The 144,179-nt window shown below is 38.0% G+C and overlaps 3 protein-coding genes across 6 annotated transcripts; 1 reads left to right on the forward strand and 2 right to left on the reverse strand.

Moving 5' to 3' along the window:
• Nucleotides 1-24,797: 24,797 nt before the first annotated feature.
• sra1 (steroid receptor RNA activator 1) lies at nucleotides 24,798-34,304 on the forward strand. Of its 2 annotated transcripts, none has more exons than XM_084386880.1 (5): nucleotides 24,798-24,908; nucleotides 27,362-27,478; nucleotides 29,881-30,071; nucleotides 30,845-30,953; nucleotides 33,245-34,304. In XM_084386880.1, the coding sequence occupies exons 1-5, from the start codon at nucleotides 24,884-24,886 to the stop codon at nucleotides 33,415-33,417; spliced, it is 615 nt and encodes a 204-aa protein (XP_084243006.1). In that variant the 5' UTR covers nucleotides 24,798-24,883; the 3' UTR covers nucleotides 33,418-34,304. The 2 variants fall into 2 exon arrangements, with proteins under 2 accessions (XP_084243006.1, XP_084243005.1); XM_084386879.1 differs by lacking the exon at nucleotides 24,798-24,908 and adding an exon at nucleotides 26,943-27,091 and having other exon boundaries at nucleotides 33,245-34,200.
• Nucleotides 34,305-35,900: 1,596 nt separating this feature from the next.
• camk2a (calcium/calmodulin-dependent protein kinase II alpha) lies at nucleotides 35,901-116,243 on the reverse strand. Of its 3 annotated transcripts, XM_084387040.1 has the most exons (20): nucleotides 116,107-116,230; nucleotides 104,076-104,230; nucleotides 102,199-102,293; nucleotides 77,245-77,304; nucleotides 73,277-73,331; nucleotides 71,696-71,761; nucleotides 71,287-71,359; nucleotides 69,547-69,649; nucleotides 64,347-64,430; nucleotides 61,598-61,692; nucleotides 61,390-61,512; nucleotides 61,035-61,118; nucleotides 58,748-58,790; nucleotides 54,629-54,669; nucleotides 50,012-50,044; nucleotides 49,635-49,683; nucleotides 47,654-47,729; nucleotides 45,973-46,067; nucleotides 45,016-45,257; nucleotides 35,901-37,927 (listed from the first exon to the last, which is right to left on the reverse strand). In XM_084387040.1, the coding sequence occupies exons 2-19, from the start codon at nucleotides 104,135-104,137 to the stop codon at nucleotides 45,025-45,027; spliced, it is 1,470 nt and encodes a 489-aa protein (XP_084243166.1). In that variant the 5' UTR covers nucleotides 104,138-104,230; nucleotides 116,107-116,230; the 3' UTR covers nucleotides 35,901-37,927; nucleotides 45,016-45,024. The 3 variants fall into 3 exon arrangements, with proteins under 3 accessions (XP_084243166.1, XP_084243167.1, XP_084243168.1); XM_084387041.1 differs by lacking the exon at nucleotides 50,012-50,044 and having other exon boundaries at nucleotides 116,107-116,243; XM_084387042.1 differs by lacking the exons at nucleotides 50,012-50,044; nucleotides 58,748-58,790; nucleotides 61,035-61,118; ... (9 more) ...; nucleotides 104,076-104,230; nucleotides 116,107-116,230 and having other exon boundaries at nucleotides 54,629-54,804.
• Nucleotides 116,244-122,621: 6,378 nt separating this feature from the next.
• Nucleotides 122,622-128,687, reverse strand: cdx1b (caudal type homeobox 1 b). The gene is made up of 3 exons (XM_084386877.1): nucleotides 128,185-128,687; nucleotides 125,757-125,905; nucleotides 122,622-122,940 (listed from the first exon to the last, which is right to left on the reverse strand). The coding sequence occupies exons 1-3, from the start codon at nucleotides 128,594-128,596 to the stop codon at nucleotides 122,743-122,745; spliced, it is 759 nt and encodes a 252-aa protein (XP_084243003.1). The 5' UTR covers nucleotides 128,597-128,687; the 3' UTR covers nucleotides 122,622-122,742.
• Nucleotides 128,688-144,179: the final 15,492 nt, after the last annotated feature.

Here is a 144,179-nt window from a genome sequence, read left to right on the forward strand (position 1 = left end):
CGTCATTTATTGTCATTATTGGCCGTATCAGACATTAGAGAATGGGATATATCTTACCTTTTTATCAAGAAAAAAGCCAACTGAGGATCCCGTTTGAGCCCTAGAGCAGACCGGAGATCTCTCCATTTGTTGAAAGCCTTCCCTATGTTTACTCTCGTCTTACCCCGACGCCTGTCTGACTCCAATTTGGACCTTTTGGTTGCACTAGACAAAAGTTCTCTTTTTTTTTTTTATCTTACGTGGAGTTTGCGTTGGTGTTTGAAATGAACTACAAGCCGGTCTCTTAGAATCCATTTTCTACGGAGAATGGCGGCGTCGGCGCATACACAAACCTGCCAGACATATGAGCGTACCGTGAACGCGCATGACGTCACGCCCAGTCTCAGATTCCGACCCGAATCCCTCTTATTTATTTTACTGTACAGGATTATAGAGGCAATCGCAGTGATCAGAGAAGGGCTCAGTCAGCCCATCAGGCAATTGTTTAAGCATGTATGGGTTAGAAAACGGGTATTTTTAACATGAAAAGTTGCGCAATGCACCTTTAAAAAGAGTTTTCAATAAAACAAAACGTCGTCAAAATCATGTTTTACCAAAAACAGCGCCGTTGCTAGGAGGGCGCCAGCGCCTCTGCCTCTCAGCAGCTCTGCCTCGCGAGTGGATGATGAAGACGCCTAGCAATGATAGCCTATACATTAGTGGTAGTATACCTTTAGTTAAGTTATACCTTAAGAGTCTTCGTAGCGCGCTAATAGACAATATTTTCGGAAAATGAAGCCCAGGTATGATGCGTAATGGAGATTCCAAAGCGCTCTTCTTTGGTCAGAACCATGGAGAGCGATCGCGGATAGGTCCATCCTATGCACCGAAACTTTTAACAATGCAACAAAATATTTAAAGAGCATCAAGCTATTAAAATCTATATTATGTATACGCACGCACAGATAATAACAGCTATATTAGTCAATATTTTTTTTTTATTAAGTTAAGCAGTGATTGGATAACGTTTTTTATTTTTTTATTTAACGTTTTTAATTTAAGGCCCACCCACAATTGGTCTCGCTTATCCAAAACTGAAATCCTGGCGCCGTGCCTCGTTGGTCGTGCCAGTTTTGTGGCTATCAAATGTGTAAATAGCATAGCAAGAAGTACACATGACAAAACCAGCACTTTGGTCATCATCTTTCATTATTTCGGCAAATGTCTTCCACACTCCCACAGCTTCCACTCCCCAGTCTTCACCTTTTCTCTTGCCGCCTCCATCTCTACTTGCAGACTGAGCTCGTGCGTCATCGTACTTCTTGCCAGTTATTCAGCCAATAAAGTGTAGACCTATGTATTTCATTGAAAATAGTGTATTGTAATATATAAATTACAAAGGTTTAATTGACATCTTTATTTCAAACGACCCGACCGACCGCGACCCGAATATCATTAAAAATATTTTTGGATGACTCGTAACCGCGGGTGACCGCGGGTGACCGCAGGCACCCGCTCATTTCGGATCAACCCGCGCATCACTGATACACACACACACACAGTGAGGAAAATAAGTATTTGAACACCCTGCTATTTTGCAAGTTCTCCCACTTGGAAATCATGGAGGGGTCTGAAATTGTCATCGTAGGTGCATGTCCACTGTGAGAGACATAATCAAAAAAAAAAAAAAAATCCAGAAATCACAATATATGATTTTTTTAACTATTTATTTGTATGATACAGCTGCAAATAAGTATTTGAACACCTGTCTATCAGCTAGAATTCTGACCCTCAAAGACCTGTTAGTCTGCCTTTAAAATGTCCATGTGACGAAGGACGACCTTTTTTCAGGCAGATAAAACTGGCTGCTTGAGAATCAGCCAATCAGGAGCGTCACTGCGCTCTGCGGCTCGCGGGAGCAGACAGTTTAAGTTTCAGTTTCGGAAACGTTTGGAAGATAGCGCTGGCGTCAAAAGACTGTGCAGTTTATATTTATATTTATATAGATAGTCTAAGATAGTGTTGCTGTACTTATTTACAAGTTCCAAGTATTGTGTGCGTGCAACTACCAGTAAGTATACTGAAGTTTGTTGTTGTTTTTACCTCACATTAATGTCGTGACATGTTGCTGCTTGTTATCGTATAATGGCGGAGCTTCGCACTGCTCGTGTGTTTAATTGAGAACGCTGTTAATTAATGGAGGTGTTGCTCTGCAAGCCTTACGTGTTTCAATTGAAATAATGTTTGTTGTTATTGCACAATGTGTAACGTTGTTTATTTAAGGAGTAATTCTGTAGCTCATAATTATTATATGTTCAGCTGAATTTAGTGTGTTGTATATTGTTGCAGTTAATGTGCAGCAAATTAATCTTTGAACAGGGATATAGTGTACTACTAAATTTATAAGTATGTAGGTGCTTAGTAATAAGCATTTATTATAACACAGCATTTAAGTCATACATAACAAAACTATAATTTAATCTCTTGATTGTGTTTGTTTTATTATATACCTGCTAGGCATGTAATAACTATTTGACATTTATATAGAGAGTCTATATTTACTGATTTATGCCTGTATCTCTGTTTCAGAACCACACACAGATTTAAACCTTTATTTCAATAAATCACCTCAACGGAACATCTTGTCTGCATTCTAATCGATGCCCCCTGGTGGTCACAATCTTTTAAAGACCAGTCAAATTATACAGTCCTTTCCAATCACCAAAACAGTCCACCTCCACTCCATTTATTATCCTAAATTATATGCACCTGTTTGAGGTCGTTAGCTGCATAAAGACACCTGTCCACCCCATACAATCAGTAAGAATCCAACTACTAACATGGCCAAGACCAAAGAGCTGTCCAAAGACACTAGAGACAAAATTGTACACCTCCACAAGGCTGGAAAGGGCTACGGGGAAATTGCCAAGCAGCTTGGTGAAAAAAGGTCCACTGTTGGAGCAATCATTAGAAAATGGAAGAAGCTAAACATGACTGTCAATCTCCCTCGGACTGGGGCTCCATGCAAGATCTCACCTCGTGGGGTCTCAATGATCCTAAGAAAGGTCAGAAATCAGCCCAGAACTACACGGGAGGAGCTGGTCAATGACCTGAAAAGAACTGGGACCACCGTTTCCAAGGTTACTGTTGGTAATACACTAAGACGTCATGGTTTGAAATCATGCATGGCACGGAAGGTTCCCCTGCTTAAACCAGCACATGTCAAGGCCTGTCTTAAGTTTGCCAATGACCATTTGGATGATCCAGAGGAGTCATGGGAGAAAGTCATGTGGTCAGATGAGACCAAAATAGAACTTTTTGGTCATAATTCCACTAAACGTGTTTGGAGGAAGAAGAATGATGAGTACCATCCCAAGAACACCATCCCTTACTGTGAAGCATGGGGGTGGTAGCATCATACTTTGGGGGTGTTTTTCTGCACATGGGACAGGGCGACTGCACTGTATTAAGGAGAGGATGACCGGGGCCATGTATTGCGAGATTTTGGGGAACAACCTCCTTCCCTTAGTTTAGAGCATTGAAGATGGGTCGAGGCTGGGTCTTCCAACATGACAATGACCCGAAGCACACAGCCAGGATAACCAAGGAGTGGCTCTGTAAGAAGCATATCAAGTTTCTGGCGTGGCCTAGCCAGTCTCCAGACCTAAACCCAATAGAGAATCTTTGGAGGGAGCTCAAACTCCGTGTTTCTCAGCGACAGCCCAGAAACCTGACTGATCTAGAGAAGATCTGTGTGGAGGAGTGGGCCAAAATCCCTCCTGCAGTGTGTGCAAACCTGGTGAAAAACTACAGGAAACGTTTGACCTCTGTAACTGCAAACAAAGGCTGTTACTAGTATGTTTTTTAGATCAAAAGTTGTTATAATTTAGAAATAAAAGGCATATTTCCTAGCCTGATTTTAGCTTCTGATTTGAATGCTCTGTTTGAAGGGGCGTGTTTGCTGTGAGACTTCAGTGTAAACGCCCACTGCTGTGATTGGCTGTGAGACTTTAGTGTAAAAGCCCACTGCTGTGATTGGCTGTGAGACTTCAGTGTAAACGCCCACTGCTGTGATTGGCTGACATGCTTGCATATGAAATATCTAGCATTACATGTGGAACTCTCTCGAAAACTTTTACTATTACAGCTAGTATACGTTTTTACTATTACAGCTATCGAGATTAACGAATCGTGAGAAGTTTTTTAAGTATTTAGATCTATTCCCATCACATAAAAGGTTGCAGTGATGAGCGATGAGCATTGAGATCTTATCATTGCAACACAGTTTCTGCACTCTCACTAATGATTTCACCAATGCAAACATGAGGTAAGTACAGTAAGAGGTTCGTTGTGCAGTGTAACAGCGTCATTGATTTCATAACGAGTTTTGGCAAGTGTCCAGATAAACTCGCGCTGTGTGATTGACAGCTTGGGCGATTGGAAACGGATTGTTCTTTGATCGCTTTCTGTATATTAATCACAGTTTAAGTAAAATTATTTTCATCCTACTAAGAAAAACGACGTGAAGTTGATCGTTTAGTCACTGGCTTGATTTACTGATGCATAAACAGTATTGAACGACTTTGAGAGAAAGATTATCTGTCTGAACTTGAACAATTACACATCAGAAATTCACATAACCCACTGGTTCTTCAGAGGCTCGGATGAAGGAACTAAAAAAATACTTTTGTGTTAATTTGTACATCCAAACACTGAGCAACTGCCATGCTTTGTTAGTTAACATTATAAGAGCACCCCAGGAAACATTCTAAAATAATAAAATAATCCATGCAATGGGACCTTTAAGTCTTTGTTTTTCCTGCAGGTGAAAACAAGATGCATCCATTTGCACCTCTTACTTTATTTATCTGGGCTGTCAATTGTTTTGCCTGACTGATGTTTGTATGCTCTCACCATAGTTAGTAAAAAAATGTGTAGTATGACTAGGCTACATTTAATAGAGTGCTAGGCTTTATAAAAACTTTAGTGTAGCTCTATTAAATAGTACATTTATGTTAAACAATTTTAAATTGAACGATTAATTACTTGTTCAGAATAAGTATAGCTAACTAATTAGAAGTAGGCTAACTCATTTTAGTTTAAAATCCAATAAGCTCTAAAATGGTTTCTGAATGGTTAATTAATGCTAAATGCAGCATCTATGAGTGAACTTGAGGCATGCAGACCTCCTGCTGCAGAGCATTAACTAATCTTAAACCAACAAATAAATAATGATAAGACCCACTTTTTCTGAATTTTACTAGCCCATTTTATTTGTCTCTCAGAAGATCGTATAATCAAAATACATGACAATAGACTTTTATTACAAAGTTACATCTATCATTGGGATACCAAATGTATTGTACATTAACAGAAATTCAGCATTATAGAAATAAGTATATCAAATGTAGTCCTACATAAACTGTGCCAAAATAAGATTATCTATGACAATGTCTATAACAGTAAATGAATGTTTGAGAAAATAAGGAAAATGGCAGACGCACATACAGTTATCATCATCATCATCATCTTCATCCACTGAAACAGCTCGACTCAGTCAGGAACGAGAGAGCTCAGATTGTCCCTGAGAAACTCAACATGAACACAAATAATACAGGAGAGATGCTGGAAATGCTCTTCATGAATGTTGTTGTTTATTTGTTGGCTGACTGTAGATCTTTGTACATTGTCAGATTGTTCAGCCAGAATTAAAGCACATCGACCTCATTTATACAGGACACTCAGATCTGCAGTAACTGCTCCATCTTTTCATATCTTTTTATCATGTCTTTATGTTTTGGGCCAAATTATGGAGAGTATCAGGGATTAAATCATTATTAAACTATACCAATGAATCATGATGAGACTTACTTTTTCAAAAAGAAACTGAATCATTGGTTACCCTCTTCATTCACTGATTATATTGTTTAATTTATGAATTGATGTGTTCAGTTTTCTGTACTAATGACTTGGAAATACTGTACATGGTTACATGATTACAAAGATATAATGTTCAAAATGTATTGGCGATCGATCGGCCGCGTCCAGAGCAGCCGCTGTGATGTCACAGGCAGCGCAAGTTCCATATGACGTCACAGGCCGAGTTGTTCAGGTTACCAGACTCAGAGTTATTAGTCAAACAGTGTAGAAACTCAGACTCAGAGTTATTAGTCAAACAGTGTAGAAACTCAGACTCAGAGTTATTAGTCAAACATTGTAGAAACTCAAACTCAAGAGTTATTAGTCAAACAGTGATAAAGTCCAGGATCTGCACGATGTCTGAACACTTCCCGATGGATGAGGAGATCTGCAGTGCAGTGTTGGAGGAGCCGCTGAGTGGCGCTGTTGAGGAGAGAAACACAGCAGAGGAGTGTGAAGCTCCTGCTCCAACTAGAATCGCGTGGGAGAACAACTCAGGTGCATTCACACACACACACACACACACACACACACAAACTCCAGGGCTGCCAACTGACACGCGCTCACGCCACACATCCATTTTCTCACGCAGAGAAAAATCGCGAAGAAGAGGACACTGACACAGACACAGACAGAGCTGGTTACTTTTGATATGAAACAAATATGAACCTCTCAAATTCTGTCAATTTTACTGCGAAATTCAAACAATAAATACCGTTTTGGCGCTTGTAAATGTGTGGTGACAGATCGCTGGCGCACGTGAACCGATCATCTCTTACTCTGACTACTAATAGTAAATAAACACGAATGAACGATTGGTATGTTGAAAGATACAGTAGGCTACAACTTACCGAAATGTTTATGCCTCATACAGAATGTCGATCATTCAGTGTTTTTCTCCCGTGGAAATGGTCAACAAAACAGCTGGAGAACATATGACACATAGCGTTACGTTTACCCAAGCACGGCGCTACACCGGGGCTAGGGGGCGCTAAAGCCCCGTCAAAAATCTGTGTAGCCCCAGTTAAGCCCACGCAACCATGCAGGGTGCAAAAGACCCGCGCTCTTAGTTCGTACCGGAGTAAATCTGATCTGACCTCAACACGCAATAATCGTCAATAAGCTCATAATTTGTACTAAAATAGTCTAAATGTTTAGTTTTAAAAACCATTTTAAAAAGCTGGCTATGTCTATTTTGATGTTTCTGCGCAAGTTCATAGACAGTGAGGTTCGGGTTTGTTCCGATCAGAGCTCGTGAGTGGAGAGCACATCTCTGAATATTCCGCTCTGGTCACTCATTCGGGTCGCTCGCTCAACCCAGAATGGCCTGTTGGTTCGAAAATATGTGGAATTTAAGGGCTGCCTCCGACTAATTTTTTTCTAGTCGACTAGTAGTTGTTCATTTAAGCCATTCGTGGACAAATCGACCCTTGATATTAATTTAATTACATAGGCTATAGCCTACAGGATAATAAGCGTTATGACCGCACGCATAAAGCTTGCCACAAAGAACCGGTTAAAGTAATTATTATGAATGTGTCTAAATTAGCAAGGAGACATTTAATTGTTTAGTAATAAACTGGTGTTTTCTGTGTCGCTGCAAAGATGAAGTTGACGATTCGGACTGGCCATGAACGCCAGAGAGAAATGCACATTTCATTACATAATCATAGAGTAGCCTATTTATTTTGGTTTGAATATTTTCTTTTAAAAGTAGACATTTCAAGCTTTCTGTAATATATAGCCTATATTTCTCAAATCTGTGAGGCACAAGCTGAGTTTCGGCACCCTCCAGTTCACATGCAATGCAAGTGATCGTGCCTGTGCCTTATTACATTGCCTGCTATATATTTGCTTCTTATTCATTTAATACAGGCAAATGATTGATAAAACATTGATCAAAATTAAGATACAATTTATACAAAACGAAAATCTTTTAAAAAGAGTTTTCTATAAAACAAAACTTAATGAAGTCATCAAAATCATGTTTTACCAAAAACAGCGCCGTTGCTTGGAGGGCGCCAACGCCTCTGCCTTTCAGCGCCTCTGCCTGTCAGCGCCTCTGCCTCGCGAGTGGATGATAGCCCTGAAGACGCCTAGCAATGATATACCTTTAGTGGTAGTATACCTTTAGTTAAGTTATACCTTACGAGTCTTCGTAGCGCGCTATGAGACAATGTTATCGGAAAATGCAGCCCAGGTATGATGCGTATGATGCGTAATGGAGATTCCAAAGCGCTCTTCTTTGGTCAGAACCATGGAGAGCGATCGCGGATAGGTCTGTCCTATGCACCGAAACTTTTAACAATGCAACAAAATATTTAAAGAGCATCAAGCTGTTAAAATCTATATTATGTATACGCACAGATAATAGCCTATAACATAGGCTATATTAGTCAATATTTTTTATTAGGTTAAGCAGTGATTGGATAACGTTTTTTATTTTTCATTTAACGTTTTTAATTTAAGGCCCACCCACAATCGGTCTGGCTTATCCAAAACTGGAATCCTGGCGCCGTGCATGCGTTTACCCCAGGAAAGCCATTAATGACCATAGCACAAGAGGAGTATTTCGCTAAATTTGGCACCAATGCTATATTTTCTAAATGTCATAATCATTTGTTAACAAACAAGTATTCATTTCTTTAATGAGCTCATTGAATTATTACCATATAATATTTTTACTTATATCATTAAAATATTATTACGTTGTTATTATAATAAAAAACGCACTATATTTATATTTGAGTTGTTATTTTTAACCTTTAGGCTCTCTGTAACCCTACCTAATATTTGTCTAAATGAATCGATATCATTATTACACTTTTTTTTTTTCCATTACATGTTGCCCTAATTTACCTATCCTATCCTTACCTTACCTAGAGATTACCATCCGGTCTGAGATTTAGGATGACAAATCGGGGGAGAAATGAAAATGTTTCAATGAAAGAGTGTGTTTTTTCTTTCTTTTTTGTAGTTTAATGAGCGGCTCTCAGTGACGAGTGTGGGGGAATTGCTTCTGCTTTTGTCGTTGAGTTTGTGATTTTTAAAATGTGTTTTTGTCTTTTCATATTTATATACATTATTTGTTTTTTCTGTGTATGCGTATTATGCGTGTATTGATACTTTGTACTGAATAGGAATGACATTTATGGCCATTTTACCCTCATATTGCATAAAGTAAAATGGCATATCAATTCATGTATCAATTATAAAAAATGTTTGGTAAAAAAAAAATCCTGAAACCTACAAATTGATTGGTGAATCCTAAAAAAAAAAAAAACAATTTTTTATTTTTAAACAACTGAGTCCACTACAGAGAACATAGCATAACATGACATAAACATGATAGCATAACATGAATAAAATATCCTTTTTCACAAATGTTTTCCCCATTTGTTTTGAACTAGCAACATAAAGCAGCTGTACATGAGGACAATCACTCAGCTGTAATCTGTGCTAATAAAACACGTTTCTAATCAATATTGTTGTTTGCAGAAAAGCAATCAAGATGGATGAGTTTCCCTGCTGGCGTCTCGAGAGTGTGGAATGCTGGGAAACATCTCTTCCAAACCAAAGAAACCCAAGTGTGTGCTTTTCTGCCGTCGCAGGAGCTTCCACACACACCCAGTGTCGAGCCGACAGACCCGCTCGAGTCCAGGCCGGCAGACCAGCTCGAGACCAGGCCGGCAGACCAGCTCGAGTCCAGGCCGGCAGACCAGCTCGAGTCCAGGCCGACAGACCAGCTCGAGTCCAGGCCGACAGACCAGCTCGAGACCAGGCCGACAGACCAGCTCGAGACCAGGCCGGCAGACCCGCTCGAGTCCAGGCCGACAGAAACGCTCGAGACCAGGCCGACAGAAACGCTCGAGACCAGGCCGGCAGAAACGCTTGAGTCCAGGCCGACAGACCCGCCCTGCTCGAGTCCAGGCCGACAGACCAGCTCGAGTCCAGGCCGACAGACCCGCTCGAGTCCAGGCCGACAGACCCGCCCCGCTCGAGTCCAGGCCGGCAGACCCGCTCGAGTCCAGGCCGACAGACCAGCCCCGCTCGACTTCATACGGACAGACAGTGAGTGTTTATTATTATCACTCTGATTCATCTCCATTTCTGCCTGATGCTTCTGGCTTTAGTTTAATCTCTACTCCTGTCGGTTCCTCACCTGATCTCAGGTGTGTTTGCTGCTGGAGTTCAGTCTCATGCTGTATATTAACATGCTAACGTGTGTTTTTCAGGATCCTTTAAATCTCTTTATGAAGTGGGACGGAAACTGAAATCCAGAGGCGATCGCAGTGATCATTTGGGATTTCGAATCTCGGATGACAAACGAGTATGTTGCTCAAACTTTTCCCCTCTTGTTTCCTTCTATCTTTAGTCTTTTAGTCCTGACATAAACATCAGTGTTTACAGTTTTCATCAGAAATGTAAAGATTGTAGATTACCATGCACACAAACAAAAATGGATCAGATTACTTACGTTTGCAACAATTTTCTTCATTTTTTAGGTGATCATCCGTTGTATTAAGAAGAGCCAGCCTGAGAAGCTGGTGAAATTGGTAAGTTGACAACTTTATTCTTCATGAAAATTAATTTGGTAATTGATACACCTGTATGTACAGTATAAGATATAGTTGAAAGCCTAGAAACATCAGTTGTAAAGTACATTGCTTTCATTTTTAATGAACTCTTTAAGCCCAAAGTATGTGGTTTAGCCCCCCCCCCCCCATCCCCAAATATATTTAAGTAATTAAATTAATATAAACATGCTATTAATCAACTAAAGGTTTGAATGAATGACTACTCTTTAGTCAGGGCAGCCCAAGAGTTTACTTTGAAAAGCTCACAAGATGGAAAATGAAGTATCCCTGGCCTTTAGTTAGGAGATTAGAGATTAGTTAGGAGTCAACTAACCTTCTGTCAATCTCTTTTCTTTAGCCTGAGTGTACCTTTCCTATGAGTCGAGACGCAGCTGCAATGTTTATGCTACAAAAGTCTCCAACTAGCACACATATCAACCGGTTATATGGCTTGTATATCCTGAAAGATGAAGACGTCCTGGTTCTGGAAGATCCACATCACAGAATGACCTTGTTGGAGTTCTGCCAACGAAACCGAAGTTCCCTGACGGAACACACAGTGAAACACATGGTTCGGCAGCTCATTGTTGTGTTGCAGCACTGCATAGATCATGGTGTTTATCACAAAACACACATGAACAACGTTCTCATCTACCCAAACACCCTGAAAGTGAAGCTGACGGACTTCGGAGATGCACTGTTCTTCGAAGAAAGACGTGAGTCGGCTTCTCGCACACGTTCACTGTTGATGTGTTTGATGATGTTTTACTAAACATTGGAAATGTATTCTTACATGTGCTGATGAACCCATATTATACACAGTGGTCAGAAAGTCAGCTGAGTGGCTCGCGACTAACAACATACGCAAACTCCTGGATCAGCTGGTCACAAGAATAGGCCCTTGGTTTTGGCAAAAGTCACGTCTGTCTAAAAGTGAGTCCAACAACAAGAACGAAATGGAAATAACATTGCTTAAAAACATAAAATTATTAGTGTCAATGATGAGCAAAGTGTAAAACACAGCGGATTGACAATGAATGTTTAGCAATGAATAAATGTTCATGGGCATCGTGAGAATATCATAGTAACAGCAAAAAATGCTGTGTATTTCATGGTAACATGACCTTACATGAACTACATTTCTCAAAATCTGTTTGTGAGTGTCTATAAGGACAAACGTGACTAATCAACTGTCTTCTGAAAACTTTGACAGAATGCCTGGATCTTCTTAAGAAACTTAATGACAAAAAGTCACGGATCACCTTTGATGCCATTTTACATCATGACTGGTTTTAAAACCCTTCAAAGAGATGAAGATGTTGACCTTCCAGCGTCCCTGATGGATTGTTGCGATGGATTGTCTGTGGAGAATGTATGTCCGCCCAATGTTACTATTTCGCGTAAGATGGTGCGAGTGTAACTTCTACCACCTGTGCTGTCCTAGTGCTCGGCTTTTCTGCCATGATTAAAGGGATAGTTCGCCCAAAAATGATATTTAACCCATGATTTACTCACCCTCAAGCCGTTCGAGATGCATATGTCAATCTTTTTTCAGACGAACACATTTTCAGTTATTTTAGAAAATGTCTTAGATCTTTCAGTGGTTTATAGTGTGAAGCAATGGGGTCCACCTCATTCAAGTCCCAAAATGTGCATGCATCCTTCACAAAAGTAATCCATCCGGCTCCAGGGGGAGAAACGAAGGCCTTCTGAGGGTAATCCGTGCGGTTTTGTCGTAAAAATATACATACTTAAAACTTTATAAACGAAAATAACTGGCTTCCGGTAGCGGTCGACGTGCGTTCACGGAGATGGATGCTGGCGTATGACGTAGGACGTAGCGTAGGAAGCGTCGTGACGTAGAACGAACATGACAGCGCAGCCAGAGAGCAGAGCAAAACAAAACTCTACGTTCGTTAGAACGGATTACCCTCAGAAGGCCTTCGCTTCAACTTCAGCCGAAGCTGTCAAAAGCCCACCAGATAACACGGATACAACAGTTTTTATAGAATCGAGAAAACAAATAAGACTAACATTCAGTACGATTGGTTCAGTTGGTTCAAAAGCCCCAACCTTTTCCCTCTGTCACTGGCACAAGCAAACTCTGTTTTTGTGATTACTTATTACAAGGTTTGAGAACTATCTACTCATCTGTCTAGATTCACTTCCCTAATTGTTATTTACACACACAAAGTCACAAGTTTTCCCCAAAGAGTTTTGGAAACATATAAAAGCATATGAATGTCATTCCTGCAAGAAAAACAAATGTTAGTTGATTAATTAGAATTGATTAATTAAAATCCATCACATTCCCCTCTCTGGTCGTAATCATATGACCAATATAGCTGGATTTTTAATTCCTCAAATTAATTATTTGATACCCGCATGATTTACCTGCAATCTAATTTACCTTTACCAAATCATCCCATTATAAGTCAGTGACTTTAATACCACCTGATATCTCTAATCATACCATGTTTAATCTTTTACTTTATAATACCTGTAAGATATTCCTTCAATCAGCATCCTAAACTGTAATGAAAATACAACCAATTTCCAATGTTACCACAATACACATACCATCTTCTCATCTTCTTCTCCATCTCCTTCATCTTCTTCCCAGCATTCTATCTTCAAGCAATCTAATTCTATCTTTAGTAAAAAGCTAAACATACCATAGTACATTGCCTTTTAACTTCAGTAGACTTCAGTAGAGTCAAGTTTAAGTATCATCTTTCTCTGGATTTTGAATCTCATTGATCTATTAGGCCTTTAACAGGCTGATAACCATTTTTCTTAACCTTATTTTGTTAGCTTTTAATTCAAGCAGGCGAGTGTTTTATTTAGTAAGCTTTTTTTTAAGGATCTGTGTAATAAAATCTAACCACAAAAGTTATTCTAGTATTTTCCATTTTTATCCTTAACACAAATATCAATAATTGTATTATTTTGTTTCAAACAATGTCATTATTTTAAAATTAACTCTGTTTAACCCAGCTCTTGCCATGAGAATAGCCTTAGTTGCTGACATGCCATTTAATCTTTAACTACTTATCTTCCTACCATCTTATTTTACAGAATTAACTGATTTTGCTGAAATGTCTGAACTGATTAGACTCATTGTAGTTTAAATCTAACATGTTTGGGTAACATTGCTCTTGATCTAGGTTTTATCTTTGTGCCCCCTACATAATTTGCTCTAATTCATGCTCTGGGCTTCATTAAAACATTAAAGTAATAAGTTGGAAATTTGGAAATGTATTACTTCAACTAATACTTGCAAAATATGAAAAGACAATGCAGAAAAGCTGAGCGCATGTGGCGGAAGACAAAACTTGTAGTCCATTATAACATCTACAAAGACAGCCTTCATGCTTTCAATATGGAACTGGGCAAAGCTAGACAGACTTTCTTCTCAAATATTATAAACAGCAATTTAAACAACACACGCACTCTTTTTGCTACTGTAGAGAGACTGACAAACTCCCCAAGCCAGATTCCCAGTGAAATGCTCTCAGACAACAAGTGCAGTGAGTTTGCTTCTTTCTTCTCTGAGAAAATCAATAATATCAGAAAGGTGATCAGCACATCCTTGAGTTGCACTGAGGTCAGACAGATCAATCCACCTGAGAAAGTAGTTACGATGTCTGATTTCAAAGAAATTGATGGCAACATTTTGGAAGAAACCGTACAGCACCTTAAAACATCAACCTGTGCTCTTGACACACTTCCCACATCGTTTTTCAAAAGTGTGTTAAACAGTTTAGAAGCAGATCTTCTAGAAGTGGTAAATGCCTCACTTCTCTCTGGGAGTTTTCCAAACTCCCTGAAAACTGCAGTTGTCAAGCCCCTCCTGAAAAAGAGCAATCTGGATAAGACCATAATAAGCAACTATAGACCGATCTCAAATCTTCCTTTCATAGGCAAGATCATTGAAAAGGTTGTCTTCAATCAGCTGAACAAATTCTTGAGCTTGAATGGATCCTTTGACAATTTTCAATCTGGTTTCCGACCGCACCACAGCACAGAGACAGCGCTCATAAAGATAATAAACGATATTCGCTTAAATACTGATTTTGGCAAATTATCCGTGCTGGTACTACTCGACCTCAGTGCTGCATTTGACATTGTCGATCATAACATACTTCTTGACAGGCTGGAAAACTGGGTGGGGATTTCTGGGATAGTCCTAAAATGGTTCAGGTCATACTTAGATGGGAGAGGTTATTATGTGAGTATAGGAGACCATAAGTCTGAGTGGACATCCATGACATGCGGAGTCCCTCAAGGCTCAATTCTTGCACCACTCCTGTTCAACCTGTATATGCTCCCAATGAGCCAAATAATGAGAAAGAACCAAATCTCTTACCACAGCTATGCAGACGACACACAGCTCTACTTAGCCCTATCGCCTAACGATTACAGCCCCATTGACTCCCTGTGCCAATGCATTGATGAAGTCAACAGTTGGATGTGTCAAAACTTTCTTCAGTTAAACAAAGACAAAACTGAAGTCATTGCGTTTGGAAACAAAGATGAAGTTCTCAAGGTGAACGCATACCTTCACTCCAGGGGTCAAACAACTAAACATCAAGTCAGAAATCTTGGTGTGACACTAGAGTCAGACCTTAGTTTCAGTAGTCATGTCAAAGCAATAACTAAATCAGCATACTATCATCTGAAAAATATTGCAAGAATTAGATGCTTTGTTTCCAGACAAGACTTAGAGAAACTTGTTCATGCTTTCATCACCAGCAGGGTGGATTATTGTAATGGACTCCTCACTGGCCTTCCCAAAAAGACCATAAGACAGTTGCAGCTCATACAGAACGCTGCCGCCAGGATTCTGATCAGAACCAGAAAATATGAACACATCACACCAGTCCTCAGGTCTTTACACTGGCTCCCAGTTAGATTTAGGATTGATTTTAAAGTATTATTACTGGTATATAAATCATTCAATGGCCTAGGACCTCAATATATTGCAGATATGCTCACTGAATATAAACCCAACAGATCACTCAGATCATTAGGATCATATCAGCTAGAAATACCAAGGGTTCACTCTAAGCATGGCGAGTCCGCTTTTAGCTATTATGCTGGAACCAGCTTCCAGAAGAGATCAGACGTGCTCCTACAGTAGTCATATTCAAATCCAGACTCAAAACACTTCTGTTTAGCTTTGCATTTACTGAATGAGCACTGTGCCACTGTTCGTCCGACTGTTTGTACTGTACTGTATTTTATTTTATTTTTCAAAACTGTTTTAATTATTCTTATTTCTTTTATTATTTTAATTTCTTCTATGTAAAGCACTTTGAATTGCCATTGTGTATGAAATGTGCTATATAAATAAACTTGCCTTGCCTTGCCTAATAATAATCCAGAAATTAAATATGTTTCCTAAAAATCAATCTCCTTTTGAAAGTTTTTCTTTTCCTATTTTAGCAAATGGAAACACCTAAAAAAGATTTAATTTAGTCATTCAGTCATCGCTATATAAGTTTACCCAATTATCCATTCGGACCTAGTCCGGCTAAGTAACTTATCACCCATTCTCTTATTAGAGAACAACTATTGCCACTTATTTTTTTTTTAGCATATATGATGTCTGCATTAGGGTTTTAAAACCCTCAAGTTTCTTCAAAAATAGTCCCTAGATTATTTATTATTTTTACAGTAATGTACCTATTTAGAGTCCCTATAGGCTACAGAATTAAGAGATTTTCCTCTTCTCAGTTTACGTGTACCTGAAATATTTTCAAATTAATCAGTAATTGTTCAAATCATGAGATCTAAATACTCAGTCCTACAGTATAGTTTGATTGAACCAAATAAAGCATCAATAAACATCACACAAAATTAATTATTATGCTTAAACCATTAGTTGGTCCACATCTTCCTCCAGATGTGTTGATCATCTCGTTGCCCCATGGACGTTCCATCTTCACCAGGGTGATTCTTTGTGAACCGTTGCAATGGGCTTTCCCTCGTTGGCAAGGGAGGTACGTTACTAGCACGTCCTTGATCCCCCACTTTATGCTTCGCGTTGGCGTTGGCGTTTGGGGTTGCTGAGGCTGGTTGGTGTAGTTTAAAGTGAGATGCTTGGACGGAGGTGTCACACTTTCCAACCTGGCTGATACTGTAGTTGCAAGATTTTTCCTCAGAACACAACAGCACTCCACTAGACCTTGTCTGTGGAGTGAACCACAAGAACAACCTGTGAATGGAGACCTTAAGTATTTTTTTTGTTAGTGACAAAATGTATTATGTCATCTGCTTGTCTTATCCTTTTTTGATGAGACCTGTAAAATTTCATGTTAAACAGTAACTAACACAGTGAACGTAAACCTAACATTTCAAAACAAATAGATTAAACACTTTAAAATAATAATCGTATAGACCTACAGTTGCAGTTGAGAGAGTCCATTTTTAATTTCTCAAATGCAATTTGTCATTCATTGCACAATTTAAATTTTCCAACTTTTTGTTGTTGCTCATAAGCTATTTAAAAGAAGATTTAGAAATCTTCACATAATCTTTGATCCATGGACAAAAAGAAAATAACATGTCCATCTCGTACCCCCGGTGATGACAGCATGTGATTTCAAATGTTTATAATTAGATCCATTGTTTTTATTGAATCTAGAAAATTACCTTTAAATGAAATGGAGTTACCAATATTTTTGCTTTTCTAGCCATTATTTCTCTTTAGACGCCTTGTTGCCTATATAGTATTTTTCTTTTCCATAGAATTCTGCATAGTCAATAACATATTAATGCTTTTACATAACTCTCAATCAAGTTAAATAATAGCTAAATTTGAAACGGTCTCTGTAGTGATCATTGAAAATGCAGCACCTAGCCCACAAGGCTGATTGTCTTTCTGTGTGGATTGTCATTCAGTTGAACTTCAGGCTGATAAATTTGATCGTCAGGCTGTGATGGCACTCTCCTCGGTCTGGCTTTTGATCCATCCTGCCACAAAATGTCATAATGCATGGCAAAATTGTCTTTAGGAAAAGTCTCAAGTGAATTGTCACCTTGGCACTGAATCAGTCTCCCCATGCTGACCCCTCTCAAAAGTGTCAACTTCCTCTTTCAGGAGGGTGGCTGCTGGCCCCACTTCCTCTTTTATTTTTCTGCAGTCATCCCACTTTTCAAGGTAGCTATCTGAAATTCTGAACACTCAGAGAACCGCAAATTAATTATTAAACCGAATTAAACAGCTTAATTTCCAAAAGTCTCTTGTGGTTTACAACACAGCAATTCTTCAATTTATTAAAAAGCTTAGTACTTCATTGCGGAAAAAAGCAAGCACTTCTTCGTTGCAAAGACGCAGGAAAAAGCAGGAAAGCTCCTCTAATTATAATACAGTGTATAATGTAAACAAAAATAATTCTTTGTCTTTTCTTTTTTTACAAGAAACCAAAATAAAATGACTCTAAGATGTCTGTTATGTGCTTGTTCAAATCACAATTTATATTTAGAGTTGGTCACCCAATCTCATTCTCATACTATGCACAATGCACAAAAAATGATCTTAGTTAAACAAACCATTGACTCTTAGAATCTCTGCAATGGATCAGTTTTTTCACACTGTCTCCCAGGGATAACGGGATACAAATTCTAGACACCTTCAGATAGAAAGTATAATATTTAAACACGTGCAGTTAATATAGTACTATTGATTCATCTTTAAGAGCACCTATTTCTCGGTTTTATATATCTCATCTACTTTAATAAATCAAAGTCTAACTCATAAAAGTTTCTTCATGACTCAAAATTTCCTAATTATTACAGAATGCATATTCATATTATTATGATTTATAATTTTAACAATTTCTTCATTTTTTAATTGATTTCAAAATGTAAAAATTCATAAATCTCAGGATAACAATATTGATCTATTTATCTTGTCTCACTCTTTCAACTTTCTCTCATTATATTTCTTTATATTCAATCAGAATTAAAGTCTCATTCAAACAAAAAGCAAGTTTCATTACTACAGCATCTCAGGGTATTTTCCCTCTCAAATCTTGTTTCCAGCATGACTAGTTGCTATTTGCAGAACAAAGTTTTATTAACATCTCTCTGGGCGCACTCTCAAACACAACAAATAAAACACTCAATATATACTAATTTGGTTGAATTTAACCATAATCATTGCCCCTATTAGCAAAGGTAAAACATTTTTTAAATCACTTTAATCTTAAATCTTTTAAATCTGATTACCAGTTTTCTTCAAAAATTTTACCTAACAGAATAGCCAATTTTTAATTAAACCTATTAATTAATTTAGAAGTCTGTCATCATCCTACCTACCTTAAAGGGGTGGTTCAGGATTTTCGACATTGGACCTCATTTTCAAGTGAGCCTGGTTGTTATTCATAAGTGGAGACAGTTTTCAAAAAAATTCATCCAGTCCTTACTTTTGGATAGTTCGCCGGTGCTAGGCTAGCGCGAGTCAACGGTACACGCGTTAGCCTGCCATTAAAAACAGTTTTACCCACTCCACAGCTGACAATGTGATGAAAGGGTAGTTTGATTTCTAACATTATTCTCTCATTATTCTCTAGTCTGGCGTTATAATTTATTTGCTTTTGGTGTACTGTGGAGTGGGTAAAACAGTTTTTAATGGCAGGCTAACGCGTGCACCGTTGACTCGCGCTAGCCTAGCATAGGCGAACTATCCAAAAGTAAGGACTGGATGAATTTTTTTTTAAAACTGTCTCCACTGATGAATAACAACCAGGCTCACTTGAAAATGAGGTCCGATGTCGAAAATCCTGAACCACCCCTTTAATACTTTAAAGCCTTACGTTTCCTTGACGCTCTCCTCTGTGGACGGCGTGACGGAGAAAGGCTACGAGGCGATTCCTCCCCTTGAGGAAGCGGTGGTCGCTCACCTCTGCCCGCCCACCGCTGCTGGATGGAAGGCCAAAGCGTCACATCCATCGAAGCCTTGCCGCGCATACGCCGCGGCTGGCCAAGCTGTTTCGGCGCTTCACACCATGGCTGTCCTTGAGTCTAGGCCTGAACTGGAGGCTTTCAGGGACCTACGCAGCACCACAGACCTGGCCCCGCGAGCCACGAAATCGACAGCCCAATCGATTGGTCGAAGCATGGCGAACCTGACGGTGCTTGAGCGGCACCTCTGGCTGACTTTGGCGGACATGAAGGAGGCAGATAAGGCAGCATTCCTTGACTCCCCTATCTCCACCACCGGTCTGTTCGGCCCAGCGGTCAAGGGTTTTGCGGAGCGCTTTACTGAGGCTCAGAAAGCGTTGCAGGCTATGCGTCACTTCCTACCAAAGCGTTCCAGCTCTGCTTCGAGCCGCCAGAAGAAGGCGCCGCCGCCTCAGCAGGTGAAAGCAGCGCCACCGGCCTCTCAGCCTCGCCCAGCGGCCGAAGTCTGTCACTGCTCTCACTCTGCTAAACACCAGCAGTTCCCTGAGAGGCGGGGACCCCGGCCCAGGATTGTGTTGGACCCCGAACCTCGCAAGCCTTCCTAGCCACAGGAAGGAAAAGGGAGAGTTTGAGTCTCGCCTAGGCCGGACCAATCTCCCAAAAGCTTCTCAAACATTCCCCAGTCCCCTCTTCTCAGGCGGCTGGAAATGTCGATATTGCAGTCAATGGGCCTGTTACAAAACACGCTCACCTGCAAACAAACGCCATTTTTACGGCAACGCAAATAAAACACAAAAAGAGTTATTTTCTGTCTGTGTCATATGTAGGTCACGTGCCCACTACAAAGTACGCACCCCTACACACAAGCACTGTTCCCACAGTTTCAAACTTTCCCCCAGCTCACGCTGGAAGTTTAATAAATGTAGCGCGCGTGCCTACTGTGAAGTATGCACCCCTACACACAAACACTGCCAACACTGTATTAACTCTCGCCCCAGCCAGCGTGGGAGAGACAATAAATGTAGATTGTGTGCCCACTGTAAAGTACACACCCCTATACATAAAAACTGTTCCCTCATCAGTTTTCCCTCTAGCTCACGCTGGAGACGTGATAACGGGTGTGCCCGCTGTAAAGCGTGCGCCCCCGCACAAAAGCGCTGTTCACACAGCATTAAAAGCTCAAGACGGCTGGACGGCCAGGTCCCTATCTCACAGTAACCAGTCTCCAGTCTTCATTCAACCCCTAGCTATGCGGTGATGCCAAGCATGGCCTCAGCATCACCGGTACTTCAGCTAGGACTACTGCACATGCGTCCTCTCCAGCACTGGCTAAAACCCCGTGTACCAGCTCACGCATGGTGATCTGGCCACTTACTAATCAGAGCGGGTCACGGCTGCATCAAAGCCCTGGCTCCCTGGAAAGCGACCAACTGGTACCAGTCTGGCGTGAGTTTGGGTGTGGTTTCAAAGAGAAAAGTGATCTTGACAGACGCCCTTTAAGGGGGGCCCTTTACGAGGGCAGGCCCGTCTCTGGCCTATGGTCAAGCCCGGAGAAGTGCCTACATATAAACTGTCTAGAGATGAGAGCGGTCGCTCTATCACTGAAAGCTTTTCTCCCATATCTAAAAGGCCACCACGTCCTGGTCCGAACGGACAACATGGCAGTGGTGTCTTACATAAATCGCCAGGGCGGTCTCAGGTCGAACAACCTGCACGCCATGGCCAGGAGTCTCATTCTATGGGCTCAGCACAACCTGCGCTCGCTGAGGGCAGCGCATGTGCCAGGCATTCTAAACCAGGGTGCGGACAGCCCCATGGCCAATTCCACTGAGGAGACATCTCCTCACGCAGGCGAACGGGAAAATTTGGCGGGGTACATGAGCGCCCGGTGATCGCCTGGATCTCACAACTCCGAAAACGTCAGATACAATTTTTTTAATAGGGGCTATCTTTATAAATAAACCACAGATTTGAGCTTTAAACAACTGCATTGTCGACTGAAAAGAAGTAGTATTTTAAACAGTAAACAGTAGTATTTAAAAATTTCGCGGCCTATCTGAAAATAAAAATAGTAAATGAAATAGTGACTAGTACCTACCCGAAACGAGTACTTGTCATAAAAGTAGGTTTAAAGAAAATATAGATGAATATTTAGATTTCAGGAAATTTACTTTATAATATAAAATATAATATAAGCTAAACCTATAATATAAATCATGTCAACTCATGTTTCAACTTTCACAGCTAAGTTAACTAGCGACATCGCTAGCTCTTTCCAGTGGCCAACTAACAATACTATTTCTAATTATATCATGACCAAATACAACCAGAAACAAATGCTCAGTCTTGCTTGTGAAAGGTAATTCCCCAAGACCTGTTTTCAATTGTGCAGCGATTTGTACGAGATGTACGAGTACCAAGCAGCACACAAGCAGGCATTTTTCTCAACTCCCGTTATGAGAGGTATGCGAAAGTTGCCCTCCGCAATATGGCGGCGCCGTTGACGTACGATTGAGCGGCCAATAGGGCGTCTATGTATTAGTTTAGTTTTAGTTTAGTTTAGTTTAGTTTAGTTCCACAATTTCACACATTGCATTTGTTGCTACACCAGAAGCAGTTGTTGGGGGTAGCATATTACAAAAGTAACAAGTTACAAAATATATTACTTTTTCAGCAGCCAAGGACTACAACACATTACCCACACAAAATATGGTAATATATCAGTCATCACAATTCAAGTGACTCGAGTTACAAACAAATAAGATGCAGCATGCCAACTCAGGCTGGATACTGGTGTACAAGATCTGCAGGAGCTTATAGCCAACGTCAAAACAAAACACGAGAGAATGGGGAAACGGAAATCTTTGACTGCACCCCGGCTCGGTGGCATCACTACCATTTCAGTCCATATCTTGCCAAAGGTGTTAAGCAATTGAAAGTAGTTACTCAGCTACATTTTCGAAGCAGTATAAATTATGCAGTACAAAACACATTACATTTCAAAGCTGCAGCTACTACTATAGTACACACCACAGTTCAAAGTAACCTGCCCAACAACTGATCAGGAAAAACAATTGTGTTCTATTGTGAAAAATGGACTCCCAAAAAGCAACAGCTTATGAATAGGGGTCCATCCCACCACCAGCACCACCAGCACCACCAGCACCACCCCACCCCACCCACCTGGCAAGGATTATGTGAGCGGTCCAACTTTAGATGCCAGGACAACCATTCTTTAAATTGTGGGTATTTAGAGCACAGTTACCTCAAACAGACAAAAATGGACAGTCACTGTACCTTTGTACCTCAATTTGAATTGATCCTTGTACCAAGAGAAAGGGGTTTAACCCTCATCCGCAAATCCCTCGGGTTTGTATCTCTCCAGTAGTTGTTGCTTTAGTTTCTTTTTAAATATAGATAATGAGGCAGATTGTTTTAAATTGGTATCTAGCTCATTCCATAATTGTGGACCACTGTAACATACAACTAAACCTAGCACTTGTTAGGTTCCTATACATTTACCTTTTAGGAGCAGCTTATGTCTAGGGTGGTGTGTGTGAGAAGGTGTGTATAATGGAATGAGCTCACACAATCTAATGTTTAACCTGTTGACAACATTGTACATTGTACATGCATTGTGATAAAAGTTACATTCAGGAAGCTTTAGTAGGCCATGTCTATGGAAGAGAGCATTTGTATGAGAGTTACGTGTGGAGCATGAGATAGCTCTTATGGCTTTCTTTTGTAATATCAAGAGTTTCTCTTTTCTTTCAAAAGCATCATTTATTTTCTCTACAAGATCTAAAATGGCCATACTTGTGCTACTATTCTTCCTAAAGCCATATTGTGAAGATTCTAGTATGTTATGTTTATTTAAGTAATCTACAAGTCGTGAATAAACCACCCTTTCTAGTAGGGTAGAGTGGGGGAAAACGCCCCCCTGGGGTAAAACGCCCCCCACCTGTTTTTCCCAAAATGATCACTAAAAGTAGTCGAGATACATTTTTACTGTTGCTATGCACTACGTTGATAACGGGGATATACAAATCTCCATGGAGAAGCTGACACCAGCGACATATTTTAAGAGAAGAGGATTACAGGGTAAATGCTATAATTTTCAGATATTAGTAAACAAGTGTTTAATACAATATTGTTCTGCAGGATATCGCAGTGATGTATGATAGATGAATAGTGAAGTCTGTAGTTTGAGATCATATGGTATTTATAAGGAATATAATTATATTTAAAAAATGAAACATTTTTTTAAAAAGTCATAGCTTGTGGGGTAAAACGCCCCCTACGCTGAGGGGTAAAACGCCCCCTGGGGGCATAGTTTCTCTCTATCATAATTACTATAATAAAATATTTATGTCTATCAAATCCTTTGTTTTACACTTAATGCAGTATAACTAGGTGGTAAAATCTAAATATTTGAATAAAATATGAAAAAATTACCTCAAGTGAGCATTAACTAGCTAGCTTGCTAGCAAAGTTAGCTCACTGATGGAAGGTAGTTAAATTTGGCTATTTTGGACATTGCTGAAATAAATATTAATATATATACATGTAGATACATTACTTGCCTTTTACTTTTAGAGATTAAAAACTATTGTCTGTTAATTTTGCCTTTGATCTATGAAGCAAACTGGTTGGTAAGAAAGGGGGCATTTTACCCCACCTTGGGGGACGTTTTACCCCACCGCTGGGGCAAAACGCCCCCTTTGTACAAAAATATTTTCAGTGAAAATACTAATTACTTATGAAGGCTGAGAAATTTTAATATTTGGTGAATAACTCCTGCCATAGTCACTCAAAACCGGGATGGCAATTCTAGTCACATTTATGTTTTGTTTCACTGTAACGTCACACTTTCCTTAAGGGGGGCGTTTTCCCCCACTCTACCCTACTTTAGACAACGTTGGCAGGATTGATTTGGGTCTATAGTTTTGAAAATCACTTTTGTCCCCAGATTTGTATACTGGTATTATCTTTGCCAGCTTAGTTTGTTTAGGAACTGTGTAATGATAAATTAATTATATAGGCGAATGGCTCAGCTATTTCATTCACTATGGCTTTGAGGATCATACTACGTATTAATTATGTCTAAGAAGAAGAAGAAGAAGAAAAAGAAGAAGGTGGTGTATTTTTGTAATATTTTAAAATAAATTGGAAATGAAACCTTGCGGGGATTGCAAAAGAAGTAGAATGTCGATTCACCATTTTCACTATCTCACCAGTAGGTGGTGAATTCGGGTATGAAAACTAACACTGATGAAACAGAGCGGAATTATCTATTTTAACGTAACCCGAGTGTTTGGAATCACACTGTGCATATATATATATATATATATATATATATATATATATATATATATATATATATATATATATTTTTTTTTTTTTTTTTTCATCGGTGACTTTTATTTTGCCTTTGTTAATGCAGAGTTGTTGCTGAGCTCACACGAATCTTCACACAGTGCTGGAGTCTCTTGGCTGCTATGAGTGATCGGTTTGTTAAACCAGGTAAGATATAAATAATAGTACATGTATTTATAACCATATAATTTATAAGCTTACATATGATGTGTCGGTGTCACATATTCGTGTGAGTAATCAGCAGAAGTTAATGTCTTCCTTCACTCTCATTCATTCCTCTCAACTTTTCGTGTCATTTACTGTGAGTTGTAAACAAGGACAGGAACAATCTAATGCAGAAAACTGCGATAGAACAATAATCAACTGAATACTCATTGACTATTAAAGAAATTTGTATGAGTGTGTTTCCATGTGACAGCTCGTGACGTGGCATCTGGTGTTTAATGTCTCAGTTAAAGATACAGTAAAAACACAATGAGTCTGTAAACTACATTCCTAAATCACAGAAAGAAAGTTGCCTGGTCATTTTTTGAAAACAAACCCGAGCTGAGGGAGATAACCAGCCCAACATTGTAAAGTTCAATGCGATTCCCACCCAGAAAATAGAAAACTGTGTTGTTTTGTACAGCACTTTCTTTCAATGTTGTTAAACTAAATGAATGTCATGATTACGTTTTGCCAGATTACTCTGCCCTAATGCATTTATAAGTGTGTGTGTGTGTGTGTGTGTGTGTGTGTGTGTGTGTGTGTGTGTTTGTGTGTGTGTATACACCCAGCTACAGTACTTTTGGTTAAAAAAACTTAAAAAATCCTAATAATAACTACTAGAGAATGTTCTGTATAAGTTCTCTTTAGGAGGTGGTTACAAAAAAGAATAAATAAGCAAATAAAAAAATAAATCCACACAATTCTACATAAATAAATATATAAATGTGCAAAAAAAAAAACATAAATCCATATATTCCTGCATAAATAAATATATAAATAATTAAATGTGTGAGGGGATAAATAATTAAATAAATAAAGCGAGGTACTTCCGCACATCGCAGAGTCTGAACGTGTAATATATTCAGCTCCTGTGAAAAACTGTTCCAGTGGGTGGAGTATACATAAATATTCATGATGTGTCCCCTGTTGTGGGCGTGGCCTTGCGACAACGCGCAAACGAATGGAACTGAAAATATTAGTGCAAGCTCCTCAAATCACAACTTGTTTAATGGATTATTTCGAAAAGGTAATTCTGTGTCCTTGCATATTTCTTCATTCTTACATATAAACTTCATTCCCTTTTCGAAATGATCCTTTAAACGAGTTGCGATTTGAGGAGCTTGCACTAATATTTTCAGTTCCATTCGTTTGCGCGTTGTCTCAAGGCCACGCCCACAACAGGGGACAAATCATGAATATTCATGTTTACTCCACCCACTGGAACAGTTTTTCACAGGAACTGAATGTTAATATTGGATGAGGAAATATTTGTTGGTCAACAGTCTCTGCTGATTCAGCCCAGCACCAAGTCTTCATCGTTCAGCACATTTGTCACAGTTGATCTCTTCCAGCAAATTATAGTGGTTTTCCTGACTAATAAAACAAACAGACAGAGGAAACCGAAATTGTGGTTTAAAGATGAAACAAACCCACACACAACTGCACAACTCACTAAAAATAATCTTGAAACTAGCCACTCAGCATTTTCACTGGCCACAATTTTGGACATCAATACCATGGGGAAAAACTACGATATCGATATTTTTAATATTATCTCATAATTTGGCAGCAGGTTTATTAGGCTGCTGTCACTTTAAGACCTGACGCACGGATCCATTATACTGTTACACATGCGTTTTGTGGATCTCTCTGCTCTTTCCCTTTGAGTTTAATGGCACAATCATTTCAGGTTTAGTTTCATTGTCTTAGAATAGAATAGAATAGAATAGAATAGAATAGAATAGAATAGAATAGAATACTTTATTGTCATTGCATTTAAAATACAACAAAATTGCAAATGCCCTTCTTCTGCTTAGTTCCTAGTCTTGGTTTTCTTTGCCACTGTTTTGCCTTTGTTCTTAGTTGCCATGGTTTCTGATTAGTGCTCACCTGTTCCCTATTTCTTTAATGATCTTCCTCTTGCGTATTTAAGCCCTCACTTTCCCTCAGTTCATGGCATGTTTTTCTGACGTGGAAAGCTGATCCTCGCTTTCCCATGTGCGTATATAAGTCAGTGATTGAAACAGGGTTTTTTTGCTTAAACTTTGATGCGCATCATCTCAATGTATTATTAAGTCAACACAACAAAAGAAGTGATGGGCTAATCGTCACAGAACACACAGGTAAAAAGGCATGCAATTTTTTTTTATCACTCAAAAAATGTACATTTATTTTATATCTCGGCAAAAAATTTAATAACTCGCAAATTAATATTTTTGGACTGTTTTATGTGCAGTCTGGATCCCTGCTTATTCAGTGCAGAAGAAGAATAAATGACCTTAGGGTTCATGATTTCGAGACACCAGGATCAGTGTACACAAATAAGTCTTGCTTTCACTCTCTGTTGTGGAAAATCATGTAATGTTGCTCAAATCATGTTGCTTTCTTCTCAGGCAATCAGGAGCATGGATGGAACGACCCACCACAGTTTTCCTACGGCCTGCAGAAGGATCCAGGAGGACCGAAGCGAAATATTCTCAACAAGAGGGTACATGCGCCCCAACTTACAGGTCAAGCTTATCCCTGATTAAACCTTCTCTTGATTCACCTCTTTACAAGTTTGCAACTAATTACTTATTGTATTTTTTGCCAAACTATTATACTGTATGGATTGTGTCATCTTTTCTTGGCCTTTGATTTGATTAAAAAAATATAACTAATTCGTCACAAAGTTGTCTGTTTATTCTTGATTAATAATATTATAGGTGCTACATAATCCCACTTTACATTAAAATCCGTAGGGTCAGTCCATCTCATTGTTTGTATAATAAATAATTAAATTAATATTTTAAAAACATTAAAAATTTTCCCTATTTTTTTTTTTTTTAAACCTCTATGTATTTATTGCAAATTCTTCCCAGTTCTTATTTTAATTTTACTTGGTTTAACCACAATGGCCATCTTTGTGTCATGGCGCACAACAAAGTTGTTTACGGACACCTCTTGAAACAAAAACTGTTCTCTAGACGAGCATGTTACAAGGTACATGTACATTAAATGCACATCAGTTTTTTCTTGTGGAACTTATTATACGTATGACTCTTTGGCCTTTGAAGGATTAAGAGGTTTTTTTATACCATTACAGCTCAAATTAGCATAAATGTAAAGTGGTTTATTATAGGGCCACATTCTGGATGAATTTAAAAAACAATTCGCATCTGTACGCACTTTTACCACAGACAATACATTTTAAATACCAAATTTACAAGTGTAGGGATGAGAAATGAGATGAGGTAATTAAAGTTTTTAAGTGTAATTCAACTACAACTTCACAACTACAACACAAACGAATTATAATCTATTGTACCACTTTATTTCAATGGTCTACTTTAGAGATTCTACTAACGATAAGAAACTTTGCAACTACATATCAACTAGCAGTCATTAGAGTATTAGTAGACTGTCTGCATAATATCTAATAACTCTTTATCGTGATGCTCCCCAATATCTAATAACTCTTTATCGTGATGCTCCCCAATAGTAGTTAAGTGACACTTTATTTTGATGCTCCTCAACAGACATTCTACTGTCTATAAGTAACTTTGCAACTACATGTCAACCCTATTCTGATTATTGTTGTTTTTGGCGGCCTGTTTTAATTTTAATTTGAGTCTAGTCTTTGTGTCAAGCTGTCATTTTAGTTTTTATTAGTTTTAGTCACGTTCATACTCTTTTTAATCTAGTCTAGTTTCAGTCGACTAAAAGTCTGAGCATTTTAGTCAGAATTATCCATGACTATTTTCGTCTAGTTTTAGTCGACAAAAACTGATGACATTTAGTCTAGTTTTAGTCAATGAAAATTGTATTTTAGTCTCTTTTTAGTAATACAATTCTATTTAACCCAGTCAATATAGTGTACCACTATGGAAAAACAGAAAAGTAACACTCGTCTCATTCGTGGAGGTGGAAAAACAAGTTCTTTGTGACATGCAAGATTTATTGTATTAAATCAAAAAATGTCAATTTTAAGTTTTAATTTAAAATGTACATGGTTAAGTATTTTACCACTTGCTTGAGCAACTTAATATATAAATCTATATAGAAGTAATGCATTGAATAATACGTTGTTTAAATTGTGTTTAAACGTGAATTATATGGCTGGTGTGGCGCAATGGATAAGACACATGCCTTTGGTGTGAGAGACCCGGGTTCGAATCCACTGTGAGACACCAATGTGTCCCTGAGCAAGACACTTAACCCCTAGTTGCTCCAGAGGCGTGCGACCTCTGACATATATAGCAATTGTAAGTCGCTTTGGATAAAAGCGTCAGCTAAATGAATAAATGTAAATGTAAATTACGTCTATTAAAGAGTGTATGTGTACAAAGAGAATCGCAATGCTGACACAACTTGTTTTTAAATAAAAGTACCTGATAACTTCTGGATTTGAAATACAAATAGTGAGTATGTGTTTGTGGTACAGCCGTGGATCAGTTACGCACTGCAAACGCAGCGTATGTGAAAGCACTATAGCGCACTGCACACGGAGTATGTGTGAAACAGAAATACTGCAAAATAATAATAACGCGACTAAACAAGACGGAATAACGTCATAACATTTCGTCTCGTCTCGGTCAACGAAAATGAAGAGACATTTTAGCATAGGTTTTATTTTGTAAACCACATTTAGTCTCGGTTTTATTCGTCTACAATATTGCATTATACATTTCATTATAGTTATCGTCACATGACCAGCATTTACGTTGCGTCTCGTCTCGTTTTCGTCACGTGATAAAGGTTCGTTGACGACGATATTTTGTCATTTTTCGTTGACGAAAGCAACACTAATTCTGATAACCCCAACCCTACCGGTCTACTAATACTCTAATGACATTTAGTTAGACAAGTTACTTATAACTAGTAGAATGTCTAACCTAATAAAGCGTAATCTTGATTATTTATGCCCCTGTAGGTTCAGGATCAGAGATGCAATCGACACCAGTAGCGGGGATTACACCTCCCCGGGGAATAAATCCTCCTCCTCCTTCCATGAGTCCCAGAATCCCTTCAGATATAACAGCAGAGCTGGAGACAGAGCCATGCATTGAGGATGTGCAAGAGCCGCTGTATTGGGCGTTGAATGCATGTAGACATACTGTGAAGGTAAAGTCATTGTGTGAAATGTTGAAATAAAGTTCAGAGCATAAACCAATGGGAGACCGCCTCCATTCACTCACTCGTTTCATTTGCTCCGGATGAATATTGTTGCTGTTACATGGCTTAAATTTCGCCGTGGGAATGCAAATATTGTGCATAATTTTACTCATTCCCGCAGTTTTTGTTCACAACCAAAGTTTGCGCACATAAAGCCGCCTCTCAGTACTAATTGAGTTATTTTTCGCTGCTTATTGCATTTAAACAGTCAAATACACACAAAATAATGTCAAAATCCCGGACTGTGCGTCAGGTCTTAAAGTGACAGCAGCCTAATAAACCTGCTGCCAAATTACGAGATAATATAAAAAAATATCTATAGGACAGTTTTCCCCCATGGTATCGATGTCAAAATTGTGGCCAGTGAAAATGCTGAGTGGCTGTAACTTTGGAAACCCACTCGCCGCAAGAAAGTGAATGTCAAACACTGATCTGCGCAGTTTCAAAACAAGGACATTTATTGTTTGGGTTTTAACAATCTAAAACACAGAGTTTGGAGCCAGTGTACCAGTCACATAACATAAAGCAAATATCTTTCAAGAAAGAGTCTTTCCAAGAAAAAAAACAAAACTTTTTCTCACCTTTAGCTCCGACCCCAATTAAACACACCTGAACCGTTGAATCGGGGTGGTCAGGAAACTTCCAGGCAGGTGTGATGGAGCTGTGGACATTTATGTTCCTGTTGTCACCTTGTGACTGTCTTTTATTTTAATTTTTTTCAGAAACAGATCTGTGATGATGTTGAAAGGCGTCTGAAGCTTTTTGAGGACATGTGGAAAAGTGGAAAACTCTCTCCTTTGGTTAAACGTAGGATGCATGGATTGTCCCAAGGTGAGTCAGAGTGTTGTTCACTTCTATTCACTGGTTCAGTGGTAAAACATCCTAGAACAAGGGTTGTAAATGTGTACAGTGGTGGGCAAAGTATGGATTTTCGATTACCCTACAAGTTCGATTAAACAATCAAATTATGAGAAAACATTTAATAAATTGAAAGGAGGGATTAACAAAACTTCAAAGTGTTCATCTGACAAAATTATTTGGCCAAAAGGCAAAATTGACTACCACATAATCAGTTATACATTTTTTTTGTTGGTTCGGCTGTTTTGGCTTGTGTTCATAATTTCTTTGTATGACAGCCTGGTCAAAAATTATGTCGGCACAATTTGGCATGTTTCATTGCGTTATTATCACAAATAAAACAATCGACTCCAAGCACAGCTGTGCAGTATGATTACAAAATCTTTAACACATTTTTAATAATATAAGGGTGAAGATTTCAATTCTTTTTTGGCCTCTACTGTAAATTTAAAAGAAAACAACCTTCCGATTTTACATTTGTGAGAAGCACATAGATGTTAAAGGGATGGTTCAGAGTAAAATCAACCCAGGGTCCTTTACACCCTGACCTCGAGTCAAACACCCCCCAGAAGCCTTTTTTCCCTCGGTCGAACATTATTAAAGTTGAGCTTATTTAGAGAGATCAGCTGAATGGCTTAGTGCAGGCGCTAATGGATCCTATGATGAATCTCGTAAATTACCCCACTAATAATGCCCAGAATGGTACCAAACTTCTACAGTAGTACAAATAGGTTCTGTACTCATAAAACGAGGCATTGGAAAGTGTGTAAGTACATCAGGAGTTTATTTAAAGGTGCATTAAGCAAGTCTCTGAGTTTTTGCAGAACTATGCCCCCTCTGGCGGCAAGCGAAACTGCAACCAGAGGTGTGCACGCTCACGGACAAAAGTTTTCTTTTTTTTAATCTTACGTGGAGTTTGCGTTGGTGTTTGAAATGAACTATAAGCAGGTCTCTTACAATCCATCTTATTCGGAGAATGCCGGCGAATACACAAACCTGCCAGGCATAGCTATGTGAGCGTGCCGTGAACGCGCATGACGTCACGCCCAGTCTAAAATTCCGGCCCGAATCCCTCTTATTTATTTTACTTTACAGAATTATAGAGACAATCTCAGTGATCAGAGAAGGGCTCATTCAGCCCATCAGGCAATTGTTTAAGCATGTATGGGTTAGAAAACGGGTATTTTTAACATGAAAAGTTGCTTAATGCACCTTTAAATAACACTTGCCTGACGGCTAATGCTACCGCTAACCCGGACGTCGACGTAACTTCAGAGATTTGGGAAAAGCACGTAAAAGTCCTGGCAGAAAGCCATGCATAAGGATGTAGTGTAACGACGAATTATTATTTTTTCTGAAGTATTGACAACTTAGTGTTAACTAATAACTGTTGCAAACTGGCACTACCAACAAAATATTAGTGCATTCCTGGAACTGGGCGTCGTTACACTACATCCTTATGCATCCTTATTTCAGCCGAGGGAAAAGGGCTTCTGGGGGGTGTTTGGCTCGAGGTCATGGTGCAAAGGACCCTAGGTTGAGTTTACTCCGAACCATCCCTTTAAGTACAGAGAAACAAGCGCAGCTATCTATAGAATTTTGTCTTTGAACTTCAGTTTGTTTTAGTTTTTTAGCGCTAGCTCTGTATATTTCTATGGCATTGCTGTCAAAGAATAATTGGCTGGTGAAGTGGATTTATTGTAGTTAATGAAAGTTATCATGAGCATCATAATGTATAAAGCGGATGTCATAACAAATGTCAGTAGAATGGGAAGATTTTTACAATGAGATGCATTGTACCCAACATTTTTAAAAAGTACATAGTTAAAAAGACACCTAATATAAAGTGGGAGAAATTCAAATGCACTTGTAACTATTAACATTTTAGCTCTGAGACTAACACCGTAATAACATATTATAACACATAATATATCTAAACTTCTTATGATTTAATCTGAACTTGTTTGCCACACTTCCCATCATCTTTCTTGTTGCTCAAATGTAAATAACATGAAGCAGTCAAACAAATTCCAGCACGTTATAAAGCAAAATCTGTGTTAGCTGAAACATTTCCACCATTGCATGCTATAAACAGCCCAGTCCTGCCGTTCGTTTCTACTGGACTACTGGAAATGTAGCAGTTTTTAGTGCACATTAGTTAAGAATTTAAGACATTATTGAAATACACTATTCATTTATTTAGACTGCTGTTGTCTAGCTTGGGTAAAAGTGAGGAAAACATACTTAGATGTGATTCGTTTCAGCCCTGAAAAGTAAAAACTGGGATGGCGCTGATGAGATCCACCGAGGCCTGATGGTGGATCATGTTTCTGAGGTCAGTCAGTGGATGGTGGGAGTCAAACGTCTCATCGCTGAAGCTCGAAGCCTGAGCCCACAACCAGTCAACAACTGCACTGATGATCCAGCGCTTCTCTGAAAACTCATGTTTCGTTCCACAAGTTGCCAGTGATTTGTCTTAACTTATGTAAAGTTTTGTATAATCCATCTTTAAAAAGAAAAGAAAACTTCCCATTTCCATCTATTTCTTCTTATATTACTTCTATTTTTGTAGGGTGGTGTTGGGGAACGGTTCTTTCTTTCATACCTCATTGTAATTTTTCTTTGTATTTTGAAAAAAAAAGTGGTTAAAAATGTAGGCATTAAGTATCTTACTACTGTATATAAAAATCTGCTTTTAAAATAGGGTTGATTTCCAACTCCTTCAGCCCGAATAAAGCCCTCAGTTGCACAGGCTCAACTGAGAAGGTATTGAATTTGTAATATATATTAAACAGATTTGATCAGTACTGTTATAATGTGCAATAAAATTATGTTGAAACCTAGCCTACATTTTTTGGCAAAGGGTATGTTTTGCAATATGCGTCTCAATCAGCTCTGTAGTTTACTAGTCAGGGCACTGATTAGGGAGTCGGACATTCTCAATCGCGAAACCCAGTGCGCTGAAACGTTCGCTCCCTAAAAGTCCCACAATGCACCGTGAAAACCAGGGAACATTGATGCTCACAACAATTTAAAGCTCAATAGTTTATGACTGTAAGTCATTCTCTTCAAATGCTATCGAGCTTTTAATTATTGTATATTTTGTGTATGATCATATACAGTAGTGAAAAACAGCAATATATACACATGATTTGACGGTTTATTTTAATAAACATAAAAAGGTGTGTATCATGCCTTATACATGCCTACATGAACACTTTAAAGTTGGTTTTATGACTGAAAGTCTTTCTCTTCAATTGCTATTTAACTTAGCATTAACACATTTTACTTGCTCCCTCAGGGTCATAAATAAAAACTGAACTTTTTATGCGCTTCGGCCGTTTGTTTACACGACAATGGCGTTTCCGGAAAAATGAGAAATCTTACTTTTGAAAATGGGTTTCAGAGTTTTTTGAAAATGATACCGTTACCGTCTCCATAAAAACTACAAAAACGTCATTTTGTGAAAACTTCATGTGTATTCAGTCTACAGGTTTCTTTACAAAGTGACATCGCCCACTACTGGCCTGACAGCAGAATACAGCGTTTTTAGTCGATCATTTTGACAACGTTGTCGTCTGTACACGTTTTAGTTTTTTGTTCAAATTTCATTCAGGTTTTAGTCTTTTAAGAGTATTAGACATACCGCATCATTAACAGTATAGCCCACTGTCATTTTTCATCATATTGCTTCATTAAAATCACTATGAAATCAAAATGGAAAATTCTTATTATAATAGTGTTGATTAGAAATGATTTATCCGTGCACATAATTTAAAACAATATGTAATATTTAGCAAATGACAACGATCCTATTAGTTCCCGATCAAGTCTTGTCATTTTTGGGAAACGGTTTCATTCGGATGTGCATCACACTAGGGAAGATAAGACTATCACAAAATCTGTTTCCGGTAACACTTTATTTTAACGTCAGTTACACGTTACATGTACTTAATATAGTAATAACAGTAAATTATGCAAAATTGCAAGGAACAAACCTTACATGGTAACACTTTATTTTAGTGTCCTTGTTACACGCTACATGTAATTATTATTGTAATAACAGTAAATTATGCATAATTACATGAAACTAACCCTAACCTTACGTGGTAACACTTTATTTTAGTGCCCTTGTTACACGTTACATGTAGTTACTGTAGTAATAATTATAAATTATTCATAATTAATTACATGAAACTAACCCTAACCTTACGTGGTAACACTTTATTTTAGTGCCCTTGTTACACGTTACATGTAGTTACTGTAGTAATAATTATAAATTATTCATAATTAATTACATGTAACTAACCCTAACCTTACATGGTAACACTTTATTTTAGTGTCCTTGTTACACGTTACATGTAATTATTATTGTAATAACAGTCAATTATGCATAATTACATGAAACTAACCCTAACCTTACATGGTAACACTTTATTTTAGTGCCCTTGTTACACGTTACATGAAGTTACTTTAGTAATAACTATAAATTATACATAATTACATGCAACTAACCCTAATCCAAACCCTATTGTAAGTATATGTAGTTAATTAATATTACTCAGTACTTATTTGTGTAATTACACTGTAACAATGTCCTGTAACACAATGTAACAGCTTGAAATAGTTAAAGGCCGTATCATACCGACTTAACATGCACACTTTATTTTAAGGTGAAGTAGTTACATTGTACTTACTCAAATAAGTACTGAGTAATATTAATTAACTACATGTACTTACTATAGAGTTACGTTAAGGGTTAGTTACTTGTAATTATGCGTAATTTGCTGTTATTACTATAGTAAGTACATGTAACGACGTGTAACTACATCCCCTTAAAATAAAGTGTTACCAGATGCACTCCTCAAAACTTGCCAACAAAAGAGAATTCACTACAAATAAGCAATGACAACTACAACACTTTGTAAAGCACTTTTATTTATAAGCCCGGTTGCATTAGAGCCAAACTGCAAAAAGTACATTTTACTCAGAAAACAATTATCATACCCACCCACTTTTGACAATAGAAACAGCATGCCTCAACAAAACACAGTATATACGTCAAAAAGATGCTGTTATGCCTTTCATAAACTGTGCTGAAACAATAGAGAAGACAAAAACATCAAAGAGGCCACCAGTAGCCGTTTACAACGAACCGTTGTTTTCCATGCATTTTATTTTTCAATTCTAAATGTGTCTTTCTGAGAAGGTAAATAAAAGAGGGAATCATTGAAAAACTTTAGCTCTGTAAATGACAATTGAACAATAATTCAATCGTTCGTATATTACGAGTGAATCTTTGTCGGATATGCAACGAGTAGCCTAAATGTGTTACAGATTTAACTAGTGAAGATTGCAGTTGGTTTTCTGTTCATGGTATTATGACACAAAATCCAGCCTGATATGAATAGCAGTTTTTATACAGCCATGGCCAAACGTTTCTATACAACCTTGTTTAGATCAAATAACAAAAAAAAAATAAAAATCATGCATACAGTCATCACATTAATATTCTTGTTTTACAAAATAAATACTAAGCAATATTTGACAAATCAGCTCATACAGTATTACTAGTAAAACGTAAATGGTTTAATAAATCTACACATATATTAATCTGCGCATTTAAGATGCAAAATGTGTTCATATACCTTACAAATGTTTTAGATAAGACAGAAAGACTAAGTTGAATAGCAGATCTTCAATACTCCAATAGTCTGAATACAATATCAACAAGTTAAAACGCTATAGGTCGTTGAGCATCACTTATGTCCACCTTATTCCTTGAATCATTTTAATAACTGTGATTCCATTGCGCTTGTTAATAAATATGAAAGCACATTTGTGAGCGATTAACGCCTTCTGTTGTCAAGTGTTTTTAAAAACAACATCAGTAGATAAGCACTTCCCTCACTGTTAACAACACCGATTATTGAAAGCTCTCTCTCTCTCTCTCTCTCTCTGACAACATTCTCCCATTGAATTTGAATAGACGTTAAGCCTAGACATCGAGCTTTTATGACTTCAAGAGACTTCCTTTTGTTGTTAAAAGAAAAAATCCCTGAATCCTAAAAATACAAAAGGAAGAACAAATACACCAGCTCTACTGGAAGAACTTTATCAAGGAAAAGAAAAAAGGTCTCGCATGCAGATACTGTAGGCCCACAATGCACTGCAGCTCGGGACAGTGCCACCGTCGGTTCCAACAGCGACGGTTCATCGGATGGGTCGCTCGGCCCTCTTGATCCATCAGTTCTTGCAGTGCGGATTGTTTCTTCTCTTTTTTTGCGCCATCGATGCAGCTTTGATTGCAAGGGCTAAACGTATACTGAAATTCACCCGTTGTTCAATGTGCTTGACTAATACACCGTAGAAAGAGTTCTGGAGTTCCGTCGATATTCACATGGAAAAACTCATTACAATATTCTTACCTAGCGGTTACACATGTGGAATTTCTAAAGGTGTTTCAAATATCTAAAAGTTTTTGTCTAACAATAAATTCAGATAGCACATGGGATCGTTACAATCGAGTTTTAAAACAGGCATAGGAGAGAGAGATTGAAAAACGAATGTCTAAATGTTTACCGATTAAAAAGAGTATATCTAGATACCCGTGTCCTTTTTTTATAAAACGCAGGAAACAGGATCTCTTTTGGAATGTGGTGCTTGCTCCCATCCTTGTCCCGAATCTTGAACCTTGTCCAAGCACACTTATGGTCGAAACATGGTGGCTAATTTTGTAAACATACCCAAACTACTGAAAAAATTAATACCACACAGCACAAAGTGGCTTGATCATAGTTTATCCATAAAGAAGTGTTCTGAGCAATGAGGAATAAATGCTGATGTGAATGTGATGACACTAAAGCCAATGAAGTTCAAGGAAAAGATGAGAAGCTCGGAGCTTGTACATCCTCAAGCGAGTGATCCTGCAACTTTGATGTTTTCAACTAAGACAGAAATAGAGAGATAGGTCAGTATGCAAACTGCAACGGAGCCAGAATATTGTTATGAATGTAATCCACAATCCAGACAAGCAACATCGTGTCGGCCCAGATCCGGCCCACATCTTGTACGTGTGGAGTTCCCACGTGTCCCAGATGTGGACCGGATCTGGGACTTCATTTGTAACCGTTCGAAACAGGCCCTGAAAGAGGCGAACGCAAACTTGACTGGAAAATTTTTGCGACACCGATGATGATCTGAGAAATCACTGACAGTAGATGAAGGAAAACCACTTTAAATCTTCATTATGAGTCCTAATCATTAATACAGTGCATGTTCACGATAACAGTTTAAATACATCAAATAATGATTTACATCTGATATACACATTAAGATTACATATGTCACTCTCATTAATGGAGTTAAGCACTTAAATTACATGAAATCATTACCGAGGCAAGAAGTTACAATTTTTTTTTAGATTCTAATAAATAATATTTGTAGTGGATGAGCTGCTTTTGAACACTTTTCCTGTGGCATGCTGTGCTTTAATGTTTTAACGACAGCGAGGATCGATTAGCGCATGATAATAGCAGAACAGAAATATTTCCACGCAAATAGTGATCAATAATGCACAATAAGGCCTATCTGTTTCCATTAAAAATATAAAGCAATTAAAAATACTATTTGAAGAACTGGTGCATGCTGGAACCAGACTATCCCACTCTTTTGCTGCGAGCCCCCAGTTACCTACCAAAAAAAGACCAGCACCATTACCCCCAGCTTCGAAACCTGCAGCAAAGCCTGCGGGCCCAGCTCGCCCTCCCCCTCCTGTGAGAGCTCTTCGGTCTCTAACACAACGTCAGGGCCCACACCCTCCTCCATCTGCTCGAGGTGAACCAAAAACAACTGATACCAGCTCTCAGTGATGTGTGTCGGGTCCCCGTTTTGATAACAGTAACTTTCTCAAATGTTTACAGAACAAACGGGAACCCAGTGTGCCTGTATCTTTCTCTATTGCTGTTCTATTACAAGATAGAAAGTCTAAGGCCTTCAATAGCCGTACAGCAAACCCAACTAATCTGGTGCCTATTACACGTCAAACTAATATTGCTGTGGGGAAAAGTAAGACTGTGAAGTTAGGACTCTTAAACATCCGCTCACTTAAAAATAAATCACTTCTAGTCAACGACTTAATAACCACAAACAACCTAGATTTTATTCTTCTAAATGAAACCTGGCTAGAAGACAGCTGCAGTGCTACAATCCTCAATGAAGCAGCCCCTCCTAACTTTACTTTTATGAGTGTCTGCAGAGCTGTTAAGAGAGGTGGGGGTCTAGCTGCTCTTTTTAAAGATATCTATCAATGTAAGCAAATATCATTTGGGAATTACCCGTCTTTCGAATATCTGGGTATTGTGTTAAAAGGTGCTCCACGCATTTTACTCATCATTATTTACAGGCCACCAAAATACTCTTCAGCCTTTGCTGAGGACTTTACAGAACTAGTATCGACAATTACATCAGAGTTTGACTGTTTTGCCATTGCTGGAGATTTTAACATTCACATAGATAATGCAGAAAACAATATGGCAAAAGAAATCAAAACTGTTTTAAAAACTTTTGATCTGACTCAGCATGTACATGGACCCACACACAATCGTGGACACACTCTAGATTTACTTATCAGTAAGGGTCTAAACATTTCATCGATTGTTATTAAGGATGTAGCACTGTCTGATCATTTCTGTATTTTCTTTGATATATTGATCTCTCCTGCCACTGAAGCTAGATCTGTGTCTGTCAAGAAGAGATGCTTAAATGAGAACACTAGTGTCCTATTTATGAAGGCTATATCTTTAACACCAAGCATATCTGCTGACTCTGTTGATTTTCTCCTTGATTCTTTTAACTCAAAAGTTAAAGGTGTAATTGATGATATTGCTCCTGTTAAAGTCAGGAAGAAGAGTGGCAGACAAAAGGCACCTTGGAGAAACTCAACAGCAGTGCAAAATATGAAAAGACAATGCAGAAAAGCAGAGCGCATGTGGCGGAAGACAAAACTTGTAGTCCATTATAACATCTACAAAGACAGCCTTCATGCTTTCAATGTGGAACTAGGCAAAGCTAGACAGACTTTCTTCTCAAATATTATAAACAGCAATTTAAACAACACACGCACTCTTTTTGCTACTGTAGAGAGACTGACAAACCCCCCAAGCCAGATTCCCAGTGAAATGCTCTCAGAGAACAAGTGTAGTGAGTTTGCTTCTTTCTTCTCTGAGAAAATCAATAATATCAGAAAGGTGATCAGCACATCCTTGACTTGCGCTGGGGTCAGACAGATCAGACCACCTGAGAAAGTAGTTACTATGTCTGACTTCAAAGAAATTGATGGCAAAATTTTGGAAGAAACCGTACAGCACCTTAAAACATCAACCTGCGCTCTCGACACACTTCCCACATCGTTTTTCAAAAGTGTGTTAAACAGTTTAGAAGCAGATCTTCTAGAAGTGGTAAATGCTTCACTTCTCTCTGGGAGTTTTCCAAACTCCCTAAAAACTGCAGTTGTCAAGCCCCTCCTGAAAAAGAACAGTCTGGATAAGACCATATTAAGCAACTATAGACCGATCTCAAATCTTCCTTTCATAGGCAAGATCATTGAAAAAGTTGTCTTCAATCAGCTGAATAAATTCTTATGCTCGAACGGATACTTTGACAATTTTCAATCTGGTTTCCGACCGCACCACAGCACAGAGACAGCGCTCATAAAGATAATAAATGATATTCGCTTAAATACTGATTCAGGCAAATTATCAGTGCTGGTGCTACTCGACCTCAGTGCTGCATTTGACACTGTCGATCACAACATACTTCTGGACAGGCTGGAAAACTGGGTGGGGCTTTCTGGGATAGTCCTAAAATGGTTCAGGTCATACTTAGATGGGAGAGGTTATTATGTGAGTATAGGAGACCATAAGTCTGAGTGGACATCCATGACATGCGGAGTCCCTCAAGGCTCAATTCTTGCGCCACTCCTGTTCAACCTGTACATGCTCCCAATGAGCCAAATAATGAGAAAGAACCAAATTGCTTACCACAGCTATGCAGACGACACACAGCTCTACTTAGCCCTATCGCCTAATGATTACAACCCCATTGACTCCCTGTGCCAATGCATTGATGAAGTCAACAGTTGGATGAGTCAAAACTTTCTTCAATTAAACAAAGACAAAACTGAAGTCATTGCGTTTGGAAACAAAGATGAAGTTCTCAAGGTGAACGCATACCTTCACTCTAGGGGTCAAACAACTAAAAATCAAGTCAGAAATCTTGGTGTGACACTAGAGTCAGACCTTAGTTTCAGTAGTCATGTCAAAGCAATAACTAAATCAGCATACTATCATCTGAAAAATATTGCAAGAATTAGATGCTTTGTTTCCAGACAAGACTTAGAGAAACTTGTTCATGCTTTCATCACCAGCAGGGTGGATTACTGTAATGGACTCCTCACTGGCCTTCCCAAAAAGACCATAAGACAGTTGCAGCTCATACAGAACGCTGCCGCCAGGATTCTGAGCAGAACCAGAAAATATGAACATATCACACCAGTCCTCAGGTCTTTACACTGGCTCCCAGTTACATTTAGGATTGATTTTAAAGTATTATTAATGGTATATAAATCATTCAATGGCCTAGGACCTCAATACATTGCAGATATGCTCACTGAATATAAACCCAACAGATCACTCAGATCATTAGGATCATATCAGCTAGAAATACCAAGGGTTCACTCTAAGCATGGCGAGTCCGCTTTTAGCTATTATGCCAGCCGCAGCTGGAACCAGCTTCCAGAAGAGATCAGATGTGCTCCTACTGTAGTCACATTCAAATCCAGACTCAAAACACATCTGTTTAACTATGCATTTACTGAATGAGCACTGTGCCAATGCTCGTCCGACTGTTTGAACTGTACTGTATTTTATTTTTATCTGTATAAACTGTTTTAATTATTCTTATTCTTTTTATTATTTTAATTTCTTCTATGTAAAGCACTTTGAATTGCCACTGTGTATGAAATGTGCTATATAAATAAACTTGCCTTGCCTTGCCTTGCCTTGCCTATTTGGCCAGTGGGAAAGACTGAGAAAAACTCTCTCTGAAATGTATGTTATACTATTTTATTTATTTATTCAAAAACAAGGCAAGGATAGGCTACTAAATGATTTTTAACAATGTAATGTGACGCACATCAGTATCTCATATTTTCCTAATGTCTTGTACCGTTAAACATTGTATCGCGTGGATGAATATGCATATGCAAATGATATGCAGATGAGGCTCTGCATAGTAAAACGAGGCGCTGTAAGCTCCACATATGGTTATTTCGCATGTGCGCACAATCTTCCGCTGACTTATAAAGGGAATTTTGCGCAGGTTCTGGCGTACGCACGGCTTTATAAGTCTGAATATGTTTTGCCGTACGCCATTTTTGGCTTTCGGTCGGCCAAAAAGATATTAAGGATCTTACGCACAGAACAACTTCCTGTCATTTTTCTAAGTAATCCCGAAGACTTTGTTCAGATTTTTCAGGTATTGACTGTTATCAAACCAGTTTCCCCAAACACACCCTTCCTCCTTTCATTGGTCAGCCAAACCGATAGTCCCGCCCCAAACTCATGCCATAGTGATGAGAAATCTGAATCATTTCCATTTTTTTTTTACCAGAATCCAGTCCAATTAATCGGTTTTCAGTCGGTGTAGAAAGTAATGAAGTATTTGTACTTTCTTACTTTTCGAATATCTGTACATTAACCGAATATTTTTATTTTGGAGAACTTTGAAGAAAGTTTTGCCGCTAGAGGTCGCTATTTCAAAACAATAACAAAGGCGTAGCTTGATGACGCCGTGAATGAGCGTGGAATCATGGGATTTGCCGTCTTCACCTCCACAGCCGATTCGGGCAGAAATCATGTTCATGGGTGATCTAATGTAATAAAGTTTTATTAATGTTACTGTGGTCATTTTATTTTGCTGTTTTATTATGCATATATGCCACAGTCGCCACTAAAATACATCTGAGAGTGTGGAAGTTATGTCATAACGTTACTCTGTGCGTTCGCTCGGTGGCTGCTATGAGAAACTTATTTTTTATAACTGGATAAAGATTTTTAACCCTTTGGTCCTCTTTGTGTGGTGGTGAAAAAAATTCAATTAAATGATTGTACTATGTCGAATTTTAATTCGATAATATATATATATATATATCTTATATATATATAATCTTTATCCAGTTATAAAAAATACGTTTCTCATAGCAGCCACCGAGCGAACGCACAGAGTAACGTTATGACATAACTTCCACACTCTCAGATGTATTTTAGTGGCGACTGTTGCATATATGCATATATATATATATATATTATGGTACTAAATGATATGTATGCTCTAGTTATTGAAAATGAAATTTCCAATTAAATCGTAAATCTTGAAAGTGTTGTAAAGAAGACACTTAGCAGATTATTGCTAAAGTAAAAAAAGTAAAAAAAAAGAAAAAAAAGTGAACTTTAAAAAAAAAGTTATGTTTCAAAAAAAGTTTGGAACATAACCTGCTGAAAAGTTTGAGGATGATATCTTAAAAAAATGAGCTTTCAGTCAGATTTTGTTTGGGCGCAGCACCAAACGTTTTCCACTAGATGAAATTCGCATCCTATTCATTTCCAATGCGCTCATTTTTGACGGCGAACAATACAAGCGTGACTATTTAATTTTCGACCATTTCCATTTTCGAATCATGTCCATGATTTTCTTTTTTGTGTTCACAGACCAGGGGTGCGTAGGAACCTTACTAAAAGTGTACGTGCGCCCGAAAGCCAAAAATGGCGTACGCAAAATAATATTCAGACTTATAAAACGGTTCGTACGCCAGAACCTGCGCAGAATTCACTTTGTAAATCCCAGTCAGCGGAAGATTGTGCGCACATGCGTCTCCACCCCGAAAAAAACATATATGGAGCTTACAACGCCTAGTTTTACTATGCAGATCCTCATCTGCATATCATTTGCATATGATTATTCATCCACGTGATAACGTTTAATGGTACAAGACACATTACATTAATAAAAATCAAGTAGTTGCCTATCCTTGCCTTGTTTTTGAATACATAAATCAAATAGTGTAAAAAACATTTCAAAGTTTTTCTCAATCTTTTCCACTGGCCGAAGTGTATTTTTAATTGATTTATATTTTTAATGGAAACAGATAGGCCGTGGGCATTATTTGCACGAAACTATTTTCTCAGACAATCTGGTATTATCATGATAAGCAATTATCTCTGTGGTTAAACATTAAAACAGCACGCCACAGGAAAAGTGTTCAAAACCAACGCAACATTGCAAATATTTCTGTTGATTGAATATAAAAAAATGTTGTAACTTCTCATTCATGATTTCATGTTTAAGTGTTAAACTCCATTAATTTGAATGGCATATTTAATCGAAATGTTTATATCAGAAATAAAACATAGTTTAAATCATTATTTTATTTATTTAAACTGTTATTTGCGTCAGTTTCACTAAACGGCCCAACGCGCTCGCTGGCGCGGACATTTAAGAAGGGATGGATATTTGCTTAAGTAATAGGCTTGGTGAGTGAAATTATATTTTGTATCATCTTTCTGTATATGTTTAATTTTCTTTAGATTTTCTGTCTTAAAGTGACCAAAAAGACACTTAACTCCAGCTCACCATCGGTGTCGCCAAACTGCTCCATCTCCAAAACGTTCATACGCATGGGTCAGAGTTTGCGTGCAGGTGCGCAAATTTTCCCGTCAAGTTTGTTTTTATAAATCACAACTTATGCGTCGGAAGTGGCGTACGCCTCTTTCAGGGCCTGTTTTGTGCGTACGCAACGGTTATAAATGAGGCCCCAGGTGTGAAAACTTTTACCAAGTTTCGTACCATTCCGATGAAATAAAAAAAATTTGGTTCAAAAATGACCGAAGAGCACCAGAGAGTTAAAGATTTTTGTTTTTTTAGATATTCGTTGCCAACGAAAATGCTCTGATGATAAATGAATGTGGACACGTCTTACCTGACTCTCTTATTTAGTGATGGCAGACGGAGAGCCTGAGCGATGGAAATGGACTATCTGCCACTTGCCGTCTTTGCGATGCCAGATTCGCGTCTCCTCTGACTGGGCGGTGCATGGCATCCCGTTTGTGTCGAGATACTGCGTGATACGAATGTAGGCGATACAGGCGGCGTCCTCTCCGATCAGATGGATGTGAGGGTTCAGGATGGTAGTGTGAACTGGCTTGCTGTTCTTTGACCACACTGTTCAGAAACACACAAACAAAACCACCTTTTTCATATAGAATCTCTAGAGAGGTGCTGCATACTGTATGGATAGAGATGCTTGGAGGATCTGAATCCTCACAGTGTGCAGTGTAATTAATAATCTTTTTTTCAACCAGTTTTTTCCCCTTTAAATATCAAGGGGAAAGTGAACGCAAGTGCTCCCTTTTCACACAGAACTTTGATTTGTGAAATTGTTAAAATACCACTTGCCGAAGGTCTTTGAAACATTGCAGAACTTGTGCCACAAAGCATGTTTCAACAACATGATATGACTGACAAAAAAAAACATGGATCGGTGCATAATGCACATTATCTGACTTTAGTTTAGCTGTGAATGCAACTTAGAAACACATCATTAAAGACTTAGTTTAGAAACAAGATATTGATTAATGACAGTGGCCTTCTTGAATGTGATCCAGTCATTGTAATCCAAGAAAGACAGGCTTCTATACCCCAACATATAGTGATACAGTAGTAGGCTATGTGAAGTATACAAAAGAGTTTTGTCTATGCTGGATATTTTCTTATTTTTTATTCCAAATATTGTGAGTGATTGTCTGGATGTCACAACTGAACACCACATCACATACTGCTTTGACAAATTAGCTTTTTTCAATGAAGAAGTTATTTGGAAATTTGCATTTGATTAATGTATTTATGTATAGTCATATAGGCATATGTTTCATCTTACAGTTTTCAAAGTAGAAGCGATGGAAGTCCAGGCCCTCCACCAGGTTTCCCAGGGCCTCGGGCTCAAACGCTGTAACGCTGGGATCACACATCTTCCTGCACACAAACATCACTTACTGGATCACTCACAACACAAACAGTGGTTCAAATATACAAACACACTGAATTATTTGATAGTTTAACTGGCTAAACCATTATCGTCCTGCTGCATGTCTCGGACACAGCCGACTAATAAGATAATATATCATATTGAATAAAGTCTTCTTGACACTGATTTATTGGTTGTGGAGCTCTTTAAAATGTCATTTTATAACCAGCCTATGAAACTTGTGACAGGAAAAGAGATCCAGAACATCTGGAACGTTGAAACGATAACTTACTCTTTCGTAAGCGTGACAGGAGGCCATCTGCTTTTTAACATCACAGTTTTTTATTAAGTTACACAAGTTTAAGTGAGCCCAATCTCTAGTACTGCGTTCATGCTTTCAGTTTGCGTGCTCTAAATTTATGATATGCAATCTGATATGCATTTTTTTGCGCACTTTTTGCACGCATATAATACAAACTATACACACCCAACCAATTCTACACATAACGGGTACATTTTTATTTACCATAAATGCACAATATCCTTATGTCCACAACAATTTTAGACCAACTGATACTGTGGATCACTGTTTTCTCTCAGGCAGTCTTTAAAACCATTTCAGGAAGGCATTTTTTATGTAGCTGACAGGTAGTGAGGCTGTATCTTGGTAACACTTGTATCTTGGCATCATTTGCACCATGGAAGATATTCTGAGTTTTAGTACAGCGCCACCTACTGTTCAAGAGATAGTATTTGTCCTAAAATTACAAAGGCCCAAAGGATTCCTTGGATCATGCTGAATCAGGTGATATCAATACCTCAGCAATTTTGTCTATTCGCCATTTTCAATTTCAACATAAACGACAACATATTTTTAACGCTTTGATGTGCTGAAATGAAACTCGGTGCACATCCTCGGCACTGCGCTCCAAAAACACCGGAGAATTTGGGGAAAGGCAAATTGACTAACAATCAACAATTGACGAAACAAAAAATATTTTATGCTACTACTCCTACATATTTTGTCAAGGTCTTTCCCAATTTGATCTTGAGGCCACACCTGACAAATTCTCCTGAATTAAGTTTTCCAATCAAATCTATACGGATGCACAAATGGTCCAGTTTAACAGGAAGAAGGAGAAAGTTTGACTTTAAATGCTGGGGCTTTTCAGGTGGATTCTGATTGGCTGTCAATGATTCATTGAGCTTTATAGTTATTGTGATTACACTTTGTTTTACAGTACATGTACTTACAGTGTATTTACCCAAGAAAGTACTGGTAATATAAGGTAACTACGTGGATTAAGGTTAGGTTTAGGGGTAGGTTCAGGGTTAGTACCTAGTTATTAGTTACCCAGTTATTGTAATTGCTATAACAAGTACATAGTATGTAAATGCGGAACAGGACTTTATTTTAAATTAAGTGCTACCGTTATTGTTATAGTTATCATCCTTGGTGTGAACAGGCCTTTACAGACATTAAGAAAAGTGTTACAACCGTCCCCAAGTCTCCACTACAGCACATTCATATTTAATGATTAGCAAATGCAAATGTTGAAGGACTGGATGAAAAACAAATGTTGCCCAAACTCACGTGTAATTCTCAAAGTCTCCATTGCTGATGGCTTCAATGAGTTGCTCAGTTACTTTGATGATTTCTTGCTTCCTCACTGCAAAGGAGAAAGTTAAATATTTTAAAGGTGGTTTTCAGTGGTGCAGTTCGTGTTAGATCCCGCTGTATAAGGGTAATTTTCTTTAAATGATTATTTACACTTAGGGTCACTTATTGAGTTGAAATTGAAATAAGTATAATCATTCTCTTTGCATAGTATGTCAAATTTGATTAAAGTACCTGATTAATAAATGAATGCGTAACCAATAATGGTAAAAAAAAAGTGACATCAGAAGGTAACACTTTATTTCCGATGGTCCACTTTAGACATTCTGCTAGCTACTAATAAGTAACTACAGGTCAACCGTCTCTCATTAGAGTGTTAGTAGACTTTTAGGTGTTAGTAGAATAAGTTGACATGTAATTGTAAAGTTACTTATAGTTAGTAGAATGTCTTAAGTGGACCATCGGAGTAAAGTGTTACCTATCAGAATTAAAAATGCATCTATGAATAATCAGACCTAATGTCATTGAGTTCATGTGTGTTTATGCTAATATGAGAGGAAAGGCTACAAATTTGTGGGTACATTTTGCACAACTGTAAGAATTCGAAATTAAGATAAAGGTTTTATGAATATGTTAGCACGATTTGCTAAAATGAGAATTGAAACAGTTTACCAGTGTGTGAGCACAGCTGAGAACAGATTACATGATGGCAGAGGCTATTTACACCTAATGCATCATGATTCATGTTTTCGTTGAGCACAGGGTTCTACAGTCATTTTCAGCCATTTTCAGTGTTCGTGGACCTGTAAGTATTCTATCACCACAATGATGATGTGTGTTTAATGGACGGGTATATGCAAATGAGAACTGCATCATGAAGTCAGGATGGGGCTCATTTATAAAAAACAAAAACATTTTTGGTGCATGGTAGCAAGAATGGAAAATCTCTTGTAATGTTTTGGGATGTTGAAAAACAGGACACTCTTAGCCCAGTTTAATGTGCAGAGATATTCCTTTTCCGATGGGCAGGATTTAAGGACAAGCAAGTTCCCAATAAATCAGTATCCGTTTAAGACTTAAATAAATATACACTGGATATATTCTTGTTATTATTGCGTATTGTTTTAATAATGTGCATTACACAGAAGTGTGAACAGTATCTGCCACAATTTGCTCTAAGTATAAAAAATATTTAACACTATTTGCAGTTAGCGCAAAGAAATTACAACTATTTGCACTTAGTGTAATTAGCATCTGCTATGAGTATATCTTTTCTTATTCTAATGAAAATTGCTGAAGTTCTGTCAGGTAGTTTTCAAGTCTTGCCATATATTCTTAATGGGACAGAAGCCTGGGCTTTGGCCGGTTTAAGACATTCAGGGTCAGTCTTAAAGCAGGTTTTCCTCTAGAATTGCCCTATAATTGACTCCATCTGGATGGATGGATGGATGGATGGATATATATATAGATTGATGGATATACAGATGGATGGATGGATATATATGGATAGATGGATGGATAGATGGATATACGGAAGGATGGATGGATGGATAGATGTACAGATGGATGGATGGATAGATATACAGATGGATGGATGGATGGATATACGGATGGATGGATGGATAGATGGAGGGATATGCAGATGGATGGATGATATACGGATGGATGGATGAATAGATGGATGGATGGATGGATGGATGGATATACAGATGGATGGATGGATGGATACACGGATGGATGGATGGATGGATGGATGGATGGATGGATGGATGGATGGATGGATGGATGGATGGATATACAGATGGATGGATGATGGATGGATAGATGCATATACGGATGGATGGATGGATGGATGGATGGATGGATGGATGGATGGATGGATGGAAAGATGGATGGATGATGGATGGATAGATGCATATACGGATGGATGGATGGATGGATAGAAAGATAGTCTCACCTCTAGTATCCTCATCTTCAATTGTGGTGTTGGTACTCTCTGATGATTCCTAGAAAGGATAGGATGCAGGGTTTTATTGTTAATTTCAAAGCCAGGATCATATAATGCAAGATCATAGTTGACCAGCTGCTTTCTCTGTGACTTCAAGAAAGAAAGAGTTAGTGAAAATCAGAGGTGTCAAGCTGCTGACTTGACATCAGTCCTGCAATAATGAATGTGTCAGATTTGCATCAACTTTACAGATGTGATGTAACATCAACATCAACAAAAAGAAAGTCCAGCTCCATGGCAGCCAAGTTTTGCTCATTGTTAGGTTGCCTTTAAAGGTTGCCAGTTGTGGCAGATTGTCAACAGGACAGAGCCTGTTTCACACTCACCATCAGCTGGGTGCTGGAACTGGACTTCCTTTTCTGGAAGAGAAATGAGAAGAGGTTAGACAGGAACAAACACTGAATCGACAGAGGGAGATGAGAGGTACAGTCGTGAATATGTGACTAAAGTCCAAAACAGTCCTCCTCTTTTTTGTGTCTATTCCTTGGCTTATAATGCTTAAGAAAGCTAACGTAGGAGTATCTGTAGTGCTAACCTACCTTCTTTCATCAAAAACTTGTTTCAGTATAAATTTGTGCAAAATATGAAATAGTCTACAGCAGGTAATATCACTGTAGTGATATTACAGGTGAAATTACCACTACTGGCCATTGAGTCCAAATAGAGATTTTCAGTAACTAATGATGTATATTTCAGTCTGTTCCATACATGACAGCAACCCTATGGTTTTAGAATAGTTGGAATATGACACACAATTTGTATTGAAAGGAGCAGCCTGTGTAAGTAGATATGATGGATTTTTTTATTTAGCATGAACTATTGCAATACTGCAAGTGATAATGGATTTCTGGAAGAGATGGGGTGTCCTGAAGGTCTAAGGACGCCCATGGTGGCGCAGGCAAAAGAAGTAACCATGGAGTAGCCGGAGGCATGACAGACCAATGGTGGACCCGAGGAATTGATGAGCCAAGGTGGAGACAAGGGATCGATTGGTCAAGGTGGAGCCGAGGGATCGATTGGTCAAGGTGAAATCAAGGGATCGATTGGTCAAGGTGGAGCCAAGGGATTGGAGGGCTGAGGTAGAGCCAAGGGATTGACTAGTCGAGGTGGAATCATGGGATTGGAGGGCTGAGGTGGAGCCTAGGGAACTGGAAGGAACCAGTGGAGGAGGAAGGACCAGGAAGTCACAAGCCGGATGGGACCGGTGGAGGAGGAACACATTTAGGGTGGGTTTTAGGGTGGGTTTCAGGGTGGGAACTAACTCCTGGGAGGACAGTTCAATGAGCGCTGACTCTGGAACGAAAATGGCCTCTGCCTCTAGCTAAGGGGGTTCGTGGCTGGTGTGGGCTCTTCAGCTGCACTGTAAATGGTGTATTTCATGGTGTCTTCTAGAGTTGTCAAAAAGTACACACTTTGACATCAAGTCGGTACTGAAATTTAAAAATGTGACATACCAGCATTTCCCTCAGCATTTTGAGTGCAGTTGAAAGGATTCTTAAACACCTCTGATTGGCCATTGTGTTCAGGTGCTCAACATATATGTCTCTGATTGGCTACAATGATCAACAATGACATATTTGACTCTCTTAACCTAGCGCTTACCTAGTTACACACAGGAGCATGTAAAAGCAGGCGTCTATCAGCGAATCCCTAATATATCCGCTGATCGACGGATCCGCTAATAGACGCCGCTTTCAAACGCTCCCGTGTGTAACTGTGTAAGTGCTCGATGAAGGGCATAACATTTTTCGAAGCATTGATCATTGTTGCCAATCAGAGACATATAGGTTGAGCACGTGAACACAATGGCCAATCAGAGGTGTTTAAGAATCCGTTCAACAGTGCTCAAAATGCCAGAGGGAAATGCTGGTAGGTCACATTACCAACATGATACCGAAGTCTTTACTTTTAACAACTCTAGTTCCTTCTGAGGTTGAATTTTGGATGAGGTTGGCTTTAAAATGTGGGGTGGCTTTAAGGGTGGGACTCTTTAAGGGAAAGTTTTTTGATAAAACATTATTTAGAGATATGTGCGTCTTTCATGCTTTATTAAAGTCTCCTTTGTACTGGACAACATAAAACCACTGTAAGCACCACTTTAAGATGTAAATATAAATGCAAACTGCAGCTATCCAGATTCAAGTGATGTAGGGCCTTTATGTCAATGATCATTCTAGCAAGATTAGCCACCAAACTTGATGCCTTAGGTGTTTCCCAATCCATTTGTCATGGAGGTCAATGACTTTTTGACAAATCGCCCTCAGACTGTTAGACTAGGCCCTCACACTCAGCATGGGCACCCCACAGGGCTATGTGCTGAGCCCCCTTCTCTATGCTCTCTACACTCATGACTGTCTCCCCACCCATCCCACACACACCAATATTAAGTTCACAGACACAACTGTTGTTGGACTTATCTCAGGAGAAGACGAGACAGCTTATAGGGATGGAGTTCAAAGATTGGCAGTGTGGTACTCAGACAATAGTCTCATATTGAACTCTTTAAAAACAAAAGAACTCATAATACAATTCTAGAAGAGCAGCACAGTTCTCAAGCCTTTATACATTAACAGGGACTGTGGAATTGGTCCCTGCTTTCAGGTTTCTGAGCATACATATCTCCGCAGATCTCTCCTGGGCTACCAACACCACCGCTGTAGTGAAGAAGGCACAGCCAGAGACTCCACTGCAGGGAAAACGGCTGGTATCCTTCTATCATTGTTCCTTTGAGAGTGTGCTGACGTACTGCATCTCTGTTTGGTATGGCAACTGCTCAGCAGCGGACAGGAGAGCCCTCCAGAGGGTCATCAGTACAGATCATCGGATGCCCACTTTCCTGACTGGAAGACTTACTCAGATCTCATTTTCTAAGTAGAGCAGCTACCATACTGAATCCTAACATATCATTCCACCATGACCATGGATCCGTTTGTCCGGCTGCCCTCTGGTAGGCGTTTCAGGTACAGAGTATCACGGACATACAGACTCGAGAAACCCCAGAGCCAGACAAGAACTAAATTCTGTCAAACACTGGCTTTTAAACTCTCAACTGGACATACTTCAATTGCACGTATTGTACATAGGGCCACTACAAGTTAATGATAAGCAATATTCTAACATGCATTTTCTCACTTCATTTGCCAAAGTTATTGTATTTTATTGTAAATGTGCTATACTTATTGTGTCATAGTTATACCTAATGCTGTTGTCCTGTTATGAGCAGATGCACTGTAAGGTTTGCTATCTCACTTCATTGTACGCTATTCAATGAGACTAAAAGGGATTTGGAATGTTTTGCAAAATATTTAGCCTTTCTCAAACACTGGACTCAATTTCAAGACAGCTGGGCAATATACAAGGGAGGTAGTGGCACAGATTCGCTGATTAAGTCCTTGTGCCTGTGTAGTGAGCAAAAATACCAATCTTTCTTCAGAGGCAGTGGCATCAAGAGCTGCCACAATCGCAGTTAAAGGCAAAAATCATTTAACAAACCAGTTTACCTTCGCTAACAGGATGAGAGGAGGTGCAAAGTGGAAGTATGGTGTTGTCAGACAAAGAATTGGAGGACAGTGCCCGGTTGCATAAAGCACCTTAAGTGTAATTTTCCCTTAAGTTCGCCCTTATGTTTCCCTTAAACCTAAGGCTGTTGCAGAAAAAAACCCTTAAGTGTTATTTAAGGGTTTCTTTAAGTGAAACGTCATAAACACTTAGAATTTCCCTTAAATGCTGTTTTTTCACTTAAGTAATCCCTTAAAAAGCGTTAAGTGTTGCATAAAACCCCTTAACGGTCATTTCCCTAAGTATAATTTAAGGTTTGGAAATCGTAACCTTAAGAGTAACGGGGACAAAAATGAGACGACATGGCTTAATTTATGGAGCCAGCTGAAGATCATTATGTGCCAAGAATAATTTTTAGGGATAGGGAGAACCCTTTGGACCATCTTTGCGATGAAAAATTGTTGCAAGAATACCGATTTGATCGACGCGCAATATTTGACATCGCTAACAAACTAGACGGCGACCTTGACCATGTCACACATCGCAACCACTCTTTACCTGTGGTGTTACAACTGCTTATAGTACTGCGTTTTTTTGCAACTGGGAGTTTTCAGACGGTAGTGGGAGATGTTTTCCACGTGCATAAATCGTCTGTCAGCAGAGTGGTTCACCGGGTTGCGGGGGCTCTTTCCCGTCATTTAAACGCAACGGTCAAATTCCCGCAGTTACATTGGGATTTAGTTTGCTTTTAAAAATTGGTTTTCTTTTACCATATTCGTCAAGAAGAATGCATTTTTTTTTTTTTTTTTTTTTTGTCCATTCCGATATCCTAGCCTACTTTATTTGATGAAACTGCGAAATTGCTAGTGTTAGTGTTTTGCGTATCTATGGCAACAACAGACTTTTATAACGTGAATCCAGGATCGCTGTCGTGAAACACTTAAATGTTTCCCTTACCTAAGAGAGCCGTTTAAGAGATTATATGCAACACCCTTAAGTTATTCTCTTAGGTAAGGGGAAATCGCCCCTTAAGTATCATACTTAAGGGAAAAACTTAAGGTGCTTTGTTTATGTAACCGGGCACAGGACTTTAATCTCACACACCAACATAGAGTCGGCCCACATCTGGTACGCGCTGAACGCACATGTACCAGATGTGGGCCGGATCTGGGCTGACACTATGTTGCTGTCTGGGATATGATATGGCCAAAAAATAGTGCAAGTAAAGCTTTTCCAAAATCAGCTGTAATGTTTTGTTCCTGTGTGTTTTCAATAAATCGTTTATGTGAATGATTCAACGACTCGCTCACAAACACACAAAAACAGTCAAAAGTGAAGTGAACTGTTGTCTATGATATAATACAATATAACATAACGTAAAAAAATATTATAACATAAGTTATCCATTGTGTAAATTATATGCTTAAATCTGATTTCCACCCTACCTTCACACCATCTGTCTTCTTGCTGACGCCACTCTTTCCTCCTGAAGAGACAAAGATAAAGAGTGAAATTGCTATAAGAAAGGGCACAAAAGCCCAGAAAAGCATAGTGAGAGGCATAGCACTGCTCTGTTCTCCAACTCAAGTTTGGCTCTGGAGATCTGTTGACTTTTTAAAATAGGAGCTGGGAGTTTCCAGCATACATAATCACACACTCCCACACTCCAGGAACTGCTCACTTTTAATGGCTGCTCAAAACACACAAATAATCAGGAACAGTGAGTGGATACGAAATGTTAAACCCATCTAATTCAAAAATCAAAATACATTTGAGAATAATTTAGAAAATCACTCAAGATATAGTCCAAAAATGGAAGATTCGTGATAGCTGAAATTAGTCAGACTTTTATTGAAACTATTATTGGATGGGTATTTTTTCTCACCTTCTATAGGAAACTAGAATTATCAGTCTTGACCTACATCCTAGTTTGAATGTTCACACTGAACAACAGACAGAGATACTAAACACTAAAAATGCACTGCTGACTCAAGCCAGTATGTTTCCACTGAACATTATCTTAAGTAGTGGAGAATGAGCGCTCTGGGTAAAAATAGACCGAATGTGATGAATGATCAAGAGTGTTTGGGAGTGATAGAATAGCCTATGCAAAAGCTACGGCTGCTAAACATGAACAGGTGGAGCTATCTATTTTAGTTTAGATATAGATGACCTTTCCAGACCCTCACCCACATGACATACACTCCCACAAGGAACCGAATACTTAAAAAAGAAAATAATTCTCAGACTGGATCGGATTAGACGGTGTCGTGGCGACCCTGAATCTGTGGCATCTACTACATGTTCACTCTAGAGTTCATTTTGTTGATCCTGGAACAACATTCCTGATGGAAAATTCAATCCTAACCCTATCCCTACCCCTGAACCTAACCATAAGTTATTCCTAAAATCATGATAGATGAATAACACAAATAACCCTGGTTTTCAACCTAAACTTGACATAAACTATAAACGTGTCCCTCAAATCTGATTGGTTGTTCAGGGATCAACAAAGATGTTGAAATCAGTGAAAACAGTGAAATCAGGTTCTGCTTCACCCCATGATCTCCTACTATTTGAAAACATGTTTAATGGACATGCCTGTCCACATAAATAAAAAAATAAAAAAATACAACTTCACATTACAACAATGTGACTTAATGAGTTAATTTCACGTGATTGTGACTTTAAGGTGCGCTCACATATACCTTTGTGTGGCAAAATTCTGTGGGTGCAATTCAGTCATCTCAAATAGGAAGGGACACCTGAGGCCAAAAAAACGTCCCTGCATGGATTTCCCATCGGATCCAAGATGGTTGAACTCTGAACATGTAAATTCACCGCGTTTACTCATATAAAGCTGCTTGGTTAGGTAGTGACATCTGAATAAGCAATTCTTCACTATGGACAATGGAACTATTTTGCCTGCAAAATTTTGAAGTTTGACTAATGTGACTGTGCACTTACACCTGAAAAATTGAGAATGTATCTAAAGAAAAACTTCTTGTCATTCAAACCCCAGCATCTGCAAACTGGCCTTCGCCAGGGTCTCCAGACAGCAACATAGTGTTGGCCCTGATCCGGTCCACATCTGGAACGGGTGGAATCCACATGTACCAGATGTGGCCCGGATCTGGGCCAACACTATGTTGCTGTCTGGGGGTCATGTTCCATATTTGGGTTTACATACAGTACAGGTCAAAAGTTTGGAAACATTACTATTTTTAATGTTTTTGAAAGAAGTTTCTTCTGCTCATCAAGCCTGCATTTATTTGATTAAAAATACAGAAAAAAATTTAATATTGTGATATATTATTACAATTTAAAATAATTGGTTTTCAATTTATTATACTTTAAATTATCATTTATTTCTGTGATGCAAAGCTGAATTTTCAGCATCATTACTCCAGTCTATCACATGATCCTTTAGAAATCATTCTAATATTCTGATTTATTATGAGTGTTGGAAACAGTTCTGCTGCTTAATATATTTGATGAATAAAAGGTTAAAAAGAACTGCATTTATTCAAAATAAAAAAAATATTTTCTAATAATATAAATCTTCTTTACTATCACTTTTTATCAATTTAACACATCCTTGCTGAAAGTATTGATTTATTTAAAAAAAAGAAAGAAATAAAAATGACTGACCCCAAATTACTGACGAGTAGTGTATATTGTTGTTACAAAAGATTTCTATTTTTAAAAAATTTGCTTCTTTTTTTTTTTGTACTTTTTATTCATCAAAGTATCCTAAAAAAGTATCACAGGTTATGAAAAAAGATGCTGAAAATTCAGCTTTGCATCACAGAAATAAATGATAATTTAAAGTATAATAAATTGAAAACCAATTATTTTAAATTGTAATAATATATCACAATATTACATTTTTTTTTCTGTATTTTTGATAAAATAAATGCAGGCTTGATGAGCAGAAGAAACTTCTTTCAAAAACATTAAAAATAGTAATGTTTCCAAACTTTTGGCCTGTACTGTATGGCGAGAGGATTACAGATGCTGGGGTTTTGAGGTCATGCCGGTGGTGAAGGTCTATGCCTGAAGCAATAAGTTAACTCTCAGTGAACAGGCATTGGATCAGGCGTCTCATGCACATATGACTGCTGCAACCACTCAACTGGAAATAAACTAACATTCATTTAACATAACATTTTTCATCTGTCTAGCAGAATCACAGTTTAGACAGAAAGACGTGTGAGCCATAGCAGTTTTACCGTCATCTCACCACCAGAGGTCGTCTGTATATTGAGTGTTTGAAACCTTGCATCTCACAAGGGTTTCCCATTCATTAATCAGACTCTATATACAGTAGGTCAAGATGGAGTGAGATAACCCCTTCATTCATTTCCTCTGAATAGCAAAATTGTTTGAGATTTAGTAACACGTCGTAACACAACTCTTTCAATAAGATAAAATGACATTTTATTATGTTGAATATCAAAGGTTTTTGTGTCTGTTTGATAATGAGGGATAATATTGTTTTTATTTTGAAGGGAAAAGATGAAAGCAAAGCTTGGGGTAAGATGCCCAAAAATAGCACTCACTGTTATTAGTGTTTTTAGTTTTTTATTAATGGGGTTGTTATTCAATTCCATTGAATTTACTTTAGTTAGATGTACATTCAAGACGTTCATTAAAACCTATAAGCTAATTGAGTGTTATAATTTAAAGTCAATTCACTGTGTTTCTATTATGACTTAAATAAATGCAATTAAATATTTATTTACTCATAAACCTTTATTTATGTCATTGAATAAATGTACCTTTCAGATGAATCTCTTTTACTGTGGGATTGTGCCTCGTCTGCCATCAGTTATTCACTTATTCGACTTAATTGTCAAAACATAATTTTAAATTAAATAGTTGGTTAAATATTTAATATTAATTTTAAGACCTGCTAAAAACAATTTTTTTTTATGTCCTTAGATATGTAAAACCATAGAATTAAAAAGGGGGGGGGGGTACTTTCTTTTTCACATGACTGTATGACAGTGACACTATTTTCTTTTTAGAGCTGCTTTACAGCAGTTTACATGCAAACTCTGTGTGCATCATTGAATCATTATTTTCTTGTTTAAACAATCTGTATTGTATATAGTGCTATATAAATAAAGGTGACTTGACTCTGCACAATTCCTTTACTGTATTAGAAATGCAAGTTTCTTTCAACCATGATCTTGGACATTAGGCACCATTGTTGAGCATGTTTGGATAGTTAGTCTGGACTGCTGTGTGTTTCATCGCTCGGCCAGTTCTTGGACTGTGTTTGATAAGATGACATGGCTTGGACAGATATGCCAATGATTAGAATTTGTCTGTTCATTTTTCCAAATGCTTGCAAATGGCCAGACTCATAAGCATCAGCCATCTTTCGGTAAAGGGCCTCAAACACGACAAGATTTTCAAGCATCTCTACAAACCTTCATTGCAACGTGAATCAAAACAGTTACAGTGTGGTTCCTGATCATGACACACTCATACACACTCATTTCACACAGGGTAGAAACAAAAACAGTAGATAACAGAAATATAATATTTCGAGTCACCTGAGAAGTTTCTGGTGGCCAGCATAGTAGTGAGAATAGCTCCCTGAAGGCAAAAACACAGGATCTTTTAGCAAACGTTCCTCAGTAACAGTGGTGTTGTGTTATCAGAGTTACAGTATGCAAAATTAAGTAGGAATTTGAACGGAATTGGCTTTTAATTTTTTTTTTGTAAAACTTTCAAACAAGATCACTTACAGTAACATAGTGTCGGCCCAGATCCGGCCCACATCTGGTTATGCGTGGAATCCTCATGTACCAGATGTGACCCGGATCTGGACAGACACTATGTTACTGTACCCCAAGGCAGTTGTCTGGGTCCATTATTATTTAATATTTTTACTAATGATTTACCGTACATTTTACATAAGGCTTAACATTGTCATGTACGCTGACGATTCAACTATATACACATCAGCAAGCACACAAATGGAACTAGAAACTGTTTTAAATATAGAATTACAATATGTAGTAGATTGGATCAAATTAAATAAACTGGCACTAAATACAGTAAAAACTAACTGCATGATTTTAGGTTCAAATTATAACATTAATCAAAATCCTGTAATTAATATTAAAATTAATAACGCAACTATTGAACAGGTGCACGAGACCAAACTGCTGGGTGTAACAGTTGATTCTAGATTATCATGGAAAAAACATATTAATAATATTATTGCAAAAATGGGAAGAGGTATATCTATTATGAGAAGACATGCACAACTTCAAATATTATGAATTATGCAATGAAAGCACTAATATTGACATACCTCGACTATTGCCCAGCAGTTTGGTCAAATGCCACTGGTGAATATATGAATAAATGACAACTTATACAGAATAGAGCTGCTCGTGTAGCACTTAGGTGCAGCTATAGGAGAAATATCATATTAATGCACAAAGATCTTAACTGGTTGTTGGTCGAAGATAGACTGTTGTATTCACTGTTAATTTTCATAAGAAACATTTCCATCTCAAAATTGCCTTCTGTTTTGTTCAAGCATCTTTCTTTCAGTGTAGACAATCATCAGTACAGTACCAGACATGCAACTAAAGGCAACTTCACCTTACCTATAGCAAGAACAAATGCCATAAAAAACACTGTTATGTTCAGAGGTATGAAGGAATGGAACAAACTGCCAAAGCATATCATACTTACTAACAATGTCAATCAATTTAAATTATATGTAAAACAGCATCTATCAAAATAATACATCTGACTGTTTATATTTATTTAAATATGTGTGTACATGCACATGTGTAGGTATATTTATGGGCGTATGTGTATGAATGTGTTTTATATGTGTGTATATTTCATGCCCGTATGAGGGTACATATGTACGTTGATATGTGTATATACATGTGTATATGTGTATATGTGTATTTACCTTTTCCATTTATTTGTTGTATTTTTAATGACTTTTTTCTTTTGTTTATGTACATATTTTTCAGGACCCCAGGAAGAATAGCTGCAGCACGGCTGTAGCTAATGGGGATCCTTTCAATAAAAACTAAAAAACTACTGTCTGGGATTTGTCAAGAGAAACAAGACCAACTTTATTTTTCAGGTCTTTTTTTTTTTTATTAGTTTGACTTCATTTTTATTTGTACTTCGGACTTTAAAATTCTGCATCTTGTATGCAACCTCTGCTAGAAATTGATTTGGAATTCAAAAGGCTTTTTGGAATTCCATTTGGAACTGTTAAGGATTCCGAATTGCCTAGTTTTCACCCAACATGTATTAAAGTGGAATAATGTTTATAGTTGATGGAACAACCCTTCACTCTAAAAAAAAGATGATTCTTTAAAGGTTCTTTACATGTAGTAACAATTCTATTTAGAACCGCATCATCATGAAGAACCCTTTATATGCTGAAATGGTTCTTTGCGTTAGAGTTTAGGGTTCTTTATTCCTTTATTCTTTATTAATATATACAAATAATATTGATAATAGCAGTATTAATAATATGAAGATACTAATGAAACTAAATATTGTTGAAAATGTTATTTATAAGGCCCTATATATAGCACTTTCAAAAGCATGGTTCTTTATGGAACCTTATAAAAAGGATTCTGCCATTGATATAAGTTCAGCAAATTAAAGCCAAAATGCAAGCCAAAGAACCCTAATTTGTTACTGTTTAGAACCAATTTTCTGAAGAGTGTTGTGGGGTTCAAACCTGCAACTTTTTGGGTACCAGCCCAGATCTTTACATCCTTCTTATCAGTCTAAACAGAGTCAATGCGATCTCACAGTACGAGAGCTTCTCGCAGCCTTATGCAAACTTACCTTAAGCTTCCTTCTGGCGTTGAACTTCTTCAAACATTCAACAGTCTCCTGTCTATGCATGCAAGATGCAACAGTGGAGCGATGCTAAAAGCAAAAAGAGGCACGGTAAAACAAGAGGATAGGTAGAGCCGTTTCCTGAACATGTAATCTCAACATAATAAAATACCTTTGAATTAATCATCCAATAAACATTCCCTTCGGACCTTTGTCAATTCATTAATTGCTTTGCTGGCTAAATTAACCTGTATATAAATGGTCAAATGTAATAATACGTGAATGCATTAATGAGGCATTTTTCTCAAGTTGCAATAAAAGATGCATGTTGTACAGTCCTGATGGACAGTCATGAACTCACTGAGATCCACGGGTGCTTGAGCACCTCCGCAGCAGTGATGCGTTTAGCTGGGTTGATGGTCAGCATCTTATTAATAAGATCTTTTGCCTCAGGAGTGACCGTGTCCCACTCAGGTGAAGGAAACTGTGGGTACAACAAGTATGAATCAGACACACATCATTTCTTCTGGCATTATCATCAACACTATATGAAGGACGCTTTCACTGACATCATATGCGCCAGCTTTAATTTGCTGATAGAGTCTATGTTGGTCTTCATCCCAGAAGGGTGGGTATCCAACCAGCAGGATGTAGAGAATCACACCTAAAGATGAAATTAAGATGAATGTTAATAAACTTTAAGCTTTAATCCATGCAATATATATAATCTATGCTATAGAGCAAGGCACTTAATACAAGGTATAATGAGAGACCAAAGAGTGTTGTAACTTTTGTGTCTCAAGTTGCATGTACTGTTTGAGCATTTAACATCTTAAAGTCCCCCTGTGGTGAAAACACAGCTTTAAATGTTGTTAAAACTATGTGGTGTTTTTAATATGCTTTAAGACAAACCATGTGTAAATTCATAAGTCGACACCATTGCTGAGTATTTTCTCCTTAAAACTGCAGTGAACCAAAGACAGTCTCAAAAACACGCTTTGAAATCGCTGGTGTTTCTGACGTCACAAACTACCTTGTAACCAATCAGATCAACGTGTGATCGTCAACCAGTGGATCTCTGAGCTGAGTGAGTGAGTGAGTGGAGGCGGGGCTCATTTGCATATTCATACAATAACGTATAATATTATTATAATTGTGAATGATCCATCCATGCATACACTCTTAAAAATAAAATATATCTAAAAATTGGTTCTAAAAGCATGTTTTCGTAACAATGCTATAGAAGAACCATGTTGGGTTCCCCAAAGAACCATTTAGCGAATAGTTCTTAAAAGAACCTTTTTTTTAAAACAACATTTTAAGAACTTAAATAATTTTTTTCCACTGTAAATAACCTTTTGTGGATTCATGGATTCCTATATTCCAATAAAGAACCTTATTTTTAAGAGTGTATGTTTGATTTAAAAAAATGTTTTTAATCAAAATCTAATAATTGGATCCTTCTATAAAATGGCAGACTTCTCTCTGGTGACGTATGCAAGACTTCCTCAATCATTTAGTGTGCTTAAACCTGCACCTGCAAGCTCACATTCATCTGCCTCCACTTTAGCATCCACATCTCAACATCCAATCAACAACTAATGCATAGAATCAAGTCCCCGCCCTACGTTTCAAAAAGCTGTTACACTCAGATATACGCCAAAATATGGAAGAAAAGATCTGTCGCCACTTCCATTTCATTGCAACTTTAAGAATTCAGAAACTTTTGTTCGTAGTGGCACCGGTGGCCGTTAAGTGAACTGCAGCCAGCAATGTATTGCTCGTGCTCATACACACTCTCCATAGAGACGCGAGCGAACCTTGGTCGAATCAGTGACATAACGTACAGGAGACTGAACATGATCCAAGGCCCCGATAAGTCTGTGAGATTTTCTTTTTTGTTCTTCGCTTTGGGTTAAAAACAAGTTTGAAATCCTTTTGCAGCGATATACTGTTAGTGAACATCTTTAGACACTGTCTACACTGCTGAGATGGACGTGTAGATGAATATGTAAATATGTACTGCAGCCTTTCTACTCAACAAAATAAACACACAACAAAAATGACAACTTTGAGAAAACAGCAGTTCAGAAAGCATCTGATCATAGCAATGTGGATGTGTTTGAACCAACTCTAGGATTGACTGGCATCATGTCGACAGATGAGGTCATTATAATTACACTGTTATGATAGTTTGATTATAGACTATATTTGACTCTCCAGTGCTGGAACAGGGCTAAAACAAAGTGTGGATTATAGGCTTTTATTATAGGCTCTTCGGCATTATCCTGAACATTGTATAAGCACTCGTTTCATGTTTCATTGTAGCTGACCTCGCTAAATCATTATAGATTAACATTATGTTTGCTGTTGTGGTAAAACAGCAATTTTTTTGTGTTGGAGTAAAGAGTCTGTGTTGGAGTCTGAGTTACGCAGGGACCCAGCCGCCTGTTGACGACGTTAATGGGCTCCGTCTCTAAGCTAACGTTAGCTAGTGCTGCACACGGTTGTCGCTGTAGAGAGCGGAAGAGAGAGGCAAAAAGGCAAGGCTCTCGGGAGCGTGCATAAAGAGCACATCCTGGAAAAACATCCCGTGTCCTTCACATAAAAAGGATAGCCATTACTTTTGTGATGTAATTTGGTTTTCCCAGGGCTATCTGTGATCTGTGTGAATAAAAGCACAGAATAAAGGAAAGCTCTGGCGGTATAAAATAACTAAATCATTCAATTTCAGAACAATTATTGGAACAACTTTTCTGTAATATATGTGATTTTTTAGTCTGGCAAAAGACATTCAGCTTTGGTTACAGACGTGCAAGTCAAAATTCCTTTCACATCAAAGCGAATGTAGCATTGCAATGCAACACTCTACAATGGATGCTATGGTACCATACTGCATCATCATGAATGAATGAGGCATTTATATAGCGCTTTCATATGTAGGCCTACTACTGTACACCCAAAGCGCTTTACAATCATATCAGGGAATCTCTCCTCAACCACCACCAGTGTGAGCATCCACTTGGATGATGTGACGGTAGCCGCAGAACAATGGCGCCAGTGCGCTCACCACACACACACCAGCAGCTATAGGTGGAGAGGAGAGAGAGTGATAGAACCAATTCAATGGATGGGATTATTAGGAGGCCGTGATTGGCCAATGGAGGGAATTTGACCGGGGTTACACCCCTACTCTTTACGAGAAGTGTCATGGGATTTTTAATGACCACAGAGACTCAGGACCTCGGTTTAACGTCTCATTCGAAGGATGGATCATGCATCCTTTCAGTGTTTGATGCAAAAATATGAGACACTAACCACATGCCCACAGGTCCACAGCTTTTCCATAGGGGTCCTTCCGTAAGACTTCAGGGGACAGGTAACCAGGAGTGCCAGCAAACCCTAATGTCAGAAAAAAAACATTTATAACCTTTATTTGAGCATATATTTCAGAAATTGAAAATAAGTTACATGAAAAAAGAAAATTTGAAGATAATTACATTTGCGCAATTTAAATTCCCAGACCATTACAATAAAAGTCTCCAGTCAAGCTTAAGGACCCCATACAATGCAAATGGGAGTTTAGTCAGCATCATGCCCTTTCAAACCGGGACCACATGAAGAAATTGTGGAGCGTCAAATTACACAATTCAAAACAGAACAAATTTGGAACAGTACTCTTAGAAACCCACATTATTTACTGTATATTTATACTATATCTTGTAAATACAGTATGTATATTGACAAAGCATGGCTACAATCACATCACAATCAAGTCAATGAATAAGAAAATTAGAATGACAAAATGTCATAACTGGAATCCCTAGAAATCCCCTAGAAAGTAAAATCCAACTATTCCTTTGTGTATTTAGTGACCTCATTTTCTGATGCACTTTGTCGGTTATTGTCTTTGTTTATGTGCTAAGCTGTTTCTGTTGCATTTGTGTTCTCCATCACCGTGTGGAATATTGTGTTTATAAGAATGAAAACGGGTGCAAAGATGTCTTCCCTTGACTCTCCATTCATCATCCCTGCTGGAATGTTACACATATATTACATAAGGGATGTTTTCTCCCCATTATGATTTTGGTTGATTTGCTATGGTTTTGTTCATCTCTCTGATTTTGTAGTTCTATCTGTTCCGGTTTCCTGTGTATTTGTAGTCGTGTTGTAGTTTTTCTACCCGATTGCCCTGTCATTGATTGCAAGTGTGTCTTGTTCCTTTGTTTGGTTCTGCCTTTATATACACCAGTGTTTCCCTTGTTCCTGGTCGGTTGTTCATTGTCCTCCCATGGATGTTGCGCGTGTATGTGTTCAGTTCTGTTTTTTCTCCCATGTTCCTTGGTTTCCTGGTTTGATTTGTTGATCCTGGAACAACATTCTAATCAACCAATCAGATTAGAGAGACACGAATACAGTTTATGTCTAGTTTAAGCTTAGAATCAGGGTTATGTGCTTCTACGTCAGTGTAATTCACCTATCATTTCCCTCTGATTTTAAGAATAACTTATGGGTAGGGTTAGGGGTAGGTTTAGGGGTAGGAATAGGGTTAATACAAAGATTTTCGGACAGGAATGTTGTTCCTAACCCTAACCCTAAGTCAAGTCAAGTCAAAGTTAGCTAACCCTAACATGTCTTACTTGGCTAAATCACGGTGACCCTCTGGCCTCACCGGCTTAACCACGGTCATCGGGTCTGCCCAGCCTCCGATGGTCGATAAACTCAGACTTATAACTATTTGGCTCCACTTCAGTTCAGGGTCCATCACTCCTCCTTGGTCCTTTGTTCCGCCGGCTCCACCGTGGCTCGCCGGTCCCTCGACTCTGCCGTGGTCTGAAATCCCTGCGACTCCATTGGGGTCCCTTGACCACCTTGGTCAGTCATTGCTCTAGTACCGCCACAGATATTCGGGATCCCGGCTACACGTCACCCTCCACCCCTTTGGCTGCACTGGGCTCCTCCTTCTCGCCAACTCTGCCTTTGTCCTCGCTCCCAATGATTTTGCCTTGGTCTTCAGATCCCCTGGGTCTGCCTAGTTTGTCGTCACTTTGGCTCTGCATCCCTTCGTCTTCACCTAGGTTTTTTGTCCTCAGAATGTTTTAATGACCTTTCGGTCCTCTGGCTCCACTTTGATCAGTACCTCGGGGACAAACAAGGAGGATAGTCCTGCTGGCTCCACCGTGGCCTTCAGCTCTGCCTTGGCTCCTTGTTTGTCTGGTTCGGATATGACTCCTGGTCTTTGGCTCTGCCCTGGCTCTTGTATTGGTGCTGGATTCTGGCCCAGAACCACCGTCCCACCCCCTGTACCGCCTCCATTCCACCATCCTCCTGAACTCTAGAGTTATGCTAGAGTTTGTAACCCGCTCATTATATTCATCACATTGTAACGTGCAAGTGTAAGGCATGTTAAAATCCTCATCTTTTTATAAATAAACACCATGTACTATGGTATCGCTATGTTATCACATGGATTGTGTTACTCTGGCATAAATGGTACCCAACAAATTCTATATTCAGGTAAAGTCAGTGCTTGAAGTGGGCACTTCTATATTTTACTCTATAGCGTACCCTCACCTTTTCTTGCGTACCAGCACTTCTCACAAGTTGCTGGTACTTTCAACCGAGGAGGACTCCCTGGAACAAGTGGTGCTCAATGCAGAGCCACGCTCCCCCTGTCTGAATGTCATGGGGGTTTAGCTTAACCTAGTCCAGCTCCACCTCTGTGGATCTAATGGGTGGAGGGATTGAGTTATGGGTGGGGATATGGAGTGGTTGGACCTTCTAGCTCCACTAATTACGCCCAATTTACATCTAGAAAGGGATCTTGCTGGATGTCCAGAGAGGGGGAGCTGGACTTCACAGTCCATCCATGGCTCTGCAAGTGAGTAGCCTCTCACCCTGAACGCGATTTCAACCGAGGAAGACCCCCAAACCCCCATCCTCGGGAGTACTGGCACTTATTTCTTTCCCACTTCGAGCACTGGTAACAGTAAAACCTATTTATTGACAAGCCAGCATTAGGCAAGTCCACCAAACCACAACAGGCACTGAAAAAACAGCCATTATCCTAGCTGAAACTGGGTAAACCACTGCCTTATATGTACTGTATTAGGGGTGTACCGGTTCTCGGTAAAAAATCGAACCGTACCGTTCTTCACCCATGGTTCGGGACGCACTCGCAACGCGGTACATCTCAAATCTGATGACGCATCTATTATATGGTTTGTTGAAAAAAACAACGCTTAAAACAGACAGTTCTGCATATGTATGTTTCTGTTGGATGCACATGCTGGCTCCCCAATAATACATTACAACAGCGATGATCAAAAAAATGATCATCATTTACTCTTTGTAAACTTTGTTCAATAGAAGTGCCGTTTGCTTGAACATGACCAGTCATTTACGCCGTCATCACCCAGGTGTTGATCGTGCACGAGCGCAGGTGAGACCTGAACAGCACACATTGCTATCTGTGTTTAAACTAAACTCATTTAAGCTCTGCCAATTTAAACATGCACATCTCAGAAAGTACACAAATATTGAGTTCTCTTTCAAGTCTTGCTTGAACAGACAAATTCACACAAAAATTATGTCAACATGCCCGTCCTGATGAGTATCCTAGCAGACATAGGGCCCTATTTTAACGATCTGAAACGCAAGTGTCAAAGCGCAAAGCGCAAGTAACTTTGTGGGCGGGTCTCGGCGCTGTTGCTATTTTCCCGGCGGGATAAATGACTCTTGCGCCGGGCGCAAATCTAAAAGGGGTTGGTCTGAAGTAGCTTCATTATTCATAGGTGTGGTTTGGGCGTAACGTGAAATAAACCAATCAGAGCATCATCTCACATTCCCTTTAAGAGCAGACGCACTTTTTCCTTGGCGTATTGCTATTATAACGGCGGATTTGCCAGGCGCGCGTCAAGAGGGGTTCACAGCCGAGGAGACCAACGCTCTCGTCACGGCCGTAAAAGAGAGAGAAGTGACATTGGGGATGGGAGAAACACACCCAAATTAGCTTCGGTTAAACAGGCATATAATAATGTGGGTAAATGTGTAAGCTAGATGTATGCTTTTATAATAAATTATTATATTTATAATAAATTGTCTATCTATCTATCTATCTATCTATCTATCTATCTATCTATCTATCTATCTATCTATCTATCTATCTATCTATCGTTTGTAATAATATGATTTGCAAAAATGAAAACTGCTGCTTCTGTGTAGATTAGAGAATCACAGTGTATGAGCGTTGTGCACTCTATACATTATGGTCAAGCATGCGCCCTTAAAATAGCATAATGAACAACGCGCAACGCGCCACTGACTTTAGACAAGGTTTTTTCTGGCCAGTGGCGCAATTGTTTTATGGAACAGTAAAATAGCACCAGGGAACGTTTGCGCCGGAACACGCCTCCTTTTTTGCGCTGAACCGCCCAGGGAGCGCAAGTTCATTCCCTAGTTTAGCGACGTGCTTCTGTGGAGGGAAAAGCGCGCTTTGCGCGGGTGCAAAATAGGAATGAAACATGCGTCGGTGTACAAAGTCAATTGCGCTGGGTGCAAGATAGGGCCCATAGTCTGTTATGCCTTAAGTGAACTTATACGGTCGAGAAAGGAAAGGCATATGTAACAGTGTCAGTCTACTGAATCTGTGCATTATGTCTTAAAGGGACAGCAGCCTAATATTCCTGCTGTCTGTGTTTTTAATGTTAATCAAACAACAAATTACAAGGAAATCACTCACTGCTCTTGATGAAATAGCTTTTGTAACTTGTAATAAGGATTAATCTTTAATTTATGCAGTCTATATGCAATGCTATTTTACATTTGATTACTTTATTTAATTTCTGTACCTGAAAACTAATGAAAAAGTTTGAAAAAACTAATGAAAACCTGAACCTTAGTATCTTTGCTATATTGTATGTTGCTTGTAGTTAGATTTTTTTTTCTTTTTTTTCTTTCTTTTTATTTGACAGTAGTCCTTTTTTCCCTGAACATGGCACATACCGAACTGTACCGACATCGTGAGCCTAAAATCGTGATACAAACTGAACCATGAGCAATTTGAACCGTTACACCCCTACTATGTATACCCTAAAGATGAGCTGTAATAGTGACTGAATCGAGAGAAGTTGACAAGGAAAACAAGTCAGGCTTGCAAAGTAACCAGATGTAATTGAAACCTTGAAGACAGAAATCTGAACGAGATGGTGCTGAGGCCCAATGATTACGTCAAAACGCACACGTTAAAGTTAAAGGCAAGCGTTAAAGTGACTCATATGAAAGAGAACATAAACTCATATTGTTTTTCTTATTCTCCTAAAATTTATACAGTAATTGTATCAAATGCATAAAGATTTAAATCAGCACCAAAACAGGTGCAAATATACAGAAAAGTAACAGAAAAAGGGAATAGAACAGCGTAGCAATTCATATACTCAATATTATTTGTAGTGTTAATCTATGTTTTATTGCAATTCCATATTAATGCTGTTTGGTGGTATAATAAACGGGTCATTACCAAACCAGGCCTGTTGTTCCCCTTCAACCTCAATGGCAAGGCCAAAGTCTGCTAACTTCACAGCTGCGCCTTTCGATTTGGAAGCCAGAAGCAGGTTCTCTGGCTAGAAACATGGAAACAAACGGGACAAAAAAGAAAAATATTAAAGTGCTAATGAAATTTTCGTTGTTTTTTTTTTTTCTTCCAACATATTAGAACATACATATTGGAGTAGAATTTCACTAAAGTTAATTGATAAAAGGCAAAACAATTGTATTCTCTTTGAGCCGATTTTGTAAATTGAGTTGCCTTGATGTTATTAGCTTTTAAAACTACCGATCATGATATCTTAACATCACTTTATGCTTGGCTAGTCATATTCCAAAATATAAGTCATATAAATTCCCAGATCTAAGACTTATTTATTTATTTTTTTAAAGATTTTTTTGCCTTTATTGTGATAGGATAGTATAGAGTGGACAGGAAGCGAGATGGGAGAGAGACGGGGGACGGGATCGGGAAAGGTCCACGAGCCGGGATTCGAACTCGGGTCGCCCGAAGCACAACGGCGCCATATGTCAGCACGCTGCCCATAAGCCTATTGGTGCCGCCAGATCTAAGACTTAAATGTCACTGGGGCTTCTGTACCTGAATACACAGTGCAGTGTAGACAATACCACAACCATTTGGAGACAGAACAATCAAAAGGTTATAAGGTTATAAGGGCAAAGGTATAAGCAATTGTATTATAAGTAGTTTTTTTTTTTTTTTTTACCACTTTTCACAGATTAATGCTTGTGAGACCCCAACTTGCTGAGTCTTGGCTGCTTTAGTCGACTGCATTCAGATTTTAGAATCACATTTGTGTCTTTTTAAGTTTCCTGGTGGTTTTTTTTCTAGATATAGTCAGAGCTTATGAATTTAGCATGAGTCGTACTGAAGAAAAGATAAAAATGAGCCACTTGTGGGATCTCACTGCATGTCTCTCACTCCCAGTGTGAATGTGTTAACCTGTTAGATAAGGCCGCTATAATGAGAACGTTTTGATTATGCAGTATACTGTATGTAAAATAGCCCTCAGTTGTTATGTCTCTAAACAGTAAGATCAGTTGATATATTATTACCTACACACTGATAGAGCATCTGAGAGCATTTAGATTAGAACTGCACGATCAATCGTTAAAAGATAGCGATCTCGATTCAAACACGCACGCGATCTTATTCCTAAATGACAATGATTCGCCTGTGTCTATTAAACCTTTGACAAGTACGATCACAGCGAACATTCAGATCTGCGTTCTGGTCAAGAGAGAGCAGTTGTCATGTTTAAGTAAGAAACAGCTTCACAAACACACAGTATCATTATTTCTGTCGTACAATAATTCAAATTATCACAGAAGTACTGGGAATAAAGTTTATAGTTCGGATATAAACACTGATGTCTACGGAAGCCATCAAAATCACCTTTTAAAAGTAACTTGAGACTTTAAATAAAGATTGTACCGATTACATCGTTACACCAGTAGGTGGCGACAAGACTGTTAAAAAAAATGTGTTTGTCATTGAATCATTCACTCAAGAGATTCGTTCAAAAACGCTGATTCATCCAGTGATGAAACAAGTGAAGTATTTAATCATTCATTCAAACCGATTAAATTTTTTTTCAAATTAATGATATATTTTTTGCAGCATATATTTTGTTGTGCTCGGCCTATAATGAGTGCTACTAATAGACATTTATGGTCAATCATAATAAAATACCTTTAAGTCTCTGTGAACGACACCCATCTGATGGCAATGAAGAACAGCCTCCAAAATCTGCTGTATGCAGTGGCTTCAGGCAAAAAAAGAAAAGAAAAAGAGAGAAAACTTTTACTCAAAAACAGGGGAATATATTGGCCACACTGGACTTCGACACGTGACTATGTGATCCATTTTGACCTGTCAAATGGACACATTCCAGTGTCTTTTGCTTTGTTTTACTAAAGTGAATTTTATGCAGTCTGAGGAAAATGCAAAAATGGCAGTTTTATGGATAGTCAAGACAAGGAGACTTAACTTTGGACTATTTAAGTTAGTGTGCATTTATGCATTTGCATATTTGACATTATTTGTGTAATGCTTTTATACATAGAGTGAGTTTGTGTTATGCTGATGATAGCCCACCCACCTGGCATCTGCTTCGCTGTAATATTCCCTGGCAACAATGTCTTCAAACAGCTCACCACCCGTTACTCTGGACCAGACGACAAGAATCAGCACTAGTTGAAGGATTATTTATTATACTTCTATAGGAACGTCTGACCCTGTGAACTTTTCACTTTTCACACTCTCACAAGTTCATTTAATTCGTCTACTAACATGGTGTATACCAGGGTGTTTTTGTGACAGTACAAAAATAAAATAAATCATATTCAGAATTCAGAAATTATGGGGTCAAGCAAAACAGTGGCTAAAAATGTGATTGCATATATTGATTTCAGGTATAAAATGTTTAAAAAAAATTAAAACCGAGCAGAATTGCTAATGTAACGTAAATTGCTTTTACTGTCACTAAAGTCATTAGATTTGTTAAGGCTTTAGACAACAATCAAAAATATTTTTTTTATAAATTGGCATGGTGTCAAAATGACGTGAGCCACATTTTAAAAAGAAGTAAAAAAAAATATATAATGCTTCATTAAAATGTAAAATGGTGGATTTGTAATATGGCAGACCATAGCAGATTTAGTACTCAGCATAATAGGCCAAATTTAACAGAAATGAAAAAAAATTATATAAGCACTTTTAAACATTGTTATATTTTGGCAACTAGGTGGTGCTGGCACTGAACTTATTAAGGGCATGGTGCCAATGAAATACCAAGTTTCCTAACCATGTGGATACAGTACCAATCATTCGACCTGGCACGGCCCACGGACAATAAAGAAACCAGTCTCATGGTTTTAGGTCAAACTTTACTGTTTAAACTTCATATCCATACAATGAAAGTAAACAGAGTTTAGAAACAATGTTGCCTTGACTCCAATAACTTTCAAAATATCTATGCTAGATATGTTTATGCTAGATATATGTATATGCTAGTCTTCTGTGTACATAATAAATACAACATAAGTATGTTGACTTGCAACATAAGGTAAAACTTTTCCAAAGCAGTTGCAAAATGATCTTAATATAACGAGAAAAAAGTTGGGTAACACTTTATTTTAATGTCGTCTCATTACACGTTACATGTATTTATTATAGTGTTAACAGTAAATTATGTGTAACTACAAGTAACTAACACTAAAACAAACCCTAACCCTACAGTAAGTAGGCTACATGTTGTTAATTAATATTACTCTGTACCAATGTGTAATTAAACTGTAAAAAGGGCATGTTAAAATAAAGTGTCACCAAAAGCTGAACTTTGTCAGTTCTAATAATCACTGTTAGATTAAAATGCCTGAAGTCTAAGAAACACCCTTATGCTTTTCAACATCTGGCAATTTTAAGACAATAGTTTTATGAAGGTGTCATACAGTAAGTGCTGTAATTATTTCAATATGAAGAAAGATATCTATTGTGCCCACCCAAAGTCATTAGCTATTCCCACATAAACCCTGACATTAGCACAGGCAAGTAAATGTATTTAGCAATTTCTGAAAACAAATCATGCATTTACTCACATGGGCCTTTTTTAGGCCAATTTATAGTTTATATAAAATGCTAAGATGCTTTTTATCTGGTATGGTTGGTCAGAGAAACTTACAAGTCGAAGATGAGGTAATGGTGGCCTTCCTCTGAGATGCTGTCATGCAGTCGCACTGGTGAAGAATCGACGGTCGTGGTTTGCATGGAAAAGAGAAAAAGAGAAAACATGATCTAAAGTCTTTTTTTTTTACAGATATAGTTTTTAGGATTGTTCTTCTTGTTCTTCACTCACTGAACATTTCACTTTAAAACTGTAGCGAAACGTGTACGACACAGCGTATTTAGCAAAAATGTTGCCACAGGTACGTTTTTCTTGGACTACTCCTTTTGTTTTGTTGTTTATTTTATTATTAAAGTGACATTTAACATTTGCCGTTCTTGCCTCCTACTTCCCTGAACCTGTTACAGTTACGTTTGATCACTTAAATTCACATTATTTAATTTTTATTACATTCTATTGAAACAGCCGCGGGTGCTGAATTACTACTCATGCAGGCCACTTTATTTGATGAATTAAAGTTATGGGGTCAAAGTTTTAGTTGGTCAAAACAATCATACTATTAAAAAATACATTTAAGTGTGTCGAAAGTTATGTTATAATGCTACACTGTGCGTTCACTCAGTGGCTGTGATACTTGTTGCACACTGCAGTAGGCTAAGCTAGATCGATATTAGCATATCATATTAATAAAAGTTGGATGACTTGTGTTGCTAAGTGGCATGCAATTACATTTACAATATTGTCACAGTAATGGTCAGTTTGTTTTAGCTTTCATGGACATTCATGATTTCATTAGTCACATGTCTTCCTTTTTTCTCTTCATGAGTTTGTTTGTTTCAGCTGTGTATTGTTAATAACCTTTAATTGTGTCAGTGCTTAAGTTCATCCTTTTCCTCTGTTTGTAGTCTGGTCACATTTGTGTTAAGGTGTTTCTCTTCTGCCCTGTGTGTTATTGTTGTGCGGATTATTAAAAACTACATTTGAACTTCATCATCTGTTCCTGCACACCCTGCTGACAAATATATTGTCTGGTGGAGAAAAGGCAAAACAAGAAACAATAAGACTAACCGTGTTGATTTATATAACAATGATTCGTTTTCTGTCGATAAATGTATCTAAACTGTTGCTCACCTGTCTAATAAAACACATTATATATAAAAGCGTCTTTGGTGTTTGGAAGTAAAACCGGAAATCGAGGGTAGATATGACATCGCAGATATGACATCATTGACAGGCGACGCAATGACATGGTTACACTGGTTAAAATAGTGGATTTCTCTTGATTTAAACATTGTTGGAAACATTTGGGATAATATAAATACACAGGTCAGCAAAATATATAACATTGTTCAAGTGGTTTTTGGATATTTTAATCGCTTACAGATTGTGCCTTTGCTTGGAGTCTTTTTATTAGGGGTTCAAGCAAAAGGTAATTTGCATTTGCATTTACAAAGCCATTTATGCTTTCTCAAACTGTTTGATCAAGGAAAATATCATTTGATGTGTATCTTTTTTGGGGTAAGTCCTATAAAAGCTTTAAAAACCTTAATCGCACAAAGCACCAAAAATGGCCGCCAGTAGCCAATCAAATTCCTGCATCTTCAGTTTGTGAATGATTGATGATTATGAAATTTGGCAGATCCATAGAGACCGTATATATTAGACTGTGTACCAAATCTGGTGAGAATCAGCGATTAGATTGCGCTGTAAAACTAATTAAAGTAATCTCTGCAGCCATAGAGCTAGACAGAGGTCTTCAATCCTGCTCCTGGAGGGCCACTGTCCTGCAGAGTTTAGTTCCAACCTGCCTTTGAATATTCAAGCGATTCTGAAGAGCTTGATGAGCTGATTCAGGTGTGTTTGATTAGGGTTGGAACTAAACTTTGCAGGACAGTGGCCCTCCAGGAGCAGGATTGAAGACCTCTGAGCTAGAATTAAAAAAAAAGATCTAGCTTCTCAACCCTTCCATGCCCATGCGCACATTAAAATCTCTCTGCCTCTTTTACTTACTCTAACTTGTCATAAGCCATTTGCATATAATATTTTAGTAGGCTATGCACCTCAAAAGGCTACTGACAAAAAACTAGCAAGAACAAACAAACAAAAATAATTCATTTAATTGATTAGCAGACATGGGCCAAAAAGAAAAAGTGTGAGGGACAGCATTTTTTAAGAGTCGTACATACTGTACATCCGAAGATATCCCTCTAAACCATTCTCAGTGTCATGCAGACTAGAGTTCACTCTATTCGCTCAGTTCAGCAAGTAGTCAGTATTACCATAGCAACTGCCTTGCCATGCCTTAGCAACCATTCAGAGCACCCTAGCAACCGCATTATAACATGACCTAGCCATATTTCGGCAACAGAACGAGACATGGGGTGGTCTTTTTACTAAGACTCATACACAATTGTTACATACACATGAAAAGGGAACGATATGAGGTAACATTTTGGCAGTGAGTTTTGAAGCAATACTCACATATTCTTTAGGAAATGTACAAAGCGCACACAACACAGGAGTATTTCACACAAACATTCTTTAATCCTTCAGATCACAGATCATAGAAACTCAGGAGACAAGAAAACAACCACTTTACATCAACGAGACCGGACAAAGAACTGAACACATCAGGGAGTATAGGTGTGTCCACGCCATGTTGTAATTACCACAATTACATGATTTCAGCTTGTAAAAAGCAATCACGTCCTCGTAGAGCTCATAATTACAACTTGTAAGATGGGAATGGTTTGAGAGCTCCTACTTGTACGATGTGTCATTTAGGCATTGATTGGGGATGCCATAGAAACGCTTAATTCCCAGTTCGAGGACGTGACCAGCTCCAAATATAACGTCACGTGTTGTCATCTTGAAACCACTATAATTACGACATGGCATGAATGCAGCATTATTATACACACAACCAACTGAGGGAACTAATTAATTAATTAATCAACAACAGGTGAACTGAATCAAACCGACACATAGGCCTACTAAGGGGACTAGGTCAATTGGCAAGACACAAACACAAACATCAAAACATAACATCCTGACAATAACATGTTTGGTATGAGCTTCAATATTAATTTCCTGTATGTTAATTGACATTATATTTTGCTAACTCGGTTACTATTATAAGAAGTTTTTCTGTTAACACCCAATCCAATTTCATTTGCAAAGCACCCCGATAAAAGACAAAGGATAGTAAACTTTCGATCTGAAAGTACAGCTCCTTACGGGCTCCTGAGGGTGTGACATACACACGCTTTAAACGATCCCTGGCTATGAATACAGTGGGAAAAGGAAGAATCTGAAATTCTGACATGAATGCTGAGCTAGAAGTCTTCGAAGGACCCCTTATGTTTGTTTGTTTGTGCCAGGCTGCGGCTTTGCCTTTCCATTCACCAAAGACCTTTTTCATCTGATTCTCTCTCATCAACACAGGGAGAACTGGAGCCTCAAAGAATTGCACTCTTTCAAATAGGCAATACGTCTTAATTATTAATTGATACATTAAGTATCACCGTTTCACAAAGGTGAAAAGCTTCATGCTTTTGATTTTCCACTCTGCTTCAGCTTGAACCCTCTAACAAATTGTGTTTGCGTGTGTGATTTAGAATAGTTTAAGAGTTTAGAGTCCCTAATCATGCCGATCACAGATAAAGTATGTGAAAGCTGAAAGTGTTAGAGCATGTAACTGTCTATGGCCAAGAGATTTATATCCTATTATAGTCTATAGACATTCTCACTCTGTTAGTCAGATGTCTGAGGCTGATTCTGTCAGTAATCCCCCAAATCAGTTACTCGATCCAAATGCTTTTATTGATCATAATTAATTATACATATTTCCCTATTGGGCTAATGTCCTATGAAATGTAGCTAGTTATTATTACTCTCCCCCTACTTCTGCATTACAAATGATAATAGAAAACGGTCTCAGATCCTCAAACCCATCATGCCTTCAATTGGCTTCATATAAAAACAAGTTTATGTTACGATCTCATTTAGATGGCTTGATAACTTACCAATATTGGAGTGCTTCAGCAGTCTGCAGATCCTAGCCTCCCTGTCCAGCTTCTGGTGATCTACAATATATATATATAAAGAGATTTTTCACAAATATTAAAATAAAAGCATGAGTACTTCTAGTTTTCAACATTCAAAATGGAAAATATAAAAGAGTACATAGCTTTTTTTTTTACTGTGCTGTGCTGTGAAAAAAATGGTACACCCCATAAAAATAAAGTTTCTTCATTTTTGTGAAAGTTATCATTTATATTAAAGAACATTATTAAAGAAGCAAGTCACGCCTCTTATAAACCTCATTAAAGTGGACTGTTTTGGTCATAAGCATTGAAGTATATGGTACAGTCTGTAAGGTTGGGGTGAACTCAAGGTAGAGCAGGACCCAAATGCAGTATTAATTTTTCATAATAACAAAAAATGAAAAAATAAATAAAAAAGAACCGGAACTGAGCACACCACCAACGCATCCATGGACAAGACTTGACCCTGAACAGAGGAAACACAAGGGCTTACATTACCCTCCAGACAACTTGGAATTCAGATTTTTTCCACCTCCTACTTGAAAATAACATGTGGGACGCCGTTTGACCTGTGAACTCAGGGCAGATCAATCAATCCCTTCCTCAGCGAGTCCTGCCATTTCATGCCACTTCCAAGATGACGGCATCTTTAACAAACTAAGACTTTAAGTTTATATAGTGATACCTTAATTTTTGCTTTTCATCAGCTTTGCTATAATTTTATACCCAAAGTGTTCTTATTGTGTTATGGCAAAATCATTTGCCATATTTAGGAAGTATTTAGGAAATTCCCATTTCGACCTTGCCTCAAACGCAAGGATAACAAGACACAGGTGCGAACAATCAAGGAATCACAAAGGGTAACAAAACAGGAACAGAACAACATTACGAACTAAAAGCCCATATACAAAGCCAGCAGGGAACAACGTCAAAAGAACTTCGACATAAAAGTCCAAACACAAAACAAGGAACATGTTCATGCTTCATCACTATCACGCCAAGATGAAAAAATCTATCTTATCCCCCTCAGAAGGAAGTGGATTTAAAGCCACTTCCAAGCTTTAAAACCCATCATTCCACAGTATGTGAAAATGTTTGCTATGCAACACTTACATAAAAAGATCTTAAGGTATCACAGGTTTCTACAATAGCAGCAACTTTGAGCACTCTCTGACTTTTAAATCACAATAATGACATATGTTATAGTGTCGGCCCTGATCCGGACCACATCTGGTACGCATTGAATCCACATGTACCAGATGTGGCCCGGATCTGAGCCGACACTATGTTGCTGTCTGGGGAGGATGTGACAGACTTCAAACAACACATAAGACGCAGAGCTGTTTCGAGGTCAAGACTAACAAAGGTGGTCAATGAGACCCCCCACAAAATATTTGCATAGTTCAGGGGTGTCCAAAATCGGTCCTAGAGGGCCACTGTCCAGAAGAGTTAAGCTCTAACTTGTCTCAACACACCTGCCTTTCTAGTAATCCTAGTAAGACCTTGATTATCTGGTTCAGGTGTGTTTAATTGGGGTTGGAGCTGAACTCTTCTGGACAGTGGCCCTCCAGGATAAGGAATGGACACTCCTGGACTATACAAATATTTTAAATATGGGTGAGTGGGGGTGAATTCTCATTGACCTTTGTTTGCCAAAAGTGGCATCTCAGCATATACAGTGCCTAATGTTAGGAAAACAACTCAAAAGATAGCAGTGGATCCTCATGAAATTACCTGTACCTTTCAAAAATACTACTCAGATTTATACACAGTAGAATTCCCTTAAGATGAGTATTCTATTTTGGAAGTTTTGCTGAATATCCCCAGCATTAAGCAAGACAAAAGAAGGAACCTAGAAAAATCTCTACAATCCCAGAAAATAGAGGAATCAATTAAACTATATGCAGAATGATAAGACCCCAGGGCCATACGGTTTCTGTGTCGAGTTCTACAAAACTTTTTCTTGACGACTGCCCTCACTGCTGCTCTAGCATGTTTAATTATTCTTTTGAACATCCATCAAACCTCACAGTATCACAGTCATGTTCTGTTTAGTTTTATTCACGCTGAGAGGTCACGTGTAACATAGTCAAACCGACCTAGTGTTGGTTGAACCGGAACACGCGTGACCTTTCAACGTGATCACGTAATGTGTGTCGCATCACAGCTAGTGCAACACGAGCATTTGTGGTTAAAAAGTATATAAATATATATATATTAGGGCTGTCAAAGTTAGCGGGTTAATAACGCGTTAACGCAAAATCATATTAACGGCACTATTTTTTTTAACGCTCGATTAACGCAGCGCGTATTTTCTGTTTGACCCGTGGCCCAAAACCTAGTTGGAGAAATGGAGATACACAGTGTTGCCAACTTAGCGACATTGCAGACCCAATTAGCGATTTTTTCCCTTCAACAAAGCGCCCAAACCTTATTTAGTTTCTGAGAATCTACCGGTACCGCCGGTACTGCTCTCCCAGCACGCGCGCGCGCCTCTCTCTCTCTCGCGCATTAGAGCACCGCTTTAATTCAGTTAAACACAGATATGATGTTGCTTCTCTAATTTTACATGCAAGTATAGCCGAAATCGCAAAACAGATATTGTGTTTATCTTATGTGTATTTGATTTCATCAGACGACGGCTCGATTATCAGGATTATTGTGCAGATTAACATCTTGGAAGGGAGAGCTGGTTATGTCTTAATGGGTCGCGTTTCAGTCACCATTTCATATTCATTCCGTTGTTTGACAACAGAAGCAGTAAAATATACCAATGAAAACCGTTTTATTGAGAATTTAGCTTCATCAAAATGGGCACAGAGAGAGACAAACTATAATGTAGCCTAATAATAAATGTACATTTAGCATTTTCAGAAGAGCTGCCCTGTCATGCAAAAATCTAAACATGTTTGTGTTAATTGCTCAGTGCAAAGAAAGAGAAGTAATGGGAACCTGGTATTTATTTGTTCTTTCTACATGTGTCTAATAGACATGAACAAGTTCTTTGAAAAACATCTATGACCTTTGAAACATGTCTCATCTTCATGCTCTATGTTGACCATGGTTTCAATAATAAACATACATTTGCATAAAGCATCCATATTTATCCATGCCCACGTTGATTAGAGTATTACTAACTTGAAAAGTATTAATTTAAGGTACATTTAGAACAAATAAAAAAATGTGCGATTAATCACGAGTTAACTCATGACAATCATGTGATTAATCGATTACAATTTTTAATCGATTGACAGCCCTAATATATATATATATATATATTTTTTTTTAAATGTCCGCTGGTTTGTCTAGATAAGACTCTTATTCCTCGGCTGGGATCGTGTCGAGACTTTGAAGCTGCACTGAAACTCTCATTTGGACCTTCAACCCGTTGGACCTCATTGAAGTCACTATATGGAGAACAATCCTGGAATGTTTTCCTCAAAAACCTTCATTTCTTTTCGACTAAAGAAAGAAAGACATGAACATCTTGGATGACGTGGGGGAGAGTAAATTATCAGGACATTTTTATTCTGAAGTGAACTAATCCTTTAAAGTCAGTCAGATTTTATATTTCTTTCTCGTAGATTGCAAGGACTTATCTCTGTTTAGTATTTTTGTTTAGTTTTGGCCCTGGGGATGATAAGTGCAATGTGCATTTACCTTTAACTGGAATTTAGCTGGAAATTAAGCACTACCTTCTCCCATTTTCAAACACTTTGAATAGTTTGGGCCAACATAAGATCAGCTATTAACCCTGACCCAGGGTGACCTCTCAATCATCACATCACCCTTTAAGCCTGAACACGACATAAGCCCACTTGTTCTTTTAATTTGAAATACAACAAGACCGAAATCATAAGAAAAATTATGTTTCAAAGAAAATGCATGCTTTACTTTTTATCTGGAGCTGTGTGGAAAATGCGGAATCTTCAGTTACTTTTCACATTTGTCAAACATTATATCAGTGCTTAGATCAGAGAGTCATTTTTTATTTAATAATACTAAGTTTTTGGAAGAATATTCAGATATCTCTACTTTGAAAAGAAACTTTGATTTGGGTGGGCACAATAAGGTTATTTCCTCTGAGAAGTGCTGAAATCACTGCAGTGTCATCCTACTCATTTGGATGATGCACAAATGCAGAACTCTCCGGTGGATTACATTTAGCCGTCCTTTTGAGGCTGTGTGTTCGTCAAGCGCTTCCGACACATGTGATGGTTTTCGATTAATACCAATTTTCTTAAGAGAGCAGCAAAATACAGATAGGCTTGTCCAATGGAAGTTTTTCCTCCGAAACCTTAGGGAATTTTACTTAAAGAAGGAGATCAACAATACTCAGTTATTAAGACATTCAGTAGTTAACTTTCTGAAGTCATGGTGCAGGTTAATAAAGGTTTCTTACTATCAAGTTATTGATAATAATAATAAACTTTTATTATTTAGCACTTGTCATACTGTACATAAAAGGCAGCTCAAAGTGCTTCACAAGGTAAAAATTAATTTTGGCAATACAATTACACACAATATCAATATAAAAATACTCCAAAGCAAACATAAAAGGTTCACAAGGTAAAATAAACACCCGTTCACACAATTTTACACAATATCAATACACCCATAAGCAACTTTAAAAAGATTGGTCTTAACCTGCCTTTTAAAATATGAATGCTAGTTGCCTCTCTCGCTTCATTTGGTAGACAATAGTGGGTGAAAGAAACACCACCAGGCTGTTTAAGATTTACTGTATATGTGCCAAAGAACTAGAGGATCTTAGAATTTGGAATCTTGACAGACAGTCTGTAACATATAAAGGTGCCAGATTATGCAGTGTTTTATAAATGAATCAAATAATCTATAGTGAACTGGAACCAATGCAACTTCTTTAAAACCGGTGTAATATCAGTTTATGTATATCACTGTAATATCACTTTAATATCGGTGTAATGTCCTTTTCAGTTTCATTGGTACTCTGGCTGCTACATTTTGTATCAATTATAGGTTAGCTATACTCTAGTATATTACAATAAGATAGGACAAAATAAATGCATGAATTAGTGTCTTAGCATCATCCAAAGATTAAAAAAAATACACAACATGATTTTGTCAGTTGATTAATATGATAACATTTGTATGCGTGCACTCCTGGATAATAGCAGGGTTCTGGAAAACGTTTGCTAACTTAAGGTCTGTTATGGACAACCAAGTAAACATGTTACTGAGGTAAACTCTTATTAATATAGCTAACCAAGTTGGGTTTACATGCCAATGAGCCAATCAGCTTAAAGTCCCCCTGTAGTAAATCATTTTAACCCTTAAAACTCATCTTTGATCACCAAAATGACATAATTAAAAAAATGTTCCGTAAAAAAAAAAAAAATCGTCATACATAGCTTGAATGTAACTTGACACCCTTGCCTATTTTAGTATGCGCGGTTCTATGAATATGCAAATTAGCCCCGCCTCCACTCACTCACTCAGCTCAGAGATCCACTGGTTGACGATCACACGTTGATCTGATTGGTTACAAGGTAGTTTGTGACGTCAGAAACACCAGCGATTTCAAAGCGTGTTTCTGAGACTGTCTTTGGTTCACTGCAGTTTTAAGGAGGAAATACTCAGCAATGGTGTCGACTTATGAATTTACACATGGTTTGTCTTAAAGCATATTAAAAACACCACATAGACATATAAACAACATTAAAAGCAGGATTTTCACCACTGTATTGTAATGGTCTGATAAGACTACACGATATGTGTCAATCAAGCTTTAAAGATTTTTGTAGCTGTAGGTGATTCTGTAATTTACATGCATATGTTTATAACTTTCTGTCTTACACATGGTTAGTCTTAAAGCACATTAAAAACACCACATAGACATATAAACAACATTAAAAACTGATTTCGCCACAGGGGGACTTTAACTAATGCAGTCATCCGAGATTGGATTTGTTAGAAAAGTACATCTGTGTTGAAAACAATTGGCTTGAAGTGTATTTCTTCACATATTAACATCATATAGGCAGATGTTTAATGAAATACGAACACCAGCACTGTGTGAGCATTGGTTGGGTCTGTGTGCTTTTTGGAGCTGGACTGAAGTTTATATCTCCATAAAGAGAGTTTATAATCACTACATAACCTATTTCAACGTATCTAACTCCTTATCTATCCATCTTATCTAACTTCTTTTGCTTTTAAAGGCTAAGAAAGAATTGTGGACAGAAGATTGATCTTATGTTTAATTCTCACCTTTTTTGTTTTATCTATTCATGGATTTATAATATATTTACAATTGAGACAAATAAAAAAATTAAGGGTTTAGGGTCTAATTCTCACTATAAACTAGTTGCTTAGCATGCAAATGACTAGGATATTGGCTGTTTATTAGTGCTTATAAAACACATATTAATGCCTTATTCTGTCACAGTTAATAGTTAGTTAATAGTGAGAATTTATCAGTATTAATATTTGTTATAATACAAAACTTGGTAACACTTTACAAAGACGTAAATGTTTGTTAAAGCATTAACTAATATTAACTAACAATGAGCAATATTTTTTTTTACAGTATTTATTAAATCTTTGTTAATGTAGTATCAATAAAACTGTTAGCTCAGGTCCATTAAATAATATTAACAGATACAACTTTTGATTTGTATAATGATGTGTAATAACTAAGATTAATAAATGATCTATAAAGGTTTTGTTCACAAATTGAACCTTTTTGTAAAGTGTTACCAAATACTTATAGTAAACATTACTAAATAAATATAATATAATAAAGTATTAGTTTTAAAATAAGCATTTTATAAGCATTACTTTACACACAACATTTTTTAGCAAAATGTGCTTGAAACAAAGTAATCTGGACTTGAGAATACATTAATGCCACCAAGACTTGTGTTTAGACTTTTCTTGAAAACATGCTCTGGAAAAAGCAAACTGGTAAAACTCTTCTTGAATAAGGAATAAATCATGGTGGCTCTGTGGATAGCAATGTTTCCTCACAGCAGGAAACCCAAGTCCCGACTGAGCCAGGAGTTTCCTCAAAGACATGCAGCATTGGTGAAGGGGAGAAACTAAATTGTGCTAATGTGTGTGTGTGTGTGTGTGTGTGTGTGTGTGTGTGTGAGAGAGAGAGAGAGCTGTGACGGACTAGCCATCTGTCTGGGGTATTCCCTGCCTGTGGCCTGAGATGCATTCCCATGAACCTTCTGATGATAAGATCATGCAAGCAAGTAAAAAGTGACTGGGGCAAGGAAAATGTTGGATGTGTCGAAGTGAATGTTCATTCCAATAAGGTCATTTTATGATAAGTCTTTCCTCATCCATTTGTCATGTTGTTGAAAGTAGAGCAAGCGTTTAGTATGTCACAAATAGAATTGGGTATCATTTACTGTCAACGACTCGGCACAACGTAATCAGTGTCGGGGTTTTCTGGCTGGGAAGCTCATTTTTCCCTCTTGGTTTCCCCAGGTCTCAGTTACACTACTAATAGTGTGGAATGTGGACAGCTGGTTACTTTGACTATACAGAGAAGGGGAAGTATTCAGTGCAGACTAAGGGCACGTTTACACGACAACGATATGCTTAAAATGGAGAAGTTTTCCGCGTACAGACTCCCGGAAAAGTGTCCCATTTGTCCCATTGTCAAAACGATCCCCATTCACACGGATCCGCAAAAAACGCTGTATTCTGCTGCCAGGCCAGTAGATGGCGATGAAACACTATAGACTGAACACGTAATACGCATGAGCATGACGTCATCGTCTTCAGAGATTCCTGTTTTTGTTGTTTACACGGAGACCGTTTTCAGAAACGTACACTTTGAAACCCGTTTTCTAAAGTTTGCGTTTTCAGGCGCCCAAAACACTATTGTCGTGTAAACGAACGGCCAAAATGCATAAAACGGTTTTAGTTTTTAGTGCATGAAAGCGCTATAATCTTGTGGAAAAAATGGAAAGTTCTGCGTGTGATCTACTGAAGACGAGCCAACTCAAGAACACAAATGCAGCTGGATCATTTCCATAATGACCAACACAATCTACCAAGAGCAATGCAAATTAGCGTCTGGTTTAAGACATGCTTTTTTGGCCGTTAAATAATGGTGCAAATACCAGCAAATTGACAAGCGTAAACCTTAGTAAATCACCTTGTGTGTTTCATTTAAATACTCTCCTCACATACATTTTGTGTCTGAAAGGGAAACTTCAACAGATGCATATGCAATAATTAGCCGCACTAATTTTTTACTGTGTGTCTTTAGTAAATCCTGATAATAATTTTTTAACAGCGCCAAAAAGTCTGTCCCTAAGTCTTTCTCTGGTTTAGGTCACTGGGATTCTACTACAGATCTCGTGTTTGTTATATTCATGATGATGGAATGGAAATGTTTTTTAAAATTGTTTTTTTCTAAAAGATTTGTGAAACTGTTGCTTTTTACACCCCCCACATTTGTCTTCTTATATTTTTACTGTATGTCAATAACAATGATGTGGGATATTTTCTATATATTGACCTAGCTAAGTAGATCTGAATATAAAGCAGCAATCTATCTCGACACCGAATCTAAGTCGACACCATTGCTGAGTATTTTCTCCTTAAAACTGCAGTGAACCAAAGACAGTCTCAAAAACACGCTTTGAAATCGCTGGTGTTTCTGACGTCACAAACTACCTTGTAACCAATCAGATCAACGTGTGATCGTCAACCAGTGGATCTCTGAGCTGAGTGAGTGAGTGGAGGCGGGGCTCATTTGCATATTCATAGAACCGCGGATACTAAATGAGGCAAGGGTGTCGAGTTACATTCAAGCTATTTTAAGGCATGAAGATTTTTTGATGAGTTTAAGATGAGTTTTAAGGGATAAAATTATTGACTACAGGGGGACTTTAAGTCCATCCATCCATTCATTCTCCAAACTGCTTTTCCTATGTAGGGTTGTGAGGATGCTGGAGCCTATATCCCAGTATTTCAGGCCGTATAGGCAGGGAAACATCCTGGACGGATGGCCAGTCCATCACACACACACACACACACACCTGGCTCACCTGAGATTCAAACTGCAGACCTTCTCACTGTAAAGCGACCCAATGAGTCAGCAATTTGACGATATATACTCTGAACATTTATGCATGAATCATTGGCCAAATTAGAGCAAGGAGTTGTAAAACATCATCCACAAAGAAGGGGTGAGCAATGGAAATAGGAAGTGGCTCATCTCAGGAAAACCAGCACCCCAGTGATCCATTTTCCATTTGTAGCAACCTCTTCAGAGAATGACACCTTCAAATATGCCAGTCGCTTCCAATATTAGACCCCCATTAACCTAGAATTTCCTAGTTTTGTCTCTGCTAGGGAGACAGAGGAATTAATTGAGAAATGTGAACATTTCAGTGATTTCTGCCCGAAGTTGGTAAATGGCTAAGACGAACGAGTATCTCAACAAGTTTGTCAAGCCCTGTTCGTAACAATGTTTGGAAACGTGCTCTAAATGGAAGTAGTATAAACCCCCAAATATAAAACCCCAAGGATTTCTTCGACAGAAGTGAAAGAACCAGGATATATGCTTGGGGTCGACCTGATGGGCCACTTTTCGAAAAGCAACAATGGTAGTACTTTCATTAGTTATGGCCGATTGTTTCACAAAGTGGATCGTGCATTTCCCATTGCGAAACAGAAACACTGTGAATTTGTCTCAACTTTAAGGATGAATCTTCAGCAGGTGGGGGGGGTTCTTTCAGACTGCAATTCCTTGGTCTGCGATTGGTCAACCTATGCAAGAACTGGGGGCAACTCAAAAACGAACTGTAAATATGTATAAATGCAGTACAGTTTTTCCCCAATTAGGGATAGCAATGCATTTTTTATAGTTGAGCTTGAACAGTATCACAGCATCATACAAGTAGGCACTGCACATCTGAGGCTGCGGGGGAGTCACTAATATCTTGGCTGCTCTTCCAGATTTAATTGCATACGTACCCTCTGTAGGTTTCTGTTTGAAGATTAAGATCTATATAGATGTTTGAAGATTAGAATATTTATTGGTATTAAAGGTAGGTAGGGGATAACTGCCTGTTTTATTAGTAGCTGATATATCGTTTGTGTGTGTGTGTGTGTGTGTGTGTGTGTGTGTGTGTGTGTGTGTGTGTATATTTCTGCCCTGAGTGACCTTTCCAGTAAGAGTAAGGTTTTCGACAGTCTTTATGCTTCGATTCTTTTCCCGGAACAATCAGGGGAAAGCCTCAGTGCTTCATGAGGCTTAATTAGCCCATCCCTAGTAGAGTGCACGCAAACACTTGTATAATGAATGCAAAAGGCCGTATTTAATAAATCCACAAGCAATAATCCACACAAAGAGAACGGCATACAACACACCTAATATAAACGAGACCCAACAGCAATGAACAGACACAGAGGAACTTAAGTATACATGCAAACGAGGATAATTAATGACACACACCTGAACTGAGTGACGAAATCAAATTAACAACCATGACAACAAACTCAACAGTGGAAAAGTGCAAACAGAAACAAAGTCCAAAATGAGTGAGATTGTGACACTATGGCTCTTGAACATGACATATAGGATATTACAGAATGAGAAACACTGATTTGTTTAACATTAGAAACACATGGGTGATCGTACCTCAGAAGTGCTATTTAAAAAGATATTCAAATGATTGAAATCATGGTTCTTTCTTTGTTTCATGAGGTCAAGATAAAAAAAAAAGGCCCATGATGGCACTGTGGGTATTTTTCCTCCACTTTTACACTGACATTCACTACATCTATCCAACAGGAACTTGGCCAGTTTGGATTTAATTCACGACAGACTTAATATTTATCCGAATCACGTCAAACTTGGTCCGAAAAAATATGAGACACGGCTGATGTTAAACTGCAAAAGGACTTTTGGTGTCTTGAATAAAAAAGATGATTGATTTGCTTTAAATCTAATTCGTCACACACATCACAGAAACAGTTAAGAAATGAGTGTGGCGGGAAGTGGAGGAGTTTGGTTCGGTAGCACCGTCTTGTGACTAAAATGGTATGGCCAGTTTAACTTACAGTCACCAAACTTGGTACATATATTGTTCTCATCCAGCTAGACATCTTTCAGAATGACAGTCATTAGCTCTGCCAAACATGTTAACTATTTTGAATTTGAGAGTTTGTTGAATGTTTTGAGAGGTGTGGTAACCGTAGTACATATAAGCAGAATAAGCAATCCATACCTTTAAATTATTGAAAAAAATGCACACCCGAGGTGGTAGCAGAGTATGAAATATTTTTCAATAATTCAATTGTCTGGAGTCGATTATTCCTTACATAAGATATATTTATATATTTAAATGATAATTGCGACTTTTTTTCTCGCAATTGCGACTTTATATCACGCAATTCTGACTTTATAACACGCAATTGCGAGTTTATATCTCGCAATTCTGACATATTTTCTCAGAATTGTGAGATATAAACTCACAATTGTGAGATATAAAGTCCAATTCTAAGGGGAAAAAAAAGGTATTTTTACCTCAGAATAGTTTATCTCACAATTCTGACTTTATAACACGCAATTGCGACTTTATATCATGCAATTCTGACTTTATATCTCCCAATTGCGTATTATAAAGTCAGAATTGCGTGATATAAAGTCGCAATTGCGAGAAAAAAAGTCTGAATTCTGACTTTATAAGACGCAATTGCGACTTTATTTCACGCAATTCTGACTTTATATCTCAAAATTCTGAGAAATAAAGTCAGAATTGTGAGATGTAAACTCGCAATTGTGAGATAAAAAGTCGCAATTATCTCTTAAAATGTTTTATTCTATGGCGGAAACAAGCTTCCATAGATTACACCTTTCCTCTGACACATGAATACTTCTCGCTACATTTACAGTACATTTATTTACCTTTCTATCGAAAGTTCCTTACAAATGAGGGCAGTGAAGTAATTCATCTTAACAGCAAAGTGATTCGTGTTAAGGAGGCAGTAACATGAGACGGGCTATAATGCAAAGTGCCAAGATTATTCTGAATACAGGCTAGAATAGAGATGAAAGCAAGAGAAATTATGGAATATAAAGATATAAAGCATTTTGTTTAATATTCAGAGTTACCTTATGCACAGAAACCTGCCCTGGTTAGAAACCTTTTGCAAAAACAAAATGTTCAATTCAATTCATTTTATAGTTGATAGACTGAGAGAACAGATCTGTCCAAACACCATGACTGACAGGGATGGTTTATAAATAATGAATCATGCATCATAAGTCATAAATCAACTGCTAGTGCGTATGAACGAGTTATGTGCGCTGTAACTGGTTTAATAGGGTCTGTGAGAGAGTTAAAGTTACGTCTTAACTACTGAAGACTCATCTTAGAAGACTAGTAGTTTACCTTCAATAACCACTGCGGAAACTGCCCAGGGCTTCGTTTCTCGAAAGTAGATTAGAGCCAATGGTCTCTACAATCAACTTAGATTGTGATGCTTTTGAGAAACACAGCCCTGGCTTTCCCATGACATCCCCTTTCAGCCAACCAAAAACATAATGTTGGCAATTTTAAGTGTTCCTTATTATCGCCACAGCTTGGTCAGATCTATATGTGAAATTTATGATTTAAGCCTCTGCAATGTCACTAAATTTGACACTCATGCACTTTTTTTTCCCGTTTAACACACAATTTTATCTAAAATTAAGTTTCAATTTAACAAAGTATTTTAGTCTCCACAATTCTTTATTTGACTGTCAATATTACAGTATATTTGTTTTTTATTCAGAACTTAATTAATGGATTTAAATAAGAAAATTGTCAGGGTCCGGGTGAGGAAGGAGACAAGCCAAGCGAAGTACCAAAATAACAAAGGTTTATTAACTCGAGAAAACTCAACACAAACAAGAAACAGTGTGCTGGTGCACAAACAATAACCGACCAGGACTGAAGGAACACACAGGACTTAAATACACAAGGAAACAGATCAGGGAAATAAGACACAGCTGGGGCAAAACAAACGAGATAACTAAACGAGGTGATTAACAAGGCACAGGTGAGACAAGTGAATTGAAAACAAAGACAACACAGTCCAAACATGAATGGAAACGTGACAAAAATAGACAGAACTGACCAAATTTTTGGTCCCCCTAGACCGCCTGAATTTATAAAGCTGTATATAAAAAAAAAAATTCTGTGTGTTTTTGACTTTAAGTAGATGGTAAATAATGTTGAGATTATCAATTTCACTTTTGCACAACAAATAAATAGAAATTTTGGTATGTTGCAAATTTGCGACAACAGGCATTTAGGGTATTTTTTTACAAAATGGAAAAATTAATAAAACACATTTTCCCATCTCAGGAATGTAGATTTTATTCATGGGACAAAGTTGTTAGAACTTATAAACTTTATACTTATAAACTTTGACAAATTAATGAATCTTGACAACAGCAAGAAACAAAACACTCTCCTACTCCCTAACATTGACAGTAGTTTTTATACATTCCATGTTACACTCTGTTTAACTCTTTCCTTGTTTCTCCAGTGCATACATTATATATTCTTATAGTGTTATATCCTAACATGCTATTTTTTTGTGGGGAAAAAAAAAATATTTTTTTTGGCTGAAACCATCTAAATACAGCATTATTATAATATGTAGCCATTAGCCCAATCCAGCCGTTATGGACCAATGTCGCAAATTTGCTACAAACAGAAATCTACAAAGTACGTAAAAAATATTCGTCACATGAAGTCTATATGAATAACATAGCTATAGAAGCAATCAATAAGCTGGTACATATTTTTATCTTAGCACAACTTAACTCATTTTGGAAAATTTCTCCACATTTGCGCACTTGATATGCGGATTTTGCAAAACAAAATATTAGCTTCGGTGAACTGGATGTAGTTCCCACTCCGACCGCTCCTACGATAAACCAGTGCGTGCAAAATGTTCCTAGGTATGTATCGAATGTGCACAAACAGGCATTGGGGGAAAACACACGCTATCTCGCCTGCAGTCTGAATGGAAGGGGTTTGTTGCAAATTCGCGACAGTGGGCGTTAAGGGGTTAAAGGGATCCTATTATGCCCTTTTACGAAGTCTTGATTTTGGTTTTGGGGTGTACTAGAATATGCTTTTATATTTGATTGTTAAAAAAACACATAATTTTTTTATATATTTTACATTATTACAGCTCCTCTCTTCCTAGTCTGTCTCGAACATGCTGTATAGTTCCTGTTTCGATGAAGCCCCTCTTTCTGAAATGTGCTGTGATTGGTTGGCTGGCCCAGTGTGTTGTGATTGGCAGCGTTTAGTGGGTGTTTGGGAAATGTCACGGCACTTACCATAACCGCGAGTTTTATCTGCTCAGGTGTAAATATTAAGGATGCCGTCAAATTCAAACCAATTAAAGCCTGATTCAGAGTTAAGAATGTTAACAAACAAGAGGATCGTCCAGAATGGATTTCAAGCTAGCACGGATTTCACAGGAAACTTTAGAGGGGTATGGTTTTTTTCGGGGTTTTTTCTTCTAATTTTCTTATACATTTGAGATACGTTATACACCATTTAATCATGATACTTGTCGGAAAACTATGGTAATACAAACAGTAATCGATCACAAAACCATGGTTAATTTTCCTAAGGTGCGGTGAACAGTCTTACAAAAGCGAGAGCTTACAGAAGCTCCAGTAAACACTATATCAACACTAATAAGTTTGTTAGACTTAGGAAGGTCGAAATAAATGAGTTTTAGAAACAACAGCGTCTCTTTGACAACGACGACACTGTCTTCTCTATAGCAGCTCAACCAGGCCTTGTACACTTTTTTTGAGTAGTCAGTGGGCGGGGATTATTTAAATGAGTAACATTATGACTTCACAAAGCTCGGAAAAAATGCGTTGTAGTCCAAACGAGCCGTTGTAGTTCTTGGAAAGTGGATTCTGTTAAATAAAATATCTCCCTTTGGAGTGGACTTTGAACTTGGACACCTTGCAGATTTTTTTATGCTCAAACAGCAACATTACACACCAACTAATGTTGAAAAAGTGAAAAAGCATAATAAGACCCCTTTAATATTTGGTAGAACAGCCTTTGGACAAAATAACTGCAATTAAGTACTTTCTAAAATGATTATCAAGCTCTCTGCACCGCTGTACTGTAATTTTGGCCCACTCCTCTTGTGCAAAGTGCTCCAGTTCCCCCATATTAGATTGGCGTCTTTCCTTAACTTCTGTTTCCAGACCTCTCCACAAGCTTTCAATGTGATTTAGATCTAGACTCACTGCCGAACAGTCCAGAATTTTGTCTTGAGTGATTCCTGGGTGCATTTTGCCCTACATAAAGACCTTTGACTTTCAATGGAGACCAAGCTTTCTGATACTCTGTCCAAAATTGTGCCCCAAAATACCCTTTTCACTGGATTTCATGATGCCATGCACACAAAGACACTCAGTGCCAGAGGCAGCAGAGCATCCCCAAAACACTGGTGAACCACCTACATGTTTGACTGTAGGGAACCTTCTCTTTTCTTTGAAAGCTTTATTTTGTTTTCTGTGATGGCATGGTTTACTCAAAAGCTCTAATTTGGTCTCATGTGTCAGGACATTATTCCATACCCACTAGAAATTTTATGTTCTTAAAACATCCCCGCTGGTGTCAAGGAAGTCGCCTAGTAACGTTCCCAGATGTTCATGATGTGGAGTTGTTTAAAGTCCCTGTAAAGGCAATTCTAAAAAAAAATTCTAAACACATTATAAATGTTAGAAATGTATTGCTAAAACATATTACAAAGACTGTGAACTGTGAAGTACTGAATTGTGGAGTTAGACCGTTAAACAGTTTTTCACCATTGCTGTGTTCCGGATTTTTTGGGCGGGGCTAAAACGGGGGCTTGGTGACGCACTGAAGCCCCTGAGCTCCTGGACACGCCCCTACTCGATGATGCACTGGAGCCCCTGACGCTGGCCCCTCCCCTAACAATATAGCACATTCATTCACATCAGTTTGCCGATCGCGAGTTACTGTCAGTACTAGTACAGCCTACGGTTTGCTAGCTAGCTATGCCTTCGTCACGGAAATGCGTATTACCTGGATGCGATCACGTACAAAACAGATCGGTGTCCTTATTTAAATTTCCGAAAAACAATCACATCAAGAAGAGGTGGATTAATTTTGTGAAGAGCCACCTTGATGGACAGCTGAGGATCACCGCCAAAACCCGCTTCTGAAGTGATCATTTTACACGGGATAGTTTTATAAACTTCCGTCGGAGACAACTGGGATTCACTGATAATCCGCTGTTACTGGTAAATGGGGCCGAACCGACTATCTCCCGTCTCGGCCTTCATCATCCCGTCGACCACCAATGAGTGTAAGTTGCCTTGTGTGCTTATGTTATAATTATAGTAGGTAGTCCATGCTCGAACATGTATGGCTTTGTAAGCTGCTAGGAGCATCCATTCCGTCTGTAGCGGTGACAGTTGAGTGTGGCGACGGAAGCTTTCCCGCGAGTGGGCGTGGTTTCAGCGCAGCCAGCAGACACGCCCCCTGCGTTTGAGAGCAGAGACTAATGCTCATTTTATCAAGATTTTGATAGCTTATTTTATGTACTTGCCGGCTTTCTTTATCATTCAAATTTGGCTGGGTGGCTAATAACACATTTTTCTGTGGTGTGACAAACTCAGAACACATACTTAATTTTGACTTTACAGGGACTTTAAAGGATTGGGGGACGTTATTTGGCAGACCTTCAAGGAACATTCAGGATGTCTACGGAATGTTTATGGGACCATATTTTATTTGGAAATGTAATGTTCCCAGAAAGTTCTCAGAATGTACCCGCTGGTATCAAGGACGTCGCATGGTTGCGTTCCCAGAATGTTCCGAGGCGGTCATGATGTGGAGTCCTTCAAACGTTTAGGAGACGGTATTTGGCGGACCTTCAGGGAACATTCAGGACGTTCTGGGAACGTTTAGGGGACCATTACTATAGGACGTTCCCTCTAGGTCTCGACTAGGGTTGTCAAAAGTAAAGGTACTTTGGTACCAAGTCGGTACTGATTTTTTTTTTTAAATGTGACGATACCAGCATTTAGTAACAGTAGTACCGAGTACTGGGTATATTCAGTACCCACTAATAGGCAGCTGGTTTCAGTCGCTTCCGTGTTTATCTAAGCTCAGGGCTCCAGACTAACACTTTTTACTTGGAGCATTGTAGCCGATATACATCGCGATACATACTAGTGTATGGAACATCCCAATAAAGACATATCGGGAATGTTATTATATGACCAACAGAGGACCACATGGGAACGTTCTGTTAACGTCCCAAATGTCCTCTTTGTAACGTTCTTATGTGACCATAAAATAACCAAAATGGAGCATCCCCATAAAATCATATAAGGAACCTTGAACTGCAGCACTTTCATAACCACAAGAGGTAGGAACGTCCCTATTGTTCTGTAAAGGTTTGGGATTCTCATCACCTTTAGAGAACTTTTAGGGAATGTTTTGCAAGGTTGCGAGAACGTCCCCTCTTACGTGGGTAGATATTTTTGGTGCATTCAGGTGTGTTCTGGCAAATTTCAGTCTGGCTTTCTTATGCCAGTCAGTGGGGTTCTCCTGGATTTCCATTACCACGTAACTCTCTTTCCTTGAGTGATGGCGCAAGCTGTGTGCCGGTGCAAAAAACAGCGGGCTAAAGTGCTTTCTCCACCACTGATTCTTCACTGCAATCTTCTATCAAGTTTCCTCTTGTGGCCTCGTCCAGTGCGGTCAGCTACAGTGCCTTCTTGCTAACATTAAGTACGTGGAAACAGGAAAAGCAAGGTCTCTGGAGATGCTCTTGTAGCCTTGAGATTGTCCATCTTAATCTTGCGTACGACCTCAGATAATTCTCTGGGTTTCTTTCTATTGTTCATGCCCATTGCAGTACAAACAATAACAGAAACATTTTCTCTATTCAAACTGGCTGAATTCATGATTCTTTCAACTCACCAAAAGAAAGTTAAATTCCAAAGTAAATAAGAATATCTTTGCTAGAAGGCATCATTAATATTTTCGAGGTCATTTTAGGATTTCTCTGTGGAATTAGGTAATTTTGTTTTGTTCAACTGCATGCATACATATTCGGATACCAAATTATGTTTTAATTCTGGAAGATATTATGCAATTATTTTTTTTGAGTGCAAGGATGCCAGTATTTGTTGCTACCACTGCCATGTTCTGAACAGAAAAAAAGAAAAGAAAAGCAGAATGATTTTTCTTCCTCTCTTCAGGAGATTTTCACATAATTTTCTCACCAAATGTACTCTGTTTTTCCATGCACAAAAACAGGTCCAAAATAGAATATACCTTCACAGAATATAATACTACAATAGAGTATTGCTATTGTAAAGTAATAAAAAAAACACATATGATGTGCTTGAAATGGTTGGCTATTGAAGACTGATGGAGAAGCTGTTAGAAGCAATAATGGATCTCATGCACACTCTATTGTTTAAAACCCCATTAAAACAACAATGCAAGTACAGTAGCTACTATTTGAAGCATATAATATGATGTGTGCTTGGCAACATGGTGTAGGAGGTGTGCGGCTGCCTTCAGGGTATATCACTGCCTCCTACTGCTCTACTTGACTTTCAGCTTTTACAATATCAGCTTCCAGGGAGAAAAAAAAGCCTTTCTTTTACAGCTATGACAATCATACAACAATCACCATTTGTACAGAAATTTCTTTAAAAATGACAAATGCATATATAGTACCTAGGCTACTCCAAGATCTTCAGTCCTACTCTAATAATTTAGACATCTAGTTGTCTGTTTTTTCACACGAACCCTCCGGTTCAGTTCCAAAAGCTTATTTCTCTATCACAATAAGAACGGAACAGTTAAACATCCACCTTGATTAAATTGTTGAAAAATGTGAAAGTTCAGGGCTTATACCTGACAGTTCCAACTTATCTGAACTAAGATGTCACATGTTAATAAAGACACTACATCTGCATTTGAGCACTTTGGGGTTTGATACTGAATTTGTCTTTGCACTTAACATTAACACAGCATTCATACGTCATACAACTCAATACATGCAATTCTCTTGTGTAGGAAACTCCCTGCCAATAAATGTAAATGAAAGTGAATGATTGTTATGAGGTAAAAAAAGATCTATGACTTGGGGCCAGTTGCATATCCATCCATTATGTTGAGAACTAGTATGACCAACTAGCAGTTAGTTAGAGGTAATTGGTCTTTCTTTTTCTGTATCAAATTAGACCAATCTACATTTTTATGTAACTGACATAAAAAAAGTTATAAACAGTTTTAAAGAAAAAAAATTGATGACTTACTTGTAAGCCTAGTCTTATCATTTTATGCAACCAGCGTTTGGTCTTTGAAAGTAACAGTTTATTACATGTTTTTGACCTTTATATGCTTAATAATGACTGCATGTCAAATCCTTCCTTTAGAAGAAGAAGAAGTTTTATTTATATAGCGCCTTTCCATAGCTCAAGGTCGCTTTACATTGTACATTACAATACATTTGTAAAATATTGTTAAAGGGATAGCTCACCCAAAAATGAAAATTCTGTCATTAATTACTCACCCTCGTGTCGTTCCAAACTCATAAGACTTTCGGCCATCTTCAAAACCAATGAAGAACTTTTTGATGAAATCTGAGAGTTTTCTATCTCTCCATTGACAGCTGCGCAACTGAAACTTTGACGCTTTAAAAAGTTCATAAAGAGACTGGACCTCATTGGTTCTTGCAGAAGCTCAAACGTGCTGCGTAGCACGAGAATGAACCTCATTGGTTCTTGCAGAAGCTCAAACGTGCTGCGTAGCACGAGAATGAACCTCATTGGTTCTTGCAGAAGCTCAAACGTGCTGCGTAGCACGAGAATGAACCTCATTGGTTCTTGCAGAAGCTCAAACGTGCTGCGTAACACGAGAATGAACCTCATTGGTTCTTGCAGAAGCTCAAACGTGCTGCGTAGCACGAGAATGAACCTCATTGGTTCTTGCAGAAGCTCAAACGTGCTGCGTAGCACGAGAATGAACCTCATTGGTTCTTGCAGAAGCTCAAACGTGCTGCGTAACACGAGAATGAACCTCATTGGTTCTTGCAGAAGCTCAAACGTGCTGCGTAACACGAGAATGAACCTCATTGGTTCTTGCAGAAGCTCAAACGTGCTGCGTAGCACGAGAATGAACCTCATTGGTTCTTGCAGAAGCTCAAACGTGCTGCGTAACACGAGAATGAACCTCATTGGTTCTTGCAGAAGCTCAAACGTGCTGCGTAGCACGAGAATGAACCTCATTGGTTCTTGCAGAAGCTCAAACGTGCTGCATAGCACGAGAATGAACCTCATTGGTTCTTGCAGAAGCTCAAACGTGCTGCGTAACACGAGAATGAACCTCATTGGTTCTTGCAGAAGCTCAAACGTGCTGCGTAACACGAGAATGAACCTCATTGGTTCTTGCAGAAGCTCAAACGTGCTGCGTAACACGAGAATGAACCTCATTGGTTCTTGCTGAAGCTCAAACGTGCTGCGTAACACGAGAATGAACCTCATTGGTTCTTGCTGAAGCTCAAATGTGCAGCGTAACACGAGAATGAACCTCATTGGTTCTTGCAGAAGCTCAAACGTGCTGCGTAACACGAGAATGAACCTCATTGGTTCTTGCTGAAGCTCAAACGTGCTGCGTAACACGAGAATGAACCTCATTGGTTCTTGCTGAAGCTCAAATGTGCTGCGTAACACGAGAATGAACCTCATTGGTTCTTGCAGAAGCTCAAACGTGCTGCGTAACACGAGAATGAACCTCATTGGTTCTTGCTGAAGCTCAAACGTGCTGCGTAACACGAGAATGAACCTCATTGGTTCTTGCAGAAGCTCAAATGTGCAGCGTAACACGAGAATGAACCTCATTGGTTCTTGCAGAAGCTCAAACGTGCTGCGTAACACGAGAATGAAACTCATTGGTTCTTGCAGAAGCTCAAACGTGCTGCGTAACACGAGAATGAACCTCATTGGTTCTTGCTGAAGCTCAAACGTGCTGCGTAACACGAGAATGAACCTCATTGGTTCTTGCCGAAGCTCAAATGTGCAGCGTAACACGAGAATGAACCTCATTGGTTCTTGCAGAAGCTCAAACGTGCTGCGTAACACGAGAATGAACCTCATTGGTTCTTGCTGAAGCTCAAACGTGCTGCGTAACACGAGAATGAACCTCATTGGTTCTTGCCGAAGCTCAAATGTGCAGCGTAACACGAGAATGAACCTCATTGGTTCTTGCCGAAGCTCAAATGTGCAGCGTAACACGAGAATGAACCTCATTGGTTCTTGCCGAAGCTCAAATGTGCAGCGTAACACGAGAATGAACCTCATTGGTTCTTGCATAAGCTCAAATGTGCAGCGTTACACGAGAATGAACCTCATTGGTTCTTGCAGAAGTTCAAACGTGCTGCGTAACACGAGAATGAACCTCATTGGTTCTTGCTGAAGCTCAAACGTGCTGCGTAACACGAGAATGAACCTCATTGGTTCTTGCTGAAGCTCAAACGTGCTGCGTAACACGAGAATGAATCTTATTGGTTCTTGCAGAAGTTCAAACGTGCTGCGTAACACGAGAATGAACCTCATTGGTTCTTGCTGAAGCTCAAACGTGCTGCGTAACACGAGAATGAATCTTATTGGTTCTTGCAGAAGCTCAAACGTGCTGCGTAACACGAGAATGAACCTCATTGGTTCTTGCTGAAGCTCAAACGTGCTGCGTAACACGAGAATGAACCTCATTGGTTCTTGCCGAAGCTCAAATGTGCAGCGTAACACGAGAATGAACCTCATTGGTTCTTGCCGAAGCTCAAATGTGCAGCGTAACACGAGAATGAACCTCATTGGTTCTTGCAGAAGCTCAAACGTGCCGCGTAACACGAGAATGAACCTCATTGGTTCTTGCCGAAGCTCAAATGTGCAGCGTAACACGAGAATGAACCTCATTGGTTCTTGCAGAAGCTCAAACGTGCTGCGTAACACGAGAATGAACCTCATTGGTTCTTGCCGAAGCTCAAATGTGCAGCGTAACACGAGAATGAACCTCATTGGTTCTTGCCGAAGCTCAAATGTGCAGCGTAACACGAGAATGAACCTCATTGGTTCTTGCAGAAGCTCAAGCGTGCCGCGTAACACGAGAATGAACCTCATTGGTTCTTGCCGAAGCTCAAATGTGCAGCGTAACACGAGAATGAACCTCATTGGTTCTTGCAGAAGCTCAAACGTGCAGCGTAACACGAGAATGAACCTCATTGGTTCTTGCCGAAGCTCAAATGTGCAGCGTAACACGAGAATGAACCTCATTGGTTCTTGCAGAAGCTCAAACGTGCTGCGTAACACGAGAATGAACCTCATTGGTTCTTGCTGAAGCTCAAACGTGCTGCGTAACACGAGAATGAACCTCATTGGTTCTTGCTGAAGCTCAAACGTGCTGCGTAACACGAGAATGAACCTCATTGGTTCTTGCAGAAGTTCAAACGTGCTGCGTAACACGAGAATGAACCTCATTGGTTCTTGCTGAAGCTCAAACGTGCTGCGTAACACGAGAATGAACCTCATTGGTTCTTGCTGAAGCTCAAACGTGCTGCGTAACACGAGAATGAACCTCATTGGTTCTTGCTGAAGCTCAAACGTGCTGCGTAACACGAGAATGAACCTCATTGGTTCTTGCTGAAGCTCAAACGTGCTGCGTAACACGAGAATGAACCTCATTGGTTCTTGCAGAAGCTCAAACGTGATGCGTAACACGAGAATGAACCTCATTGGTTCTTGCAGAAGCTCAAACGTGATGCGTAACACGAGAATGAACCTCATTGGTTCTTGCTGAAGCTCAAATGTGCAGCGTAACATGAGAATGAACCTCATTGGTTCTTGCCGAAGCTCAAATGTGCAGCGTAACACGAGAATGAACCTCATTGGTTCTTGCAGAAGCTCAAATGTGCAGCGTAACACGAGAATGAACCTCATTGGTTCTTGCAGAAGTTCAAACGTGCTGCGTAACACGAGAATGAACCTCATTGGTTCTTGCAGAAGCTCAAATGTGCAGCGTAACACGAGAATGAACCTCATTGGTTCTTGCAGAAGTTCAAACGTGCTGCGTAACACGAGAATGAATCTCATTGGTTCTTGCAGAAGTTCAAACGTGCTGCGTAACACGAGAATGAACCTCATTGGTTCTTGCAGAAGCTCAAACGTGCTGCGTAACACGAGAATGAACCTCATTGGTTCTTGCTGAAGCTCAAACGTGCTGCGTAACACGAGAATGAACCTCATTGGTTCTTGCAGAAGCTCAAACGTGCTGCGTAACACGAGAATGAATCTTATTGGTTCTTGCTGAAGCTCAAACGTGCTGCGTAACACGAGAATGAACCTCATTGGTTCTTGCAGAAGTTCAAACGTGCTGCGTAACACGAGAATGAACCTCATTGGTTCTTGCAGAAGCTCAAATGTGCAGCGTAACACGAGAATGAACCTCATTGGTTCTTGCAGAAGTTCAAACGTGCTGCGTAACACGAGAATGAATCTCATTGGTTCTTGCAGAAGTTCAAACGTGCTGCGTAACACGAGAATGAACCTCATTGGTTCTTGCAGAAGCTCAAACGTGCTGCGTAACACGAGAATGAACCTCATTGGTTCTTGCTGAAGCTCAAACGTGCTGCGTAACACGAGAATGAACCTCATTGGTTCTTGCTGAAGCTCAAACGTGCTGCGTAACACGAGAATGAACCTCATTGGTTCTTGCTGAAGCTCAAACGTGCTGCGTAACACAAGAATGAATCTTATTGGTTCTTGCAGAAGCTCAAACGTGCTGCGTAACACGAGAATGAACCTCATTGGTTCTTGCTGAAGCTCAAACGTGCTGCGTAACACGAGAATGAACCTCATTGGTTCTTGCAGAAGCTCAAACGTGCTGCGTAACACGAGAATGAATCTTATTGGTTCTTGCAGAAGCTCAAACGTGCTGCGTAACACGAGAATGAACCTCATTGGTTCTTGCTGAAGCTCAAACGTGCTGCGTAACACGAGAATGAACCTCATTGGTTCTTGCAGAAGCTCAAACGTGCTGCGTAACACGAGAATGAATCTTATTGGTTCTTGCAGAAGCTCAAACGTGCTGCGTAACACGAGAATGAACCTCATTGGTTCTTGCTGAAGCTCAAACGTGCTGCGTAACACGAGAATGAACCTCATTGGTTCTTGCAGAAGCTCAAACGTGCTGCGTAACACGAGAATGAACCTCATTGGTTCTTGCAGAAGCTCAAACGTGCTGCGTAACACGAGAATGAACCTCATTGGTTCTTGCAGAAGCTCAAACGTGCCGCGTAACACGAGAACGAACCTCATTAGTTCTCACATTTGCTTAAGCTTCCGTTTACCGTAACTGTTGTGTGAGTTGATGTTTATGTGAATAAAAGCCTAAATTAAATATGTCTCTTCAGAAAATTTGGACTAAACCACTCAATTCATAATCTCTTTATGAACTTTTTGAAGCGTCAAAAAGTGGTAGTTTTGTAGCTGTCAATGGAGGGACAGAAATCTATCAGATTTCATTAAAAATATCTTCATTTGTGTTCTGAAGATGAAAGAAAGCCTTGCAGGTTTGGAAGACATGAGAGTGAGTAATTAATGACAGAATTAAAATTTTTGGGTGAACTATCGCTTTAAGTAATTCCTGTTCCAGATAACACAGAATGAGTCAATCAAAAAAAATCACCAGTTTTGTAAATGGGGTCTTTAGACTGACTACAGATCATCTATAGACTGGCAATAAATCAACTGTAAATCGAGTCCACTGTTGATGTTCTGTTGATTGCTTACAGACCTGATCCTTGAGCAGGTATTAATGCATTTGAACTAATCTGTGCACCTACCCCGAGTCGACAGCTTCTTTGTGTTGATGATCTTAGCAGCGTACTCTTGCCCTGAGAGAACTTTCACACATCTTCGCACCACAGAAAAGGCTCCCCTAAAAATCAGAGAACATGGAAGCAATGTCTGCATGTTTCTGTGAATGTAAACTTCAAGAAAGAAAGGCAGGTTTACCTGCTAGGCAAGCAGTAATATATTGAATTATGCAATATTTCAATGTCTGAATTGAATTGCCACCCACAAAGGCAATTATGTAAGCGGTTTGACTGCCCACAGAAAAAGATGTGTGTGTGTGTGTGTGTGTGTTCAGTATGAGGGTGTATGTGGGAGTAGAGCAGTGGGCACAAGGCCAGATGGAGTTGAAGACCCATCTCTGTAGAGGTGTTATATGCTCTCAAATCAAGAAAACAAGTATACAGTGCATTCGCTCAGGAAAAAATGCTGTAGTACAGAGTGGGTGGATGGAAAGAGGGAAGCAAGCAGATTTTTTTTTTGTACTTCTGCCTCAACATTTCAGAGCATTGTTACTGGCAATACATGCATTGATATACGAATATCTACATTTTATAGAGTGTAACAGTCCAGTTACTCACCAATTTCATTTCATTGTATTGTGTTATATAGATATAGGTGGATAGATATAGATATATAGATATATATGAGGCGAACCTGATTTTACCAAGTACAACGTGTTCCTGGATAATAAAAAAAAAATTTTTTTTTTTATTCCTGAACAACATTCCAATCAACCAGTCAGATTTTAGGGACACATTTATAGTTTATGTCAAGTTTAGTCTTAGAACCAGGGTTATGTGCTTCTACACCAGTGTTATTAATCTATCATTTCCTTCTGATTTTAGGAATAATTTATGGGTAGGGTTAGATTTAGGGGTAGGGGTAGGGGTAGGGGTAGGGTTAGGACTACATTTTTGGACAGGAATGTCATTCCATGATCAACAAAATATGTTGACCTAGGAACATGTCTTACTTGGCAATATACTGTGTGTGTGTGTGTGTGTGTGTGTGTGTGTGTGTGTGTGTGTATGTATACATATATCTGCTTGCTTCCCTCTTTCCATCCACCCACTCTGTACTACAGCATTTTTTCCTGCACTGTATACTTATTTTCTTGATTTGAGAGCATATATATGGCATTTTCTGATTTCTCTTCTGCCATCTTTAAAGATGAACGTTATATCTCGATGTTGTTAATGAGTTGTGTGCAGTCAGTATATTATGTTTCTTCTTTTGCATTGAGCAGTCACTGAATTTTGCAAAAACCCAGTTAGGTTGCTGACTGCAACTTAATTAGGCTCTGACTACAATAAAAAAAAAAAAAAAAAGACACTAGACAGGGATTTTTCTTCTTCAGCATGCGCTCTCTGTAAGCATAAGATCGTTTCACTGTACTGTTAATGCATAATGCTAGAATCGCTTATCAGATCTTGCATCTGAACTTTTAAGTAATTTCCTCAGTGGATCTGCTTCAGCCAATGTCTGCCTGTTATGTTATGTAATGTAAGTTGCGTTGTGTGCGTTCTCAAGTTAGTACATACCCATGGATCATTTCCACACATTCTGACTGCACTGATTTCATAATATTCTAAAACATTCAAACCAAAATTCGCCTTGTAACCGGTTTCAATTTAAACTGGAAAGTGGATTTGCCGTCCTTTTAGAATCTATCGAGGACATTTTCCAGATATGTTGACCTTATTCTTTAAGGGACAAGATGTTTAACAATTAAAACTCTTAACATTAGCTGATTTGTAAAAGAAAAAAAAAAAATCATTGCATTTTTTTATTGATTGAAAATAGCATCTTGGGCCAGCTCAAACATGTCACGTTGGTTTAAAGAAATGAAGCAATTCCAACTTACTTTCCCAGTTCCTCAAACAGCTGGTATTCCTCAGTAAAGCGTGTGCAGGTGATGGTTGCCATCCTTGAAGTGTGTGTGTTTCCTGCGTCTGATGAGAGTGTCGTCAGGCAGGAGGAACAGAAGCGCGATCAAACGCCTGGTCTGGAGATCGTTTTCTATATCGGAAAAAAAGTGGAAGTGGAATGAGAAAAAAAAAAAAAGATAGATCTTTCTGTGGCTGCCTGCGACTGGCTGCTCTTCTCCATACACACAGCCCTCGTTACCATGGCAGCCGCATCCTCCTCCTCTCCTCACATGCTCACACACATGAAGCCATGCAGACAGTAAAACACACCCACACACCTTCAGTGTGCATCACACTGTTACTTCACAGCAGTCTGCTTTTACTGTATGAATAGATGTCCAAAATAGCTATTTGAAAGGCTCTCGGATAAAATGATGGGGAAAGTTCACTTCTTTATATTTGTAATCAGTTGAAATCCCTTCGCTCAAATGCAACCTTTGCAGCATATCGTTTAACTAATTCGAGATGTTATTAGTAGGGCCTGTGATTCCTTATTACTCATTAGTAGAAATTCCCCTGCATGCAGATTTGAAGGTGCTCTGAGCGTTTGTCGTTGTCATCATCTAGGACATCTCTCCTCTAGCTAACGTCCCTCTTCATGCGTATACGATCTTTACGAGATGACTTGAACGCAGGGTCAGGTTACTAGGCCAGTGGTTCACAAATAAAATTCAGATTTGTTTGTATAGCGCTTTTCACAGTACATATCATTTCAAAGCAGCTTTACAGAAAAGTCTACATTACAATTTAGAGTGATCTGTTATTAGAGGTGACTGTGTACAAGTTATGTATTTCAGAAATGTGCAAATACAAATCAAGCAGTGAGCTAACAATGTATTAATTTAAACAATGTATTAATTTAAGGCAAAAACAATGAGCTCATAAAAGTAATGAAAACATGTTGGTAAAAAATTATTAGGATATATAGAATTTTTTTGCATTGGTGCATGTTGATTCAGATTTTGAAGTCCTCGCAGGTGTTGGAGTCCATTAGGGGTGTGCGATATTAACAAAAAATTGTATCTCGATATTTTCTGGGATTTTCTCGATAATGATAATTAGACAATGTTTTGCTGAGTGTGTTTATTGTGTTGGTTCCTTGGCAGGTTTAGGACTGCCGTGAACAGATGACTCCCAAAGTGTTATTCTTCATATTCTGTGCAGTGGTCAGTTCGCAGCAGTGACAGAAATTATCTTTTTCCAAAAAGTTAACATTTATTTTTAACTTTTATAGCCATTTTACCGTTATGAAGTTTTTTTTCTAACCTACATAAATATACAGCGGGGGAAATAAGTATTGAACACGTCATCATTTTTCTCAGTAAATATATTTCCAAAGGTGCTATTGACATGAAATTTTCACCAGATGTTGGTAACAACCCAAGTAAGCCATACATACAAAGAAACAAACAAAAATAAGTTCAGAAATTAAGTTATGTGTAATAATGTGAAATGACAGAATTCGCTTCAAATTCACTTGCGCACATCGCACCAGACACTCAATTCGCCTCTTTCGCACGAACTGGATGCGCAAAAAATCACTCCCAAACACTCTTTCTCAGGTGTTGAGTACGGTATTTCCGCTTTGTGCAATGTTCTGCTCGCGAAAGCTACAACGACACCTCATCCCATGTCATCCTTCTGCATCAAGGCCGCACCAAGGTCCAAGTCACAAGCGTCAGTGTGGATGAAGAATGGCCGTGTGAAATCTGGGAGGCACAGAATGGGTTCAGACGTATGGCAGTTTTTCAAGTAATCCATTGAAGCCTGACAAATGTCGTCCCAGTTGAACAGGGTTTCCTTTCTTTAAAAAGTGGCTCTGCTTTTTATGCATCATTTGGAATGAATCGTCTGTTATAGCTTGTGAGGCCGAGAAATCCTCTCACTTTTTTCACGTTCGTCGACGTTCTGAAATCTGTGACTGCTTCCACCTTTTTCGGGTCAGGAGAAATATCATCCTGAGTGACCCTGTATCCTAAGAAGATGAGTTCGCTCAAGCAGAACTGACACTTATTTAGCTTGAGAGTAAGACCAGCTGACTTAAGTCTAGACAGGACTTCCCGGAGGTCTTCCAAGTGTTGCTCAAAGGTTGGGGATGCGACGAAGATATCATCCAAGTACACTGCACAGCACTTATAGATCAAGCCAGCAAGGATGTTGTTTATTACTCTTTGAAACGTAGCTGGGGCACTACTTAGCCCAAAAGGAAAGACTTTGAATTGAAAAAAGGCCACAGTGTGATGTGAAAGCTGTCTTTGGTCTTGATTGTTTCTCCACTGACACCTGCCAGTACCCTTGAGCCAAATCAAGAGTTGAAAGAAATTTTCCATGAGCCAGGAAATCCAATGAATTGTCGACTCTGGGCAGTGGGTACGAATCCTTAAGAGTCAAGTGATTAAGGCCTCTGTAGTCTACGCAAAACCTGTGGTCTCCACATGGCTTCTTGACAATTACTACAGGTGCAGCCCATGGACTGGAAGAAGGTTCGATGAGGTTTTCTTCCAGCATCATCTGAATCTGATCATCGATGATTTGTTTCTTAGCTGGTTAGGTCCGGTATGGTGGGAGGTGAACTGGTTTCACAGGTTGTCCGTCAAACAAGCTCTAAAAGTCTTTAAGGCAATTTTGCTTTTTGTTCCATTTTCAGACAAGCCGTCTCATCTTTCTTATCCAAAGCAGACTGGCAGACATCCAAGAACATCAAGCTCCCAAGCTCAGGTGCCTCAAAACCTCTTGGGATGTAGATTCACCCAGGGTCACCTGATATAGCCTAGATGCTAACCGATGCTCGTAGCATAAATCCATCCCTAAGATGAGTGAAGAGGACAGATCAGGGATAATGACATACCGATGATCGAAATTTTGCCTTGGAGGCCAATGTTCAGCCAGACAACACTAGTTGGAGTGCAAGCAGCGCTGTTGGCAAGCTGAATTGGGGGAAAGTCCAAGGCTGAACCTTCTGAGAATGTTGCAAGACATCAGAAATCATATTTGTACAAACTGCCAAAAGTGAGACACTTCCAGCGCTATGTCAATGGCCTTATGACAGAAATTGACTGTAACAATAAATGGTGTATCCCAAAATGAAGGAGAAGTACAGTCCTCCACATGTCCAAGGACAAGCAACTCAGGCAGGGACATAAGACAAGGGTGAGCGCATTTATCTTCTGGAGGAAGGATTGCCTCAGTGAAACTTCCTCCCCCCTTTGAGGTTTACCTTCTACTGAACAGAATTTTGCTTTTGCTCCTTCCTATCTCCATATGTTGTGGCTTTAGCATCCTCCTTAGGGTTCTGTGGCTCATTCAAAACTGGACTTGTCGACTTCTCAATCACAAACGTTCTACCATCCACAGCGTTACTTAATAAACAAAATAACTGAGCAACAGAAAACAGAAATAACCTGCATATATTGGGTGCTCGAGGCGTATATAAAGTGCAGACAGTTCAACAGGGGCCACACCTTATTTCTACTCGTTACAGAGTCACTGAATCATTAATTCAAACAATTTGTTAATTCAGTAAGGAAACACCATCATGTGATGCTCAGAGACGCAAATAACCTGTTGCTTTATTTGTGTGTGATGTCATTGAGAAGGCTGAACTATTGACTGAAAGGTGTTGTGAGCGTAAACAAACAATGGCTATCAAAGCGGTGTGTTTTGCACAGGATCTCTTGTTGTCAGAAAAGCCCCAAAAAGAAAGAAAACCTGACAGTGGACATGTTCCTAAGGACAGTATGGAATCCTCTAAAGAGAACTTGAGCTAGTAGTAAAAATATGTAGCCTACTCACCAGGTTGTTGAAGCACCTCCGCTAACATTTATCTTTTTTCACACTGTCGTGATCGTCCCTCGAGGAAACATCATAAAGGCAGGAGTACTGCCATAGCACCACAAATCTTTCCTCCATTGCGCCAATACTATCGTCTCTCTTTAGTTTCGCCATGTTTGAAAACTGTGTACAGAAGAGCTTCTGCGCTCCTAGTGGTCATCGCCACAGATATGACGGAACCCGTCGTGGAGGACTGGAAAAAAATGAAGCATGCTAGTCTGTCTGTTGCGACACTGTGAAGCATTACAGATGTGGCGTCAGTTGCCGTCCTCTATGATAAAACCATTATCGGAGGGAAAGCGTGACAGAGCCTGACAGAACTGATGGAGTGGAGGGAGGAGATTCAGCCGAAGGCCAGGAAGTCTTTGGTGCAGGCAGAGTAACAACTGACCAAGGTGGAGCCAGAGGGATGAGGGAGCCCGGTGGAGCTGTGAGGACAACGGCCCCAGGTGAAGCCGAGGGGGCGAGGAGCCAAGGTGGTGCCAACTGGTGGTAACAATCTTGAGTACTCAAGTAACTCTGGTATTGTTTTGACAAGTAACTGGAGTGAATCGGTAGTCACATAACTCCTAGCCTCAGCTCATGAATGAAAAAATATGCAGAGCGAGCGGTCCGGATAGTGGGTGAGGCACGCCAGATATACATATTTTAAAAAAACGTGGTCTCCTTGCTCCAACAAGAACAGGTGTGCTGCAGGTAAATCCATGGTTATAAACGCTGCAAAAATCGTTTCTTTAGGTTTGGTATTTTGTCAGCATTGGTTGTAGTCAAAGCCTGATGATGGAGAGTAAGAGAAACAAAACAGTCTTTAATCATAAATCCAATGGATTACACATTTAAGAAACTCAGAAAATAAATTTTACAATAACAATAATCATAGACGAGACACTGAACAAAGAGAAACTAAGGGCTTAAATACACAAGGAGGCTAATCTGCAGAACAGTACACAGGTGTGCAACATAATCAGAAACTATGGAAACAACAAACAATGACATAATCAGTAACCAAAGAAACTAACAATGACTGGTAACAGGAAAACAGGAACAAAACCAAACTAAAACATAATGAAAAAAACATACTCCTGACAATAACATAATTTAGAGAAAACAGAGAAGATATCTTTACATGAGAAATTCTCAATGCCTCCTCAATTACCAAAATGTTCAAACTTTTTTTTTTTTTCAAAACCCCAGATGGCAAAAGCTAGAATCCAACCATATATCTGATCCTGAAATTTCAGAGTCTGAATCAAGTACCATCAATTTAGTAATCTGTGCTCCCACATGTGTAAACTGCACCCTCAATTTCTCAATCTTCTATAGTTTTGTAAACCACTCAATTGTAACCACTGACTCAACCCATATCTGATGTGAATACTGAATGATCTGATGTGATTACCATGGTTACAGGTCATTATTTCCAATGTTACTTTTATTGACTGTTTTTTGTAAGACATTCATTTAGCAGACACTTTATCAAAAGAGACTTAAACTTAAAATATTTCTCCCATTTGCCTATTGCAAACACATCTGTAATGTTTCATCAGTAAACCCCCATCACTCTCAACAAAACTAAAAATAATGCCCACACTATTATGCACATCAGTCTGACAAGTAGTGTCATCTCCATGACAACCAAGTCACTTACACCCAAGCTGCATCATAGCAACCAGTCACTGTCACTTCCATTTGACATTCTACTGTAAGTTGCCAGGTTGCATTCATTTTGTGATTAATAATTTGCTTTGCAGTACTTTTGTTTTTGTATTTTATTTCTGTCTCCTTTGGGGATTACATTAGCCATCCACTTTAGAGTCAGACATTTTCACAAAAAATGTAAGATGGCAACAGTTAAAATTTAGCATTTCTACACACCAGTTGCCAAATCTTGAGCTGTCTTTGATTCGCAGTGGGTTTAAGATTGATTAAATCAATATATTATCATGAAGGAATATTTATATTATTGTGCAGTAATATTATAGGTATTTGGAGTAGCTCCTTTTTTGTTGTTATTTATTATATATCAGCGTAAAGGTATAGATCATATTAACATTGCTTTGTCCTGTTTGTCCTTTCTCAGAGTGATTTTTTTTTTAACATGTAAGAGACATAATTGCTGTAAACATTGAGCTGTGAATTAATAAATGCTTGTTGACACAAACTATTATTATGTCTTTTTTTAAGGGTAACAATCTCGAGTACTCAAGTAACTCTGGTATTGTTTTGACAACACTGAAAAAAAATTGGAGTAGGATTTACTTGAAAAAAGCTAGGCAACTTTTTTCACTCAGAAAATGCTAGTAAATTTACAAAGATTTGCCAAGTAAAAACCTAAACATATTCATCAGTAGCTTTAATTAGAAATCTTTAAGTTAAATTTACTTGGAATATGAAATTAAGTAAACTTTACTTAACCTAGTTAAGTGAAAGTAACACAGAAAATAAGTAACTTTAACTTGGCTAGTAAAAGGTTGATTAATATCGATTTAGTTAATTTTCCTTTGCATTACATTTCACTCAATCAATAATATTGAATTATACCAGTCATTTATAGAATGTGCTTTACTTAGATTATCTAAGTAATTTATACTACAGCATGTCAGATGTTAAGCCTCATGTGAATGCAAAGACCTCAATACTTGGTAGACAATACACAATGACAGTAACATTTGATGGATCGTTTTTGTGTTTGAATGTGTCATTTTGAGCAGAAAATTTACTCGAAATGTCACAAAATGGCAAGTTACAAATCCTGACAACAAAAGCAATGATAAAACAGTGTAAATACAGCTGGAAACCAGTGAAAAATTAACCTCATTAATTATTCAAGGTCCAGTGCATGATGGGAACCCCAGTATCAGAAAAGCTGAGTAATTTTTACTTAATTTTATTGAGTTGATATTTACGCTTTCATTTCTACTCGCTTGAATTAAGTACTGATATGGAATTTACTTCGTTTTTTTTTATTCTTGCCTGAACTAACTTTTTCATGTAAATTACATTGTTTTTTTTTTCAGTAGTATTTACTTCACCAAAAAATCATGTTTTACAGTGAAGTAACTGGAGTGAATCAGTAGTCACGTTACTCCTAGCCTCAGCTCATCACAGCTGTTTTAGCAGCAAAAGGAGTTCCTACACAATATTAGGCAGGAGGTTTTAATGTCGTGGCTGATTAGTGGAGAGTCCATACTGGACCAGTGGTTCTGAACCTCACCGTCCACAACAATATTCAAAGGCCCCATGAAATTTCTTTTTTTGTGTGTGTGACTTGCTGGATAAGGCTTAAGAAAAATTATTTTTATATATATATATTTTAATAAAATATTTTATTATGTTTTAATAAAATATTTAGGAGCTTGGCTAAAACATGTGTTCATTATAGACTGACCATAGAGTTTTACCATTAATTTGCATAACATTTCCAGACCAAAAAATCACTAGAAATCAACTTTTAAATTTGGTATAGCCATATATAGCCTATAAAGGTTTTCCAAGACCATGGAAGCCCTGATTCTTTCAAAAAAAAAAAAAGAAAGAAAAACACAGTTGTTGAGAGGATGAATTATTTTAATTCTTGATTTATATCATTTTAAATAAGATTATGTACATGTACAGGCCAACAACCCCTCTACAAAAAGTTTTGGCCTCCAAATAATCATCACCCCTGCAGTACTTTATAGTAGAAAACATAAATGTTCTTGTTGTAGCACCACCTAGAGTTGGACAAATTTCACCGCACCTCTCTGAATATAGTGGGTAGAATTTGAAAGCATCCCGGCAAGTTTTTGCTGTGTGGATGTCATGTTCTCAGACACTTTTTTGGGGGTGTGGGGTTTGGGGGTGAGAAAACAAAACAAATATTACAAGTTGCAATTATTAGTCCGAGCACATGTGAAGAAAGTGTAATGGAGGCCAGCTGGGACGGGCTCGTCTTTGTTAGCACACCCACCTCCCATGTCCACTGTCACCGGGCCAAGCAGAAGCAAAAGCATGACCAAATGTGACTATCCATACTAGATGCTGTAGACAATGTTGTGTCGGTTTATCCTATAGCTCCCTCTAGTGGAGAATATTGATATTTAGCTGATATTGCATAATATTGCATAATATTGTCATTTGTCATTCACAGTTGAGTAATGGCCATCCTACCAAGTTTGGGATGGGAATTGGGATGCCCAGACGCTTTCAGGACATAATAATAATAATAATAATAATAATAATATCTTAACCTGTTAGAAGTCCAATAAAAATCTTTTTACAAAAAACGTGTTGCATTCATAAGGTGTGGTAGTTTGTTTTATGGTGTTTACTCGTGTGAAATTAGCCAACAAATATTTTAAACAGCTTTTTAGAGAGGAAGACTTTTCTATAATAACTGCTAACGTTACAGAGAAATACATTTTCCTGTAATGCATCTGCGATACTCTTACTTATAAAACGGTGAACTTTTCTGCTTTATTTGGTCATAATAGGCAACACCCAACAAATAAATCCAATCATTTCTGCTAGGCAATTCATTGGATGAAAGTTCTTTTGATAACTATTGGTCTACCGTTGACCTGTGCCAAGTTTGGTGAAGATCCAGTCAATGGGAGTAAGTTAATCAGAAAATTACAATGGTGGGAAAACATACAGATGGAACCATACAATTTGTGGGGTGATTATAGCCTGTTGCTTATTTTAGCTCCACCCTATTATCCTGTGTGTTTATACCATGTGATTTTGATAAGCGTTCTGAGATGTGCAATTGTGTTTCAGTAAACGCACAGCTATGAAGTATTTCCTTCCGGGTCCCTATTACAGTTCCATATCACTGGGTCAGATTGTTTCATTTATTTCTGAAAGATTGTGTATTTTCAGCTCCCTTTTGTCTTAATGTCTAGATTTCTGTCGCACAGATTCTTTGAAGGCTGACATGTTAGTGACTCTGCTGAAGGACTGTGCTATACTACTACCTTCAAGAAATTCTTCTCCTAACCAGAACGAACTTACAAGCCTACTTATTTTATGCATTAGAGAAATCGAATACATTGGCGAGCCGCCCAAACAAATGCTCAGCTAAATACAGGAAAATCTAACATTTTCCAAAAGTTGTGCGACAGTCAGTTACTGCTTGGGGATACCATAGAAATGAACGAGTGCCATAAAGAGAATCCTACGGAAGCGTATTGCATTCACTTGAGGAAAAAAAATAATCTACTCTGTTTTTCTGAATTAACGAGTTAATTATCTCAGAATTACGAGATAATTTTTCATGAAAAAAAGTTTTGCTCTGTTTTTCTGAATTAACGAGTTAATTATCTCAGAATTACGAGATAATTTTTCATGAAAAAAAGTTTTTGCTCTGTTTTTCTGAATTAACGAGTTAATTATCTCAGAATTACGAGATAATTTTTCATGAAAAAAGTTTTTGCTCTGTTTTTCTGAATTAACGAGTTAATTATCTCAGAATTACGAGATAATTTTTCATGAAAAAAAGTTTTTGCTCTGTTTTTCTGAATTAATGACTTAATTATCTAAAAATTATGAGATACATTTTTCTTGAAATAAAATGTATTTGCTCTGTTTTTCTGAATTATTGAGTTAATTATCTCATAATTATGAGATCATTTTTCATAAGAAATATTTGCTCTGTTTTTCTGAATTAATGACTTAATTATCTCATAATTCGGAGATAATTAACTCAATAATTCAGAAAAACAGAGCAAAAACTTTTATTCATTAAAAATTATCTCGTAATTCTGAGATAATTACCTCGTTAATTCAGAAAAACAGAACAAAATTTTTTTTATGAAAAATGATCTCATAATTCTGAGATAATTAACTCAATAATTCAGAAAAACAGAGCAAAAACTTTTTATTCATGAAAAATTATCTCGTAATTCTGAGATAATTAAGTCATTAATTCAGAAAAACAGAGCAAAAACTTTTTATTCATGAAAAATTATCTCGTAATTCTGAGATAATTAACTCGTTAATTCAGAAAAACAGAGATTATTTTTCCTCAAGTGAATGCAATAACGCTTCCGTAGAATCCTACCTGTCATTAAACTATGTGAATATAATATAAAACAGCATTTTTTAATTGGAGTTTAAGTTTAATGAAGATTAGTGTACTGTAGCCTGTAAAACCTTTAAAATATCTAGGTTTATTTTAGGAGATTCTGCAAAACTTTCTGCAACGCTTCTATATAACTGTGGCACAGAGGTTTGGACAAACTCAAAGTAGTCTGACCTAGGAAAATTGGCTACTTCGTACTTTATTCAAAGTTTTTATTGAATATTTATTACATATGTTGTATGTATGTTGTGAAGTTGTGCCTGGAGTGTAAAACTAATGTACAAGTTCGACCTTTCAAGACCTTTGATAAGACCTTAACAACACTTTGCCTTTCTCTCTCTCATTAACCCAAAACAATAATTAATACTCAACCAAATGACACACTAAAGCAGCACAAACATCTGGAAACACTGAAAATAGAGATCATGAAGAAACCAAAGTGTGTTTTGTGTAGGGGAGCGAGGGGCACAACGTAACACGGGGCTAGTTGTAACACACTTGTTTTAAATACTTCCACACATGCTAGCATGACGAAACTTGGTGTATTTACTGGTTGTCATATCAACACTATATAGAGAAAAAATTGCGCCAAAATAATTGGGGTTTTTTTTGAAGATATCCACAGACATTAATTAAACCCATAGCAAAAGTAAATTTCTTACTTAAGTAAATTTTTCATCTCTATATTTTGTGTTTATTTCAAATTAGACAAATCTGATATTATTTTAATCTCCAATATGTTATTTAACAGTTGAGATAGTTCTTTAATGCTTCGCTAACCAGCAGAAGACACTAGCAGGGTTTAAATCCCAGTCGTGCAGGCGGGGCATGTTGTCACACTGCGTTTATAATTAGAAATATGCTATTATATTCTATACTTTTATTAATTCTATTGAGAAAATATGAGAAAAAGGTGAATAAAGACTGAGAGTCAATGTTCAGAAATTACTCATTATTTATTTGTTTTGAACTATGTTGTATAGCTGTGTTTTCCTGTGTTCGTAGTCAAAACTAAAAAATTTGTTTATATTTAATTATTAAAAAATGGCATTATTTTATATGAAAAAGTTAATAATTGTATTTTATTTAGAAAATATTTTAGTTTGTCTTGTATGTATTTTTTTTATTAGATCAGATAACATTTTAAGCTGTCATATGGTCATGTTACAGTGTGCCCCTCACATGTTACAATGTACTCCACCTATGGGGCATGTTGTCACAGTTCACTTCCATTCTTTCGGGGTATATCAAGAAAAAAGTATATACTGTATTAATAAAACAAAACCACGTAATTGTACTAGACATGTGGGAAATTAATGTGGGAAAAAATAAATACTCTGAACCATTAGTAGATTTACACAAACTGAGAAAGTCAAAAAGCGTTACTTTGTGCCCCGCTCTCCCCTACTTTTAGAGGCCAGATGCTCGTCACCATCTTGTGGCTGTATTCTCATACTGCACCCAATTTAGTCATTTTCTTCGCTAATCCATGAACTATGAAGAGATATCTTCTGGCCAGGTTATCAGACATTTGAAATATTACTTAAAGGCACTTCTTTAGTCAATAACTGTGATACTCAACAAGGAATCTTGTTAGAATTATTTGCCTCTAATTCTGTTCATTAAAATAAATCAAATTTCTGCAATATGATCACACTGGAAACCAAAAACGATATATGAGCAATATCACAGGAGTGAGATATGGATGAATATCAGCACGGCTGTGATTCAGGCCGAGTGCTGTAGTTAATCACATCTGTGCTGATGATATACAGCCATATCGCACGACTATGAGTGTGATATTGCTGTTATACAACAGTTCGACGGCACACGTGTGTAAATAAATAAGAAACAAAAAACAAAACAAAAAACTTTTGTGCAGAACTACTTCCTTCCGCCACGGATTCAAACCTCAAATCTCAAGTAGACAGTTCAACAGTTTAACAGCTGATCAAGGCTCACTTTAAAACTAGTAACGGAGGAACGTTGAGTCGCTTCATTGAAGCTTAATGTTGGATTATGTAGAGAACAGTTTTATGGTATAATGAGAGAGAGCGACTAAACGAGTGTATTACCTGCATCTGATACAGCATTCATTCTTCAGGTCGATGTCATATTATATCCAAAAGGTCAGTTTGAATTCCGCTGAGGAGAGCGATATGTTCGTCCTCGTCCTTCCCATGACAGCGCTAGACAACTTCATTTCAGACTCAATCATAAAGACAGTCTTTTCCGCCATCTAACGGCGTAATAATGTAACATTCACTGAAGTCCATCTCACCATCACTATACGGACATACAGTATTATTTATATAAAGTAATATTTATTGAACAGCATTATTTAAATGAACAACACTAGCCATAAAAGACAATAAGAAATAAACACAAGGAAACAATTCAGTCAAAATGTACAAAAGCAGCAATCTGCTACAGGATTTAAGTTAAATAGCTATGAAACTTAGGCTACGTTATGAGAGTTAAAGTTATTAAAGTTATGAAACTTAATTTCCCCCTTAACCCAAATTGATTTGTTCTGGAACATGTAATAGATTAATCAGACCAATCTTTGGTTTTATTAATCAATTACATGTTCCAGAACAGATTGCCCGTTTGATATAGCCTAGGGCTAGCCTACCCCAAATGAATTATATCTCATGTTTAACCACTATCTACAAGAGCCAGTGGCAAATTCAGAAAGAGTCAGACTAGCAGCATGAAATCCTTTTCAAATTTAATTTCAAATAACTCAAAAATAAATAAATAAATAAATAAAACAAAACAAACAAACAAACAAACAAACAAACAAAAAATGGCAAGAATGACCTTGATTTGGTGTGAATCAGACCTATATGATCTGAATTTCTTGCAACTGAGATTATTGAATAGATGTTCATTTTTCCATCACTTCATCTGTCCTTCTCTTCCCCTGCCTCTGTCTGCACTTCTTGAGCTGATAAAAGAGATAATATCACAAACTGTTGAATAATTTCAATGTTGGGGGTTAAGTATCCATACATCGATTTTCCAAACTGCTTGTCCTGTGTAGAGTCACTGGGATGCTGGAGATTGTCTCGGCGCCTTGAGCCTAAAGCAGGAGACACCCTGATTGATGGACCAGTCCACCACAAGTTATAAAAAGTAGGCCTACTTCTATAAAACTCAATACATTGTAAAGGAAATATGACTGGCTGTGGAAAAATGCCAGGCCTGATGTTTTCTGTATGGCCAAACAAATTTAAAGATGTCAATGTTGTGACTTTAAAATAAGATATTATGATATATTTTGATATATGTTTTGTCCACTGGACGGCACTGTTTTACCAAACTTGACTCGTACCTTTAAAGAGTAATACTCATCAAGGTGTGCTAAAGCAGGTTGGAATAAACTTTGCAGGACAGTGGGTCATTGGAGCAGGACTGAAGACCTTTGATTTACAGCATTTGAGGTCTTCAACCCTTTACGGAAGTGAAGTGAAGAACGTGTGACTGCACACTCGAGTGGTGATTAGGTATTAATGCAGAAATATTATAGGGATATGATCCTACTGTGCGAAAAAAGTTTCTCGGGGAACGCGTATGCATCCGGGTCCATCCGGGTCACGGCACCAAATGTAACCGGTCCTACTCGACAACCGATCAATTAAACGGTTTGCGATAGGATTCATAAATATTTTATTTCTAGTAGTAGCCTATGTAAACAGTCTTAATGTCAAGAGTTTGTACGAAATGTATGCGCTGCTTGATGGCATTAAGCCCACGTTCTTACAAAACTTATAAAGCAAAAAAGCTAAATCATCTGTCTCTGTCTCTGTTCAAATGAATGCAAGCCTCTATAAAATTATATTTTTTTCCCCCAAAAATGTGTCAGTGAGTAATTCGGCTGTGACTATTATAGTATATATTCAAATAAAAATATTCTTATTAGGTCACATTTATATTAGGTGTCAATAACTATGTACTAACTCTTATTGTGTTGATGTTGTATTGTGAGGAAAACCTTTTGAGGTGCTATTGAGGTGGAGACGGGTTAGTTTAGGGACAGGTTTGGTGGTCTGGTTATGTTTAAGGGTGAGTTAAGGTGTAAGGGAAGGTCAACACTGTAATTATACATGTAATTAATTACACCTGTAATTACAAACAGGGTTTTTTTTTTTTGTTTTTTTTTATAAGTACAATGTAAAAACATGCAAGTACACAACATACACCTATTATTGTTATTAACCTATTATTATTATCATCATCATTAGGTCCCATATTATTATTATTATATTATTATTATCCCAGTAGCTGGTTCAGAGAGCTACAGTATAGTTTACTTGAACTAAACCTGCTCTCAGTCAAGTTTAAATTCACAGACTTTGAGATGTGTGATTTGTACGGAAATTTACGGACTCTGAGATGAGTTTTGAAGAACGGAGGATCGTGTCTGAACCAAATGAAATCTAAATAACTCAGTAATCCTGGTACAAAGAAAAGGGTCCTAGTCCTGGATGATCAGCATTTTGACCTCTGACCTCTGACATCCGCTGTGAGGCAGAAACATCAGTCAACTAAAACTCTGCATTTGAAGAGGAGTATAGAGCAGTTACTGTTATATAAATATGACTCTTTTCTATGTGCTTTGACGTTTAAGATGTGCGTTTACTCGTACTACATTTCTAATTTGAGCATGTGGGTTTGCAATTGCTATTATTTGCTATTATCATATAGCACTGCATTTCCCACGGTGATGAACAATCATATTACTACTGCACTAGAAGTGCTGTGAATGACAGTTGAAGTCACACTGCTATTTTATTGATGTTAAAGTTTACTGAGCATTGCGCGGGTTAATCATTCACACTTCACATCTCGGAAACTGAGGTTTGTTTCTTGCACGTCTATCTTGGATTGCCAAACATGAACTTGTTTTGACATCGATATATACATTGTCATGTTGAAATGCTCGAAATTATCAACAAAGGCAAAGGTTGATTATCAAGGTGAAGGATGAGGCTTTCAAAGAGACCCGAGAAAATCTGCTCATACTACTATCAAAAATCTGATGCTTGATATCAAGGCATGTCACGATTATGCAAGTTAGTAAACTATTTTATGCTTCCTCTTGGCTGTTCATCACTGTTGACAGCTATGGTGCAAAAACAATGTCCCAATTTATAACACTTCATTTTTTAATATCGTCAATATATATATATATATATATACATATATGAATAATGTTGACTTTACAAGGCACCTTCCACAAAGAGGGTAAACAACAGGGCCTTGCTTTCTTGCTTTTTGTATTTTGTTTGATAATAATATTATACAGCATTATTAAAAACTCAAGTTGTTTTTATGATGACAGAAGTATTTCTGTGAGTAAATTCCGCTGGGTTCAATGAAAAGGTGTCATAGGCACTTAACCATATCTGCTATTTATAGAGAGACACTAGAATCATTGCTTTACAGCTCCAGTGTTTATGTTGAATTATTCTCGCCATTATAGAGATTATTAGTGGGTATAACTATTGTAATTGAACGTTTATGATACAATAGCCTCGTAAACAAGCTATATAAGTAATACTAGACCCGTAATGAGTTTGTTTAGCCTTTTTAAGTGAAGATAGACATGGGTATTCTTCTTTTATTATTTTTTACACTATTTGCCCTAATTAACTATTTATAGATGATCCTGTTAAATTGTAGGGTTTTGAAAAGAGGTTTTAAGATGGGAAAACAAACATACAAATATTTATCTTCAACCTCAAATTAGGACTTTTTTTTGTTTGCGATAAATCAGTAGTTCCATGATACTTGGGTAATTTGCTTATGATTTACAATTATTATTGTGATCACTTCAAAAAAATCCCCTCCAACAAAAAAAGCTTGTATTATAGAACAAGTTTTATGTAGATTGTAATTTTTCTTCTTCTTTTTAGAATTATTAATTTTTCCTTTTCTCTGAATCCCCACATGTTCGTGATCATTGTTCTGTATTATTTTGTTTTGTACTGAATTATAATTATGCATTAAAAAAATACATACATACAAAAAAAGATAGATGTGATGGCATTGACTTTTTTTATTTTTTTTATTAATCACAATTAATCTTCCTCCATCTGACTGATTTAGACACAGTTTCTATTAATAAATGCATCAAGAAATTATTTGGACTTCCTAATAAAAAACACTTTACAATAAGGTTCATTAGTTAACATTAGTTAACTACTTTTGTTAACATGAACTAAGAATGAGCAATACTTCTTCAGCATTTATTAATCTTAATTAATCTAGTTTCTAAATTTACTGATACGTTATTAAAATCAAAGGTTGTATTTGTTAACATTAGTTAATGCACTGTGAACTAACATGAACAAACAATGAACAGCTGTATTTTTACCAACTAACATTAACAAAGATTTATAAATACTGTAACAAATGTATTGCTCATGTTAGTTCACATAATGTTAACTAATGAACCTTATTGTAAAGTGTTACCAAAAAAGTTTTGTAGCTTCATTCAGAATTGCATATAAACAAGTTTTTGTTACTGTGGTGAGAATATTTTTACAACATGCCCCCAATAAAGTTTATGACATGAGGGAGCTATCAGCAAGCTTGTTTATACACTTCTCCCCTCACCAGAAATAGAGCAATGATAAAGAAAATGAAACAATATAAGGTAACAAGTCAGATTTACCAAATCATTTAAACATCTTTATTAGTTTTATTAAATAAAACAGTGTGTCTTTAGAATCACTATATTTCTCTCATATGTATCCATCAATGTGTAATCAGGATACTTGTAGGATTTAATACATTGGTTTTGGTCCCCGGTGAGATGATTCAGAGATGGAGATCTGAAAGATATTGATCACAATGAAAATGTGAAATGTCTTCTTTCGTTTAGAAATCCACAAAGATGCAGATAATAGTGTTGAAGGCTGAGTGTGGGCATATGGACTCTGTGAATGGATATGTACGCAGGCAGATGTATATTGTTTGCTCAACAGTGGCTTTCGCTGGCCTTTGGACGCCACACCCTGGCTTTGTTAACGTGGTCATAAAACAGGTCCTGTTTCAGCGACGCCGTGGAGGAGATATGCAATGCCCGTCAAGCTGAGCTTCTCTGTCACACCATTGATAAGAGAGTCCAGAGTGTGCTTGATAATGAAATAGCTCACAGGTTCTCGGTGTGCGCTCGTCTCTTATCCAGCGATGCCGTTACACTGAGCAAACAGCGCGAGCTCCGGCTCGAGTGATGTCTGTTCCCTAGTGGATCTCAGACTAGACAGGCACTCTCCTCAGACCCTGTTTACACCTGGTGTTAAGGTGTTTTAGTCGATCGAATCACGAGTGGACGACTCTAAATACAGGTGTAAAAGGGTTTAAAGCATTTTGAGCTCGTCCACTTTCACCACTTCCAGAGGGAGTTGAAAACACATTCGACCGGTTTGCTTTCGTAGTGTAAACGCTCATGTGGTCGAATGTGTTCAAACAGCCACTAAAAGATCGTCTTCTCTCCGTAAACATTATTAAATAATTATAAAATTATTTTTACTCTCTGTATGTTTTTCCATCGTCTCCGGTCGCGTAGGCCTATACTGTATGTAAAATGTATAAGCTTTTTGTTAATTTGTCTTTTTGCTATTTTGTCCATTAGATTGAAAGATCTGAAAAAACACATACATAAACCCTCCCCTCGAAGAAATCAGGACAGAAGTGGTAGTTAATGCCACAACCGCGTGTTAATGCCAAGTGTAAACGCAGCCTAGTGTCGGACCAGATCCGGGCCACATCTGGAACATGTGGATTCAATGCATACCAGATGTGGGCCGGATCTGGGCCGACACCATGTTGCTGTATGGGTGAAAGTGGACAAAAGAGACAGATTAAAACACCAGTAAACGGAAATGTATCTCTCTCTCATCTACGTGATATGATCGACCAAAACGCATCTTAATATCAGGTGTAAACTGGGCCTAGATGCTGCTCCAGCGGTGTTTTCTCTCTAAATGTGCGGAAACATCTGACATTTTCTCAGTGACCCTTGCAAACAGAAATGACATTTTAAAAGAATATTAAAAAAACACATTCAATAAAACTGACAAATCAGTGCTTGATGCGTACAGCACCGTATGTGTATTGTATTCTCAATACACTTTATTCTCTGTATGTATTTCACAGGGTAAAATTTGGCACTTGGCTGTAGATTAGCTCACATGTTAGATATCTGTTAAGGCACAATTTAATAATAATGTCAGATATAGTATAAAGAATGAATGGGTGGAAACGCTGCTCTCCTCGGCAAGTGTGAAATGAATCGATTTGCCACAATAAAACATTTATTTTATTAATACAAATTACTTTAGAAATACACAATTATTTTAATTCCGTTTCATAATCTCAAAACATCTTACAGTTTACAATGATGAACAAAACAACAGCGGTAATAAAGTACTAAAATAAAGAAACCAACACGGCCAGAGAAATATTACACAACCTTTCAGATTTATGTTGCTTCATTTTACTTCGGAATGGTAGTTGACGACTTTTCATTTGTATTTTTCAATAAAACCCCATGCAGCAGACAGTCTTTTGTCACGTTTGTCACAGTTTCTTTTTCATCGCAACAAAGATGTGTTGATTTTAAAGTACCATGTGTATGTCTAAGTGTGAAAGGGCAGTATAAAAATATTAACAGTCAAAGTCTGCACATCCTTCTCTCTTCAGTACTCTTCTTTGATATTCATTGGCATAGGCGGTGAAACCAGGCCACCGCTGCTGCTGGTGACCATGGACATATTGCCTGGGAGAGATGATCCAGGTGGGGTTGGTGTGGTTGTGGACGCTGGCTGAGGCTGTTGCATCTTCTTTTTATTGACTTTCCTCTCTTTAGCACGCCGGTTCTGGAACCAGATCTTCACCTGTCAACAACATGCCATGAGTCATACTGGAAAGAAAAAATTCCCTCGAGAGTTATTGAGGTAAAAGTTGTTTTCGTCTTTATCTGACATATTAGCAGTGTTGGGGAAAATTACTTTTTTAAAGGGGACCTATTATGCAAAATTGACTTTTATAATTGTTTTTGAACATATTTATGTGTCCGCAGCATCCTATTGTGGTAAAAATCCATTCACTCTGTTATTTCTTCCCATAAATCTGAAACAGTGCCTCAGAATGAGCTGTTCAGGAATGTGCTCCAATATGGCGTCACATCGGAACAAGCCCCGCCCACGACTGCAGACAGACTCCGCCCTATTAGCTTAGCTCCGCCCCTCAGTGAGTGGTACACAGTCCGCCATGTTTATCTCCTCGCCAGAGCATTCAACAGCAGCATTCAAGTAAGAAATATATTCCTATTAAAGCTACTAAAGTTATTCAGTCAAGAGCAGTGAGTGATTTTCTGTTTTTCTTTTGTTGTTTGAGTCAAATTAATATCAAATATGTGTATATTACGCTGCTTTCACTTTAATACTGTGTGTTTTTGACAGTTTAAACGCAATATAGAAATTAGTTTAATACTCACGGGACGTGCCATCTGACAGCCTGCTTCGGATGGATTTATACATTCAAAAAAACGTATTAGTTTAAACTGATATGGCTTTAAAACGCAAATAATACCTTTCATGATGATGAAGTACTGCAATGTCAGGTGAGCATGACCACGATAGAGATGATAATCAAAACCAAACAGATGTTTTGTTTTTAAATATAAGGAAAGCAAAAAGTAAATTCAGCATATCTGTGCTCTTTCAGCTCATAAGAAAAAACAATCCAAGGCACTCGAGGCACACATGGCCATGAAAGTATAAAGGCTTTTTTATATTTTCCTAAAAACAAATTACTCGAGTGCCTTGGATTGTTTTTTCTTATGAGATGTTTTGTTTTGTTTAGTTTTTGGCAGAGTATCAGAGTCACTGTACAGGCTCCGCCCTCTTCTGGAAAGGGGGCGGAGCAGCAGCTCATTTGCATTTAAAGATACATGCACGAAAACAGCATGTTTTTCCTTCCACTCAAAAATGGGAATTAACATTACATGATCTGTGGGGTATTTTGAGCTGAAACTTCACAGACACACTCTGGGGACACCTGAGGCTTATCTTACATCTTGTAAAAAGGGGCATAATAGGTTTCCATTAAAAGTAATGCGTTACAATATTGAATTACTCCCTAAAAAAGTAACTTATTGCGTTAGTTGCTTTTTATGGAATGTAATACGTTACGTTACTTTTGCATTACTTTTTTCTCACCTGGACTGGGCTTGCTTATTTGTTTTTTCAAATACAAAAAAACAACAACAACAACAGTTCTATTTTTGGCAAATGTAAAGGCCTTTTCACAAAAGTGAAATGAATAAGCCTCACGCTGAAGGAAGTGCATGCTCAAACAAACCCTTCAGCTGTGCTGCCATTTTAACCCGATCTCACAGGAAACAAAAGTATTGTACGAGGTGGTGATTTCGTATAAATTCTAACTATGTGTTTGAAAAAAGTCATTATGCAGGACCACCCATAACCCCGCCCCTAAACATACCCGTCACTGGGGTCTAAACAGATCGTACGAAAACGTACGAATGAGACTGTACAAATTCATAAAAATTTGCCACCAATTCGCCAAAACGTAAAACGAATTGCTGTGAGATTGTTTTGGCCATTCTGGATCGCAAAAGAATAGGACAGGTTCATCACTCTTACTTCAGCAGTAAAAACAAACATGAAACTAAAGTAATTTTTGCTGATTAGTATGGTTGAATTGGATCATCGAAGGTCAGCAGCAAAGACATTTAGTCAATAAAGTGACTAAATGTATGTATGTTTACATTTATGTTTACATATTATATTCACATATTATGTGAATCACATTTTCCAGATTCACATACAATTTAGTGTTTGCATTTCATATTGTTTTTATTTATATTGAGGAATACTGAATCTGTTTTTGTGCAAGTGAGATTAATAATTGTCTGCTCACATTTAGTCAATAAAGTGAGATTAAATATATAAATTTGTATTATTTAACATTTATTTATTCCAGATTTGTGTAATATTCAGTGTTTGCATTTCACTGTATTTGTTCATTTTGAAGAATACTGAATGTTTTTGTGCAAGTGAGATAAATAATAATCTGTTCATATTTTAGTCAGTAAAGTGAGATTAAATACATAAAGTATATTTGTATTATTGAACATTTATGTTTACGTGTTATATTCACATATTATGTGAATCACATTTTCCAGATTCACATAAAATTTAGTGTTTGCATTTCATATTGGTTTTATTTTATTGAGGAATACTGAATCTGTTTTTGTGCAAGTGAGATTAATAATTGTCTGCTCACATTTAGTCAATAAAGTGAGATTAAATATATAAATTTGTATTATTTAACATTTATTTATTCCAGATTTGTGTAATATTCAGTGTTTGTATTTCATATAGTTTTTTTTATTCATTTTGACGAATACTGAATCTATTTTTGTGCAAGTGAGATGAGTCTCAACATGGGGACGGGAGAGTTGTCAGTCAATGCGTGGGAACACAAAGTAACTTGCATAACTTATTTGAAATATTTTGTTGTAAATTAAAAAGTAATGTTACTTTGCTAGTTACTTGAAAAAGTAATCTGATTACTTGTAATGCGTTACCCCAACACTGCATATGAGTAATCATAAACTAGTTAGGTATGCATGATTAGGCTAAGATTATGATATCATATTTGTGTAGACTGTATTAAAGCAGCTGACCTGTCTCTCTGACAGACTGAGTGTTGTCGCCAGCTCTGCTTTTCTTCTTATTGTGATGTAACGACTGTAATGAAACTCTTTCTCCAACTCCAGACGCTGATGGTCCGTGTACACTACCCGGTATTTGTCTTTTGTTCTGGTCTTTCCTCCTAAAAGAAAATGTAAACACAAAATTGTAAATCAGTCCCTTTAAGAATTCATTCTACTCGTCTCTTTGATGAATCTTTTTTCACTTCACATAATAGAAGAATATTTTTTTGCATGGCATAGAATTCACTGTAAATCTGGTTCGTTTCAAGGCTTTTCTCTCGTAAACATCACGTGGCGTTCACGAGGGATGATTTGAAACAATAAGTGAGAAATGCTAAACAAATCAAATTGACTATAATTAATGATAATGTGATAAAAATAAAGGGTCTTTTTGAGTTAATGCAGTAATGTGTTTATCTTCTCTATTAAAAAGTAACTATGGGAACATAGTGTTTGCTCCCTTAATCAAGCCAATCGTTAAGAGCACACATATATAAAACACCAAGATGTCCATGTTATAAAGGTCTTTGGAATCGTGTCTCTATATTTCAAACTTAGTTTACCCTGTCAGTGGCAAGAGGGGACTTAAGTGGCCGGCAGGTTAAATATTAAAACACACACACGGCGAAGGGAAGGACGCCGCCTGTCTAGGGCAACAGACACACAGGGAGGAACTCCAGATAATTAGCTTCTCATCCATATAGCATCTTCATCCAAAATCTCACCAGAGACCATAATCTCTAGTTATCATTAACTCAGCCGAGCAACTCTTACAATCCTCCATTTTAAAGCCAGTTATTTCATTGTGATGTAGAAAATTGAGGACGTTAATGAGCTGATAATACTTCATTCGTGCTTGGTTGGCTCCAGACTTTTGACAGTTCGGTTACTGAGATGTATGTTAATGTTTAGTGATTACAAATACTGTCTTGGGGAATTGCCTCAAGATTCTAGTTTTGTGGCATATCCATTTTTTTCATATTATAGACCGTGAGTGAAATAGTGTTCACAGGGACATTACCACCCATCTGAGTATATGTCCAACTAAATGTTCGACTTTTTCCCAGCTTTTCTATGATGTCATGGCATGGGATTAATTAATGAGAGTCATTGTTGGTCCCTAAAGTTTCCTGAAATATCAAAGTTATTACTGCATATACTGAGATAATTCCAAATCTCATTGTTTCCCATCTGATGTAAATATTAGGTCCAACTGTACATGTAAACATATTAAATGGTCTCAATTTATATTGCATTTTCCATTTTTTATAATCCACCGAATTTAAGTTTAAGCAATTGATCTAAGTGTTGACATGATCTCATTAATTATTACACGGCCATCTTTTTATTAATTTTTTATTTACTGTTTTTTTCCGGTTTATTGAAAAAAAACATCCTTACTGCTATTTCAGGTAACAGTTTATTTTACAGTTTCATTGTTACACATGTTACATTTAGTTATTGTAGTAATAACAATAAATTATGCATAATTACATGCAACTAACCCTAACCCTAATCCTAACCATATAGTAAGTACATGTAGCTAATTATTATTACTCAGTACTTAAATGTATAATTACACTGTAACACAGACACCTTAAAATAAAGGGTTACACTTTATTTTAAGGTGTCTTTGTTGCACTTTAATTATACGTACTGAGTAATATTAAGTAACTACTACATGTACTTACTATATGGTTAGGATTAGGGATTGTTTTAGGGTTAGTTGCATGTAATTATACATATTTTTTTTTGTAATTACTAGTAACTGCATGTAATGTAACAATGACACTGTGAAATAAAGTGTAACCCTATTTTAGTATGTTGTTAATTACACGTGCGCATCCGTGTATTCAACAGAGTTCTCGGCATCCAGGCATAAAAAAGAACAAAGAGTGACATCAAAGCAAAGGGACTCACACACACACACACATCTCTATTAGCATGACAAACGCGTGAATGCAGAGGAGTTTTGTCAGCTGTAAAACTGTGGCCGTGGCGCCGAGCTCACCAGTTTCGACGTTACATATGGCATATAGGCTGTAATTGAACTTATTTAAAGTGGCTTGGATAGTCATGTCAACACGATCTCATGAAAATGCGTATCTATATTACGAATTGTATTTATCGTGCAATTTATACGCAACAAATAGTTTTTACGTGCATATGATACGCTCTGTAAACCCCTTGGGTAGGATTAGTGTTGTGAAGTGTGCGTACACACGCCATAAAGTGCGTATCATATGCACGTAAAAATGCGTTTTTTTTTTTGCGTATAAATTGCACGATAAATACAATTCGTGCTATAGGTTATGCGTCTCTATGATAATAATAATAATCATCATCATTTACTTATACTTTTTAAAGTGCAATAATTGCATTCAGATTTGAAGTGCACCTGAGTTTGACGGGGGCGCGCTCCGACGCATCCAGTCGTACGGGTTCCGTCTCTGCGAGTTCGGCGACAGCTGACCGGCTGGTGAGTTTATGGACGATGGAAGAAGGCCCGACGCTTGGACAGATGAAAACTCCGGAGGACTGAAGCCCAGCTGACCGGTGCCCGAAGCCGAAGGTCCGGTTCCCGGGCCATAAGGTGTCCATTCCTCTCTCTGAGGAGGGTACGCGGGGTTCCAGGCTCCGGTTTGGCTGTGAGGGTCGTTGGTAATCCCAGGGACGTGATGGTATCCAGTGAAGTCCGGATACTGTGGAGGTGCGGTTACAAAATTCTGAGGGTTTAGGTTTAGGCTTGGGTGTCTCATGGAATTTGGGTACATGCTGGTGTCCTTCTCTAAGAGGTAACTCACATACATTTTCCCGCCTGATGACTCCAGTGCATAATATGCACCCGCACGATTGATCTTGGCTCCTCAGACCCAGGTTTCCCTATAACCTGACGGTTCGTCTACCTGGACAGATTCTCTGAACCCTTCAGCCTCAGTGCCTGCTAAAGGTTGCGAGGCTGACGTCACGTTTATGATCACGATCATCACCCTCCCACGGTATCGAAACACAGCGGCCCATGAAAGAATGTAATGAGTTATTATATAATTATCCACTGCAAACATGTTTGTTGGCTAATTTTTAGGAAAATGTAAAAATGCTACCATAAAAAATGTTATTGCATTTAAAGGCCTACATGTAGCCTCAATTCATTTGAAAAGTAAAATGTGGTTTATCTTATAACTTACGGATAAAATTATATTTAACAAGTATCGCTATATTTGTATGCATTATTGTTAAAAACAAGTAAAAGGGTCAACTTATAGGGGAAGAAGCATTCACGAAATTCGCATCAATAGGCCTATATATTTGGTTAGATTTTTTTTTTTTATATATATTTTTTTTTAAGTTATTCTATGCTTGTTTTTATATTGTGTTTGTTGGCTATTGTTTTTAGTTTAGTGTCGCTTGTGCCCTGTCTTTGTTTTTATTGGCAACATGGCTGGAGAAAATAATTATCATAATGTGGTATTCCAATATCATTTTACATTAAAAAAAGATTAGTTTAAATGGATATATTGGTAAATCAACATTTTATAATTGAATGACATGCCGTAATACAACTTTGACACTATTTGAATAAGATTTTGCCAAACAAAACTACCAGTTTATACCATATTTCTTACAAAAGAATATTGCATTGTAGGCCTCCTGTAGCCTTCATTGAGTAAGTTATATTCAATAGCCTATACGATTGTCCTATAAACACACACACACACACACACACACACACACACACACACACACACACACATTTGATTATCATTGGATTTAAAACAAGGAGCAGCTACAGTGTGAACAAGGCAAAGATCATGGCCATAATATAATCATTTACATTTACGTCATTTTAGATTTTATGGGATGTGCGCTAAAATGTGACACATTTGCAGACACATTTTATAACACACTGGATGTTATAGAAAGATTATTTCAATGCGTATATTAGTAGGCTACACATGGAATGGGATTTCCTCAGTGTTCGATCCCGAACCTCGTCTTGTTCGAGTTCTGCTGAATTAAAACACGGAATGTGCAGCAGGTGTTCGATCCCGAACCTTCGCGGTAGTGAATCTGCGCAAGACGAAATTAAAGTTTAGACAGCCTTAATTTGAAAATACAAGGCTACATATAGGCTAATGCTGAATATATAGCAGAGCTAATGTATTTGTTAGTTCTGGAAAATGTCTGATTTTCAACAGATTTTACTAAAGTGTGGCTGGAAAATCATCCAGCTTAGGCTACTATAGAAATGTGTTTTCAATTTATGTAATTAGTGACAGTGAATAGGCATTGATGTCTATAGTACAATTCTGTATTTTCAGCGATGTATAGCCTAATGAATATTTATGTACCGATTGCGATGTTGAGCTCTCACTTTTCAAAGCGTGTTTAAGAAGAGAAGCGTCGGTGTCGGTGGACAGAGATACAATTAATATACCAAATTATATCAAGTTTAGTTTCTATATGGAGTATCATCCAAAACATATAGGCCTACGACCATAAAATAGGCCTATGACCTGTTTAAAAAAAAGTAAAAAAAAAAGATGGAGACGAATGAAACAATCATAAAGAAATAAAATATAACATTTATAAGAAAGATATCAAAAGATTTATAAAGATATAAAATAATGTGAGAGCTTTATAAAATGTCTTTATGAATCGTCCACTGTGAGATCAAACCTTTATTAAGAAAGTAAATGTTGATGTCATGTTAACTTTAAGACACCATACTGGACAAACGTGATTTTGAGAGAAACATCTGCAAATGTGTGTGTGAAGCTGTGTGTGAAGATTTTATTTTTTATTTTTTATTGGAGTAGCTACAAGAAAATAAGAGACTATTTAGGTCTTTCTACTTAAAAATTGCACGTTTAATTCAGACATTTTTAAATTAGGCCACTTGTGAAATTTACTGCCGATTTCGTGGTGAATATTGTTTAATTTTTTAGTGTAGGGCACATATTTATTCTGTGATGCGTCTCAGGCTGATTCTTCAGATTGTGCCAGAGTTATAAGTGCTGCTAATCAATAATATTTATGATTATGTAGGCAGATAATATGACAAACATTGAGTGCGTTTGTGGGCAAATAATTATATAATCGGTGCAGCTTTATTTAACTTCAGAGTTCGATTAGAAAAATTGTAGCTATTAATAAGACAACAACACTGTAATTGAAGATTGCTTTGGTAGCCTATTGACTGCTCGATATGAGATTTTTTTTTTTTAGTAGGCTAGTTTAGACATTTTTTGTATCCAACCTATTGGTAGATCTATTTCGTAAACTTAATGAGTTAATATGTAGGCTACACAAATGATCAGGATTTAATCTTATCTTCTATTTCTTCAGAATTTAGTAATTTCTCATAGTTTGACTCATACTTTTCCTCTTGACATTTAACATTGTCACTCAACTCTCGATCTGAGAGGATTTAGATGTGTGCGACACGTTTCACAACCAGGTGTGACTTCCTTGTGATTGAAATGGGAAGAGCTTTCGACAAAAAGGGTGAGAATATCTTCATCGACTTGCTGACCCTGAGAAAGCAACAGACGGAACTGATTTTCAATGTGGTCGATATGAATTACAAATAATATATATATATATATAAATATATAAATATGTTGATTAAAACTTCTTCAGTCTGTTTGGAGCGAAAAACAAGAGTGCAACAAACGCTGATGGTTGATAATAATGCGGGTAAAAATCAGACGTCTGATGGCGGAGTGCTCGTTGCCCTTGTTAACACCGAGCTGTGAAAAAGAATATTTTAATTCGTATTTGCATTTACAAGACATCACAGTTTTTCTTCGATCATTCGACCACGCACCAATTCGTGCTTCCATATTTTGGCAATAACCAAGATTAAATAAATAAAAATAAAAAACTAAGCTTGTTTAAGTGGGTATGAGAACCACGTTGCAGTTTTTCCCCTCCTTACCAGGAGAAATAGCCTATATCTTAAAAATAGCAATTTAATAAAAGCTTTCAATATACAATTGTCTATATTAGACTTGCTTTTATTAGCGTATAGCTAATTTAGCAGATAACAAGTAGATAACAACAGGCTACTTGTTATATATATATATATATATATATTAACTATATATATTACATATGTAGGCCTACATATTATATTGCATAACAAATATATATAGTAGGCTATATTTATTTATTTATTTGTTTGTTATGCAATATAATATGTAGGACACCATGCAGATGTTTCTCTCAAAATCACGTTTGTCCAGTATGGTATCTTAAAGTTAACATGACATCAACATATAGCCTAATTTTTAGTGTAAAGAAATTACTTAATTCAAAACGTGTCACACATTTGAAATGTGTTAATTTAGCTATTTAAGGCTACAATTCATGGCTATATTTATTTATTTATTTTCGGCTTAGTAATACGCACTAAACAGGACCGTGTTTCCAAAAAGTATGTCGTATCATACTGTAGATACGGATCACAAAATGTTTCACAAAATCATCGTTACTTAAGCGGCTGAAAAGTGCTCTGTATTATCGCCATGTGAATCCAGTGCCAAAGAAACAGTCTCATGCAGTCCCCTGCAGGACCACCGTGAAATTACACCTACACTTAATATAGGCTTACACTCAGTGTGGCTTTAATATCATAATATTAAAGCCACACGACATAACATAATATCAGTCAAACTCGCAATTGTACTTACCATTTAATTATTTACTTTTAGTAGTCAATTAAAACAGTATAGGCCACTTAATAGATGTATAATACAAATCGTTAGCCTCATAGCATAATTGCCTCAGTAATATATATATATATATATATATATATATATATATATATATATATAAAGACTTAGGCAATTATGCTATGAGGCTAACGAAATACAAATACAAATAAATGAAACAATAAGCTGCAAAATAATTATTTATTTAAGAAGAAGAAGGAGGGAATGATACAGAAGTTCACGGCCATGAAAAAAACAAACATTCTATAACATTCAATGGAACAGCTGTAGTCTGTGACTAAATATGGTGCTATCTATAGCATGCAGGGGATTATAGATATTATCAATAATATTACGTTTTTGTAACTCAATTCCATGAACTGGACCAGCTTTCCTGGTTGAGTTTATTGAGTTTATTCTTGTCTGCTACCTTAAACCTTCGCCATAGAAAAAAACGTACAGTGTTGTTTATTAATCCATGCATGGAGATGTCCATTTGGCCAATGCATTGCAGAGGTAAACAACATTACTTGAAGTTATGAAACAATTAAGTCTACCAATGATAAGTAAAGAATAGCTGTTCTTGTTTCCTATCTCCTCAGAGGGGTCAACAGCACATGCCTTTTATCTAATCAAGATAGTTTTTATTTTTTATTTTTTTATCAACCACTATTCATTGTACCTTGGCATTTCAAAATGCTTTGGAATATATAGGCAAAAAATTGGTCTAATGATATCTGCAAAATTTAAGTCTGGATTGAAAACCCTATGCTTGTTAAAATTACAAACGGCTTATTTCCCTCGTCTGACCAAGGTTGCATCTCAATACTAGTTTTACTTGATCTTAGTGCTGCGTTCGACACTATAGATCATAAAACACTCTTAGATCGACAACAAAATTACACTGGTATTCAGGGACGGGCATTAAGGTGGTTTAGATCATACCATTTTACCTATTTAAACAGGGAAATATCTAAGATACCATCAGTAAATGATGCAGTGCCACAAGGATCTGTGTTAGGCCCTCTGCTATTTTCAATGTACATGCTGCCTCTTGGTAATATTATAAGAAAACATGGAATTAGTTTCCACTGTTATGCTGATGATGCACTTATATTTCACCACGACTAGATCTCTAAATTATCTAAAGGGATAATTGAGTGTGTTAAAGATATAAAATATTGGATGACCAGTAGTTTTGTTCTATTAAATTTGGATCAGACCAAAAAACCTGTACACAGAATCTCTTAGAATATAATTAGCATTTTGAAGGATGTACTGTCACTTCCTCCTCTACAGTTAAAGACCTGGGTGTTATATTAGTCTTTCAAAAATGTATTTCATATGTTACAAAAACAGCCTTCTTCCACCTCAGAAACATTGCTAACATGCTATCAAGTTTCTAATGCTGAAAAGTTAGTTCATGCATTATGACCTTTAGATTACTGTAATGCATTACTAACTGGTTGTCCTGAATCCTCAATAAACGAGCTACAATTAGTCCAAAATGCAGCTGCGCGAGTTCTTACGAGGTCAAGAACATATGATCATATAACACCAATTTTATCATCTCTACACTGGTTACCTATTAAGTAATGCTACTGATCTATAAAGCCCTAAAACGTTTAGCTCCTGTGTATTTAACTGATCTTCTATTGCCTTACATTCCATCACGCTCTTTAAGATCACAAAACTCTCTGGGCTTCTGATAGTACCTAGAATATCTAAGTCCACTGAAGGAGGGAGAGCGTTTTTTGCATTTGGCTCCTAAACTCCGGAATGGTCTTCCTGATAATGTTCAAGCCTCAGACTCGCTCTCTCAGTTTAAATCTAGATTAAAGACGCATCTCTTTAGCCAAGCATTCCATATGACGCATCTCATAACCTTGTACTCCAGTTATATCAGATGAAATGCACATGACTCTGTATTGCTTGAAATGTTATGAACAGCAGAAATGCTCATTATTTTCCATTTGATTTTCTGTTTTATCTTAGGATGGTAACTAGAGATATGCAGCTCCAGTTTGGATCCAGCCTATTACGAAGACTTCAGATGGGAAGAGACGACTTGAGATGACTCCAGCTCTTGCGAGGACTTCAGATGACGCCAACTCTGAACCAACTCAGAATCAACATGCACCACTGCCAAATTTTCCATATATTGTAATCGTTATGATCACACCTTGTAATAATTGCTTTAATGAGATCATTGTTTCTGCTTAAATGAATACATGATGTTAGCTAACTGCATGATTTGTATTATCTTAGAACTAAATTTCATATGGACATAACTTGGACACAGTCACCTCTGATAACAGATCACTCTAAATTGGAATGTAGAAACATGTATTTTATGTAAAGCTGCTTTGAAACGATATGTACTGTGAAAAGCGCTATAGAAATAAATGTGAATGTAATTAAAATTTTATTTTAAATGAAATTATGAAAACTAAGTCAATTAAATGAAGTTATAGCAGTGTAATAAAATGATGTACTGCAATAAATCATTTGCTTTTTATATGGTTTTAAATGTTAGGAAATTAAAGACTAGTTGCTGTACCAACAAATGAGATATTCACGCCTCACTGGTGATTCCTAAAGGACAGGAAGTGGTTCCTACTTGTTCTGACACCAGAACACACAGATCTGTTTTTATTAAACATATTCTACACATACATATAACATTATGAACATTATGAACGCACATCTGGATTGTGCGATGGGCTTTGGTTTGTGGCATGCATGATAAGAGTGTCCTTTTGTGAGAAGTAGGAGCAAGAGAGCAAATTGGATTGTTGTCCAATCAACAAGCTTCAAAACTACAGCTTCCCAGAAGTTTTTTTTTGCTTTCTTGTTTTGCAGTGCAGCCAAATGCAGGTGGAGGAGGATGAACACATTCACCACTGCAATGTTCACAAAGACATTGATTAAATGATGATACAAAATGATTAAAAAAGAGAGAGGTACTTGTAGATAATATAATATTATGACATAAAAGACAACCTAAGTGTACATAGAGACTGCACTTTCATGACTAGATTTCTCAAAACAATGTCAGAGTACATTTAAAAATAGTGGTGCTTTGTAATAATGTCAAATTATTGTTTTAAAGGGATACTCCACTTTTTTTGGAAATAGGCTCATTTTACAACTCCCCCAGAGTTAAACAGTTGAGTTTGACCGTTTTCGATTCCATTCAGCCGATCTCCGGGTCTGGCGGTACCACTTTTAGCATAGCTTAGCATAGATCATTGAATCGGACAGGACCATTAGCATCTCTCTCAAAAAAAATGACCAAAGAGTTTCGATATTTTTCCTATTTAAAACTTGACTCTTCTGTAGTTACATCGTGTACTAAGACCGACGGAAAATGAAAAGTTGCGATTTTCTAGGCTGATATGGCTAGGAACTATACTCTCATTCCTGCGTAATAATCAAGAAACTTTGCTGCCGTACCATGAGTGCAGCAGGCGTAATGATTTGACGCAGCGCCTGAAAATAGGTCTAATAGGTTAGACAAACTTAGTCCCGGTCACGTTGGAAGTTACTGAGCTGGGGACTATTTTCAGGCGCTGGGTCATATCATTACGCCTGCTGCACTCATGGTACGGCAGCAAAGTTTCTTGATTTTGGCACTTGAAAGTGCCCTCTTTGGCACACATGCACTCACTCTCTCCGGAATACTAATTACACACACCTGTTCATCATCAGTAACCTCATCAAGCACTATAAAACACTCACCATAGCCCCAGTTCATTATCAAGCCTCCAACAGGAATAGACCATGATCCATTGTCTCCTGAACCTCTGATGCTTCCAAGACGTAACGTATACTCACCTGTGAAACACTAACCTCTGTGTCATTGTCTCCAGGAATCCTGGTTGATTTCCTATTGCCTGTGATCCGTTGTTCTCCCGAGCTTCCAGTGTTTCCTCCGAGCTTGCTTGCTATCGACTGCATCTGAAAGAGAAAAGACAAGTATTTATGAACTGTGACTGTTTGGTATCTACAAACCTGAAGTGAACATGCTTACCTGCTGTCTGCCCTGCACCGAGTGATCTTCACTGAATACTCACCTTGCACTTTTGTCACCTTGAATAAAGCTGTGTTTGGATTCACTTACCTCTGTCTCCTTGCCTGTCTCCTGACAATTACATTACAAATGTGTAATTACAAATATATTTAAATACATGGCATGCACATTTCAATATAAAGTAGGCTATATTTTAGTTTACCATAAATGCTTACATTTACATTTGGCAGTACACTTATTAGTTGCCATATTTCAAAAACAATTATCTACAATAATATTTCAAGACAATAGAAATAATCATGTAACCGGAACCCCTAGAGAGACATGATGAATAAAAAAAAATTAGATGGGAGGAAAAATTATTGCGTTCTCCTGCAATCACATTGTGTCAGTTTTAGCTGACTCTTAAGGGAAAAAAAGGAATCAGGGAAGCCTGATTGGTTCACGCCTGTGCTTTTCACAGACAAATGGCATTTCAGGCCGCCAAAAGGGGCGGATTGGCAGCCTATATAAGACACTCAGAAATGCAGAATCTTCAGAATCTTTCTCCTTCAGCGCAAAGATCATCTCGCTGCTCCAAAGAAGACTGAAGCCTCTCTCTCGCCTCTTCACGCCCTCGAACAATCCTCGCAGCGAAAAAAGACACTCTGCAAGCAAACTGACTGAACGGCTTTGCGTAATGCTACTTCGAGGCCCAGAAGTCAACGCAGACTATGCTGGAATGCTGGACTGAAAATAGCACTGCCAGCTTACAAGCATGCTTTGAATACACAGACTGGGACGTGTTTTATAGTTCCTGCAGTGATTTAAATGAACTTACACAAACTGTGTCATCTTATATATCTTTCTGTGTAGACAGTAATATTCCATGTAAAAATATCACAATATTCCCTAACAACAAACCATGGGTCACCAAAGAACTAAAAAGTGTTCTGAATAAAAAGAAACACATTTTTTATACAGGGAGTAGCCAGGAAAAGAAAGAAATCAATAGAGAAGTAAGAAATGGGATAAGGAAAGCTAAAATCATGTATAAGGATAAGATGGAGCACAAGTATAGTAGTGGGGATCTTCGTGCAGCTTGGAGGGGAATCAAAGCAATGTCCTCAGTTACTCAGGGAAGCGGAGACAGCAGGAAACCTATAACAATTAAGGGGATAAATGACGCTGATCTCCCGAATGCTTTTAACAATTTCTATTCTCGCTTTGAAAAATATGACCTTTCTAAAAATATTTCTTGTTTGGGAGAATCTTTAAATGTCTCAAAATGATGTCACCATCAGTCAAGAGTGTGTCAGGGACCATCTGAATAAGGTCAATATAAGGAAGGCCCCTGGACCTGATCTTGTCTGTGGGCTATTGTGCTGATCAGCTGAGCAGTGTCCTCCAGCACATCTTTCAGATGTCACTGGAGAGCAGTGTGGTTCCCACTCTTTGGAAATCCTCCAAAGTGATCCCAGTTCCTAAAAAGATTAGCAAACCAGGGCAACTAAATGATTTTAGGCCCGTCGCTCTAACATCACCAATTATGAAGGTATTTGAAAAAATCGTTAAAAACTTGGTGCTATCATCTGTAGAGGGTAGACTGGACCCCCTGCAATTTGCCTATCGAGCGGGGAGGGGAGTAGAGGATGCAAAGCTTTTTATCTTGAATAGTGTATATAAGCATTTAGACAAACCAAAATCCCATGCCAGGCTTCTGTTTGCAGACTTTTCTTCAGCTTTTAATACAGTGCAACCATATATTTTAATAGACAAGCTGCTGTGTGATTTTAACTTGCCTCACCAACTTTTTTTATAGATTTTTTAACTGTTAGAGAGCAGAGGGTATTTGTAAATGGCCATTTATCAGATCCCTTATTGCTCTCTACAGGATTACCTCAAGGGTGTGTCCTTTCACCCCCTTTTTTAATCATGTACACAAATGGTCACTTCTTGCCTAAAAGAACCAGCTTCGCCACTGCCTCCAGTCGCTCCAAGACGGCCCTGCCGACTCAGCAGCCACCAAGGCCAGCCTAAGTGCCCGTCCAGCCCCAGCCAAAAGCAGAGCCGGAAGTCAAGCCACGCCTCCACCCGGCCAAACGTTACCCATATCTGAAGCATTACGCAGCCTGTAGTACTTCAACCATTTGCTTCTTGACAAGTCAAGCCATCCCCGGAGTGTCAAGCTGGATTTTAGGGATAATAGAATGAGGTTACTAGCTCCAATTCGCTTGCAGACCGCCCCGCTTCAGGGGCATGCTTGAAACATCGGTCTCAGATGACAGTTCTCATGTCCTCAGACCCGCAGTTCAGTCTCTGCTGGTAAAAGGCACTGTGGAGAAAGTCCCCACGGAATGCAGAGAGTCAGGCTTTTGTATCTGCTACTTCTTCATCGCCAAGAAGGATGGTGGCCTCAGGCCTACCCTCGATCTGAGATGTCCGAATCACGCCCTCACGAGACGGCCCTTCAGAATGTGAACTATCAAACAAATGCTTGCGCAAATTCACCCTGGGATTGGTTTATATCAGTGGATCTGAAAGACGCTTACTTTCATATCCAAATAGCCCGCCATCACAGACCATTCTTGAGATTCACGTTCGAGGGGGTGGCATACCAATATACAGTCCTTCCATTCGGACTCTCTCAAGCTCTGTTTACATTTACGAAGTGTGTAGACTAGGCACTCTCCGCTCTGAGACAGATGGGAATCCGCATCCTCAACTATCTCGAAGATTGGCTGCTTATGGTCCAATCGGATCAGGAGCTATGCATCCACAGATCCCAGCTCCTCAGCCATCTGGAGGACCTGGGCTTCAGGGTCAACTTTGGCAAGAGCTTGCTGCACCCCAGCCAACGCATTTCATTCCTGGGAGCAGTCTTTGACTCAGCCCAAATAAAGGCTCGGCTCTCACAGGAGCATGGTGACCACGTTCAAAGTGGAGTCCTTTCACCTCCTCAAGAGGTTTCAGAAGCTGCTGGGTTAAAAGGTTAAAACTCTGGTTAAAAGGTCTAATTTTACCCCATGCGTGGCACACAGGCTGACACTCTCAGGGTGACCCACGACTGCGTCAGAGCCTTGGTCCCTTGGAAATCACCCTGTTTTTACCAAAACAGGGTAACACTGGGCTCAGTTTCCAGGAGGAAGATGGTCGTGACAGATGCCTCCAAGTGTCTACTGAGCCAATTTCAGCAATCAGGGCAGCTACAGTATTTGTCCGCTTTGGAGGCCGAAATAAAGGGCTGCCGGTTTCAGCAAAGACTTTCCAAATGGATTGTGGATGCGATAGCACTGGCTTACAAGTCCATGGACTAGAGGTATGGCCTCCTCTTGGGTGTGGTCCAGCGGAGTCGCTATCCCAGATATCTGTGCGGCAGCCAGCAGGTCCTCGCCGCCCACCTTTGTCAGATTTTACAACATGGACATCCCTGTTCTTCAAGCACAGGTGTTGTCAGTCGGAGACACTTATGGACTGTGTAGCAGGCTCCGACTGCGGTCTGAGCCTTTCCCCTAGCTGGTCTGAGGGCCCTCAATCGAGCGCACCCTAGCTGTCGGCTCGCAGAGCGGCTTCCATTCTACACTTGTAGTTCAACGCTATTGGATTAAGTTCCATATAAGCGTCAGCTAAAACTGAAGTAATGCGAGTGACGTTTATGGTTACTCATGTAACCCTGGTGTCCTGAGATAACGGGAATGAGCATTGCGTAGCTTGTTGTACTATTACGCTGCCCAGAGAGTCTATAGAGTCTATGTCAGTTTATGTCTAAACTGACATAAGACCGGTTTCCGTTTTCTCAGGGAACCAGGGTTACGTGAATAACCATAAACATTTTGAATTCCCCCAAAAACGTTGCATTTGTCGCAAAAATGTTTGCGTTCCCCCGAGGAACCTTGCGTAAAATGTTTGCATTCCCTCAAGAAACTTTGCGTTTGTCGCAAAAATGTTTGCGTCCCCCAAGAAACTTTGCGTAAAATGTTTGCGTGAGAAAGTAAAAGCATTGACTTATAATTTTTCCTCCAATCTCATATTTTTCCCCACCACCATGTCCCCATAGCATAGTTCTTATTCCGTATGAAATTACATACAAAGATGTACTCAAGTCCTACTTAAGTGGTTAAAAAAAGTACTAAGTTCAACCAATTGTCTGTAATATAAATGTAAACTATAATACATTTTCATTTAATTGTAAATAACAATGTGTCTGAAAACATTACATTCAGTGAAGTACAGTATACTCTCTTAAAGTATGTTAATTCCGTACTCATTTTAAAAGTATGTTGTATTGTTTTTCATGAGGGGCACAGTACCACTTTCTGTTTTTGTTCACTGAATAATACCCACTGAGGCCATCGGATACATCCACTCCTCCCATGTTTCTGTGTGGAAAATAATGGGACATATTTCAGAATCATATATTCAGATGTAAATCTCAGGTCAATAGATAAAATATGAACACATCTACACAACACCACAGAATAAATTCTACTCACTTGTTGCAGTCTCACACTGTAGCAGGAATTGGAACAGTCATTTCTGTTCATTGAATGAATTAATGAATGAACGAGGCATTTATATAGCGCTTTCGTATGCACTACTGCACACCCAAAGCGCTTTACAATCATGTCGGGATCTCTCCTCAACCACCACCATCACTTGGATTATCCATCACTTGATTACACCCTCCATCTCCATTTGCTGAATGGAAGGAGGATCACATCAGCACTTTTTTTGAGTATTTCCATTCACCACAGAGAAGATGGTTGTCTGATTCATGTCATGCTTCCACGCTGGGCAGTTTTTTAAAGGTGATTTGTGGAAAGCTTCAAATGGTCCCACAGTCCTAGATGTGCTACTCAAGGAGGTCCCAAAATGGTATTGGGCCAGACCCAAGACCTTATCATCCACGAGGGCCATGACTGCTTTGTAGCTACATCCATTGCTTTTTTGTCTCTGTGCTACAGAGGATTTGTCTTGATAGCATATGAGAAAAAAAACTCATTCCAGTAATCTGTCACTGTCCATACCTTTACCAGACCCATGTAGATCACCACTGAACGAGAACAAGTTCTTAGAGACATGTCTTGCCATGGTCTTCAAGGCATTTGGATTTTGCATTAAAGTATAACACAAAGAAGAAGTTAAAACTACTCCAGAGGACTACTTTGTTGAGGTAACTCAAGGCCTAGGTATTCGAGCCGGTCTGACAACAGATATTCCTGTTTATTTAGTGAAGCTGCTTTGAAACAATCAATGCATTGTATAAAGTGCTATATAAATGAATGTAACTTGACTTTACTTGCTCCAAAGTTTACCTACATTGCATCATTACCAGCTCTTGCATCACAGAGCTAACATATTTTAACGACCGTTTGGTTTGATGGGAAAAAAAAAGCCTAATGCATCATCAATCAAGTCATCTTGTTGACAATGTTGTGGGCAGTTACTGTTTGTTCATACAAAGCATTTAACATTGCATTTATTTGAGCTTTTATTTTCTCAAAACATTTAAAAGAAAATCTGTAATTGGAGTAAGTTGCTTTAAATAGCTATAACCTTTGAAAACAGTCAATACAATTCTTGTATAATTAGTATACATGCTGTTTTTATAAGCTCACATAAATTGAGAAATATGTATATTTTAGACTTGTTTTACCACAGAACTATTGAAGCCAATTGGGGGGGGGGAAATCTTGCTTTTATCATTACATTTATTATAACGTCTGCAACTATACTCAGTCCATGAAAGGACAACAACAAAATTCTGTTTTGTAGTGTGCAGGTGGTCAATGGCTGTTTCTCAATTCCAAGAACGGACTTGTGTTCTCGTGGAGACCGGTCTTGCCAAGCTTCCTTGGAAGAACGAACTCGGAACCGGCCGTAATGACTTCTGGGACACCAGGCGAGTACTAGCTCAAGTCTGCATTCGATGCATCCTCGGTATCAAGAACACATCCGGGTTCTTTCATGCGTCCTCTGTACTTGCGTTCTTGATAAATTGGGTCTGAACTTCGACGGTTAATGATGACGTAAAACGAGAACCCAAGGACGCAAGATCGCTGAAGAACGCATATTGAGAAACACCCATTATTCCTGCCTTGCTTTCCCCTTGTCTTGTGTGGACTTTTGTTTTTTCCTGGTCTGTGACATGTTTTGTAGTTCTTTGTAGTTTTTCTTGTTGATTAGTTCCTGATTGTTCCCAGGTGTGTCTTATTTGCCAGTCTCCTCTTGTGTGTATATATACACCCCAGTGTTTCTCATGTTCTTTGTCTGGTGTTGTCCTACATGGATGTACGTTTGGTGTGTCTCAGTCTGTTCTCGGTTCACTGGAATCTGTTATGGTTTTGTTTATATTTATTTTCTTATTAAACTACTTTGCATTTGGATCCAGCTCTCCCTTCATTTCTTGAGTTCACCCTGCATTACAGTAGGGCTGTTGTTATTGATTATCTTGGTAACTGAGTGTGGTAGACTCTTTGTTCCTGGCTATTATTTATCTGGCCAAAAAATTAAAATTGCAATAAAAATAGGCTTATTAGTTTTGGGTCCGAGTCGAGTATAAGTCCTTAACATCCGAGTCGAGTCCACAAAGATTTAAATGATTTGAAATTGGCTTTTCACAAAGACCCGCCCCTCTTAGTTACTGTTGCTACGTCCGACAAGCCATTCCGCTCTCACTCCACACATCATGTTCTCACGCAGTGAAAAATATATTGCGGAGCAAAGAGGATACTGACAATGTGCCAACAGACAAGAAAGTCTCAGCTTTCACAGTTTTTAATTTTTAAGAAATTCAAACAATAAATACTGTTTTGTGGAGCTTTAATGTGTAGGGCTCAGTTCAAGCAGCACGTCAACTGATAATCTCTTATAGTTATAGTACGAATTAAACATGAATGAACACCAGAACTGCAAAAAGAAATCAATACACACAATTTTTCACACAAAAAGTCCACTGACTTTAATCTACTAACTGGTTTGGTTTGTTTGTCAGACTAAAATGGTGGATATCTGCATTAAGATTGGTCAGATCACCTGTCAATCAAATTCCAGCGGAAGGTCTCAACACTGAGCTCTTGAATTAATGTTTTAACCTTAACAAAAGGATTGCAATGTATATTTGCAGTCATACGTTTACCTATTGTACATCTTTCAGAATCTGCAAGGTAATGCTCAAGAATGCAACACGGTGCATTAAGAGCCAGGGGTAAACTTTTGAGTAAGATGATGTTTACATTTTTCTTATTTTGTTTTACATGCTAATATCTTATTTAGCCTCCGAAGGGCAGGACTAAATTAATTAATGAATTTTTAAACAAAATAAGAACAATTTACACAAATGATCCAGTTCAAAAGTTGACACCCCCTGGCTCCTAACGGATGCTTCCTCCTTGAGCATCACTAAATGTTTGCAGGGTTTGTAATAGTTGTGTATGAGTCCCAGTGTGAAAAGATGGATCTCAAAATCATACAATCACTGCTAGTAAGGAGTCAAATATGCAGAAGATGCTGGAAAAGCAAAGAATGAGCAGGAGCTGGAGGATTTTTCTGAAGACTATTGGGCAGTTTAAGTGTTAGGGACAAACAAGGGACTCATGAACAACCATTACAAACAACAACAACAACAAAAAACAGTTGTGGATACTTCAGGTTATGACACACAAT

Source organism: Rutilus rutilus, assembly GCF_951802725.1.
Source record: "Rutilus rutilus genome assembly, chromosome: 18".
NCBI classification, from domain to species: Eukaryota; Metazoa; Chordata; class Actinopteri; order Cypriniformes; family Leuciscidae; genus Rutilus; species Rutilus rutilus.

Coding starts and splice junctions, on each gene's coding strand:
- sra1 (XM_084386879.1), top strand. CDS start 26,965: ATGTGCGTATATAAGTCAGTGATTGAAACAGGGTTTTTTTGCTTAAAC. Junction 27,092..27,361: donor AATCGTCACAGAACACACAG/GTAAAAAGGCAT, acceptor CTTTCTTCTCAG/GCAATCAGGAGCATGGATGG. Junction 30,954..33,244: donor GATGCATGGATTGTCCCAAG/GTGAGTCAGAGT, acceptor GATTCGTTTCAG/CCCTGAAAAGTAAAAACTGG.
- camk2a (XM_084387040.1), bottom strand. CDS start 104,137: ATGGCAACCATCACCTGCACACGCTTTACTGAGGAATACCAGCTGTTT. Junction 77,305..102,198: donor AAAGAAGCTGTCGACTCGGG/GTAGGTGCACAG, acceptor TATATATTGTAG/ATCACCAGAAGCTGGACAGG. Junction 49,684..50,011: donor GTTCCAGCACCCAGCTGATG/GTGAGTGTGAAA, acceptor TATCCTTTCTAG/GAATCATCAGAGAGTACCAA.
- cdx1b (XM_084386877.1), bottom strand. CDS start 128,596: ATGTATGTGAGTTACCTCTTAGAGAAGGACACCAGCATGTACCCAAAT. Junction 125,906..128,184: donor CGCGCCCCCGTCAAACTCAG/GTGCACTTCAAA, acceptor ATTTTCTTTTAG/GAGGAAAGACCAGAACAAAA. Junction 122,941..125,756: donor TCAGTCTGTCAGAGAGACAG/GTCAGCTGCTTT, acceptor TGTTGTTGACAG/GTGAAGATCTGGTTCCAGAA.